General features: G+C 56.4%; 12 protein-coding genes and 3 long non-coding RNA genes across 36 annotated transcripts; 7 read left to right on the forward strand and 8 right to left on the reverse strand.

Moving 5' to 3' along the window:
• Positions 1 to 534: 534 nt before the first annotated feature.
• On the reverse strand, positions 535 to 6209 carry LOC111940555 (keratin, type II cytoskeletal cochleal-like). Its single transcript, XM_023943286.2, has 9 exons — positions 5476 to 6209; positions 4632 to 4846; positions 4354 to 4414; positions 3951 to 4046; positions 3652 to 3816; positions 2617 to 2742; positions 2147 to 2367; positions 1697 to 1731; positions 535 to 1591 (listed from the first exon to the last, which is right to left on the reverse strand). Exons 1-9 carry the CDS (start codon positions 6097 to 6099, stop codon positions 1248 to 1250), a joined length of 1887 nt encoding a protein of 628 aa, XP_023799054.1. The 5' UTR covers positions 6100 to 6209; the 3' UTR covers positions 535 to 1247.
• A 3134-nt stretch (positions 6210 to 9343) lies between these two features.
• LOC147647945 (uncharacterized) lies at positions 9344 to 16392 on the forward strand. Of its 2 annotated transcripts, none has more exons than XR_015281327.1 (3): positions 9344 to 9401; positions 13440 to 13578; positions 14322 to 16392. It is a non-coding gene; the product is annotated as an uncharacterized LOC147647945 (long non-coding RNA). The 2 variants fall into 2 exon arrangements; XR_015281326.1 differs by lacking the exon at positions 9344 to 9401 and adding an exon at positions 12376 to 12650.
• LOC111940562 (keratin, type II cytoskeletal 4-like) lies at positions 10277 to 15779 on the reverse strand. The gene is made up of 9 exons (XM_023943294.2): positions 15261 to 15779; positions 14340 to 14557; positions 13226 to 13286; positions 12737 to 12832; positions 12480 to 12644; positions 12147 to 12272; positions 11564 to 11784; positions 11324 to 11358; positions 10277 to 11222 (listed from the first exon to the last, which is right to left on the reverse strand). Exons 1-9 carry the CDS (start codon positions 15777 to 15779, stop codon positions 10969 to 10971), a joined length of 1695 nt encoding a protein of 564 aa, XP_023799062.2. The 3' UTR covers positions 10277 to 10968.
• Positions 16393 to 22967: 6575 nt separating the features above from the next.
• LOC111940588 (keratin, type II cytoskeletal 8-like) lies at positions 22968 to 31632 on the reverse strand. Its single transcript, XM_086870587.1, has 9 exons — positions 29437 to 31632; positions 28451 to 28659; positions 27696 to 27756; positions 27483 to 27578; positions 27223 to 27387; positions 25432 to 25557; positions 24797 to 25017; positions 24245 to 24300; positions 22968 to 24159 (listed from the first exon to the last, which is right to left on the reverse strand). Exons 1-9 carry the CDS (start codon positions 29767 to 29769, stop codon positions 23966 to 23968), a joined length of 1461 nt encoding a protein of 486 aa, XP_086726713.1. The 5' UTR covers positions 29770 to 31632; the 3' UTR covers positions 22968 to 23965.
• Positions 31633 to 33790: 2158 nt separating this feature from the next.
• KRT18 (keratin 18) lies at positions 33791 to 39839 on the forward strand. The gene is made up of 7 exons (XM_086870588.1): positions 33791 to 34349; positions 35114 to 35196; positions 36658 to 36814; positions 36883 to 37047; positions 37551 to 37676; positions 38287 to 38510; positions 39642 to 39839. Exons 1-7 carry the CDS (start codon positions 33906 to 33908, stop codon positions 39745 to 39747), a joined length of 1305 nt encoding a protein of 434 aa, XP_086726714.1. The 5' UTR covers positions 33791 to 33905; the 3' UTR covers positions 39748 to 39839.
• Positions 39345 to 40436, reverse strand: LOC147647946 (uncharacterized). The gene is made up of 2 exons (XR_015281328.1): positions 40348 to 40436; positions 39345 to 39376 (listed from the first exon to the last, which is right to left on the reverse strand). It is a non-coding gene; the product is annotated as an uncharacterized LOC147647946 (long non-coding RNA).
• EIF4B (eukaryotic translation initiation factor 4B) lies at positions 40264 to 51359 on the forward strand. Of its 2 annotated transcripts, none has more exons than XM_086870584.1 (15): positions 40264 to 40793; positions 44010 to 44147; positions 45078 to 45286; positions 46320 to 46436; positions 46632 to 46686; positions 46849 to 46992; positions 47443 to 47553; positions 47714 to 47881; positions 48299 to 48533; positions 48995 to 49113; positions 49193 to 49403; positions 50086 to 50153; positions 50415 to 50505; positions 50600 to 50654; positions 51181 to 51359. In XM_086870584.1, exons 1-15 carry the CDS (start codon positions 40781 to 40783, stop codon positions 51256 to 51258), a joined length of 1812 nt encoding a protein of 603 aa, XP_086726710.1. In that variant the 5' UTR covers positions 40264 to 40780; the 3' UTR covers positions 51259 to 51359. The 2 variants fall into 2 exon arrangements, with proteins under 2 accessions (XP_086726710.1, XP_086726712.1); XM_086870586.1 differs by having other exon boundaries at positions 40710 to 40793; positions 50418 to 50505.
• Positions 51360 to 53687: 2328 nt separating this feature from the next.
• On the forward strand, positions 53688 to 67790 carry TNS2 (tensin 2). Of its 6 annotated transcripts, none has more exons than XM_086870583.1 (27): positions 53688 to 53872; positions 55265 to 55376; positions 55708 to 55745; positions 55836 to 55874; positions 56268 to 56306; positions 56839 to 56882; positions 57100 to 57271; positions 57526 to 57576; positions 57944 to 58066; positions 58464 to 58528; positions 58876 to 58959; positions 59394 to 59506; positions 59580 to 59640; positions 60031 to 60100; positions 60252 to 60375; positions 60776 to 60841; positions 60927 to 61031; positions 61427 to 63202; positions 63650 to 63929; positions 64314 to 64439; positions 64880 to 64972; positions 65177 to 65254; positions 65751 to 65828; positions 66095 to 66281; positions 66723 to 66791; positions 66876 to 66905; positions 67002 to 67790. In XM_086870583.1, exons 1-25 carry the CDS (start codon positions 53807 to 53809, stop codon positions 66774 to 66776), a joined length of 4044 nt encoding a protein of 1347 aa, XP_086726709.1. In that variant the 5' UTR covers positions 53688 to 53806; the 3' UTR covers positions 66777 to 66791; positions 66876 to 66905; positions 67002 to 67790. The 6 variants fall into 6 exon arrangements, with proteins under 6 accessions (XP_086726709.1, XP_086726704.1, XP_086726705.1 ...); XM_086870578.1 differs by having other exon boundaries at positions 53689 to 53872; positions 63650 to 63958; XM_086870579.1 differs by having other exon boundaries at positions 53689 to 53872; positions 60034 to 60100; positions 63650 to 63958.
• On the reverse strand, positions 67772 to 74295 carry SPRYD3 (SPRY domain containing 3). The gene is made up of 11 exons (XM_086870589.1): positions 74016 to 74295; positions 72947 to 73114; positions 72583 to 72658; positions 72382 to 72506; positions 71839 to 71974; positions 71368 to 71556; positions 70643 to 70792; positions 70236 to 70293; positions 69413 to 69532; positions 69188 to 69339; positions 67772 to 68667 (listed from the first exon to the last, which is right to left on the reverse strand). Exons 2-11 carry the CDS (start codon positions 73099 to 73101, stop codon positions 68533 to 68535), a joined length of 1296 nt encoding a protein of 431 aa, XP_086726715.1. The 5' UTR covers positions 73102 to 73114; positions 74016 to 74295; the 3' UTR covers positions 67772 to 68532.
• Positions 74296 to 74601: 306 nt separating this feature from the next.
• Positions 74602 to 78210, reverse strand: SLC61A1 (solute carrier family 61 member 1). Of its 2 annotated transcripts, none has more exons than XM_086870590.1 (2): positions 78122 to 78210; positions 74602 to 77075 (listed from the first exon to the last, which is right to left on the reverse strand). In XM_086870590.1, the coding sequence occupies exon 2, from the start codon at positions 77049 to 77051 to the stop codon at positions 75735 to 75737; it is 1317 nt and encodes a 438-aa protein (XP_086726716.1). In that variant the 5' UTR covers positions 77052 to 77075; positions 78122 to 78210; the 3' UTR covers positions 74602 to 75734. The 2 variants fall into 2 exon arrangements, with proteins under 2 accessions (XP_086726716.1, XP_023798974.1); XM_023943206.2 differs by lacking the exon at positions 78122 to 78210 and adding an exon at positions 77599 to 77637.
• A 2839-nt stretch (positions 78211 to 81049) lies between these two features.
• RARG (retinoic acid receptor gamma) lies at positions 81050 to 88957 on the forward strand. Of its 2 annotated transcripts, XM_086870600.1 has the most exons (8): positions 81050 to 81201; positions 83652 to 83797; positions 84328 to 84469; positions 84821 to 84975; positions 85790 to 85966; positions 86458 to 86662; positions 86964 to 87122; positions 87761 to 88957. In XM_086870600.1, the coding sequence occupies exons 1-8, from the start codon at positions 81066 to 81068 to the stop codon at positions 87934 to 87936; spliced, it is 1296 nt and encodes a 431-aa protein (XP_086726726.1). In that variant the 5' UTR covers positions 81050 to 81065; the 3' UTR covers positions 87937 to 88957. The 2 variants fall into 2 exon arrangements, with proteins under 2 accessions (XP_086726726.1, XP_086726725.1); XM_086870599.1 differs by having other exon boundaries at positions 86458 to 87122.
• A 324-nt stretch (positions 88958 to 89281) lies between these two features.
• Positions 89282 to 95097, reverse strand: ZNF740 (zinc finger protein 740). 6 transcript variants are annotated; one of them, XM_086870603.1, is made up of 8 exons: positions 95044 to 95097; positions 94037 to 94342; positions 92585 to 92716; positions 91411 to 91497; positions 91244 to 91303; positions 90985 to 91099; positions 90774 to 90892; positions 89282 to 90681 (listed from the first exon to the last, which is right to left on the reverse strand). In XM_086870603.1, exons 2-8 carry the CDS (start codon positions 94043 to 94045, stop codon positions 90589 to 90591), a joined length of 615 nt encoding a protein of 204 aa, XP_086726729.1. In that variant the 5' UTR covers positions 94046 to 94342; positions 95044 to 95097; the 3' UTR covers positions 89282 to 90588. The 6 variants fall into 6 exon arrangements, with proteins under 6 accessions (XP_086726729.1, XP_086726727.1, XP_086726728.1 ...); XM_086870601.1 differs by having other exon boundaries at positions 94151 to 94342; positions 95044 to 95089; XM_086870602.1 differs by lacking the exon at positions 95044 to 95097 and adding an exon at positions 94626 to 95002 and having other exon boundaries at positions 94151 to 94342.
• Positions 95079 to 102897, forward strand: CSAD (cysteine sulfinic acid decarboxylase). 8 transcript variants are annotated; one of them, XM_086870591.1, is made up of 16 exons: positions 95079 to 95242; positions 95952 to 96215; positions 96317 to 96756; positions 97519 to 97645; positions 98297 to 98387; positions 98719 to 98825; positions 98929 to 99044; positions 99468 to 99547; positions 99624 to 99678; positions 100594 to 100710; positions 100787 to 100851; positions 100966 to 101047; positions 101133 to 101332; positions 101399 to 101450; positions 102035 to 102124; positions 102218 to 102897. In XM_086870591.1, the coding sequence occupies exons 3-16, from the start codon at positions 96613 to 96615 to the stop codon at positions 102389 to 102391; spliced, it is 1500 nt and encodes a 499-aa protein (XP_086726717.1). In that variant the 5' UTR covers positions 95079 to 95242; positions 95952 to 96215; positions 96317 to 96612; the 3' UTR covers positions 102392 to 102897. The 8 variants fall into 8 exon arrangements, with proteins under 8 accessions (XP_086726717.1, XP_086726719.1, XP_086726720.1 ...); XM_086870593.1 differs by having other exon boundaries at positions 96101 to 96215; XM_086870594.1 differs by having other exon boundaries at positions 96149 to 96215.
• On the reverse strand, positions 102869 to 104305 carry LOC147647947 (uncharacterized). The gene is made up of 2 exons (XM_086870607.1): positions 104052 to 104305; positions 102869 to 103633 (listed from the first exon to the last, which is right to left on the reverse strand). The coding sequence occupies exon 2, from the start codon at positions 103595 to 103597 to the stop codon at positions 102959 to 102961; it is 639 nt and encodes a 212-aa protein (XP_086726733.1). The 5' UTR covers positions 103598 to 103633; positions 104052 to 104305; the 3' UTR covers positions 102869 to 102958.
• Positions 104306 to 111848: 7543 nt separating this feature from the next.
• On the forward strand, positions 111849 to 114674 carry LOC147647948 (uncharacterized). The gene is made up of 2 exons (XR_015281332.1): positions 111849 to 112571; positions 114205 to 114674. It is a non-coding gene; the product is annotated as an uncharacterized LOC147647948 (long non-coding RNA).
• Positions 114675 to 134288: the final 19614 nt, after the last annotated feature.

Below are 134288 nucleotides of genomic sequence, written 5' to 3' on the forward strand. Positions count from 1 at the left end.
TCTGACTACAGCCAGTGGCAGGTGCTTGGCCAACATCCTGATCCATATTCACCTGCCCTCTCACCATGCACATGACAACACTGGTGCCATCTCCTTCACCTAACACAGGTCAAAGTCTCCTCTACCTGGAGATGATCCCAAAGGAACCTCAGAAGCAGCAACTTAATTACATTGATTGGTCCAAGGGGTGCAACACCTCCCATCTAGTGGAAGGTGTCCCTGTTCATGGCAGGTGGTTGGAATGGGATGATCTTTAAGGTCCCTTCCAACCCAAACCATTCCATTATTCAATGATTCCAGATCTCCGACCTGGGCTCTTATTTCTCATTGTTCAGCTGGAGGATCCACACCCCCTCCATTCCAGACACAGGCTTGTGCCTCCAGGTGAGAGTCAAGAGCATCATCTGAGCTGGGGCACATGCCCTGATCTACCCCCACCACTGATCTGCTCCCTCAAAACACAGGGAGAGGTAGGAGAACAATCCCCTCTCCCACCCTGCCCAGATCAGCTCCCAAAGCAGCAACACAACGACATCATGAATATTCTCTGCGATTTATTGGGAATGGCAACATCCCAAAGAAGGAGGACAGTCCACAGAGGAGGGGGGGAGGTGGGAACAGTACATCTCACACTGTGCCATGGGAGCAAGGCACTGAAGGACAATTTTGGTCTCCTTAGGTATAGTCCAGGTGTGTGTGAGGTGTCCCAGGTGTCACTGAGAACCAGGACAAGTGGAATGGAAGCTGGAGATCCAGGGAAGCTTCTGCTGCCAGCACACCTTGGGCTCCCAAGTGACCAAAACTACCCAGAAGCTCCACCTAGGGCCAGCTCATCCCTCTGGCCACCACCTGAGATGTCCCCTCCTCAAGGGACGAGTCCTGCTTGCCCCACACCCACCCTGACCCCAAAGGCCTGCAAAGGGAATGGCAGGATGGATACACACAGAAGCACCCCAGGGACACAGAAGAGGAGGGAAGAAGGGGGAAGAGGAGTTTTATACACATTTGCCACAAGAAATGTACAACACAGCAAGGAAGGCAGAGCAGCCCCTCCTGCCAGGCAGCTCCTGGTGCCAGGACACCCACAGCATCACCACCAAACCCCCGGGTGGGACCAGGAGCTGGGATGAGCTGGGTGGAAGGGACACAGTTCATCCCATTGCAGGACAACGGAGCTGGGCTTCAGGAGGCTGGGCTGCTGTCAGGAGGAGAGAGGAGGTGCTTCTTTCCTTGTCAATCTTCGGGGCTCAGAATCTCACTCCCGAAGATTTCACCGAGGTGGTAGTGACGCATCTCCGCACAGAGGAGGATGCCCCACCAGAGCCGCACATCCTTCCGCTTCCAGAGGAGAAGCCCCCACCATACATTCCTCCCCCCATCCCACAGCTGCCACCCATGCTGCCTCCTCCAAAGCTGCTGCCTCCTCCGCAGATGCCGCCTCCTCCCATTCCTCCTCCCATGCTGCTGCCGCCTCCAAATCCTCCTCCCATTCCACAGCTGCCGCCTCCAAATCCTCCTCCCATGCCGCTGCCTCCGAATCCTCCTCCCATGCCTCCTCTGCCTCCAGAGACAGTCGTCCTCCCCACCACAGCTGGAAGAGAAGCACAGGTTATGTTTCCATTACCCAGTCTCAGGCTCTGTCTCTGAAAAAAACAGTCTGAATCTTTTTCTGAAGGACTTCAGGGCAGATACTTACAGACATTGACGTTGGACATGCCATCATTGCACAGCCTGTGAAGGAAATTGGACATTTTTATTACCCAATAAAAGAGTAGCTGTAAAAACTTTGAACTGTGTTTCTACTATGAAATAATTTTCCTGGTTCACCCTCCCAAGCCACTTTGGAATCACTAAAAGATCAGAGGAGGGAAGGGGTTGGCAATTCCTCTTTTCAATGAGATTTCTCCAGATTTGAGGTTCATTAAAAACTCAGCAGTGACAGGGATGGGGCAGCAGCTCTGCCACCTCTAGGGAGCCTGTTATGGGTCCTGGCCCCCAAAATAAATAAACTAAATAAATAAATAAATAAAACACAGCATCAATCACAACATCTATTTGTTAGACCAAAGAATTGCTTTGGGATTATAATCAATATTCCAGCTGTCCAGTGTAGCTCACAACACCCAATGAGAGCTCAGTTATTTACCTGTTCTCCTCCCCCTCCAGCAGCTTCCTGTACATGGCGATCTCAACATCCAGTGCAATCTTGACATTCAGCAGCTCCTGGTACTCCTTCAGGAGGCGAGCCAGCTCCTCCTTGTCCTTCTGCAGGGCACTCTCCAACTCCTCCAGCTTTAACCTGGCATCTTTGAGGGCCATCTCTCCCCTCTCCTCAGCCTCAGCAATGGCTGCCTGCAGCTGCTGGTTCTGGGGAGCATAACGGGAACTTTCTCAGACCTCATTTTGTCCCTAATGAACACTCCTCAGGCCCCCAAGAGGAAAAATCAGAAGGCTAATAAACACCTTCATGAAGTGGACTTGGGGTGATGGAAGGTTTCTGCCCCATTCATGGTCATTTGTGATTGAACCTGCTGCCATCTTCCCCTGAGACACTAATCAGCCCCTTCCTTTCTTCATGTCCTCGATCTCATCCCCAAGACACCAACCAACTCCTACCTGCTTCTTCACATTCTCAATCTCAGCCCGCAGTCTCTGAATGTTCCTGGTCAGCTCCTGGATTTCAATCTTGGTGTTGCGGAGGTTGTCCCCATGCCGGCCAGCCGTACTCTGGAGCTGCTCGTACTGATGGCACCAAGACAGAACAACCCATCAGTAATACATGATGTCTGTAGGCAGAGGTGTCCCCAGTTTCAAGTCTCGGGTGACTCTATGAGGACCCACTGCACTGCCGATGGATTCACAGCTCAATGTTCAAGGTGGATCTCGGACAAAGTAAAGGGGTTTGAGCTTTGAAATGGATCTTAGAGACACTAAAAAGCATCTCTTGGCTTCTGAAAAGCCACTTGGGCTAGAATTTTTTTCATTAAGGTACATTTTGGGCCCTTTTTATTGAGAGGTTTTGATGCCTTAAGTTTTAGCTTTCATATTTTCCAGACTCTGTACTGCATTAGTATATAATTGAAATCATATAAAGTGTTAGCATGTTCTCCTCACATTTCAATCAGACAAAACAATCCTTTTCCAGCCCAAGAACCAAGGACACTGTTGCAGCTTTAGGCCCAAAAAGTATAAACAACATCAAATTGAGGGCAGCAAATGGGGAGGATGGGACTTCATAACCTGAAGCTGTAATTGAACAATTAACCCCAATATGGAAATGAACCAAAACTTATAAAAGTGTGAAAACTTGTGATCCATCATTCATCTTGGCTGGAGCCACAGCTAGGGTCTTGTACTGCCCAAGGTGTATCCTTTGAAGGCCTTTTAATACATACCTACTTTATTCCTTTGACACGGTCTAGCATCTGTTCTAGGTAGCCTCTCAAGGCATCAGTTCATGCCACACACCGTGGTGAGTTTGGGATGCATTGGGAACAGTGAGTCAGATCCCTCAAAAGCAGCTCAATCCCCCTAGACCTTCCTTGAACCACGAGCTACAGTCCCGTTAGCTTGAAAAGGTGTCTCACCCAGCCATAAATTATTGTAAATCACCCAGCCACACCCAGGAGTCTCAGCTGCTCCGTGACTCACCTGGCTCTGGTACCAGGCCTCAGCCTCAGCCCGGCTGCTCTGGGCTATCTGCTCGTACTGGCGCCGGACTTCCTCGATGATGCTGTCCAGGTCCAGATGCCGGTTGTTGTCCATGGACACCACCACAGACAGGTCCCGGCTGATTGTCTGCATCTGAGACAGCTCCTGCAACCAAGACGTGAGTCAGAGGCACCATCTCAAGCCTAAATCCACCCGGGCACTCCGTCCAGCCTCAGTGTCCCTGGCCACCACACACCTGATGAAAATTTCAGCCCCTCTAGAGAAAAGAGAGCTCCTACCTCCTCATAGATGCACCTCAGGAAGTTGATTTCATCTGTCAAAGCTCCCACCTTGGCTTCCAGCTCAACTTTGGTCATGTAGGCACTATCCACATCCTAAAGGGAAGATCCCACAGAAAATGGTTTTGTGAACTCTTGGGAATCCTTCATGCTTGTGGGAATTGCCTTCTGTGCGGAGGGTTTGGTGTTTATTCACAGAGACATCATTATGATTACATATAATTCTATAAACATATATAAAAATAATCAAAAATAAATAATGTTATGGTGTCATTCAATTATGCAAACTGAATATAAGGAATTCCAGATATCAGCTGGAAGATCTTAACAATTCCACAATTTCCATTCAAGCACAGATAAAGCCAAATATTGAGGGATTATTTTGTCGTGCCTCCAGACTCACCTTCTTCAGCACCACAAACTCATTCTCTGCTGTTGTGCGCCGGTTGATCTCTTCCTCATACCTAGGGAAAGGAAAAGTGCAAATTGAGTTCCTGGACTTTCCTGCCTAAGGCAGTGAGAAACAAAATAAAAGGGAAAAAAACCCTAAATTAAAATATTAAGGCTGAAAAACTATCTCCACTATCACCATAAAAAATAGTTGGAGGAAATGATAAAAGCATTTGGGGAAAATTAAAGTGACCAAAAAGCTGCTTGAGCTGCTCCTGGCTCCACACTCACTTGGTTTTGTAATCCTCGACATACTGCTGCATGTTCTGCAGCTCTGACTCCAGCTGGCCCCGCTGTGCCACAATTGATTCCAGCTGCCTCCGCAGGTTCTGGATGTAATTCTCAAAGATCACATCCAGATTCTTCCTCGGCCCTGATGGTCCTTGCTGCTGGAGCAGCTCCCACTTGGTGGAGAGTACCTTGTTCTGCTGCTCCAGGAATCGGACCTAGAGCCATGACAAGAGGACCCACCATCACACAGGAACAGCTCCCACCAAAAAATCTCTTGCATCACTCAGAAAGACTTGCATGGTGATGAGAGAACCAATTAACAGAAATTTTTAAATTTCTGTTGGTGCCTAAGCTGCAAAATCAGGAAAAGAAGGAAATTTCTAATAATTTTCTACTCAAAGGAGCTTTTATACACTGCCCTTAGTCAAAGTCAAGTCACCCCACCATAGGCAGTGTGGAAATCTCATCTCTAGCCTAGATTTAAAAGCCTAGAGATTTGAAAACAAGGAGAAAAATACATAAATTAATATTTAAATGGGAGGTTGTTTGGGCAGAGAGTGGTAGAGGAGGGAGAATCTGTGCCCGAAACCTGCAGAGGTTGGAGGTGTTGAACCTGCTTGCGAGATTAACTTCAGAGTACAACTTGGTGCAACAGGGCAGATGAAAGCCCTGGAGACATTGCTTTGATCTTGTGTGGAGGAGAGATTCCCATCTCTTCCCTTAATGAAAAGGCTCTGCTCAAGCTTCTCTGCCTGCTGGGATTTAGCTCTAGAAGGACATTTCTGTGCAACTGGGAAGCTCCTCCTAATTTTGGCTGTAATCAGGCACAATCCCACCCTCTCACCTTGTCGATGAAGGAGGCAAACTGGTTGTTCAGGGTCTTGATCTGCTCCTTCTCCTGGTTTTTAACTTGCTGGATCTGGGGATCAATCTCGACATGGACTGGACGCAGGAGAGTTGTGTCGATCTGCACTGGCTGGATCCCAGGGCCACTTCTCCCAGGGCCACCCATGCCAAAGCCTGGGCCACCAAAGCCACCCATTCCTCCACCACCCATCCCGCTACCAAAGCCACCCATTCCTCCACTGAAGCCACCCATTCCTCCTCCACTACCCATTCCACCTCCACCCATTCCTCCAAAGCCACACATTCCTCCTCCTCCACTCATTCCACCCCCAAAGCTACCAAGACCCCCATAGCTCCCGCCAAAGCCACCCATCCTGCCACCATATCCGCCACCATAGCACCCACCCATGGACATCCTGGCACTGCCTCCCATGTTGTGGAGGCTCCGGCTGCCGAAGCCTCCACACCGTCCTCCACCTCCGAATCCCCTGGATACAGAGTATGAGCTGTAGCTGCTCCTGCTCCGGCTGCCACCTCCAAAGCCACCACCGATTGCAGAGCAGGAGCTAAAGCCCCTTCTGCTCCCCCCTCCAAAGCTCCTGCAGACAGACTGACGAGACATGGCTGGTTATCCTCAAAAGAGCCAAGAATGGAGAAGTTGAGGAACTTGACAGGTTTGTGGGTGAGGAGGTGGGTAGAATAATGAAAGTCAGTCCCTCTGGCTGGAGGGCAGCGGATGCTCCCTTTTATGCGCTTTTGGAGGTGGGCTGGGTCTGCATGGGCGTGAAGGAGGAGACAGGTCCTGTCTTCATCAGCATGGCGTGGCTAAAGATTTCCATCTCCAATTTGCCAAACATTGACCCTACCCAGAAACACACCCTCTAATGCAGAAGAAAAGGCAAAAAAGATCTAACTGGGGCTCTCAGCACTCTATGACTAAGGAGTGCTACATGTTGTGGAGTAGCATGAGCCTCCCTAAGATACACCAGATATTTTTTTTCCACCTTTCATCCACTGGGGTTGTTTCCATGCTTTTGTTTATCTTTAAATCTCTCACTCCAAAGCCCCATTGCAGACAGGCACTGCTGCTCATGCCAAGTTGTAGCCTGGCTTTCACAATTCCCAAAACACACCTAAGTTACACCCTCAGCCTTCTTTTTACTTGGAAAATTGCCTTTGGCTCAGAGAATTGAGTTTCTCAATCTACAGCCAGGGCTCAGCAAATTGCATTTTGATGAGGCTCTGTACCTTTTTGATAAATAAAACCTCACCAGTGATGAGACGCTGGTGCTGGCACTGGAAATTCATTTATTGTTGGACTGAAGCAGGTCCCACTGTCTTCATGCCAAGATAATCTCAGCACTGGTGAGGAAATACCCTAGCTGGGAAACCCACGTAGGATTTTCTGAAAGCTTCAGGACCATGAGGAGACACCAGGCACTGCCTGCCATGGTGGGATGTGCAGGAAGATGAAGGGACAGCCCCAGGAACGGAGTGGGAGGAGGGATCCCAAACCTGGTTGCCCATATCACATGCCCTGGAACAATTTAAATGCAATTAATAAAGTTCAACTAATTTATAGAGATGTGGAAATGAAGAGAGTACAAGGGTTGGTGGAATCACCATTCTTTTCAGTTGTTTCACTTATTTTGGTGTTTATGTGCAAATATATCTTTGGCCAATGTAGATTTTAGGAAGGCAAGAGTTTCTCGGAATCCTTCAGTTTCTATCCCCAAATGAGGATGGATTCAGCCTATGGTCCAAGCTCCAGAATGGCTTGGGCTAGAAGGGACCTTAAAGCCCATCTCATTCCACTGCCTGCCATGGGCAAGGACACCTTTCACTATCCCAGGTGGCTCCAAGCCCACTGTCCAACCTGGCCTTGGACATTTCCAGGGATTGGGCATGCACTACCCTTCACAGAATCATGGAATGATTCAGGCTGACTCTGTAAGTCATTTAATCCAATCCATCACAGATCCATCCTTTTGTTTTGCTTATCAAACAACAGTTAGTACAACTTTCTTTTTTTTTATAGAGAAAATAATTTTTTTTATTACTTTTCAACATTTTAAAGCCACCTAGGACATATTGAAGTCCAAACCTAACTGTGCTGGCAGCCATCTGGTGCAGGTCTCAGAATTCTCATAGGACACATGTTAATTAAGAGCTTCTGGAAAATCCACACCAGCAACTTCTGGTATCATCAGATGTTTAAATACCTCTAAAAATATCACCCAGACACCCATTTCCAAAAGTGCCTTGGGACCCGGACATGCAGCTAAACTGGCATTTCCACTGGAAAATGTGACATTCCCTGTGTATATCCCACCTCCAGGACCTGTGTGGATCTGGGAGGACTCAAGGAGATGGATTGGGGGATTAGATAAGGCTAAGAAAAATCATGGAACCTTAGAATTGTTAAAACTGGAAAAGACCTTCAAGATCATCAAGTTCTACTTTTGAAAAAATAAATATAGATTATATCAAAACCTCACTGTAAGAGCAAAAGAATGGGGGGGTTGGGCATTGGACAGAGGGTTTTATAGGCAATAAATAAAAAAATAGACCAGAAATCAATATACAAACAATAAAAATGGGGGCTACGGCACTGTCCCCCACTAGCCCAGGTAAGACCTGCCTCCCTCAGCATTGTCAAAACTCTGGTTACACTTTCCTGGGGGATTTTTATTGGGATTTTTTTCTCCTTCTGTGGGTGAGATGACACGATCTGAAAGTTCTCCTGTTCCCAGGGGAGGAGAGTTCCCGAGTCAGCAAATGGCAGAGCCCCGAGCGCCCGTGGAGAGATAACGCAGAGCGTTGAGTCACAGCCACAACTCCAGCCAAGCTTAGGAAATAGAACTGGGATTTGAGTATTGATATCACCTCCTGCTTCAAACATGATGGGCAGAGGTTGAATTGCTTGGGTGGGAAAGGAGTGGAAAGATCATCCCATCCCACCCCTGCCATGGGCAGGGATACCTTCCACCAGACCATATTGCTCCAAGCCCTATCCAACTTGGACTTGGGCATTTCCAGGAATGTGGCAGCTACAACTCTTCTGGGAAATCCATTCCAGGGCCTCCCCACCTTCACAGGGAGGAATTCTTTCCTGATATCCCATCTAATCATTCCCTCTTCCAGCTGGAGCCACCACCCCTTATCCCATCATTTTACGCCCTTTCCAAGTCCCTCTATAGCTCCCCTGGAGCCCCCAGTGAAGAAAAATGACCTTCAGAGGTCACTTCCCACCCAAACTGTTACATGATGCTTTGAAAATAAACGGGCCTTGAATAACTGAGTGGAAACCATGAAGTCACAGAATCATGGAATGGTTTGGGCTAGAAAGAACCTTGAAGTTCATCTTGGTCCATCCCTTGCCATGGGCAGGGACAAACCCTGATGAATCCAATCCTATTTTCAGGCCATAGAAAACATTTTCTTTTCTCCAACCAGAGGCAGGAATTATATAACCCCTGTGTCCAGCCTGGGAGAATTTTTCCCTCATTGCTGGTGCAGGAACAAAAGGGGAGGGATTTGTAGGTATGTTTGTTTTAGTGATGTCCTTTGTGCTCCCGGATAAGCCCTCTGCCTCTCCTCAGGCAGGAGTCACTGCTGGAAGTGAGTTTGGATTGGGGTGACTCCGAAGGATTGGGGTGACTCCAAGGGAAGTCCAATGCCTTTTCATTCAACACCAAGTCACTTTTACAACTCCCTGAATGTTTAACCATCTCTCAAACCATGTCCCCACCCATTACTGACAAGCCCATGCTGGCAGCATTGTGACATTCCATTGTGACATTCCACCTGTCGCTACTGGCATTGGATGTCTTCACCCAGAATAGAACATGGGAGAAATGGGATGAGTCACCCCAAGCACAGTCTGTGGTTGGCCAGGGATGTGATTCAAGGTCTCCTGAAAAGGTAAAACACAGGAAGAGTTTGGGGATCAAAACTGATCCAAATACTTTGCTTTTGGGGAAAGGTGGGGTTTTCCCCATCATTTCAGTTAACTTTTAGAGTTTTCCCTTAAGAGCAATCCATGGATCCCTGGTGGGATCATTAGGAAAAGCTGCAGAGCTGGTTCCAAACTCATGGATACCATGGAATTAGCTCCAAATTATTTGGAGGGGTGATGACCACTCTTCCTTCTCCCACAGCAACCATGGCAGGATGCTCCTAAAGCGCTTGGAGTTATGCAAAGAGTGTCCTGGGAGCTCCAGCTGTGGCACTGCAGTCCTGGGGCCACCTCGGAAAACAGGGTGGGCAGTTGTTTGGTCAGGCGCAGTGGCCAGGGAGAGGTGAGATAGCTGTGGAACATCCCAAACTGGCTAACTCCAGCATGGAAAGGGCTTAGGAAGAGAAGGAGGAAGGGAAGAGTCTCCTAAAATCCACAGTCTGAAAGTCTGTTCAGATCTGGTGGGACAACAATCTCTGCCATGTCTGGAGATCCTGCAGGACAGACAGGAGGATCCCGGGGCTGTCTCTTTCTGCCAGGAGTGGGCTCATTCCTATGGCTGTCACCAAAGACACCCCGAGATGTGTCACTGTCACTGCACCCAACATCCCTCCAACCTCCCTAGTGAGACCCTCCTCATTCCTGCAAAACTCACAAACTCCCCACATTTTTGGAGACAGAGAGGAGTGAGAGAAGACCTGGTTGCACCCTCACTTGAGTTCCTTTTAATTCAGACTTCAAAGGGCAGGAGAAAGTCAGGAAATGTTTTCAGATCTCATCAGAAGACGAGACTTGTTACAACACGAAACTCTTTGGTCAGGAAAAAAAAAACCACACCAGGTTTCTGCCTCTTGTATTTATTGGGGGATTGCACATGCCAAGGAGAAACAAACACACACAATTGTTCCCATGGTCCCAAGGAAAAGGTGAACCCTGAGTAAAAATAAACATTTTACTACAACAGCCTGAGTGAAACTTGGGGGGAAAAACCAAACTAAAAGTCAGTTGGGTGAGAAACATCTTCAGCTGGGCCAAGGCACCAGGAGGAAATTCCTGTTTTAGAGCTCGAGGTGCGGCTGATGAGTGGCACTGATTAAAGTTGCCCCACAGCTGGATCCAGCACAAGAGCTTGGGAGGAGCTGAAGCTTCCCTCCACACTCGGAGCTGCACTTGGATCCATCCCTGTTCCTGCCTGTGGTCAGGTACACTCTTGCTTTGAGAGTGCTGCTCCACAGGCTCATCCCAGCCATGTTTGGGGCTCCCCATGAATGGGCAGGTCCCGCTCCCGAAGGAGACCTGGGCACATTGATGTCCAGCAGCTGGAGAGGAGCACAAGGGATTGAGCTGTTCTCAGCTGGTGTTGGGAATCTCAGTCTTTAGCAGGTGGATTTGGCTGTGTTTGTCTCCTACCCGCAGTTTGATTGGTGGTTTAAGGTGCCACCAGTGCCCATCACTCAGTGGTCATTGGGGGGTCATTGTGCAATTCACTTCGTTTCTCCTCTGGGTACCAAGGTTGGGGGGTTGATCCTTTTCCTATGCCCTCCGGCCAGTGGGGCCACTGTTCTTCAGGATGGTGCCAGATCCCCCCACCACCACCGAGTTAGATCCCCCACCCAGGGAGCCAAATCCACCCCCAGCACCAAATCCACCCCCTCCCAGGCTGAAGCATAAACCAGCACTGCCCGTGTTGCAGCTGCCTTTCCCACTTCCAAAGCCAATTCCTCCTCCTCCAAGGCACAATCCGCTGCCGTATCCACCTCCCACAGAGCTGCTGCCGCCCACCATAGCTGCAGAGAGGAACAAAAGGCACCAGGTTACCTCTGAGGCCACTAAGAAGTTTGAGGGCACCAATCCCAGCCCACCACACTCCCATGGGAACAGTACTTACAGATGCTGACGGAGCTCTGGCACTCTCCAGACATCCTGCAAGGAAAAGAGATGGAGTGTCAGATCCAACCAGAGCATCTGGAGTGGTCCAGCTCCATGAAGTCAGGATTGGTCCACTGGCACAGCCACAGGAGCATGGTCCATGGCTCATGACAGCACCATTAATGTTTTATGATGATGGTACACATTTTTCCCATTGACTGATCAGGATACATGGGAATTCTTGCTGTATCCCACCCACCTGCACTCCTCGCCCTCCAACAGCTTCCTGTAGGTTGCAATCTCCACATCCAGGGCTAGTTTGACGTTCATGAGCTCCTGGTATTCCCTGAGCTGTCGGGCCATGTCAGCCTTGGCTTTTTGCAGGGCTGTCTCCAGCTCGGCCAGTTTGTCTCTGGCATCCTTGAGAGCCACTTCCCCGCGCTGTTCCGCGTCCGCAATTGATGTCTGAACAGTCTCGCACTGGAGGGCAAGACATAGGTGGGATGAATGGGGTAAGGGCAGCCGGTGAGAGATTAAACCATGATCCCAGATTAGAGAAACGTAATGGTTTGGGCTGGACAGGACGTTAAAGATGATCTGGAGCATGACCAGGGACACCTTCCATTATACCAGGTTCCTCCAAGTCACATCCTACCTGGCCTTGGACACTTCCATGGACAGAGCATCCATAACTTCTCTGGGCAGCATGTGCCAGAGCCACTCAAGCTCAGCTATTCCCAGATCCCTCCCAACAATTCCCACCACACTTATTTCCCTTCAGGGAAGTTCTAAAGGGCATAACCAAGAGGTCCTCCCCATTACTTAAAAAACATAACCCCCACCTGCTTCTTCACACTCTCAATCTCAGCTCGGATCCTCTGGATCATGCGGTTGAGCTCTGAGATCTCGATCTTGGTGTCCTTGAGGCTGTCCCCATGTTTGCCTGCAGTTGCCTGCAGCTCCTCATACTGGTGGGATGAAGCAGGAGGAGCAGGTTGAGTCCATTGTGACCTCACAGCTGTTCCCGCATCACCGCAGGGAAGCCAAGAAGAGCAAGTCTATGCCAGGACCACTCTGGATGGACCAGCACCAGCAACACTCCAGATCTTGCCATGGCCTGAGTTCTCCCACCCCCTTAGACACTGGAGAACCCCAGCAGTGTGTGCCTTCCTCACCTTGCACCGGTACCAGGACTCGGCCTCCAGCCGGCTCCGGTTGGCGATCTCCTCGTACTGCACCTTGACCTCAGCGATGATGCTGTCCAGGTCCAGGTTCCGGTTGTTGTCCATGGACAGCACCACTGAGGTGTCAGACACAGTCTTCTGCATCTGGCACAGCTCCTACAGGTGACACCAAACCCAGAGTTAGCCCTTCCAGATCTTCCTTATGGCACCACAACCCTCCCCCATCCCAGTGTCCCCAGAGTACTCACTGCTTCATAAAGACACTTGAGGAAGTTTATCTCATCCGACAGAGAATCCAGTTTTCCCTGGAGCTCCACCTTGGTCATGTAGACTCCATCCACGTCCTGTAGCAGAGATGGGATGAGAAAACCTGCCTGGCACACACCAGTTAATCTAAAGTTTCATGGAATCATGGAATAGTCTGGTTGGAAAGGGTCTTAAATGCAATTCCATCCCCTTCCATGGGCAGGGACACCTCCCACTATTCCAGGCTGCTCCAAGCCCCATCCAACCTGGCCTTGGACACTTCCAGGTGTGGGACAGCCACAGCTCCTCTGGGAAATCCATTCCAGGGCCTCCCCACCCTCACAGCCAGGAATTTCTTCCCAATATCCCATCTATCCCTGCCCTCTGGCAGTAGAAAGTGATTCCCCTTATCCTGTCACTTCAGGCCATTGTCCAAAGTGCCTCTCCAGCTCTCCTGGAGTCCCTTTAGGTACAAAAAAAAAAGACTTGACCTTCTTCAGGAGCACAAATTCATTCTCAGCCGCTGTCCTTTTGTTTATTTCCTCCTCGTACCTGTGGATGGGAAGGAGGGAGATGGAATCTGGCTGCTTGTCTTGGCTCCAGTTCAGACTAATGAACATTGCTGGCCTCAGACTCATAAACTCAGCAAAAATAGATCTGCCATGAGGGAGATTTATGGACAGGCAATTGCACCTCATCTTTCAGGACAAGTCCTGGCTCCTGCATCTCCAGTGTCTGGATGAGGAAAGCCTGGAAAGAGGAATTCTGGCTCTAAGTGAGTTCTGATGCTTGAAGCCACTCCACATTGCTTCTACGAGAGCCAAGAACCTTCAGCTCCTCACAGGTATCATGTAATCTCCTGATTTGTAAGGGACTTACAGGGATCATCGAGTTCAGCTCCTGGCCCTTGTCTAAATGGACTCAAATTTTCCAGATTCTCATCTCCAAATATGAAGTCAATTTTTACCCAACAACCTCTGGTTGATCCCAGGTTTTGTGGATTTCAATGATTCCTGGACTTCCTTGCCCACTGTCTTTTTCTAATTCCTCAAGCGAATTCATTTCTCCAGTCTTTGCTCTACTTTTTCCAACTGGACACATTTTATGTTTATATTTATAGACAAAAATTAATTATATATTATAATAAGTAACAGCAGGAAAAGAATCTTTATTTTTCCTTTCTTTTTTTACTTCATGTCAACCCTTCACAGAAATCCTCAAATCCTGAATGATATTATGTGAAGGAATCATGAAGAAACCCATAAGGAAAATAGAGTTTGGTTTAGCTACTGATTAATTCATTAAACCATGATGTCACTGATTCTTAAGGAATTCCTTCTTGAGGAAGACAAAGAGTGGATGATCCTCCTTCAGGAAGAAGCACAATTCAAGCAATACATTGAGAAAATCTGAGAAAAGTTGACAAATACCTTGAAAAAGCCCCACTTTTCATCCAAACTCACTTTCCCCAAAGCATTTTACATTTTCTAACCATCAGGGAAAAAATCAATATTGAAAATTACTATCAATATTTCATTTTTTTGGCTGTTTGAAGTGAGTTTTTTATCTCTGTTTATTCACCACCAGACACCCCAAACGACCTACTTTGTCTTGAAGTCCTCCACCATGTCCTGGAAGCTCTTCAGCTCCATCTCCAGCTGGTGCTTCTCACTGGAGAGACAATCCAACTGCTTCCTCAGCCCACTGATGTAAGTCTCAAAGAAGGGGTCCAGGTTCCTGCCCCCTGTTCCTGTACCGCCCTGTTCCTGCAGCAGCTTCCACTTGGTCTCCAGGACTCGGTTCTGCTGCTCCAAGAACCGGACCTAAACAGGTGGGGAATGAGTCAGGTTCTTCCTTCAAAACCCCATTTTTTATTGATTTTTCTCCCCATGTGTTTTCCATATTTTATTCTCATTTAATGTGTGATAACTCCCCAGTCCTACAGGACAGGTAGGACCACAGTGGATGGGGTGAGTGGGCAAAAGAGGTCACATCCCCTCCCCAATTTTGGAGCCTCTAAATAGAAGAAATACAATGAACTTCTTGAGTTTGGCATCTTCTTGTTCAAAATAGACAAAAAAGTCCCAACATCTTCAAAACAGACCAAAATATCCAAAAAGTATAATCATTTCCTTAAAAATAGCCTAAATCACTACATATCCCATCTTCTCCTTAAAAATAGCCCAAAAACCCTCAAATCCCAACATCTTAAAAATATTCCCCAAAAAATCCCACCTTCTCCTTTAAAATAGCCCAAGTCAACCAAAATCACATCTTCTCCTTAAAGGCAGCCTAAAGCACCCAAACTCTTATTAAAAATAGCCCAAACACCCCCAAAATTTAACCTTCTCCTTCAAAGTAGCCCAATGTTCCCCTTAAAATAGCCCATTTTCCCCCTAAAGCCAGCCCCAAACACCTTCAGTTTATGGTGATTTGGGCAACTCCCAGCTCTGGGTGCCACTGGATGAGCATCTCACAGTTATTCCCACCCTCCAGAGCCAATCCCAGAGTGAAGCCCCTCCAAACCTTGTCGATGAAGGATGCAAATTTGTCATTGAGTTTCTTGATCTCCTCTCGTTCCTGTGTCCGAACCTTCTGGATCTCAGGGTCAATCTCCAGATTGAGGGGGGCCAGCAGGCTCTGGTTGATGGTCACCTCCCTGATACCACCCGGCGGGCACAGAGGGAAGCCTTGGCCTCCCATCCCACCATCAGATCCTCCACCAAAGCCACCAAAGCCACTGCTGAGGCCTCCACCAAAGCACCCTGCCCCATAGCCACCCCCAAATCCTGCTCCTGCCCCAAAGCTGAAGACTCCTTGTCCACCAAAGCCTCTGCAGGCACCACTGGCCCCTCCGAATCCTCCCAGGGAGGTGCTTTTACTGCCCCCCAGAGAATAGAGGCTCCTGGTGCTGAAGCCACCAGCACCACCAGATCCCCGGCATCCCCCACGGGGCATGGAGCTGAATGTGACCTTGTTCTTGCCCCCGAAACACACAGAGCTGGAGCTGAACCCCTTGCCAAGAGCACAGGACTGCCGAGACATGGTGAAAGGTCCCCAAAATTCTGAGGAAAGAGCTGAGGCTGGAGCTTGGGAGGCGAGAGGAGCCAAGTCCTGTGGGAGCAGCTGCTGGGTCCCCCCTTTTTATGGGCACAGGGAGTTGGTCGGTGCCAGGGGGGAGTGGAGATGTCATTTTTTGGGGGTTGTTTCATTCTCTTCATTGTTTTCAGATTTGAAAGGACGCCTTCCTCACTTTACCACAACCATGACCTGCCTGCAAACACTCCCCAAAGAGCAAAGAAAAACAAAAGTATTGTTGATGTTGGAGCCAAACTCCAATTCAAATTCCCTGGGTCGCGGGCTGTCACTCATCACAGAGCCCTGCAAACTCTCTGATGCATCACACCCTTGAGGGGAACCCTTGTTGTAGCTAAATCTGTCATTTTCAGCCTGACACCAGGGGCTGGGTTCACTGAATTCCAACAAAAACCCATGCTCCCAGGCACACCCTCAGATGCACTCAGTTTCAACCTCCTGCTCCAAGGAGCATGACGTGGGTTGTCCAAAGTATTTCACAACTGAGAGCATTAGTGTTTGGCAGGGCTCTAAAACTACTTTTGTGTCAATAAAGACGATTTTAAAACCTTCTTAAACCTTCTGAAAGGGTTTTGAAATCATTCTGGATCCCTCTGAGTGATGTGTTGGGCTGGGCAGGACACATTGGGATTTGAAGAGACTGAAATATCCTAATATATCTGTGTTGGGCCACACCCCAGCAGGGTCAAGACTGTTCCCTGCCCAACAACTTTGAGAGGTGATCGCATCCCTCCTCTGAGGAACCTTCCAGGGATTTGGGGATGTTTCCTGAGGGTCCTTGTGGGTCTCCTGTCCCTTCACAGCATGTGGTGATGTGCAAAGCTGCTCCCAGCCTACCCCATTGTTAAAACAACACAATTTAATTGTTTAATTGCTTTAAATTTCTATTTAAATGTGTTGTTGAGCTGCCTCCTTTGAGAATCCCGGCCCCAAAACTTCCCCCAATCAATAAAATCCAAACAACCAAATAACCCCCACTGCCAGTAAAATCTAGCTCTGGATTATCCCGTTCACTGGCAGAGGTTTGTGGAACCAGTTTCAGCTCCAAGACTGTTTATCCCCCGCTTTTTTTTTTTCACTGAAAATATGCAAATCTAGGTCTGGGTGCATGTCCCAGTGTTTCCTCCTGAATCGCATCAGAGATTCCTGAAGCTCCAGGATCTTCAGCCTCAGCGGATTTGCAGAGCAGGGAACATGGAAGTTGATGTTCCCCTTGGACAATGTGTATCCCTCACACCCAATCCCAGCTGGAAACCCTCTCCCCCTCTCCAGGGTTCCCCAGTTTTCCAGCTGGAGAAGAGAAGCAGTTTGAACCAAGGGAAGGAGGTGGCGGCTGCATCTCCTGACCTTACGCAACTGGCAGAACTGCCCTAAAACTGAATGAACCTGTTGGAGCCCGGGTGGAGAGCATTCCTGCCAGGAGTTCCCAGGGTGGCTCCAGCACCAGCTACTGGCCCAGCCACTGGCCTGTGGCCAGCCCAGCACTTGCCCAAGCAGCTGCTGGGCCAGCAAAGCCATGCCCCGCCCTGCCACCAAGGGGTAGAGACACCTAACTGGGACATGGGATCGGTTCTCAAATCCCTCCTGAACTCCAAGGTAGAGCATCTCGATGCTCCAGTGCTGGCTGGGATAGAAATGCGTCAGGAGCAAAGCTGAGGGCCCAAGGTTGGCCACTGTCACCCAACCATTGTTGGCCAACATCATTGACCCAGTGCTGGCCACCATAACCCACCCACTGTTGGCAACCCACCTAACACACTGTCACCTGTGTCACCTGTCCACTCTACCATGGAGGGCCATCCCCCCCCTCATCACCTACCCAATGTTGGGCACCATCCTCTGCTCAGTCTTGGCCACTATCACCCACCCAACACTGGCTACCATCACCCACCCAAACTTGACTGTCATCAGCCATCCAGCACCCCAACATCCCAGCTTCCTGGTGTATCCCATGGGAGCAGGGATCAAAAGCATGGCTACCCAGCAGTCCCAACCAGGGAAATGTGCAGCAGAACCACAGTCCAAATACAGCTGTTTTCACCCAAGAACTGCACTGGGACTGGATTCAACTGGGAAAACCTCAGATCCGGAAACTCCTGGCTGCTCTGTTAACAGCACCAACCCAGGAAATTGCAGGGCTGGGAGCAGGAATGGTGACGGCTGGAACAACAAGGTGGGTCCCTGGGAGATCAAAGCAGGTGTTGCAGTAGACGGGCGGCACCCTGGGACTACCGAGAGACCCGGGCGCCCCAGGATCCACAGTGGGAGCAGAGCTGGAAGCATGGTGCTCATGGCACCCCCAATCCCAGGATTTACAAGCCCCAGGAGTGGGTTGACTCCCATTACTGTTGTGATGTCATTGGTGTCACCTCTCCTGCTGTCGCACTGCCCAGGGATACGACCCTGCATCATGGCCAGCCACAGGGAAAGCTCATCCCAGCCCCAGTGCTGGGAAACAGATTCCAGGGAATGAAGATTACGGATCATCAGGGAGGTAGTCCCACGAAGGAGCACCCACTTGGACTTGAGAGCCCTCACAGGATCCCTGTGAGGGGGTGAGAGCCCTTCTAGGGGTTACAGGGCAGGGGGTGGACCCCAGGCAGGGGTAGGGCTGACCCTGGGGGTCCCATGGGAATCCGTGTGAATATCCCACGGGAATAACAACTCACTGGACACCCAGGTCCCCCTGTTTCTTCCCACATGGGGGGCAAACAAGGACACCAAAATGGGGTGAATTAAGTGACAATTAATAATAAGTGAATTAAGGTCAGGGTGGGTGCTTAAGGTGGGGGTGATCCCCTGTTTTTGAGGGAAACCATTGGGATTGTGGCGGTTGGACCCAGTAGGCCCCTCAGGTGCAGCATCACCACCTCCCCAAATTCCTGAGGGTGGGAAACAAGTGAGCTGCACCCCAGGGTATCTCTGTATCCATCCTTCTCCCACCTTCCATCACTCCCTCCCCAATCCCTTGGTATCCCAAATCCAAAACACCTTCTAAAGGGCTGGAATGTGCCCCAAAGCCCAAACAGGCTCCCAAAAATGAGACCACACCTAAAGCCATCTCACCCTCCCCAGTCCCCTTTCCTGGGGGTTCCCCAACTCCCAGGATCACTCCACATCTCACCCCACTTAAAAAGGCAACACTGACTCAAAATATGCTGTGTCTGGGGGTGCAGAGTCTCAGAGGGCTGTGGGGGACATCAGGAAGCAGAGGGAGGTTTGGGGTGCCGGGAGGGGAGGAGTGCAGGGGTGTGCGTGTGAAAGTACCAAGAGTTTGGGTGGCTCCTCCTGACGCTAATTACAGGATTTAATTACCCCGACAGGCCCCAGCTTGTCACTGCACCCCAAAACCCCATCCAGGTGGCAGCCAAGGGACCAGCCCCCAATATGGGGCAGGGACACCCCACTATGGGGCAGAGACCCCCTCATAAACACCCTGGACACATCTATATGGGGAGATGCCCGCCTGAGCACCTGGATTTTGAGAGTCCCTCCATGGGGAGGTGGGTTTTAGGGGGAAAGAGCCCATTCAAGAGGTGGATTTATGGGGGGCTGAGCTTGGGGGAGCCCCACAACCACAGAAATGGGGGTTGAAGACTCCCTGATCCAGGAAAATTTGGGGGTCAGGAAGTGTCTGTCTGAGCCCACAGATTTGGGAGATCTTCTCCATGGGGAGGTGGGGTTTGAGGTGAAGAAGCCCATTTGGGAGGTGGATTTGCAGGGTCTGAACCTGGATGGACCCTCAGTGGTGGAAATGGGGGTTCAGGTTCCCTAGCAGGAAAATTTGGGGGGGGGGGGGGGGGGGCACAAACCCCCAAGCCCCCTGGGCTTGACCTCATCCTCAGACACAGGGGGACGCCCATAGGGCAGGGTCCCCTCCATTTCCTCCATCACCCTTCATGAGGTCGCAGCACCCCCCACAATGGTTCAGTACTCCCAAACCCCTCACCCCACTCCCCCTATACCAAGAGGACCCCAGGTGACCCCAAAAGGAGCAGGGACCCCCAAACCTGTGAAAACTCAAATGCCCTGAGCTCGACCCCACCCCCAGAGGACTCCCATTTCCCCCAGTACCTCACATGGGCTCAGCACCCCAAACCCTTCACTCCGCCCCCAAAAGGGACCTAAAGGCACCCCAGTGTCTGGGTGCCCCCTCCCGGCTGCCTCTCAATGCCCCAAAAGGCTCAGGGACCCTCCCAAACCTGGAGGCCCTCAAAGTGGGGCCCACTGGGCAGGTGAGTCATGGCCCCACCCGTGGGTGAGCTGGGTCAGGTCTCAGCCTGTCTCCCCCCCGCCGTGGGGGGGCTCGACGTCCCGGGCATGAAACCGCAGGGTGGGTTCGGGGTCAAATCATGCGAGACGTCCCCGTGCCTCAGTTTCCCTCTTTGGACACAAGCAGCACGCACAGCTCCAGTGCTCGGAGGTTTGGCTAATGGGGGAATTAAATTCCCTCCCCAGGACCCTTTGGGGGCCCCGACACCCTTATCTATTTCTAGACCCTCGCAGATACCTCCAGGCCCCGCACAGAGCCCCAGCTCCCCCCCAGGCCCCTCAGCACGCCCACAGCACCGCAGCCCCCAATACCCAAACCCCTCCAGACAACCACAAACCCATCCCCTGACCCCCCCCCAGGAACCTCAAGATCCACCCCCAGATTCTCCCAGACTCCCCCAGACCCATTCCCGACCCCCCATAACCTATCAGACCCCTTCACGCGCCCAGATCCACCCCCTCATGCCACTCCCCCCGCCCCCCAACCCACAAATTCTCAGTAGAGCCGTGCCCAGGCGGGGCTCCCCATTCCGGACTCCCCCCTCGGCAGCCCGGAGGGGAGGGGCCATGTCCCGCCTCCTCCTGCGGCTCCATCCCCGCTCCTCTGCCGCCCTCCAGCGCCCGCGAACCCCAAAATCACCGGGGCGGGAGGGGCAGGGGGGCGCTGAGGAAAGCTGGGGTCCCCAAACTCCTCAAACCCCTCCCCCTGCAAAGAACCCTGTGAGCCCCCAAACCATCCCCCTGCCCCCAAAAATCAGAGAGACACCCTCAGGGAGACACCCCCCAAACCGGACACAGAATCAGGAGGAAGTTGAAATGGGGGGGGGGGGGGGGGGGCAGAAAGGGGGGGGCAGGGAGGTGACCCAAATTTAACCCTCCCGGGCGGGCACCGCTGATCCCACCCCCTTTTTTTAACGGGGGCTGTGTCGCCCCCGCGCCTCTGAGAGCCCACAAAAGCTCAGGTCCTCCTTTCCCCCCGAATCTCAGGGGCTCCCGAGGGGCCCAGAATTTGGGGGTGCTCACGGTGGGTCTGAGGGAGCCCTTCCCGGTTTTGGGACTCCACTCCCCCCGCACATCTTAGAAGGGTCCCCAAACTCCTTGGCTGCAAACTGGGGAGACCTGAGGGCTCCGTATACTGCAGGCCTTCCTCAACTCCTTAATTAATGAGTGAATTAATTAATTAATCGTCTGCCGGCAGTAATTACGGGCACCAGGTGTCACCCCCTTCCCGCCCGCGGATGGAACTGGGGGGGACACCCCAAAATCTGCAACACCCCCAGACCCTTTGGAGGCTCCCAGCCCACCCAACCCATGGAGAGATCCCCAAATCTGCGCTCAGCCCTTCCCAGCCCCAAACCCTCCCTCCTGCCTTGCTCGGGCCCCGTTGGGTTAATGATTAATGGGGGACAAAGTCCGTGGTCAGCGCTGATTTGGGGGGGTTCCCCCTTCCCCTCCACCCCGTGGAGACCCTCCAGGACAGCTCTGAGCCCCCCAAAACGGCTCTGAGCCCTGCCATGCCCCGTGCCCCCAAATCTCTACCACCACTAGCCCAAACACCCCAGGGCACGACCCCAAAACCCCCAAACCAGCTGAGCAGAGGGGGAGAAGGACCCCCAAACCAGGCCGCTGCCACCCCTCCCTGCCGCTACAAAGTAGGGGGGCCCTAGAGGGTACCCAGGGGTTTTGGGGTGCAGTAGCCCCCCTGGAGGGACACGGGCACCCCAAAACAGACCCTGATACCCCTGGATGAGAGCCCAGGAAAAAATGCAGGCACCCCAGAATAGATTCTGGCATCCCAAAAGGGGTCCTGGCACCCCAAAACAGACCCTGGCATTTCAGAATAAACCCGGTCACCCCAAAATGGACTCTCACACCCCAGGATGGGTGGTTGTACCCCCAAACAGATCCTCCTATCCCCAAGCAGACCCAAGTACCCTGGAATTCTGGCACCCCAGAGAGGACCCAGGAACCCCAAAACAGACCCAGGCATCCTGAGATGGGCCCTGGCACCCCCTGAGGGAACTGGCCACCCCCAAACAGACCCTGGCACTTCAAGATGGATCCTGGAACCCCAGAAAGGATCTTGGCACCCCAAAACAGGTACTGCCATCCTGGGATGGGTCCTGGTATGCCAAAACGGTCCCAGGCAGCCCATGATGAGAACAGACACCCTGAAAGTGGTCTGAGCATCCAAAAGAGGACCCAGGAACCCCAAAACAGGGATTGGTATCCCAAAACAAGTCCTGGCACCCCGGAAGGGTTGTGACACCCCCAGGAAGGATCCTTTTATCCTCAGATATTGACAGCCCATGATGGCTCCTGGTACCCCAAAACACAGATGGACATCCAAAAACAGACTTGGGCACATCAGCACAGTCGCAAGCACCCCAGGAGGGGCCCTGGTGCCCCAGGATGAGTCCTGGTACCCCAAAACAAACCCAGGCACCCTTAGATGGGTTCTGGCACCCTGACACAGACCCAGGCACCCCAAGACAAGTCCTGGCACCTGGGAGGGATCCAGGGAACCCAAAACAGGTATTGGCACTCTGGGATGGGTCCTGGCACCCCAAGGAGGGATCTGGGCACTTCAAGATTCCTGGCACTCTAAAACAGATTCTAGATCCCCAAACAGACTCAGACACTCCAAAACTGCTCTGGGAACACCAAGATTGGTCTCAGTCCCCCAGGACAGACTCAGGAACCCCAGAACAGCCCCAGGCACCCTGAGAGGGATTCCACCCCACATGCACTGATCCAAGCACCCCAAGATTGTCCTGGCACCCCAAAACACCCCAAGCAGCCTGGCATGAGATCAAACATCCCAAACCAGGGCACACCCCCCTCCCCCCCAATTATCAGCACTCCCAAATTTCCAAGGTTTTATTCCAGCAGCGAGCAGAACCCCCAGGGGAGGCCCTGATCCCCCAGTTCCTACCGTACAGTCTGAGAGGTCACAATGGGGGCTGGGGGGGAGGTTTGGAGCCCTCCAGGGGACACTGGGGGGCACTGGCTCAGGTTCTCAGTGGAGGGTGTGTGGTGTCCTGTCTGAAGCTGGGGACCCCCAAGGACAGGGCCAGGATGGAGGGGGGGGGGAACTCAGCAGGTCAGATGATGGGAATGGGGGGACCCCTCAGGAAAGGAATGGGCTCAGTTAGCTTGGACAAGGGGGTCCCTCCCCAAGACCCCCCCAGGACATGGACAGGACTCCCCAGGAAAGGGGGCTCAGGTGGCCTGGATTTGAGGGGACCCCCCCGGGCAGGAAAGAGGGGACTTGGGGGGGGCTCAGAAGGTCAGGACATGGGGGATGCTCCCCATCACTCCAGGAAAGAGGGTTTAGCTTGGCAGGACATGAAGGGACACCCTAAGAAGGGGAGGCCCAGGGGGGCTCAGTTGGGCTGGACATGAGGGACCATCCAGGACACAGAGACACCCCCAGGAAAGGAGGAGGGCTCAGCTGGCCCGGACCTGGGGGGATGCCTTCAGAAGGAAAAGGGGGTCCAGGGGAGCTCAGCAGGTCTGGTCATTTCTAGATTCCCCCCAGAAATGGGGGTGCTCATCTTTCCAGGACATGGAGGGACATGCCAGGATGGAAAGGGGAGGCTCAGCTGGGCTGGACATGGGGACCTCCTCTCAGAAAAGGGAGTTTGCCTGGTTGGGACTTAGTGGGAATACCCTGGGAGGGCAGGAAACATGGAGGATCCCCCCGGGAAAGAGGGGGTTTGGTTTGTGGGGACATGGAAGACACCCCAGAAAGTGGGGCCCTGGGGGCCTCAGCAGGTCAGGATTTAGGGTCTGCTCAGGAGAGGGAGGGGCTCAGCTCAGCTGGCCAAGCCAAGGAATGGAGGTCCCCGAGGAGAGGGGGTTCAGCTTTCCAGGACGTCAGAGGACTCAGACACAAGTTTCCCATCACGGGTCTCGATCTTCTTGATGACAATGGCACGGGATTTGGGGGGGGGCATGGCCTCGGGGGGTGGGGGGGGCACTGAGTACCCCGAGCTGACCACAGCTCCCCCAAAGGCCCCCCCAAATTCCCCCCTGAAACCTCCCCCAAATCCACCTGTGGGGAAGAGGGAGCAGCTGTGAGGAGGGGAACATGGGGGGGCACCCAAAAGGGGGGGGTTGTGGGGACCCCCCAAACTCACCCAGATACCCCGAAGTCTTGGTGTGGATGCTCAGGTTCTGCACAGCAGCCTCGAGCCTGGGGGGTATTTGGGGGAGTCCCCCAAACAGGATCAGTGATGGAGGGGGGGATAAAGGACATGGCCCGGGGGGGAATCGGGGGGGGTTTTGTCCCCCAAAACTTTCCCCTAAACAGGAGCAGTGACAGGGAGGTATTTAAGGGACATGGCCAAAGTGGGGGGGGGGGGGGGGGGGGGTTGGAGTGTTTTTGTGGGGACAGGAATAAGGGACATGGTCAAGTGGGGGGATTTGGGATGTTCATGGGATATGGGATACCCACAGGATATGGAATGTGGGATATGGGATGTCCATGGTATATGGGGTACAGAACATGAAATGCCCATGGAATATGGGATACTTGCAGAATATGGGACATGGAATACGGGATGTTCATGGTATCCAGGGTGCCCATGGGATATGAGATGGAACATGGGATACCAGGTGTGAAATATGGTAATGGGATGTGGGATGCCCATGGGATGAGGGATCCAGGATTTGGGAACAGGGCTTCCCACCTGCTCTCCTCGCCCTCCAGCAGCTTCCTGTAGGTTGCAATCTCAATGTCCAGAGCCAGCTTGACATTCATGAGCTCCTGGTATTCCCGGAGCTGCCGGGCCAGGTCCTGCTTGGCCTGGGCCAGGGCCCCCTCCAGCCCCCCCAGCTTGGCCCGGGCATCCCTCAGTGCCAGCTCCCCGCGTTCCTCGGCCTCCGCCACTGCTGCCTCCAGCCCAGAGCGCTGTGGGATGGGACACTGAGACCAGGATCCCCCTGGACCGGTGTCCCTGTGACCCAACATCCCCAGTATCTCAATATCCCTCACCCCCTCAGTGTCCCCATGTCCCAGTATACGCAGTGTCCCAACATTCCACATCATGTCATCCTCTGTGGTCCAGTGTTCCCGTGTCCCAGTATTCCTCACTCCCCAGTATCCCTCATAGCTCACCATCCCTCACCCCCTCCTCCCCCCAGTATTCCCAGCCCACCCAAAATCCCCTCATCTCTGAGCCATCACTCTCTCCTCCAATTTCCTGGATGAGATCCCAAGGGATACTCAGGGATCCAGTGAGGGGGTTCCCAGGGGTGCTGGGGGATATGTCAGGGAGGGGCAGGCAGTATGTCTTCAAATTTCCATCCAGCTTGGACCCCAAACCTGATTTTTCAGAGCCTCAATCTCTGCCTGGATCCGCTGGATCCGCCGGTTCAGCTCCTGGATCTGGCTCCGGGTCTGACGCAGGTCGTCGCCCTGCTTCCCAGCTGCCGTCTTCAGCTCTTCGTACTGGAGACACCAGAGAGGGGATGGGAATATGGGGCATCCCCCAAAGCCACCAGCACTCCAAAATTGGGAAGAAAAAGTTGGGATGTGGCCAAACTTGGAGGGATAGTCCAGAGTGGGATGTGGTAGGTCTGATTTGATTTGGCGTTGGGATTTTGAGGGGGATGGAAATGGGGGTATCCCCCTTTTTTCACCAGCACCTCAGAAATTGGGAGGGAAGAGCTGGGATGTGGTGGAGGCAGGAGGGATGCTTTGACAGGGATGTGGTAGCTCCAGTTGGAATTTGGTGGGTTCAGCTGGGTTTGGAAGTGGTATCTTGGAGGAATGGAGATTGGGGACGACCCCTATTTTCCCCAAAATTTGGGATGGAAGAGCTGGGATTTGCCTGTGTTAAGAGTGATGTTCCAACTTGGACCTGGGATCTCAGGGGGATGGAGATGAGGGAACCCCTTTCTTCCCCAGCACACCAAAACTGAGGAGGAAAGAGCTGGGATGTGGCCATATCAGTAAAGATCCTCCAGTTGGGACGACCACTGGGATGCCGTGGGTCTGGTTTGGAGTCAGGGTCTTGGTGGGATGAGGAGGGGGGAACCTCGCTTTTCTATCAGCACCCCAAAAATTCAGAGGAAAGAGCTAGAATGCAGTGATGTTGGGAGGGATGATCCAACTGGGACATGGTGTCCCTCACTGGGATGTGGTGGATCCGGCTGGGCTTGAATCTGGGATCCCAGTGGGATGAAGCCCCCCACTTTCCACCAGCATCCCAAAACAGGGGATGAAAGAACCTGGGAAGTACTGGCACTGGGATCTGCACCAGGAATGGAGATGGGAGCTCCTCCCTGCCCCATGGCACCCAGGACTGCGATGAGCCCACACCTGGGGGAACACTCCAGGCTTGGATGTGGCAGCTCTGGTTGGGTTTCAAGCCAGAATTTCTCCCACGCAGCAGCCACTCCCTCCAGGGCAGGGAGGAAGAGGAGGAAGAAGAGGAGGAAGAAAAATGTGGGGCAGGGAGGAGGAGGAGAAAGAAGTTTCAGGAAGCAGAAAGAAGGAAGAGGATGGGGCAGGGAGGAGGAGGAAGATGCAGCAAGGAGGAGGACGAAGGTTCAGGGAGTAGGGAGGAGGAAGACAAGGAGGAAGAAGGATTGAGGTATAGGGAGGAGGAAGACAGAGCAGGGAGGATGAGGAGGATGAAGGCTTGGGAATAAAGAGTAGGATCAGGGAGCAAGGAAGAGGATGAAGGCTTGAGAAGCAGGGAGGAGAGGGAAGGCTCAGGGCAGGGAGGAGGAGAATTAGGAAGAAGGGAGAGGATGGGACAGGGAGGAGGAGGAAGTCTCGGGGTGTGGAAAAGGAGGAGGAAGTTTTAGGGTGCAGGAAGGAGGAGGAAGTGTCAGGGAGGAGGAAAGCTCAGGAAACAGTGAGGAGGAAGGATGGGGGAGCAGGGAAGAGGATCAGGGTAGGCAGAGGGAAGAAGGATTCAACAGGCTGGAAGAGGAAGAGGAAGGATTGGGGAGAAGGGAGGAGGAAGATGAAGGTTTGGGGAGCAGGCAGAGAGGAGGAGGATTGGTGGGTAAGTGAGGAGGAAGAAGATGAAGGAAGATGAAGGGAAGCAAAGAGGGGAAGGAGGAGGAGGAGGACTTGGGGGGCAGCAAGGGCTTCTCTCCTGACCTTAACCTGGTAGAGACCTTCGGCCTCAGCACGGCTGCGGCCAGCGATATCCTCATACTGTGCCCGCACATCTGCCAGGACCCCAGCCATGTCCAGCTGGCGGCTGTTGTCCATGGACACCACCACGGCCATCTCCGACACCTGTGTCCGCAGCTCCTGCAGCTCCTGCACACATGCAGGGATGGGTTGAGTGGGGCAGCACCCCCTGAATCCAGGTACCCCAAATTCCAGGCATCCCCAAATTCAGGGCACCCCCAAACCTCCTCATAGAGCTGCCGCAGGAAGTTTATCTCATCTGTGAGGCTCTCCAGGTGTGATTCCAGCTCCACCTTCGACATGTAGGCTTCATCCACATCCTGCAGGAACACTGCCGTCACCCCCTGTTCTCAGCACTCCCAGGGACCCCCAGCAACACCTTGGTCTCAGGGCACCCCCCGTGTCGGGGTCCCCCCTCAGTGTTGGAGTTACCCCACCTTTTTGAGCAGGACAAACTCATTCTCCTTTTCTGTGCGGTGGTTGATCTCCTCCTCATACCTGAACAGGAGGACACAAGGACAGGGGTGACAGGGGCACATGGAGAAATGGGGATGGGAGACATGGGGACAGGGGCAATATGGGGATGGGAGTTGGGGGATGTGGGCACTTGAGGGTGGGAGACATGGGAATGGGGTGGGGACATGGGGATATGGGAATGAGGGATGGGGGGGACAGGGATATGGAAACAGTAGGGATGGGACATGGTGACAGGGGGACATGGAGACATATGGGGACATTGGGACAGGGAGGGATATGAGGATGGGTGACATGGGAACAGGAGGATATAGGGACACCAGGGGATGGGAGGACATGGGGAAGGGGGGACAGGGGGACAAAGGGGCAAGGCAATGGGAGAATGTGGGGACATAGAGAGGATTTGGACCAGGGATGTGGGGGCATGAAGATAGAGGGACATGGGGGGCCATTGAGGGCCATGGGGACAGGGGTACACAGGGATGAAGGGCCATGGGGGTGAGGGCACACAGGATGGGGACAAAGGAGTATGTGGGGGAACACTCAGGGACACAGACATGGCCTTGAATTCCTCCAGGAGGCTGCAGGTGTGGCCCAGGCAGGGTCAGCAGCAGGTGGAGCCCCAGGGGAGCTACAAGTTGGTACTGGGGGGCTGTGGAGGGGTCTGGGGAGACATGGGGATAGCATGGGGATTTGGGGGACACTCAGGGACACTGACTTGGCCTTGAACTCCTCAACGAGCCCCTGGACATGGCTGAGCTCTGCACGCAGCCGCTGCCGCTCCTGCCCGAGTCCCTCGAGTTGCTGCCTCAGGGTCCCCACATAGCCCTCAAGGAGCCCTCCCAGGCTGCTGCGGGGTGGGGGCTGTGCCCGCAGGAGCCCCCACTTGGTCTCCAGGAGTTTGTTCTGTTGCTCCAGGAACCGCACCTGCAGATGGGGAACAGCATCCCAAAACCAGCCAAAATCACCACAAAATCACACCTGAGGGAAAGTGGCTCAGGAGCACTCCCACACTCCAGAATCACCTTAAAATCACTCCACACAACCCCTCCATATCAAAGTCACCCCAAAATCACCAAAAAATTACCCCCACACCCCAAAAGCAGGGGCAGGGGCACTCTCATACCTCAAAATCACCCCAAAATCACCTCCACCCCCAAATCACACCTGGGAGGAAAGGGGGGAAAGCAAATCAGCACCCCAAAATTACCCCCAAATCAACCCCCGGGGAATGGGTTGGGCTGGAGGGGGGCATGAAGTGGAAGAGTGGAAGCAGGGAAGGGGATTTGGGGTCCTGGGGCAAGCTGGAGTCTGTGTGTCCTTGGACAGAGTCTGGAGGGGCTCAGAGTGTCCCCAAGGGGGGTGTCAATGTCTCCAAGGGTCTCAGAAGGTCCCCAAAGGTGCTCAGGAGGTCCCAACTGATCCAGGGGGTCCCTGAAGGGTACTGGAAGGGTTTCTCTGTGTCCCCAGGGGTCTCAGGATGTCCCCAAAGGTGCTCGGGAGGTCCCAGCTGAGACTCAGGGGATCCCAGAGAAGGTCTCAATGTCCCCCAAGAGTACAGGTTGTCCCCAAAAATGTTCAGAATGTCCCAAGGAGGGTCTCAATGTCCCCAGGTGTCCCAAGATGTCCCAGGTGCCCCAGGAAGCCCCAGAAACCAGTCCCCAGGGTGGTCCCACCCCTCCTCGGCGTCCTCCCCAGCCCCACCTTGTCGATGAAGGCGGCAAATTTATCATTGAGGGTCTTGATCTGCTCCTTCTCCTCCCGCCGCAGCTCCTGCAGCTCTGGATCCACGGCCACGTCCAGCGGCGCCAGGAGACTCCGGTTGATGGTGACGGCCGTGATCCCTCCGCCCGCCCCCGGGACCCACGAGGGACCCCCGAGCCCCCCGGAGCCGCCACGGAGCCCCCCGTAAGGGCCGAAAGCCGGGGCTGTGCTCATCCTCAGTGCTGGAGCAGCCGTGAAGGAGCGGGACGAGAATGAACGTCCTGGAACGGCCGAGCTGCTCCGGAGCGGCTGCCGGGGGATGGAGACAGACATCGGGGCCGGAGGAGACGGGAACGTGGGAAAAGAGGCTGGGGAGAGCTTGGAAAGTGGGAGGTGGGAAAGGAGGTCGGCTGGAGGATAAGTAATCTGGAGAAGATTGGGAGGAGGCTGGAAGCTGGGAAAGGAGATGGGGAGTTTGGAAAGAGGTTGGAAAGTGGATGAAGGTCGGGGAGGTTGGAAGAGGGTTGGAGGAGGCTGAGGGGGATGAAGAGGCTGCAGGGAGGAATTGAAAAGGTTAGAAGAAGGATGAGGAGATTGGAGGAAGTTTGGAAGAGGGTTGGAGAAGGTCCTCAGCTGAAGAGGACGAGGACGACTGGAGGAGACTGAGGACGGTTGGAAGAGGCTGAAGAGGCTCAGGAGGATGAGGACGGCTGAAGTAGGTTGGTAGAGGCTGGAGAACGCTGAGGAGGACGGAGCCGAAGGCCGCGCTCGGGGCAGGGAGGCTCCGGCAGGACCGGCCGAACGGGTCGGGGCAGGACGGGCCGGGCCGGGCGGAGCGGCCAGGCGGGTTCCGGGCGCGTTCCCGGTTTGGTTCCCGGGTTGGTCCCCAGGTTTATCCCAGAGCCGGGGGAGGAGAAGGGAGGGGAGGGACCGGAGCTTTAACCCCTTCGGGACGTGGGATCCGCGGGATCACCAGGATCGGGACGGGCGGGGGGTGGGCTTACCCCAAAATGCGGGTCCCGGTGCCCCCCCACCCCACTCTGCGACCCCTCCCGGAGGAGGAGACCCACCGAATGTTCCCAGGGAGTGTTCCCAGCCCTGTGCCGACCATGTCCCCACACACGGATCTCCCAAACTGAGTCCCCAGCTCCACATCACCATGTCCTGTCCACCCAGTTTGGGCCCCTGACCCCAGTCCGGATCCCCCAGTCTCAGTCCCCAACCCCTGACCCAAGCCTACATCCCCAGCTCATCCCCCAGTCTGGGTCTCCAGACCAATGTCACCACCCTGTGTCCCCCAGTCCATGTCCCCAGCACCACATCTCCAATCCGTGACCCCAAACTATTCCCCCAACCCATGTCCCCAACCCCTGTTCCCCAGTCTTTGTCCCTGCCCATGTCACCATCCCAGGATCCCAAACTATGTCCCCATGGCACATCCTAAATCCCTGACCCCTGCCCCTGTCCCCAGCTTACATCTCCATGCCCCTCATCCCTGACCCCATAGTTTGGTGGACCACCAAACTATGTCCCCAACCCCATGTCCCTCAATGCAGGACCCCAGTCCCTGTCCCCAGCTCTGTGTCCTCAGCCCATGTCCCCACATCCAAGACCCCAAGCCCTGACTCCAGTCCTCTATCCCCAGCCCTGTCCCCAAATTACATCCCAAACCTGTGTCCCTAAACTCTGTTCCCCCACCCCAAAACCCCAAACCCTGTCCCAAGCCCTGTGTCTCCAATCCCTGACCCCCAGTCTTTGTCCCCAGCTCCAATTCTCCAACCCCTGAGCGCAGCCCCTGTCCCTAAATCTGGAGTCACAACATGGGACTCCAGCCACATCACTCCCAATCTGGCCCCAGACCTGTCCCCAGACCTGTCCCCAGGCCTCACCAGGGCCTGTCCCCAGTAACAAACTCAGCAGCAAAATAGGGAAAACATCCCAAAAAAGGCATGGGATGGATGGATGGATGGATGGATGGATGGATGGATGGATGGATGGATGGAGGTGAGTTCAGGTGTGTTCAAGCAGGTTCAGGTGTGTGCAGGTGGGTCTGACAGGTGCCAGTGCTTGCAGTGGTGGCTCTATTGGTGGCTCCAGCCCAGACTTGTCCGGCACGAGGGCGGCACACGCTGGGAGAGGGTGCGGCACCTGCAGCTCAACTCCTTCCTTCCTTCCTTCCTTCCTTCCTTCCTTCCTTCCTTCCTTCCTTCCTTCCTTCCTTCCTTCCTTCCTTCCTTCCTTCCTTCCTTCCTTCCTTCCTTCCTTCCTTCCTTCCTTCCTTCCTTCCTTCCTTCCTTCCTTCCTTCCTTCCTTCCTTCCTTCCTTCCTTCCTTCCTTCCTTCCTTCCTTCCTTCCTCCCTCCCTCCCTCCCTCCCCCCCTCCCTCCCCAAATCCTTCCGGATTTCACTGGGAGGCGGAGGGGGGAGGGTCACATAGGTCTGGGCTTCCCAGCCCCCACAGGTAGGGTCTCAAAGCCCCCCCAAATCTGCGACGCTCGGGAGGGGACACGATCTGCTGCTCCCCCCTCTGTGCCCCCAGAGGCTCCCACTACCTCCAGCTCCTCCCTAAATTCTGTCCATCCGTCTTATCAGGAAAGAATTTCCAGAGATAACCCTCGGAATGGGGGTATAGGGTGCAGACCCTGCAGGACACTCCCCCAGCCCCCCAAGACCACCGAGTCCCCCCAAGGAGCAGCGGGAACCCCCTGAACCCTTGACGGTCCCAGCTGAGCCCCCCATCGGCATCAGCTGGGGATACTGAGGCACGGAGGAACACGGGGGAACACGGCGGGGACACAGCGGGGACACGGGGGGACGTGAGGTGATGGGGGACGGGGGGATGGGAGGACTCGGGGGGACACGAGGACTGGACACTGGGGGATACCGGGTGACAAGGGAGGGACACAGCGTGGGGATATCGCGGGGTCACAGGGACATGGGGGATGTTTGGGGACCGGGGGACACGGGGGGAAGCCAGGAAGGGGAACACGGCGGGGCGGTGGGTACACGGGTGGGACACGTCACTCACCGGGAACGCCCGGAATGTTCCCGATAAGGCCCGGGATGAGAGCAGCCCCGACACCCTCGCCCCTCCCCCCGCGCCCTTCAGGGGGTCCCAGGGGATCCTCAAAGGGAGACGAGGCCGCTGGACCCCGGGCGGGACCCCCTGGGACCCTCGGGTCCGGCACCTCGGGGACCCCACGGAGAAAAAATGGGGAGAAAGGAGAGGAAAGAGGGGAGAAAGGGGAGGAAAGGGGAAGACAGGGCACAACAGGATAAAATTTGGCATATGTGGGGGAAAATTGTGAAAAACTGGGGAAGAATGGGGCAAAATGGAGGGAATGGGCAAGGAGAAGGAATAGGCAAAGCTGAGAAAAACATGAGGGAAAACAGAATTGGGAGAAAAAAGGGGAAGGAATGAGGCAAAATAGGGAGAAACAGCAAAAAAAATGGGAGGAAACCTGGAAACACTGTACAGAGATGGGGCAAAACCGGGCAAAAAGGGATAAATGGGACAGGAATGGGGTAAAACAGGGCAAGATGAGGCAGAAAGAGTTAAAGTGGGACAAGAATGGGATAAAATGACAAAATAGGCTAAAAATGAGTAAAATGGGACAGGAATGGGGTAAGACAGAGCAAAATGGCACAAACCAGCAAAACAGGAAGATTTGGCATAAATGGAGTAAAATGGAGCAAGAAGAGGCAGGAATGGAGAAAATGAGAAATGGGCAAAAATGGGGCCAAAATGAGACAAAGCAAGGCGGGGATGGGGCAAAAGTGTTCAAAAATGAGTAAATGGGACATGAACAGAGCAAAATGTGGCAGGAATAGTGTAAAACAGGGTCTTGGGTCAGGCAGGGGCTGCAGTAGTGCAAAGGTCAGTAGGGTGATGCAGGGCTGGTTATGGGGACTCAGAAATGTGTGGGGCTGATCCCGACCCTGCCCCACATCTCACAGTTCTGGGGCCAACCCCTATTACTTCGTCCCCCACCCCACCGTTATGGGGTCGATCCCATCCCTCCAACTCTCACTCCACAAGTTCTGGGGCTGATTCCTTTCCCTCTGCCCCCCACCCCACAGTTCTAGGTCTTCCCCCATTCCACCCACCCCACACCCCATAAGTTTTGGGGTTGATTCCTTTCCCCCTGCCCTGCACTCCCCAATTCTGGGTCAGACCCCCAAACCTCTGTCCCGTATTCCACGAGTTTTGGGGCTGATTCCCTCACGCCCCACTCCCCAAGTTTTGGAGTCGATCCCCTTCCCTGTCCTCCCACCCCCAGCTGTGGGGCCGATCCCCGCAGGAACAAAGCCCTGGGCCGGCTCCAGCCGCACCTTCCCGGGAGCGAGGCCGTGGGGAGGTGCCGTGGGGCCGCTCCCGGCTATAAATCCCGGCCAGAATTCCCGCCCGGAATTCCATCCGTGCGTCCGTCCGTGCGACTCTCGGGCTCCCGCCGTCGTGTCACCATCCCCATGAGCTTCTCCCGCCGCACCGTCTATTCCAGCTCCGTCCGCTCCGGGACCCTCGGCACCCATGGGATCGCCCCCGGCCGCCGCTTCGCCCCCTTGGGCAGCGCCGCGAGCGTGTACGCGGGGGCGGGGGGCGCGGGATCCCGCGTCTCCGGCACCCGCACCCTGAGCAGCGCTGGGGGGGGCTTTGGGGCAGGTTACGGGGCCGGTTATGGGGCCAGCCTGGGGGGCAGCGTCTTCCTGGGGGCCTCCGGGGCCGTGGCCAACGAAAAGGAGGCGATGCAGGACCTCAACGACCGCCTGGCCACGTACCTGGAGCAGGTGCGGAGCCTGGAGCGGGAGAACCGGCGCCTGGAGACCCAAATCCGGGAGTTTATGGCCCAAAAGGGGCCCAGCGCCCACGACTGGAGCCCCCAATGGGAGCTGATCGAGGAGCTACGGGAGAAGGTCGGGGCTCGGGGGGGGGTCCGGGTTAAACATTAACTGGGGTGGGTGGGGGGGGTGGGGAAGAACTGAACTTTGCATCTGTGGGGGGACTGTAAGTCCCTAGGGGGACATGGGGGAGATCTGTAAGTCCCCGTGGGTGGGGGGCGCAGGGAGGTTTCCTCCCCGTGGGGCGAAAGGACGTGACTGAGGCCACCGGGGTGGGGCGGTGTTGAAGGAGCCCCCCCCCTCCATTTTTACCCCGATTTTTGGGTAAACGAGCCCCCTCCCAGCCCCCACAAAGCCCCTCTTGGAGCCCCCCTCAAGGTGACCGGCACCCCTACCCCCCCCACCCCTCTGTCCGCCCCGCCCCGGGTTATCGCCGCTTTTCCGGGGCGAGGCCCTGTAGGGAAGGGGGGTCAGGGAAGTCATCTTGCCGCGGTGACAGTGACACGTGTCCCTGTATCCCTGTGTGCGTCCCTATGTCGCCGTGTCCCATGTGTTCCACTCACCTGTCCCCCCCATATCCATGTGTTCACCTCTCTCCGTTTGTCTCCATGTCTCTGTGTCCACCCTCACGTCCATGTGTCCCTCCACATGTCCCCCATCCCCATGTCCATGTGTCTCCCCATGTCCCCCCCTCAATGAGTCCCCATATCTCTGTGTCCATGTCCCCACATCCATATGTCCATTTGTCCCTACATGTCCCTATATTCGTGTGTATCCCCGTGTCCCTCTAAGTCCGTGTGTCCTCTGTATCCATGTGTGTCCTTCTGTCCCCATCCCAGATCCTGGAGAGCACAGTGGAGAATGCACGGACAGTGCTGCAGATTGACAATGCACGGCTGGCGGCCGACGACTTCCGGGTCAAGTGAGGGCGGGATACTGGGAATAATGGGAATACTAGGAATAATGGGGATGGGAACACGGCAGAGATGACATGGGAATGAGGATGGAGTGGGAATGGGGATGGAAATGAGGGTGGGAATATGATGGAAAAGAGGGTGGAGATGGGGTGGGAATAGGGGTGGGAACTGGCACTGAGGGGGAATGGGGATAGAGGTGGAAATGGAGTTGGAAACAAGGTGGGAATGGAGATGGGATTAGGGGTGGGATTGGATAGGAATAGGGATGAAGATGGAGTGAGGATGAGGGTGAGAATGGGGCTGTGAATGGGGATGAGGATGGAGACAAGATGGGTATAAGGACGAGGGTGGAAATGGGGATGGGAACAGGAGTAGGGATGGGATGGGATGGGATGGGATGGGATGGGATGGGATGGGATGGGATGGGATGGGATGGGATGGGATGGGGATAAGGATGGTGAGAGAGATGGGATGGAGACAAGCATGGAAATAGGAGTGAGAATGGGAATAGGGTGGAAATGGATGGGGATTGGGATGGGATGGAGACTGAATGGGGATGGATGGGAAGGAAGTGGGTACAGAGATGGGAATGGGGTGGTGACAGAGACAGGGATGGGGCTGGAGATGGGACAGGGATGTGCACAAAGACCAGGATGGAAATAGGAGCGGGAATGGAGAACATGTGTGGACAGGGACAGGGATGGGCTGAGGATGGAAATCAGGATGAGGACATGGTCAAAGATGGAAACAGGAGTGGGAATGGGAAACTGGATGGGGACAGGGAAAAGGACAGGCATGGGGACAGCTGTAGGTGAGAATTGGGATGGGAACGGGAGATGAAAATGGGAATGGGGACAAAGAGAAGGATGGGAATAAGGATGGGGACAGAGACAAAGATGGGATGAGTGGAAGTGACAGAGGGGATGAGACAGGGATAAGAACATGGATGGAGATAGCGATGGGATGAGGTCAGGCAGTGCTGGAGATGGAAATGAGGATGGAACAAGGAGATGGGATGGGACTGAAAATAGAGATGAGGATGAGGATGGGGATGGGGATGGGGATGGGGATGGGGAAGGGAAATGGAGATGGAGATGAGGATGAGAATGAGGATGGATATGAGACTGAGGATGAGAATGATGGGGATGGGATGGTAATGGGATGGGGATGGGACAGCAATGGGGAAAGGGATGTGATGGGGATGAAGATGAGGATGATGGGACAGGGATGGGGAGAAGGATGTGTTGGGAATGGAAATGGGGCTGAGGATGACAGGGATTGAACAAGGATGAGGAAAAGGCTGTGTTGGGTTGGGGATGGAAATGAGGCTGATGATAGGGGTGGGGGAAAAGATATGCTGGGCACAGAAAAAAGCCAAGGACAAGGATGAAGTTATGAATGTGCATAAGGCTGGCTCAGCTCCATGTCCCATCCTGGCTCTGGCCCCACTCCTGTGACATTGCCAGGTTCGAGGCAGAGCTGGCCATCCGGCTGTCAGTGGACGGCGACATCATGGGGCTGCGCAAGGTCTTGGATGACACCAACATGACACGGCTGCAACTTGAGGGGGACATCGAGGCTCTGCGTGAGGAGCTGATCCTGCTGCGCAAGGACCATGACCAGGTGGGTCTGGGTGGCTTGGGGAGCCCGGGGAGGGCATGGGACCCCAAACTGACCCACTCTGCTTCCAGGAAGTGCAGGACCTGCAGGCGCAGGTCTCACAGTCAGCGCTGACAGTGGAGGTGGATGCACCACGGTCACAGGATTTAGGGAAGGTCCTGGGGGAGCTGCGGGCTCAGTATGACACCCTGGCCCAGAAGAACCTGGAGGACCTGGAGAAGCAGTGGGGGCAGCAGGTGGGGAACCCAAAAAAAACCAAATCCCACCCCAAAATGGTCCTCAAAATGGTCCTGGGGGAGCTGCATATGCAGGATAATACCCTGGTCTTAAAACCCCTGGAGAACCTGGAGAAGTAGTGGGAGTGGGAGTGGGAGTGGGAGTGGGAGTGGGGCTGGCATAGGAGGTCCCCAAAGGAGCCCCACAAAGGGGAGAGGAAGGGGTGGAGTCTCCCCTGGGTGGAGGGGACTCCTGGGGTGAGCTGCTCTGGGAGGTTCCTTGTTGAGCCTTGGGGACACTTTCACGGTGGCCTCTGTCCAAGGGGGCCCAATTTTGGAGCCCATCCTAGGGGATTCCCATGATGTGGGACCCTCATGCCTGAGTCTGGCTTCTCTTGGGATGGTCTCATCACCCACATCTCCACCAGGACTTGGGGTGTCCGTGGTGGCTGGGACCAAGGCTGCTGCCCCCCAGACCCCAAGGGTGTCCCTGAGCCCTCCCAGACCCCTCCTTCCCCTCCCAGATCACGGAGACCACCCTGGAGGTGACACAGAGCACAAAGGACCTGGACGCAGCACGAGGCACTGTTGGGGCCCTGCGTCGCTCACTGCAGACCCTTGAGATCGACCTTGAGGCCCTGCGCAACCAGGTACCCCAAAATTCCCCAAACTCCCCCAAAAAACCCCAACTCTCCCAAATCCCTCAATCCACAGCCTCACACCCCCAACTCTGCCCACCAAAACCTAACTCCCTTCAATCCATGGCCCCAAAGCCCCAAAACCCTTCCAACCCCCAACCCATAACTCCAGGCCCCCAGAGGCCATTTTTAAGGTCCTGAGCCCCACCCACTAAACCCTCCAAATCCCCCAGAACTCAGGGCTGGAAGCTGCACTGCCTGAGGCTGAGGCTCGGGCCAGGGTGAACCCCCACAAGACTCCCTAATCCTCCCCTGATCCCCCCTGAACATGGGTTTGGGGGCTGCATTGACCAATCTTGGGGTGAACCCCCACAAAACCCCTTAGTCCCCCCAGAATGTGGGTCTGGAGGCTGTACTGGCTGAGCCCGAGATGACTCCCACCCCATTTTCATGGTGCAGATCCTCCAAACCCCCCATTTTAGGGGTAGTGACTCCCCCAAAACCCCCTACTTCCCCCCTGAACACTTGAAAACACAGATTTAGAGGCTGTCATGGTCCAGGCTGAGGCTCAGACTGAGGTGAACGTGCCCAAAACTCCCTTGACCCCATCCAATCCCCCAAGAATGCAGGTTTGGAGGCGGCGCTGGCTGAGGCCGAGGCTCGGGCCGGGGCTCACCTGGCGCAGGTGCAGCTCCAGGTGAGCGCGGCCGAGGCAGAGCTGCGGGACGTGAGGGCGCAGCTCCGGCGGCAGAACGAGCAGCACCGCGAGCTGCTTGGCCTCAAGGATCGGCTTGAAGCGGAGATCGCAACGTATCGGCAGCTGCTGGAGGGCAGCGACGGCTTCAGGTGAGCAGGGGGGAACTGGGGAGGGGCTCAGGTACTGGTTGGTTCAGGTGGGGGGGAAAGGAATTCAGGTACCAGCAGGGTTGAAGTTCAGATGAGAGGGGGAAGCTCAGGTACAGGAGGGGTAAGTTCAGATGAGTGAGGAAGTTTGTGGGGGAATTCGGGTTGGGGTGGAGTTCAGATCATGGGGAGGGGTTTGGGGGGGTTCAGGTGAGGGGGATGAGTTCGGGTATGAGAGGGTTCAGGGGAGAGTTTGGTGGAGAGGGAAGGAATTCAGTTATGGGGTGTTAGAAGTTCAGGTGAGGGGGGAATTTTGAGGTGTAGTTCAGATATGGGCAGTTCAGGTGAGGAGGGGAAAGAAACAGGAGGTGAAAGTTCAAATAGAGGGGGAGTTCAGATGCAGGGGGAGAATGTGGGGGGGGCATGTGAACAGGGGTTCAGGTGAGGGGGGGAAGTTCAGGTTTGGGGGAAGGTGAGCAGAGAGAGCTCGGGTGAGGAAGCTTGGGGGGTGAGTTCACGTATGAGGGCTCGGGGGGGAAATTCAAAGGGGGGCAGTTCAGGTGAGGGGGAATCCAGGTGGGGTGGAAGTTGAGGTGAGGGGGAAATGGAGACAGAGGAGAGGGGGATATGGGCTGGAAAGGGGATGGGAAGGGATAATCTCAAGAATGGAGTGTCCAGGTGCCATACCTGGCATGGAGAGGGGACAGTGGTGACAACACAGTGACAACCAGGGTGGATGAGCCCCCTGTGATGAAGTGTCCAGGTCCCACCAGTTTCAAGATTTTGGGGACAGCCAGGGAACAGCAGTGACATCGAGGGGGGAATGATCACAGGAAATCAGCTATCCCAGCTCTGTCATTCAGGATGGTCTGGGGATGGAGACAATGGTGATGTCAGAGGGCATGAACCCCAGGTGTCCAAGTGTCTGGGTCCCAGCAGTTACAATATTCTGGGAACAGCCGGGGGACAGTGGTGACACACAGAGGGAATAGTCTCCAGAGTGTTGGGACACCCCAGCTCACCCCCCCGGACATTCCATCTCCATTACCTGTTGGCTGACACTGAGGGGAGGACACTACTGGAATGGGGAGGGGATCCCCAGCCGCCCCTACCCCTAACCTCCCCTCCCCGCAGCTTGAGGGATGCCCTGGACAAGGAGACCACAGCCACCACGGCAGGGACAGGGACCACCCAGCGGGTGGTCACCGAGACCAGGGAGGTGAAGGTCCGCACGTACTGAAGGGGGTCACGGGGGATTCCCGGCCTCCAAAAGCCGGGAGGGTCTCCGAGCCCCTCCAGATCCAAATAAAGTGGCGATTCCCATGAATGGGAGATGGGATGTGCTGGTGTGTCCTTCCGGGGGGGAAACGGGGGTGGGGATATGGGGCTGAGACCGGGGGAAACTGAGACACGGGGTTGTCAGGGGAGGGATGGATTCCTGTACCCCATCTTGTCACCATCCTGACACCTGTCACCCATGCCCCCCCCAGGACACCCCTTTTGCCCCCAGCCATGTCGGGGTCCCTGGGGCCATCGACCTCCCAGAACCAAATGGGAGGACCCCAAAACGTCCCTGTCCCCACCGGCCCCAGGGTAAGCTCCGAGCTCTGGGCGCAGTCCGTCGTGAGCTGCTCCCTGGGGGACACGGGTGTCGCGGGAGCCGAGGTCCCACTGCGGTACCCGGCTGTCCCGGTGCGGTGCTCGGGGGTCGCGGGGATCCTCGTGCCCGGGAGTCCCGGTGTCGGGGTTTCCTTGGGGGTCGATGCCCAGAGGTGTCGGTGCCCGGGGGTCACTGGAGAGTCAGCAGACCGGGGGTGTTGGTGCCTAGAGGGTCACGTACCAGGGGGTGGCGGAATCGGGGCTCCCGGGGGGCTCCCAGGGGTGTCGGTGTCCGGGGAATCGCGGTGCCCAGGGCTGTCGCTGTGTGGGGGAGCCCATGTCCGGGGCTCCTGGTGTCGGGGATCGCAGTGACCGGGGAATCTTGGGGTTGTCAGTGCCCAGGGGTCTCAGTGTCGTGGGGCCCGGGGAGTGACGCTGTTGGGGCGTTTCGGTGTCCGGGGTGTAAGTGCCGGGGGTCCCAGGTGCCGGGAGTCCCGGTGGGAAGTTCCTGGTGCGTTCCCTCCGCCCCTCCCCCACAGGACTCTCCGGCCCCAGGCCCCGCCCCCAGCCCAGATCACACCCCCGCGCTTTGCCCCGCCCCCTGACAGGGCGCGACGCTCGTGGTCACGTGACGCCACCATCCGGGTCCTTTGCCTTCTCTGCCTCGTCCCAACATGGCGGCCCCAGGTGAGCGCTGCGCCGCGGGCCCGGGCCCCGCCGGTTCGCGCGGGGCTCCGCGGGCACTGATGGCGGCACCGATGGCGGCCCCGGGGCTGTTACGGGCACCGCCGCTCCTGGAGATGGGGCTAGGTGGGGAGGCGGTGGCGGGAACACCGGGGGAAGCGGCGGGAAAACCGAACCACCCCCCCCCCCCCCTTCCTCCTCCGCCGCGTCTCCTCAGGGCGGGCGCGCGCCCTTTCCCCCCCGCCGCTTCCCATTGGCGGGTGTGCGCGCGCGGCCCGTGATTGACGTGCGCGCGACAGGCTCCCCCAATACCTCCCTGCCTCCCATTGGCGGGGGCGCGCGTGCCCGGCTGGTGATTGACGGGCGCGCGCCGGGCGCGGCCCGGCGCGTGCGCGCGGGAGGGGGCGACGTGCCCACGTGGCCGCGAACGGGAGGGGTCGGAGGGGCCCCGGTACCGGGAGGTATGGGGGGGAGATGGGATTTGCCTCCCCACACATCTGCTCCCAGGGGCTGCACCGGGACCCCCTTCCCGGGCCCGCGGTGCTCTTGGGGTTCCCTGGGGTTAGGAACGGGGGAGGCGGGGCGGTATATGACCCCTCCCAACCCGGCTCCCCACTCCATTCCCGATCCCGCAACATCTCCCGGGATCCCCGGCTCTCCTTGGGGGGTCCCGGTACCACTGTGAGCACCGGCACCAGTGTGAGCACGGGGGGAGCTGGAAGGTGCTCCCCATCCCAAGGTTCTGTGTTTCCCACCTGGATCCATCCCTGTCCCAGCTTTCCCGTGGCCTCAGATGCTTTCTGCATTCCCAGGAATGTCTCAGGCTGGTTTCCTGGGGGAGGTTGAGTCACCCTGGGGCATCTCTGAGGCTCTTGAGGCTCCCGGATCCCAGGCTGGGATTCCTGTAGGATTCCCAGAACAGCCCCATGCTTCCCTGAAGTCCATGGTAGGAGGGAAGGGAGGGATTGGGGGAAGATGGAGCCATCCCAGGGGTCTCACACAGCACCACCACCACCCTCTCCCAATTCCCACGGGAAAACACCAGTGGTGGTTCTCTCTATGCTGCGTTTCCATGGAATAACATTTCCAGGCCATTCCATGAGCAATCCCAGCATTCCATCTTCATCCTTTTTATCCTTGTTAAAGCTCTTCAGTTTATTAGCTAATTATTATTCCACTCTCTGGCCAGAGCTCTGACCATATGAAAATTCATGATCTCTCCTTAAAAAAAAAAAGGGATGTTTTTCCAAGCCTTTCTTTCTCATATTCTTAAAAAGCATCAGTTTTCCTTGCCCTGGGAGCACAATTGACTTCCCCAAAACCTGATGGGGGAAGGAAGGAAATAAATCCACCATTTCTTTTGGACTCCAAGATTCCCCCCAGCTCCACCTGGAGGGATTTTTCCTGGAAAATGTGGCATTCTTGCCAGGAAAGGTCCCAGATCCAGTGGCAGAGCATGAGGGCAGCAGTTACTCCGGGAAGGAAGGAAGACTGGGGGAATTGTGAATCAAAATCTGCCTTCCAGGAAATAACCCAGTTTTCCAGGAGGGTCACAGCATATGCCTGGGTGTGTCCCTGCAGGGGGTCAGATGGGGACAGTTTTCCTGGTGGAAATAGCAAATAAAGGGGGCTGAGGGGGTGGCTCAGTGGTTCCTGACCCCTAGTGTATCCTGTACCAGTGGCTCCTGTCCCATCCTGGTGTCCCATGTCCCAGTCTGGAGCCCCGTCCTACCCCAGTGGCTCCTGTCTTATCCCATCCCAGTGGCTCCTGTCCCATCTCAGTGCTCCATGTCCCATCTTGTGTCTCATCCTGTCACTTCCTGTTCCCTCTTTGCTCCTCCTGTGCCTCCTGCTGTCCCATCCCAGTTCCTCATATCCCATCCTGGTGCCCCACATCCCTTCCTGGTTCCTTCTGTCCCATCCCAGTGGCTTCTGTCCCACCTCATGTCCCACCCTGATGCCCTTGTGGCCCATCCCACTACTTCATGTCATCTTTCAGTGCCATATCCCACCCAGATGCTTCATGTCCCATCCTATGTCCCAGTACCTTCTGTCACATCTCAGTACCCAGTGTCCTGTCACTTTGGGACCCATCCTGATGCCTCATGTCCCATCCCAGTGACTGGTGTCACATCTTGTTGGTTCCTGTCCCCTCTTGGTTCCTCATGTCCCATCCTGATATTTCCTGTCTCCTCTTGACTCCTCCTGTCCTACCTCTTGTCCCATCCCAGTGGCTGCTGTCCCATCTTGGTGCTGTGTGTTCCATCCCAGCACTTCCTGTCTCATTCTGCTGCCTTGTGTCCCATCTTGTGTCCTCTTCTGGCACCTCATGTCCCATCCCATCCCATCGTCATCATCCCATGTCCTATCTGTCACCTTGTGTCCCATCCTGGTGCTCCATGTCCTCCTGTATGGTTTCCCCTTGGCCCCTCCTGTCCTGTACCATGTCCCTTCCCAGTGCCCCATGTCCCTTCCCAATGCCCCGTGTCCCATCTCACTGGCTCCTGTTCCATCCCAACTCCTCCCATTCCATCCCAGTCCCACCTCGTGTCCTACCCTGTCACCGTGTGCTCCATCCCAAGGCCTTGTGTCCCATCTTGGTGGCTCTTGTCACCTCTTGGCATCCCATGTCCCATTCCAATGTCCCATCACAGCACCTCCTGTCCCTTTCCAGTGTCCCATGTTCCAGTGCCTTGTGTCCAGTCCTGGCACCTCATGTCGCCTCTCCTCTCCTCATGTCCACTCCCAGTGTCAGGTCCCGATGGCTCTTGTCCCATCCCAGTGTCCCATCCCTGCTCCTCATGACCCATCCCAGTGTTCCATGTCCTGTCCCTGTGTCCCATGTCCCATCCTGGTGTCCCCAGTCCCATTCCAGTGTCCTGTGTCCCACCCCAGTGTCCCCAGTCCCCTCTGCCCCTGCCCTGTTTCTGTCCTTGCTCTCATTCTACGTGTTCCCACTCTGATTCCCTTCCATTCTCACTCTTTTTCTGACCCATTCTTGCTCTCATTCCTGTCTGTCCCAGCTCATTTCTGCCCATTCACTGTCTCATTCCTGCCCATGCCCGCTCCCATTCACACCATTCCCACTCTGATCCCATTCTCATTCCCTCTTATTCCCTCTCTTTCCTGACCTTTCCCTCTCTCATTCCCATCCATTCCCTGTCTAATTCCCCCCATTCCCATTCCCGCTCTGATCCATATCTCTGGTCTCTCCTGCAGCGGCAGCAAAGAAGAAGCCAAAGAAGGGGAAGACGCTGACGCTCACGGATTTCCTGGCGGAGGATGGGGGGGGCGGGGGGGGGCCCACCTACATCCCCAAACCTGTGAGCTGGGCTGATGAGACCGACGACCTGGAAGGTGAGCATGGCATTCCTGGAGCCAGGATGGCATTCCTGGAGCCAGGATGGCATTCCCAGCTCTGGGATTGACATTCCCAGCTCCCAGAGCAGCATTTCTGGAGCCAGGGTAGCATTCCTAGCCCCCAGAGTGGCATTTTCAGCTTTGGGATTGGCATTCCCAGTCCTTGGAGCAGCATTCTCAATCCATGGGCACCATTCTGAGCTCTGAGATTGGCATTCTCAGCTCCCAGACTGGCATTCCTGTTTCAGGATCAACATTCCCATGCCCTAGAGGGGCATTCCAGGATCATGGAGGGCATTCCCAGCTCCCAGACTGTCATTCCCAGCTCTGGGTCAGTGTTGCCAGCTCTTGGAACATAATTCCCACCTTCCAGATTGGCATTCCCAGCTCTGGATTGGCATTCCTAGCTGCAAGTGGTACCCACAACAGGAAAAATCCACTGGCTGTTCCTTTCTTGGGGAATAATGAAGCTGGGAGAGCCATGTGAGTTTTCCTCAGGGATGAGACTCAATGTCCAGCAAAGTGTGGGAGCAGAAATGAAGTATTGAGAGTTTTGGGGACTGGATTCACCAGAGCTTCCCACTGAGCCAGGCTGGAATCCAGGCAGGAATGAATCATGGAAAGCCATGCCATGGGATTTCCTATCCCTGCCTTAGCTGATCTGGATGGCATCAGTGCACCTTTTCCATGGATTTACCAATGCTGCTGGCAGTTGCCATTGCTCTGCTGGACTCCAGTTCCCTCCAGTTGGGTCTGGATGACTGGTTTCTTCCCATTGCCTCCAGTTGCTTTCAGCTGCCTCCATATGGGTGGGTTTTGGGATGATTTGCTGACTCCAGTTGACCTGGCCAGCTCCGGATGGCCCCAGTCAGCTCCAGCGGGCTCTGGTCAGGTGCGTCTGTCCCCACATTCCGGATTTCTCTGCAGTCTCCACCACGTGGCACAGCAATGATGACGATGTTTACCGGGCGCCTCCAATCGACCGCTCCATCCTTCCCACGGCCCCGCGCGCCGCCCGTGAGCCCAACATCGACAGAAGCCGCCTCCCCAAATCCCCCCCATACACGGCATTCCTGGGAAACCTGCCCTATGATGTCACGGAAGAGTCCATCAAGGATTTCTTCCGAGGGCTCAATGTGAGTGACGTTCCAGAGGGTGGGAATGCCATGGGAACCTGGGGCGCAACTCTTCTCTATCGGACACCCATATCCATTACCACGGGATTTTCCTGGAATATTGGAGTCTGTAGGTTGATCCTGAGAGAATCCCGTGATTCCTCAGCCATGGATCAGCCATTTTTGCTCCTCCAGTGGGATTGAGGAGACTCCAGTGGGGGGTTTCCCTGTGGAATCAGGTGGAGGTTAGACTGGGAGGGGTGGGGTAGGGCAGCTCCCAAGTTCAAAGAAAAGAGCATCAAGAAGCTCATGGATCACACAGAGGTGTTGAAACCACAGGGAAATTAGTCCCAGATTGGGGAAAACCAAGTTTATTCCCATTTGAACCAATCCTGCTCTTCCGTCTCCAGCTACACACCTTGGCCTTCCTCATTCCTTTTTCCTCTTCCTGGCATTTGTTATCCTTTGAATGTAATTCCATGGATGTGTTGTGGATTCTCCTTTGGTCCAAGCTAGATCCTGGCTTTCCAAGAGGTTTCCCATCAGGAAATCCATCCCTAAAAAATCCAAGGGATGCTCTGGGGACCCCATGACCCCCTGGGATATCATTTAGGAATGTTGGTGGCTCCTGATACTTCGTAGGGCTCTGACCAGGAATGAGCAAGGAGCTCCCACACTTTGGGAGCCAAAATCCAGCAAAAGGAGGTTGTGGGCTATCCTGTGTCTATGTGGGACTTGTGCTGGACACATCCAGGGCTGGTTTTCCACTGGGATGAGCTCTGGGAGGGCTCCTGCTTCCTTGAGCCAGGTTGGATCCTGCAGAGCATACCCTTCCCATTGTTCCCAGTGCAGCTGCCAGAGCTGGAATTCTCTTCCCAGTCTCTCAATCCAAAAATATTGCTGGGACTCCCCTCTTCCCTTCTCATGCATGAGGAACCTCCTCAATCCCTGGATATCCATGAGTTGCTCCATCCCAGATCCTGCTACCCTTCCACATTCCCCTTTGGAATCCAAGATCCTGAGGGGAGCTTCCCTGCCTTCCCTCCCTTCGCAGATCAGCGCCGTGCGGCTCCCACGGGAACCCACCAATCCTGAGAGGTTGAAAGGTTTTGGATACGCAGAATTTGAGGATATTGATTCCCTGTTCCAGGCCCTGAGCCTTAATGAAGAGGTGAGTCAAATCCCAGCTTCCAAGAGCACTTTAAGCCTAGGGCTTAAAGGAGCTCCAAGGACCTGGAGAAGGATTTGGACATGGGCCTGGAGTGATGGGAAAAGGTCAAATGGCTTCCATCTGGAAGAGGGGAGGATGGTGGGATATGGGGAGGGAATTCGCAGCCCAACACTCACTTCCCACTGTTGTTTCCAGTCTTTAGGAAACAGAAGGATACGAGTGGATGTGGCGGATCAAGCTCAGGATAAAGGTGAGCGTCCAGCTGAGGACACGGATTGAGCAGGGTAGGGATGCAGGGAGAGTGGCCAAGGGCGCAGCCCCAACCCTGCCCTGTTTCCTTCCTTTACTTTTAATTTTCTTTTCCTTTCCCTCTCCTTGTCTCTGCTCTCTCTGTGTCCCTGGCTCATGGCAGATCGGGACGATCGCTGCTTTGGCAGAGACCGAGATCGCTTCCGGGACTCAGAGCGGTTTGAGAGCGACTGGCGCGCACGTCCAGCTGCTCCCGATGCCTTCGATGACTTCCCCCCACGCCGGAGTGACGATGGATTTGGGGACAGTGAGTGAAGGGAACAGGCCCAGCATTCCAGGCACTCCCTCCTTCCCCTGTGTCCTGGGAACCAGCGTTGTCCTAGGATCCAGGAGCACCTGACACTGCTCTGCCTGAAGTTAGGAGCCACCTGAGCTCATTCCTACCCTGAGGTTGTTCATTCCCATCTGGTTCTCATTCATTCTCAGAACTCAGTCTCATCTGGACCTAATATATTCCCAGAAGTCATTCCCACCCTGAGCTTGTTCATTCCCCGTGAACATTTGGAGTTCATTTGTTCTCAGCTCTCATTCCTACCCCAAGCTTATTCATTTCCAAAACTCTTCATTCCCACCTGACCTCATTCCCAGTCTGTAGGGCTAAATGGGGCCTCCTTCTCTCCCATGTGGAGCAGTACCGAGATTTTCCTCCTTCCTCGTGAAATCTGCTTATCCCAGTAAAACCCCATTCCACTTCCAGGATATCGTGATCGCTATGATGACCGGTATCGGGACGGGCCACGGCGGGACATGGATCGCGGCTTTGGGAGCCGGGATCGCTATGATGACCGCAGCAGGGATTACGACCGAGGTGGGAATTCCCAAGGATTTTCAGGGGCAGAAAGACTGGGAGTGAGACGCGCCTCCATGGCCAGCAACCGGGAATCCCCCAAATTCCCAGACTCTTGTCACTGGGAATCTGGGCTGCATTATCCCTAGTCCCTCTCAGACAGAACCATCTCGTTCCCCAGGCTACGATTCCCGAATAGGCAGTGGCCGGAGAGCCTTTGGAAGCGGATACCGCCGGGATGATGACTACCGTAGCTATGAGGATCGTTATGACCGGCGGGATGACCGGATGGATCGGTGGAATTCCCGGGATGATTACGGCCGGGATGATTTCCGCCGTGAGGACAGAGGTGGGGTGGAACCAGAGCTGTTCCTTTGGGAAAAGTTGGATAGAATGGGAATGATCCCTTGGAAAAGGTGGGAGCAATAGGGAATGGTCCCTTGGGAATGGTGAGATGTGATGGGAATGGTCACTTGGGAAAGATGAGATGGGATTGGAAGGGTCTCTTGAGAAAGGCAGAATGGGATAGGAATGATCCCCATGGAAAGGTGGGAAGGACAGGGAATGGTCTGTCAGGAAAGGTGGATTAGGATGGAAATGTTCCCCATGGAAACGTGAAAGAGAGTGGGAATGATCCCTCAAGAGAAGTGGACTGGGGAAGGGGTAGTCCCTTAGGAATGGTGGGATGGGACGGGGATTATCCTGTCAGTCCCAGTACTGGTGCAGGAAAGATCAGTGCCATCGGGATCTCCCGGCTCATTCCCAGGTCCCACCCAGAGACCGAAGCTCAACCTGAAGCCCCGCAGTGCTCCCAAAGAAGAGGAAACTTCTGGAGCTCCCGCTGCCCAATCCAGCCGGGCTGCTTCCATCTTCGGGGGGGCCAAGCCTGTGGATACAGCAGCTCGGGAGCGGGAAGTGGAGGAGCGGCTCCAGAAGGAGCAGGAAAAACTCCAGCGGCAGCTGGAGGATGACAAGAGGATCGACAGACGGCCCCGGGAAAGGTGGGAATGGTGCCTTGGGAAAGAGGGAGTGGGATGGAGATGATCCCATGGGAAGTGCTGGGAATGGTCTCTTGGGAAAGGTAGGATGGGTAGGGAATGACCACTTGGTAATGATGGAATGGGCAAGAATGATCCCATCCAAAGGATGAGAGGGGTAAGGAATGGTCTCTTGGGAAAGGGGGTATGGGCTGGGAATGATCCTGTGGCAAAGGTGGGGATGGGCAGGGAATGATCTCCACAAAGAGGTGGGATTGAATGGATGATTCCTCGGGAAATTCAGGGCTGATCCCCACAGAGAGCTGGGAGGGACAGGGTCCCTCCCCATGGAAAAGTAAGTGGGATGTGTGTGAATGATCCCTTCATTCGTAAGTGGTTCATGTGAGGTGGTGCTCATTGTATGGGAAAGGTGGGATCGGGCAGTCATTTCCCAGGCCTCTCATCCTATATCTACCCTATCCCAGGCATCCAAGCTGGCGGAGTGAGGAGAACCAGGAGCGATCCCGGACAGGCAGCGAATCCTCCCAGAGTGGCCCTACAGGACCCTCAGGAACGTCTGTGGGCTCTGGCCCCACCGGCCGGAGTGAGTTGGGATCTGGGGCAGATGGAGCATCCCAGCCCAGGGTGTCCAGCAGCTCCCACACGGATTTGTGTCCCCCCAGCCACACGGAGGAGGGAGAGTGAGAAATCCCTGGAAAATGAGCCCCTAGGAAAAGAGGAGGAGCCGCCCTCACCGCCCCCCAAATCCCGGGAAGAGAAGCCCAAGGTGATGCCAGCACCGCCTCCCAAGGAAAATGCCTGGATGAAGCGGAGCAGCCAGAACCCCCCTGGCAATTCCCAGAGCTCCGACTCAGAGCAACCCTCCCCAACCAGGTGGGTGTCCCAGGAAGGAGTGGCCTGTGGGAGGTGCTTTTCCAGCCCAGAGCATTCTGTGGGTCCTTGGTTTTCCCTGGGGGAGGACCCCAAGGGCTGGGAGAAGGGGACCCCAACATTGCCAGGGATGATCCTGTAGTGCATCCCAACATTTCTGCTGCCCATCCCTGCTTTCCTAAGCCCCATCCCGATATTCCTGTATCCCAGAGATGTTCCTGTGCCCCATCCCAGTATTCCTGCAGCACATCCCAGAGTTCCTGTGCCCCATCCCAATGTTCCTGTGCCCCATTCCATGGAGTCACTGTGATGCCCAGTGGCCCAGGGGTGTTCCTGCCACACATCCCATTATTCCTGTGTCCCAGCCCAGTGTTCTGAGGCACATCCCAACGTTCTTGCAGCCCATGGAGCCTCTTCTGCCCATCCTAACCTTCCTGTGCTCCCTCCCACCAATCTCAGGTGTGCTCCTGGGCTCCATCCCGATATTCCCAGGGCCCAGGGATACTCCAGTGCCCCATCCCAGTATTCCCAGGAATTCCCTGTGTACCATTCTAATACTCCAGTGCTCAACCCCAACATTCCCAGGCCCTATCCCAACATTCCTGTGCCCCATCCCACCATTCCTAGGAATGGGGCCATTCCAGGGACCCCCCTGATGCCCCTCCCCTCTTTTCTGCCTCCCCAGCGGGGGCCCCCCCGGCCCCTCCCCCTCTGGAGATGACGGAGGCCCCCCCAGGACCCCCCAAAGGAGAGGTGAGAATGGTTTTGGAGATTTGGGGGAGTTTTGGGAGCATTTGGGGGGCTCAGAGGGTGTTAGGGGGAGCTCAGGCGGCTTTGGGGGGGCTTGGGGGGAGGTTGGTATCGGGGGAGCTGGGAGATTGAGGGATTTTGTGGGGGTTTTGAAGGGGGTTGGGGGTGTTCCAGGGATGTCAAGGCCTTGCTGGGAGGTTCAGGAGGGCTTGAGGGGCTCAGGGGCTTTTGAGGGCTGTGACACCCCCCTTCACTCTTTTCCAGCAGACGAACTGAAGCCAGAGGGGGGCCGGGAGAACAGCTCCAAGGGCCGGAGCTGCAGCCGCGGCCCCGTGGGAATGGGGGACCCTGAGAGGTGAGGCCTCCCCCAGACCCCCCTCAGGAACCAGGAAGCCCCCCCAGGCACTGGGAATTTCCCTGGGAATTGATCTCTGCCCTCTGCCCCGCAGGAGAGATCCCCGGAAGGAGCACGAGCCAAAGAAACTGGAGGAGACTCCCCCCTCTGTAAGGATTCAGGGGGACCCAAAATGGGGAGGGAGGGACCCCCCTCAGATCTCAGGTTTGGGAGATTTTGGGGAATTTCCACCATAACTGACCCCCCGTGCCTCCACTTAACTGGGGGGCTGCGACCCCTCTTTAGGATGAATGAACTCCCAGGGGACTTCAACCCCTCAAATCTCATTTTTTGAGGTATTTTGGGAATTTTCTACTTCACTGCTCTCCTCCCTCTGCCCACCCCCACAGTTCAGCAGTCTGAGGTACAAAAGGGCAGTCTGAGACCCCTTTTGGGGGTGAATGACCCCCTGGGTGTCTTCCTCCTCTTCAAATCTTGTTTTTTTTGAGGGCTTGGGAAATTGTTTTCCAATAATGACCCCCCCTGGCCCTCTCAGCTTAACCACCCCAGCAATTTGGGATGTCTCTGGCCCCTTCTGGGGGGCTGTGACCCCTGGTTTTGGGATGTGCGAGCCCCTGGGGATCTTTATCCCCCTGAAATCCCATTTTTGGGAATTTTTCCTGGTTTTCCCTTCAGTTCAGCCACGCCAGCAAATATGCCGCGCTCTCCATGGATGGGGAGGATGAAGGTGATGATGAAGAAGGAGCCGAGTAAAAGCTTCCTCCCCCTCCTCCTCAGCCACCACGGGAACCTCCGGAGATTCCCAAAAATCCCAACCTTGATCCAGGCGAGATGGAAATAAAGCCTAAAACTCATCAATGCCCTCAGCTACGGCTTCTTAAATCCTGGAAAACCCCACCCTGAATGCACGGGAATCACCCCAGAATCAGCAAGGTGGGGCAGGAGGGGTAATTCCCAGAGTTTTCTCAAAGGAAAAGCAGCCCCCCCTCCATGTTTTCAATGGAATAAGGGGTGAGGAAGAGCTGGCCTTCCTCCCACCCCACTCACTGGAGCTCCTCCAAAACAAGGATGAGAAGGCATCCAATCCCCCACCAAATCCTTCAAGGTCTGGGGTCCCCCTCCACCCCGCATTTTCCTCCCCTCTGGAATGTCGATTTTCGCCTGGGCACCTTTATCATCCTCCTGCTCACAGGTGTCCCCCCAGTTCCTCTGCCCAGTTTTTGGGATGCAAACCCCACCCTTTACACAGGAAAACTTGGATTTCTAACCCAGAGCCTCAAGATAATTCTGAGATTTTGGGATTTGGAGTGGGCTGTAAAAGTGTAAAAAGAACTTTCCCAGAGGTTTTGGGAAGTCCTGGGGGAGTTTTGGAGTCCCTAGGGGGGTGTTTAGGGGTTCTCCCCCAGGTTGGGGGCTGTTCTGTTTTCTCCAATAAAATGAGCTTAAAAAGATCCAGAAAGCCCTAAATCCTTCTGCCCTTCTCCTACCCCCCTCCAAGGGAAATGGGGCAGTTCCCAAAGCCTCCCAGGGGGAATTTCCTGTCCCAACATTGGCCTTCCTCTCTGGTAAAGGGCTTCCTTTCCCCTTCTTCCATCCTTCTCTTTCGTCATTCCATTCCTCCTCCTTCTTCTTCCTTGTCCCACTGACTCCTCCTTCCCCATCCTTCTTTATTCCTTCTTTATTCCTGCTTTTCCTTCTTCATCCTCCTCCTTCCATCCTCTCTTCCTCCTCCCCCCTTCCTCTTCCTTTTTTCTTCCTCCTCCCTCCATCATTCCATCTTCTTCCCTTTTACCTTCTTCCTTCCACCTCATTCTTCCTACTCTTTCCTTCTTCCCTCTGTCCTTCCCATTTTTCCTTCTTCCTCCTTCACTTTCCTCCTTCCATCTCCTTCCTCCTCATCCCTAATTCTTCATCCTCTTCCTCCTTTTTCATTGTTCCTCCTTCACCTTCATCCTGATCTTTTTCTGCTTCCCTCCTCCTCCTCTGCCCCTGCTGATTAACGGTAATTAATTGGGGGCGCGGGCATTGCACTGAGCCCTGGGATGCCCCCCCCCGGCCCTTCCTCTTTCCTGGCTCTTCCCAACCGCTGGAATGCTGGAACCCGCCTCCCCCGCCGCTGGAATGCGGGGCCCCCCCCGCGGCGGCTCTGGCCCTACAAAGGGGGGTTTGTCCTGGCCGGGGCGGGGCAGGGCAGGGGGAAGGGCCCCAAGGACTGCGAGGACCCCAGGGGCTGGGAGAAGGGCACCCTGACAATTTCCACTGGGAGGGGCGCCCGATCAGGCCCCCCAGTCCCTTCTATACAGCCCAAAACCCTCAAAGCCAAATCCTCTTCCTGCACCCCAAAAAGCCCCTCCCCAGTTCCCCTCCTGAACCCCAATTCCCCCCCTGCAACCCAAAATGCCCCCGCTTCAATAAGCGCCACCCCAACGCCTCCCAAAACCCCCTGTACCCTCATTCCAGCCTCCCCAATTCCTCCCCTTGAAACGAGCTCCCCACAGGAGCATTCTGAGGCAAGGATTTGGGGTTCCTGCACTCCCCTGGGGAGCCCATTCAGGGCTTGTGTGGGGTCCCTCGAGCCCCTCCGAACCTACATCCCCTGCCCTGAGTTTGGGGGTTGCAGGGGCTGAGGATCCATCCCCTTTCCCACCGAATTTGGGGATCCCGTGGGGGAGTCTCAGCCTCCCCCTTGTCCTCGACTTTAGGGGTCCCCATGGGGTGGGTCACACCCCTCTTTTCCCCCCGAGCTTGGGAGTTCCTGGTTAACGGGGGGGCGGTGGGAGGAGGAGGATGAAGAGGGCGGGGACAGGGCCAGGAAGGTCCCGGAGGGGCTCGGGGGGAATTTTGGGGGATCCTGGAAGGGAGAAAGGGGGAAACTGAGGCAGCGTCAGCAGGGGGAGATGTCACCCCGTGCGTGCCCTCCCTGTGTCCCTCTCCTTTTCTCCCCTGTGATCCTCCCGGTGTCCCCTGCCTGTGTCCCCCCTGTGTCCGTGTCCCCGCCGTGTCACCCCGCCGTGTCTGCCCCCTGCGTCTCCTCTGTGCGTTGCCCGTGTCCCCTCCTTGTCTCCCTTATGATCCTCCCGGTGTCCCCTCCCCGTGGCCACACGTATCGTTCCCGTGTCGTCCCCCCCGTGTCCCCCCCGTGTCCGTGTCCCCCCCCCCGGCACGGGAAGCGGCTCCGGGCTCGCGGAAACGGCCCCTCCCCGCGCGCCTTCGGCCACGGAGCCGCTCGCGGGACCCACGGGGAGTCCCGAGCCTTCGCGGGAGCGCCGGGAACCCCCCGAGGCCCCCGTGGAGCCCCTCCATGAAGCCCCCCGGGGCCATGGGGACGCTGCTGCGCGCGCTCGGCCGCCGCGATGGCCCCGACACGGTAGGACCGGGGGGAGGTCCCTGTGTGGGTGGGGGTCCCTCGTGGGGTGCGGGAAAGGGGAGCTGGGTTCGGGGGGAGAAGCGGCGGGGCCCCCCCTGTGGCGTCCCCGCGGGTTCCCCCGCGGTCCGCTCCAGCCGCCCCCTTCCCACGCGTGACGCTGGGTGGCCGGGGGTGGAAAGTCGCGTCTGACCCTCCCTCCGCTCCCCCCACCCCGATATTTTCCCACGCTCACTCCTCGCCCCCACTTTCCCTTTTCCCCATTTTCCCACTTTTTCCCTTTTTTCCCCACGCCCCTTCCTCTCCGTCCCACGCCCCCCCCGCTCCTTCCCTCCGTTGTCCCCCTCCCCCCGCACACACTCCCACGCCCCTCCCCCTCCGTGGGAACGGCGGGTGGTCCCAGGGGGGGACATTTCCTGGGCTTGTCCCTGCTCCGCTTCCTGCGGGACTCGATGTCCGTGGCCGGGGGCCAGAGGGGCCAGGGGTGACACGGGGGGGACACGCGGGACGACACGGGGAGGAACACGGGGAGGGAGACGAGGGGGCACTGGGAGACGCGGGTGGCACATGAGCGACCCGGGAGGGACACGGGGGACACGGGAGAGAGAGTGGGGTTGACGCGGGAGTGAGAAGGAATCACGGGAGGGATAAGCGGAGGGAGTCGGGGGGACACGAAGGACATGGAGGGCGTTACTTGGGAGACACGGGGGTGGCATTGGGGGTGACATGAGTGGAACAGGGAGGTGACGCAAGGATAACATGAGGGGACACGAGTGGGACCCGGGAGGGGATACAAGGGACGCAGGAAAGGACGGGGGAGGGACATGGGGGAACACTGGGGGTGACAAGAGGGCGACATGATACGGACACATGCGGGGACACGTGTGGCGTCCTGGAGGGAACACGGGTGGCAAGGAGGGGACACAAGAGGTCTCGGGCGGGACACGAAGGGAGAGTCGGGGAAGACATGGAGAGCTCTGTGAGAAGTCATGGAGAGAACCGGGGGGGCACAAGGAGGAACATGGGTGACACCGAGGGGACAAGGGGGTGACAGTGTGGGGACACGTGAGGGTGCCAGAGGAGGACGGGGGGTATGCAGTGGGGCGGCATGAGGGGACACGGAGGTGACACGATGGGAATTGGGAGGGACAAGGGGCGGCACACAGGGGAGAGATCACCGAGGGGACCCGGGGAGAGCACGGGAGGTTCACAAAAGAGACAGCATGGGGTGACACGGGGGACATGGCAGGTGACGTCGGGGACAATATGGGAGGGACACAGATGGGACATGGGGGCGTCATAGGGGTGACACAGCAGTGACGCGCGAAGTCATGGGAGTGACACGGGGGGGACACGGGGAACATGCGGTGACCCCCCCTCCCCGTGTCCCCCCAGCCGCGGCCGTCAGCACCCGCCTCCCACACGTTCCGAGAGCGGAGCCTGCACCGGGGGGGAGCCTGTGGGGGCTGCGGGACCGCCCTGGGACCCCACGGGCTCGTGTGCAGAGGTGACACCCCCGGGACACGCTGCGGGGGCTGGACGGGGGAATGGGGTGGGGGGGATAATGGGGACAGTGGGGTCGGGACTGGAAGGTTACTGGGGCCAGTGGAGGGGTACTGGGAAGTTACTGGGGGCGCTGGGAGGGCACTGGAAGGTTACTAGGAGCATTGGGGGCTTACTTGGATGTTTACTGGGGGCGTTGAGTTTACTGGAGTATTTACTGGAGGAAGTGAGGGGTTATTGGGGATACCGGGAGGTTACTGAGGGCAGCGGGAGGATACTGGGGAGGGAGTACTGGGGGCCTGGGGGGTGCTGATGTCTCCGTTGTCCCTCTCCAGTTTGCAAAGTCGCCGCCCACAAGAGATGTGAGAGCAAGGTACGACGGGAGGCGGGGGCGTCAGCCGAGGGCGGAGGGCCCATTTGGGGCGGGGGTCCCATTTGGGATGACCCCTGTGTCCTCATTCAGGTGACGTCACCGTGCCAACCTCTGCCCCCGCCTGAGCTGGTGAGTGTGGGAGGTCGCCACCTCCCCAAACCCCCCGGGCAGGAACCGAGACCCTTCAAATCCCCCTCGAGACCCCCAACCCCCTCAGGCACGATCTGAAACCCCCGAAGCATCCCCAGGCAGGACCCCCTGAACTCCCCTCGGGACCCCCAAACTCTCGGGGCAGGATCAGGGACCCCACGGAAGGGGTAAACCCCCCCCCAAGCCCCCCAAACAGGAGATGGGATTCTCCCTGGGGAGCCCCAAACACCCTTGTCAGGATCCGGCACCCTCGATATTCTCCCTGGACCCTGAACTCCCCAAATCCCCCTTGGGACCCCAAAACCCTCCCGGGCAGGACCCTGCCTCCTCCCCGGTGGTCGGGCTCCCCCAGACCTCGCTGTGCCCCTCCAGAGGCGGAACACGGCCCCGGTGCGGCGTAGTGAACGCGTGGTGAGAACCCCGAACCCCCCGGAACCCCCAAAACCCCCTCGACTCCCTGACCCCCCCGTGACCCCTAACCTCCTCCCGGTATCCCCAGCCCTCCTCCCGGGAACCCCCTAAACGCCTCTGCTGGAGCCCGAAAACCCCCCTGACCCTCCGCAGGTGTTGGGGACTCCTCGACCTCCTCTGACACCCCTGACACCGCCGTGACTCTGCTGTGTTTTGGGGACCCCTCTGAAACCCCCCTTGGTCCCCCCCTTGCCCCTCCCAACCCTCCTCACATTTTGGAGACCTCCCTGACCCTTGACCCCACGGCCTTGTTATGGGGACACCCCCTGTCTCCCCCAAACCTCCTTGATTCCCTCGACCCCACCCTGCTTTGGGGACTACCCTGACCCCCTCCTTTGCTTCCCCGTCTTGGTCCCACTTGAACGCCCAACCCCCATGTTTGGGGACACCCCTTAACTCGGCCTATGTTTTGGGTCCCGCCGACCCCATTTTGCCCCCTCCTCGTTTTTGGGGCACCCCCGCGACCCCCCAGGGCTCCTCGCTGGACAGCGTTCCCCAGCGGAGCACCCTGCCCAGGTACGGGGGATTTGGAGGTGCTGGGGGATCTCAGGGATGTGGGCGGGAGGAGGAATTTGGGGGAGATCCCAAGAGGTTTTGGGGTGCTGGGGGAACTCGGGGAGGGTTGGGGGGTTGAGGGGGGCGTTAGAGTGCTGAGAGAGTCCCGGAGGCTCAAATTCTCTCCATTGGGTTCTGGGGGTGCCGCCCCCAGTTCTCAGTCCCTCCTTTCCCCCAGGACTCCTCGCGCCCCCAGCCCCGAGGTCTCCCCGTTCCCCGCCCTGGACCTGACGTTCGTGACCGAGCGGATCCTGAGCGTGGGGGTCCCGGGGAGCGGCGAGGGGGGTCCCGGGAAGCACCTGCGGCACCTGGCGAAGCTCCTGGGGGCGCGGCACGGCCCCAACTACACTGTGAGGGCAATGAGGGCAACTGGAGGGGTCCGGGAGGGCTGTGGAGGGCACTGGGGGGGCTGTTGGGAGCACTGGGGGAGGTCGAGGGGGGCTGCGGGGGCCACTGGGCGGGGGACAAGACACGAGGGACGGACCCGGGGGTGGCGGGGGGCTGGGATGTTGGGGGTTCCAGGGGTGGGCTGGGGGTCCGAGGGCAGTTTCGGGGTCGCCTCGGGGGGTCCGGGCTCTCCCCGACCCCCCCCGTGCCCCCCCAGATTTTCAACCTGTCCGGGAAGCGCCGCGACCTCACGCGCCTGAACCCCAAAGTGAGGGGGGATCCGGGAGTATCTTGGGGGTAGGAGGGTCCCCCCGGGAGATTCGGGGCGTCCTGGAACATGCGGGGCTCTCGGAGGGGTCCCGGGGATGGGTCTCGCGGGTTTGGGAGATCCTCCGCTCGGTTTTGGGGGTCCGGGGGCAGGTCCCGCGGGGCTGGGAGGGTGCCGGGGGATGGGGGGAGTTGTCCTGGGGGTTGCGGGAGTCTCAGGGGGTGCGGGGGTTCCTGGGGGGGTCCCTGCGGGGTTGGGAGTGTCTCGGGAAGGGATGTCCTGGGGAGGGTGAGGGTTCCGGGGGCATCCCGAGAGGTTTGGGGTCCCCCCGCGGTGTTTGGGGTTCCGGTTCTGAGGTCCCCCCCAGGTGTTGGATTTCGGGTGGCCGGAGCTTCTTGCCCCCCCTCTGGAGCTGCTCTGCTCCGTCTGTAAAGCGCTCGAAGGGTGTCTGGGGGGGCACCCGCGCAACGTGGCCGTGCTGCTCTGCAAGGTGGCGTGGCCGGGGAGGGTTGGGAGCCTCTGGGGGCGCTTTCCGTGGAGTTTGGGGGCTGGGGACAATGGGAGGAGTCTGCGGGGCAATTGGGCGGGCACTGGGTGGTACTGGGGGGCAGGGAGGGGCACTGGTGAGGGCACCGGAGAGGGTACTGGGGGTTACTGGGATGCACTCGGGGCTATGGGGGGCACTGGGTGGTACTGGGGGTGTCAGTGGGGGTGTCAGTGGGGGTGACACCGAGAAGCACTGGGGGGTACTCGGGGATGTGGGGGGGCACTGGGTGGTACTGGGGAGGCTCTGGGTGACATCCGGGGGTCCCTCGGAGATATGAAATGGTACGGGGGGATACTGGGGGGTACTGAGAGTCCTCACCCGTCCCCCCACCCTCCCCCAGGGCAGCAAGGCCCCGGTCGGGGTGGTAGTGGGGGCATTTCTGCACTACAGCGACGTGTGGGGCAGGTGAGGGGGTACCGGGGGTCTTTGGGGGATCGGAGGGATTAAGGGGGGGGGGCTTGGAGGGTTTACGGGGGTTATTGGGGGGGCTGGGGGGGATTTATAGGAGGTTGTGGAAGGTTGGGGGGCAGAGTGGGGGGGTCAAAAGGAGAATTCTCACCTTCAGAGGTGGCCCAGAGGGGTCAGGGGTGGGGAAGCTGTGGGGAGGCTGAGGGGGGTCATGGGGGGTTTAAGGGGGTCATGGGGAGGACTTGGGCTATGGAGAAATTAAGGGGGGCTTGGGGGAGTCTTAGGGGTCCCGGGGAGTCGCGGGGGCTTTGGGGGTACCCTGACCCCCACTTTTGGCCCCCCAGCCCCGAGCAGGAGCTGAACGCGCTGAGTATGAGGAGGTTCTGCGAGGAGAAATTGGGGGACGTCCTGCAGCCCTCCCAGCGCAGGTTGGGGGGTTTAAGGGGGACGGGTCCCGGGTGGCTTTAGAGGTCCTAGGGACTGTGGTGAGGTTATGGGGTCTGGGGGGAGGGGGTGTCAGGGGAGGTCATGACGGGATTTGGGGGAGTTGGGGTGTTTTGGGGGTGATTTTGGGGAATGGTTTTTGGGGGTTGTTTTAGGGTTATTTTTGGAGTGTTTCTTAGGGCGATTTTTGGGTGGTTTTGGAGTGATTTTTTGGGATGCTTTTAGGGTATTCTAGGAGTAACTTTTGGTGTGGGTTTAGGGTGGTTTCTGGGATGGTTTTGGGGTGATTCTTAGGGGTGTTTTGGGGTGGTTTTGAGGTGATTTTTGGTGTGGTTTCAGTTGGTGTTTGGGATCATTTTGAGGGGATTTTTGGAGTGTTTTTGGGGCGATTTGGGGTTCCACTCATGCCCCCACCCAGGTACACAGAGGATTTTGGGGCACTGCTCTCGGGGCGACTCCGCCTGAACAGCTCCCCCCAGTTCCTGCACCACGTCCTGCTGCCCCCCCTGCCCGCCTACGACCCCCCTGATGGTCAGTTTGGGGTGGGGGGATACCCCAGCAACCCCCCAGGGCCCCCCAGTGATATCCCCGTATCTCCCCCAAGGTTGCCGCCCCTTCCTCAAGATCTACCAATCACTGCAGCTCGTCTACACCTCGGGGGTCTAGTGAGTAACACCCTTCCCCACCCCAAATCTGACCTCCCCTGCACCTCGGGAGGTCCCCGGGGCCTCCCAAACCTCACTCCCTCCTGCTGTGCCTGTTGGGGGCGTCCCGGCCCCTCCCCCAAATCTCACATTCCCCACTGTGCCCATTGAGGGGTCCCGGGGCACTCCCAAAGTTTACAACCCCACCCCCCAAACCTGCATGTCAGAATGCGAACCTCGACCCCCCCTTTGGAGGGGTCCAGGGGCTCCCTCCGATTTTCCCAAGTGCTCTCCAGGTGCTGGGGTTTCAGGGAGTACCCCTAATCTTGACACCCCCCCCCAAAACTGACTGCCCCAAGCCTGCTCCCCAAACTTTAACCCCCCCAAAATGCTCCCCCTTTCTTCTCCCAGCAGCGCCCCCCCCTCGCAGTCGCTCTGTGTCACCCTGGAACCGGCGCTGCTGCTCAAGGGGGACGTGATGGTGAGGGAGGGGAATCGGAGGACGAGGGGGGAGGCCGGGGGGTTCTCAGAGGGTCGTGGGGCGGCTCGCGGGTGGCGTGCGGGGAAGGCACGACCCCCCCTACCCTTTGTGTGTGTGGCTCCCCCCAACTCACCTGTCCGTGTTCCCCCAGGTGCGCTGTTACCACCACCGGCGGGGGGGGCGCGAGGCGGTTTTTGGGGTTCAGTTCCACACGGGGACCCTGCGCGGACCCCGCCTGAGGCTGCGCCGGGACGAGCTCGACCTGGCCTGGCAAGGTGGGGGCGCGGGGGAGTGCGAGGGGCTGGAGATCAGAGGGAGCTGGGACAACTGCGGGCTCTGGATGGCTTCGGGTTTTGAGGGGGCACGAGAGGACGGGGAGAGTTTGGGGATGCTTAGGGGGCTGGGGTGGGGTTGTGGGGAGAGTCCTGGGGTGACTCGGAGGGTGCCAGGAGAGGGGACACAGGGGGATTTGGGGGCACAGATTACGGGGACATGCCCCAGTTCCCCTGTGCCCCCCCCCCAGACGAGAACAAGGAGGGCAGACCTGGGGGAATCTGGGCGTGCAGAGGCAGATGAGAGCTGGGAATGGGCGATTGGGGGGATACAGGGGGATTTGGGGATGCAGATTATGGGGACGCCCCCCGCCCGGCCAAACCGCCCGTCATGCCTTTCCAGACCAGCGCTTCCCCCCTGACGCCACCGTCGAGTTCATCTTCTCCTCAGGCCCCGAGAGGGTCGAAGGTGAGTTTTGGGGGGCGGAGACGCCCGGGGATACCCCGCCGGGCTCCCTTTTCACTGCCCACCCCTCCTTCCCTCCTCCCCCAAGGCTGGGTCCCCCCACGCGGCCCCCCCGCCTCCCCCATCGATTACGGGGTGCAAGACCCCGCAGTTCGGCGTGACTCCTACGATGGGCACTGGGACAGCCCCGAGGGTAAGAGGGGGTCGGTGGGGTCCCCAAGGCATGGGGGGCGGAAAAGGGACCCCATAGCCTGGGGTTTGGGGCACTCGGGGCGGGTCTCAGGGTGCTGGAGGGTGTTGGGGTGACCTGGAGTGTCAGGGGTGGCTGGGGCGATTTGAGGGGCTGAGGGTGTTCGGGGGTTTCAGGGAAGCCCCGCGATATGGGAGGGTGGGGATTTGGGGGAGGCCTGGAGAAAATTCGAGGAACTGGGGGAGCACGGGGGGCTTTGGGGGGCGATATGGGCGTACGGGAGGGGTCCCCCATGGCCTGAAGGGGATGGGGGAGGAGACAGGGGGTCCCGGGGTGTTCTGGGTTGGGTTTTGGGGATGCAGGGAGAGGGGTTTTGACAGCCCTTTCCCCTCCCCCAGAGCTCTCCCACACTTGGGGGCCCCTGGATGGGAGCCCCTATGCCCGCGTGCAGAAGAAGGGGGGACCCTCCCCACCCGGGGGGGACTCTGACTCTCCGCCCCCACCTGGAGCCCCCCATGGCCGCCCCCCACCCCCCACGGCTGCTGAGCGTCGGGAGTTGGAGCAGCTGCTTGGGGGGTTCGGGGTACAGGGGGGCCGCAAGACCCCCGGCCCAGGGGAGGAGCCCCCTGACACACCTGAACCGCTCAGGACCCCCACAGTCTATGGGACCCCCGAACCACTCGGGACCTCAGCACCCTACAGGAATCCCACATCCTACAGGACCCCAATATCCCTTGGAACCCCGATATCCCACTGCACCCCCACATTCCATGAGACCCCGATATCCCATAAGAGCTCCCCCTCCCAGGGGACCCCCACTTTCCATGGGACCCCTGCTCCCCACAGCCCCCTCACATCCTGCGGGACCCTAACACCCCACAGCTTCCCCACATCCTATGGGGCCCCCAGGTCCCAGGGGTCCCCCACACCCTATGACACCCCAAAACCCTACGGGACCCTGGTGCCCCACGTGACCCTGACACTCCATGCCCCCCCAGCATCCCAGGGGTCCCCAACTTCCTATGGGACGCCAGCACCCCGTGGCTCCCCAGTATCTCCCGGGACTCCAACACTCCACGGGGTCACAGCACCCTATGGGACCCCAATATCCCACAGGACCCCAATATCTCGGGGGTCCCCGACATTCCATGGCACCTCACTATCCCAGAACACCTTGTTGCCCAATAGCACCCCAGTATCCCAGGGGACCTTGATATTCCAGGGGTCACCAATACCCTACAGCCCCCCAGCTGGGACCCCAACATCCCTGGAGACCCCAACACCATATGGGACCCCAACATCCCAGGGTTCCCCATCACCCTATGGGACCCCACCATCTCATGGATCCCCAGCATCCCAGGGCCCTCACACTCCCCATAGCCCCCCACCAGCCCAGAAGTCCCCAACATCCTATAGCCCTCCAATATCCCACAGCACTGCAGTAATCCATGAGACCCTGACACCCTATGGGACAGCTATATCCCAGGAGACCTCAGCCCCCCACAGCCCCCCGACATCCTACAGCCCCCCAAAGCCCCATGGTGCTCCAGTATCCCCTGGGGTCCCAATCTCCCACATCACCCCAATATCCGAGGCACTCCCAGCCCCCCACGGGACCCTGATTTCCCATGACCCCCCGGCATCCTGCAGCCCCCCAGTAGCCCACGGGACCCCCTCACTTCACAGCCCCCCAGCATCCCATGGGATCCAGATATCCCACAGCCCCATTGCACCTCACAGCCTCCCAGTATCCCACAGTCCCTCGAGCCCTTGGGCCCCCCTCACCCCCTGGGTCCCCCCATGCCCCCCACTGTGCCGACGAGCCAGCCTGGCCTCCCCCCGGGACTCCCCAAAACGAGGGGTGCAGCGCTCGCTGTCTGAGGGGTTCCCCCCGTGGGGGGGCTACGGGCGCCCAGTCGCGGGGGGGTACCTGCTTTTGGGAGGGCTCTCGCCCCTCTGCCCCTGTCAGGACTGCCAGGGCTGGGGGGGCGTCTCCCCGCTCCCCACCCGCCCAATTTATGGCAGGCATGGCTGGGAGGGACCCCCCGCGCCCACTCTGGAGCCCCCAAGTTGCCCCCATTGCGGCCGCCCCGGGTTGGGGCTGGAGCGGGGACACCCGCCTGGAAAAGGGGGCTACGATCCCCCCGCCATGGGGGAGCCCCAGGAGCCAACAGGTAAAGATGGGAGGGCAAAAGGATTAATGGGGGTCCTGGGCGGTATTAGGGACATGGAGGAGATGTAAAAGGGCTGTGGGGGCTTCTTGGGGGTGTTGTGGGGCATTGAAGGGGCTATTGGGAGGTCCTAGGGGGGGATCTGTGGGAGGTAAAAGGGTTCATGGAGGGGGTCTGGAATGGTGATGGGCGGATTGAGGGGGGTCTAAAGGGGTTGGGGGTGCTTCTGGGGAGGGTTCGTGGCCACAGAGGGGCTGGGGGCGCCTTGGGGGAGCTGAGGCATAAACTGAGGGAGATTCGGGGGAGTTTGGCGGGTTTAAAGGGGTTCTTGGGGGAACCGGGGGGTGTTGAGGAGAGGCAGGGGGCAAAGGAGCCACTGGAGGGAGGTTTTTGGAGGCCCCCTTAAAAAGAACTTCTGGGGGTCGAACTCCCCTCTCTCTGTGACCCCAGGGCGACGCAGTCCCATTGAGGGGATCCCCTGGCCGGACGCCCCACGCGCCCTCCCCGAGTCTCCCCGGGCCCCCTCCCCCGGCAGCGGCACCCCCGGGTCCCCCCCGCCCCCGCAACCGCCCCTGCCCGAGAAGCGACATCCCCCGGCCCCGGGGGGACCCCGGGACCCCTCCTCACCCCAGCGCAGCCCGGGGGGGGCCCAGGGACACCCCTCGGCTGGGGCGGGGCCGGGCGGGACCCCTCCCGGTGGCACCTTCGCGCAAGACACGACCAAGTTCTGGTACAAACCGGGGCTGTCCCGGGAGGAAGGTACGGGGGGGGTGGGGGGAACGGGGCGCTGGGGACGCCCGGGGGATTGGGGGGGGGGGGTGCATGGGGGCCAGAAACTCCTAGGGGGTTTTGGAAGGGATGGAGTTTGGGGCGTCTTGGGGGGTTATTAGGGCGTATGGAGGGGCTGGGGGGGTGTTTGAGTGGGATCAGGGGAACATAGAGGGGGGTCAGTGAGGGGGCGGTCGGTGGGGCTGTTGGGGGCTGGGGGGGAGAACGGTGGGGGTCGGGGCGGGATTTATGGCGGGAGTCCCGGGTGAGGTCTGTGGGTGGCGGGAGTCAGTGGGGTCTCCCCGTGCGCCCCCTCCCCTCCGTGTGACCCCCGCGTGCCCCCCAGCCGTGTCCCTGCTCAAGGCGGCCCCTCCCGGCTCGTTCCTCGTCCGCCGCAGCAGCAGCTTTCCAGGGGCGTTCGGGCTCGCCCTCAGGGTGGGGGTCCCGCCCCCCCGCGCCACCGCCAGAGCGGGTATGAACCCTCCCAAATCTCTCCCGACCCCCACAGACCTCTCCAGTTCCATAAACATCCCCGGCATGCCCCAGATCCACCTCCCCCGCTATGGAATATTTGGGGGCCGGGGGGGCGGGGGTCTCGGGCATCTCCCAGCTTTCTGACACCCCCAACACCCCAGGGACCCCTGAAAATCACCCCAGATTCCCCAGCAGCAGCCGCCAAAACCACCCCTAGACCATCCCCATGCAGTGTTTGGGGTCGTGGGGAGGGGGGGTGTGCATAGTTGGGGGGCGGGGTCTGCCAGGTGTGGCTGGACACCTTCGACACACCAAGAACCCTCCCAGATCCCCCCCATGGACACCCTCAAATGCCCCATAGGCATCGGGGGGTGCTGTGGGGGGTAGGGTGGGGGTCTCAAGCGTCTCCCTGGCGTCTGACTCCCCACGGCCCCCCAGGGGACCCTCAGGAGCAGCTGGTCCGGCACTTCCTGATCGAGACGGGCCCACGAGGGGTCAAAATCCGGGGGTGCCCCGAGGAGCCTTACTTTGGTGAGGGGGGCTCGAGGGGAATCTGGAGGGGTCTCTGAGGGTCTGAGGGGGGAAGTCAGTGGGAGGAGCTATGGGGGTCAGTGGGGTCTCAAGGTGAACTCAGGGCTTACAGGGGTCGGGGGAGGGTTGGGATCCGGGAGAATCTGTGGTGGCTTCGGGGAATCAGCGGGGGTTTTGGGGTGCCCTGACCCCTCTTCTCCACAGGGAGCCTCCCGGCGCTGGTGCTGCAGCACTCGATCACACCCATCTCGCTACCGTGCACCCTCCGCATCCCCCACGCAGGTGGGCACCCCAAAAACTGCGGGAACACCCAAAAACTGTGCGGACAACCCAAAACTCTCATGTGACACCCCCAAAACCCCGCGGGGACACCCCAAAAGAACCTGGGAGCTCCTCCAAAAGCTCCCCAGGGAAACCCCCAAAATCCAAGAAGGAAGACCTCAAAAACAGCGGTGACACCCCAAAATCCCCACGGGGACATTCCTGAACACCTGCTGAGGCACCCCAAAATCTCAAGGATACCCCAAAATCGCAAAATCCCAATACCATGGGAGCTCCTAAAACCGTGGGAATCCACAAAATTGCGGGGACACTCCTAAACGGTGGGGACCCCCCCAGAAAGCAGATGGAACCCCCCAGACACTCCTCCAGCCCCCTAAATCCCCCCCGAATTCCCCCAACCCCCTAGTTTCCCCTGCCAGAGAGTTCTGGACAGTTCCTGGTGGGGCACGGGGTAGTCCCGGCTGCCCCCCCCCAACCTTGTGCCCTCCTTCCCCAGAGCTGCAGGAGGGGGCCCCGGACCCCCCTGGACCCCCCAATGTCAGCACGGCCGGAGCCCTCCTGAGGCAGGGGGCAGGTGGGACTGGGGGTACTGGGGCAACTGGGCACACTGGGGCAAATGGGATTTGGGATACTGGAGTGTACCAGGGGCACTGGGGGTGGTACTGGGGATACTGGAGTGGGGGGCACTGGGATGGGGGGGAGTTACTGGGGTGGTGCAGGCACTGAAATTGGGTCACTTGTGTGGGGTTGGCATCCGGACTGGGAGCACTGCGGGAGCTGGTCCCGATTTTGGGGAGGCTGTGCCAGTTTTGGGCAGCTTCCTCCCCACTGACCCTCCAGCCTGCTCTGTGCTGTTCCTGGGCTCGGTGGGAACCGAGGCCCTGACTGGGCCCCAGGCTGTGGCCAAGGCCGTGGGGTCCCTTCTGGAGGGGATTGCGAGTGCAGGGGGGTCTTCCCAGCCCCCCTCCAGCCCCGTGCACTTCAAGGTGTCAACACAGGGGATCACCCTGACGGACCGGCAGCGCAAGTGAGGGACCCCCAAACCCCCAAGCCAAGAAACCCTCCAAACCCAGACCCCTCTAACCCCCCCCAATCACCCCTGTCCCCCAACCCTCCCCAAACCACCCAACCCCTACATCCAGAGCTCTTCAAACCAAAATCCCCTCGAACACCGACCCTCTAAATAAACCCACCAATACCACCAGTTCCTCAAAATCTCCCAACCCCCAAACACCAACACCTCAAACCCTCTCAAATGCCCCCAAACCCCCACCCCCTGAACCACCAACCCACTAAACCCCTAATCCTCCAAGCAACTGATCCCCCAAACCTCGACATCTCCCAAGACCAACCCTGACCTTCTCCCCAAACCCCTCGGCGCCCACCGACCCTGGCCCAGAAACCTGCCCTGCCCCCCCCCCCCTCCCCCCGCCAAACCCCACCCCTCACCTGTGCCCACCGCCCCCAGGCTCTTTTTCCGCCGGCACTACCCTGTGAGCAGCATCACCCACTGCGGCACTGACCCCCAGGACCGCAGGTGAGGGGAGGGCACACAGAGGGCACAGGGGGACCCCCAATCACCCAAACCCTCCCAGACCTCCCAACGCCTTTAACCCCCCAGGTGGATGAACCCCGACGGGACCGCAGCCAGGTACATGGAGAGACCCCCAGAACTGAATCCCCCAGAAAGGAGGGCAGCACAGATCTGACTCTGGCCTTGCCCCTTCCTCCCTGCTGGCCCCCCCAGGATTTTCGGGTTCGTGGCCAAGCAGGCAGGAGCACCTGGGGGGGGCAACGCATGTCACATGTTTGCGGAGCTGGACCCCGAGCAGCCAGCGAGGGCCATAGTTACCTTCGTCACCAAAGTCCTGCTGGGAACGCGGAACTGAGAGACCCCAGGGACCTCCCCGGGACCCCAGAAACCATCTGGGGACTACCAAAGTCCCCCGAGGCAGGGATCCTCAGGGGCACCCTCAAAACCCAGTGGGACTCCCCCCGCATCTCCACCAAGGTCCTGCTGGGGACACAACCTTGAGGGACCCCCAGAACCCCCTGGGACCTCCAAAAATGTCTGGGGATGCCCAAAACCCCCAGTCCACCATTCCAAGGGGCGGACAGAGGGACACACATAACCAAACCCCTTGCCATAATCATCACCATCACCAAGGTCCTGAACACCCCCAAACCCCCCCAAGGCTTCCCCAAAACCATCCCTGGACCTCCCAAACACTCCTCGACACCCCCGATTTGGGGAGAGCACAAGGGGATGCCCATAATCACCCTCACCACCATCTTCATCACCAAAGTCCTACTGGATTTCTCCCCAAACTCCCTGCAAGACCCCTCCCCCAACATCTCAAAAACACTCTCCAGACCCTCCCACCCCCTCTTGGAGGCCCCCCAAAACCTACTGCACCCCCTGAACTGCCCTCTCAAGAGAGGGGGGCTGGTAGAAAAGGGGGCACAGGGACACCCCTGCTATCTGGGGGTTCCTGGGAGAACCCAAATAAATCCAGATTTATTTTGGTGTAAGAAATGGGTTTATTTGATGAGGGGGGGCATGGGGACACCCCCTCATGTGCAAACGTCAAAGGGGACCCCAAAACCAGCCCAGCCCCCACCAAAGAACTGGGGGTCTGGGGGGTCCCACGGGATTGGAAGGGCCGGGTTACATTCATGAAGGGGGGAACCCCTAATTCTGCCCCCTGGAGCCCCACAAGAATGTGAAGCGCTGGAAGAGATGGCGGGGCACAGGTGTGATCTGGGGGGGGCACTGGAGAGTCAGTGGAGTGGAAGGGGTTGGGGTGACTGGAGAGAGTCAAAAGGGTGATTTGGGGGGTTCTGGGGGGTGCACAAGATTCACCAGTGGTGGAAGGGACAGGACTGAGACCCCCCAAAGCCACCTGAAGCAGTCATTGGGATAACTGGGGGGGGGCAGGATTGAGTCCCCCAAAAACATGGGGGTGGGGCAGGAATGGGCCCCCCAAAAATATGGTGGAGGCCATGGTTGAGACCCCCAAAAACCACCTTGGGGGGCAAGTACACAGTGGTGTACTTTTGAGAGGCCAATGGAGGGATTAAATTAGGGGACCCCCCCTCAAAGAGTCCCCAAAGGGCAAAATTATGGGGGGGGGGGACAGGAGTGAAACCCCAAATACCACCTTGGGGGGGGGCCTCCATTGTTGTGCAAACACCCTACAGTGCACTGGGAGAGCCCAGGGTGGGTCCAGGAGCACCAGAGGGTTTCAGGTTTTGGGAGTCCCACGCTGGCCCCCCCTTTATCCGCTCAGGGGGTGCAGGTCCACCTTGACCCTCTCGCCAGTGCTGAGCATCCCCACGGTGGGGAAGAGACCCCCAGGGGGGACCCCAACCTCCCTACGCCCCACGACTGTCCCGTTCCGCGTGAAGAACACCTGGGGGGCACAAATTGGGAGGGTCACCCCTATATTAGGAGGGGGCCAGGGAAACCCCATCACCCCCAAAAAAACAGAGGTACAGGGGGGAATAAGGCAAGGAAAGATGAGACAAAAGTGGGGTGAAGGGGGAATTTTGGGGAGAGTTTTTGAGGGTGCACAAAGACATGCTGGGGGTCACTCCAAACTATAAGGGGATGGCGGGAAGAAGCCAATCTCCACAAAAGTGGGGGCAAAGAGGTGAGTCACGGTAAATAGAAGCCAGTGGGGGTTGTGGGGAGATTTTGGGGTGATGGAGGGTCCAGGGGTGGGGCACAAATACATGTGGGGATCATAGACAAACGGGGGTTCATCCTAAAATATGAGTGGGGGTGGGACATCCCCCAACCTCCCAAAATCCAGCTGCTGGAGCCCCCAGACTGATTCAAAAGGATCCCAGTGGAGGACAAAGAAGAATTTTGGGGTGGAGGAGTTTTTCAGGGTACCGTTTTTTTTTCTGGTGAGGTGTCCCCACCCTTACCACGACTTTCCTGCCTTCCTGCTCCATGTCCTCCCCATCCTCTTCTTCCTCCTCCTCTTCCTCTTCCTCCTCATCCTCCTCCTCCTCCAGGTACATCACATTGCGCACCTTCACCTTCACCTCAGGGGGCTCCGAGGCATCATCGCTGTCACCTGGGACAGGGAAAAGGGTGAAGGACCCTCCCCAGGGCCCGCCCAGACTTTGGGGGTCCCAGCTCCACGATACCTTCGCTGTCCCGGCCGTAATCCCGAGGGAACATGATCCCACAGCCCATCACGTCGCCCTTGTAGCAGCGGGGGCCAAAGGGATCCCCCACCCCGCTGCCATGGAACAGCTTTCCGTCATCTGGGGGGAGACCCCGAATTAGAAGGATCCCCCAGTTCATGGGGGAAACCCCCAGAAACCCTCCATGGCGGTGCACCCCAAAAAAAGGAAGAGAAAGGGGCAAAAGGTAGAGAAGGAGGAGGGGGAAACGGAGAAGGCGACAACTGGGGATGGAGGGGTGCACAAAGGGACCCTCAAATCAGGAGGGACTCCTCAGGTCATGAGGGGGACCCCTCCCATGGAAGTGCACCCCAAAAAAAGGAGGGAAATAGGCCTGAGAAAAGTGGAAGGAAGAAGAGGACAAAGGGCATGAAAGGGCAACGGGGGAGAAAGGAGGGAAAAGGGGGGAAAAGGGAGAGGCCATGGGGACCCCCCCAAGGGGCTGGAAGCCACCCCTCAGACTCTCAGTGGGAGTGCACCCCAAAAAACAAGGAGGAAACTGGGTTGGGAAAGGAAGAGAATGAAGGAAAAAAAAATGGAGGAAGGGAGAAGGGAAGAGGGAGGGGTCATGGGGATCCCTCAAGTTAAGGGGGACCCCCAAGGTCATGGGGGAGATCCCCAGACCCTCATTATAGGGCTGCAACCCAAAATAGGGGGTAAAAATGGGAAAGGGATTTTCAGGGGGAGAAAGAATAGAAGGAGGTCCCACTATTGGGGTCCTGCGTTTGGGAGGGGGGGGGGTCCCGCCCATTTTGGGGGTCTCCCCCACTTTTGGGGGGCTCACCCGCATGATAGGCCACCGAGCCCCTGCTCCAGCCGGGGTGACGATTTTTGGGGTAATCCTGGGGGGGCACAGGGGAGGGAGGTGAGGGCAATGTGGGGGGCCCAGCCACCCCAACCCTCTGGGCCCAAATTTTTCCCCCCAAACTCTCATTTTTGACACCTCCCCATCTTTCCATCCAGCCCCGAACCGGTGCAGAGGTCTAGCCCCCTCCCCCCAAACCCGCTCCCCCAAATCTGAGCCCCCTCCCCACCTTCATTGGCCACTCTCAACCCTGAAGGAGGCTCCATCCGCCCTTTACTCCCCCTGTAAGCCCCCGGGCAACCACCCCACTTCCCTGCCCCTCCCAGCTCCGTACTTATCTCCATCCACCCCAGTCCCCCGACTCCAATTCCGAGCCCCCCGCGCACCTTCCTGGCCACGCCCAAGGCGATGTAGCACTTCTCGCCCGGGTCCAGGATCTCCAGCTCGAAGTAGTGGCTGCGGGGGCTGAGCGGCCGCCGGGTCTGGGCCAGCCCCACATCCACGATGCTCTTCCCTTTCCCCACGTATTCCAACACCTGGGGGGGGGCGCGGAGTGGGCTCAGAAAGGGGGGAAAAAGGGGCACCTCCCAATCTGAACCAGCCCCAGATCCGTGAAATTCATCCCCATCTCTACCTAATAACAACACCTGGGTGGGTTTAGGGGGTCCCGGGGGAATCTGGGGGATCACAAAGGCTGAGGGGGGGGCACCGAGGGTCGGGGGGGCACGCACAGGAGATTTCAGCAGCACCCAAGAACCCCCCGAGTCCCAACGTTGCTGCTGTGACCTCCTTTACCCTGCCCCCCTGTCATGGCCCCCCATTTCACCCTCCGCAGGACTGGGGACACCTCTTGTCCCCTCCCCAAAACTGTTCTTACTCGAACTCCCAGGCCCAAATTTTCCCCACCCCATAAATTTTCATAAATTTCTGACCTCTGCACCCAGGGAGGGGGTCCAACCTCTTCCAACAGACTCCCCCCCCTCAGTCCTCATTCTGAGCTCCCTTCTCACTTCCCTGGGCCATCCCCAGTCCTGGCTGAGGCTCCAGCCCCACTTTTTCCCTCTTCCGGCCCCCTGACCCCCCCGAAACCCCCGAGTTTCCGGGTGCTCACGGAGCCGCAGAGCCGCACGTCATGGAGCCTCCCCCACTCCTCCTCCAGGCTGTCCACCAGCATCGCGCCCCCCTCGTCCTCGGGGGGCCCAGGCGGCGGCAGATGCAGCCGAACCTCTTCCCCCAGCGAGTGCAGCCCCACGGCTGGGAACAGCCCCGGAGGCGACAGTGGCACCCCCAGACCCCCCACCTGCAATTAAGGGGAGTCAGGGGGTGCACGGGACTCGGGAACAAGGGCACCCCCCAGGCCCCCCCATTTGGGATTCAGGGAAACACCGAAGTGGGAAGTAGGGAGCTCTGGAGGCTTTGGGGTTTCAGAAGATTTGGAGGTTCCCCCATCACCTGTCCGTTCTTTGTGAAGAGTAGCTGGGGAAGGGGGCAAAAGGAAGCCCTGTTTGGGGGATTCTGGGAGGTTTAGGGGTGCCCAGGTGAATTTTGAGGGTGCTCTGGGGCAGGGTAGGGGTCCCCTCACCCTCTGGCCATTCTTGGTGAAGAAAACCTGGGCTGGGGGGGCCCCGAACGAGCCCCTCTCAACGCCGCAGCCGATCCGGTCCCCAGAACTGCACTTGGAGCCGAACTGGCGCCCCTTGGCCCGGCCACTGTAGAGCCTGGAGCACACCAAAAATGGGGGGCACCCCGAAAATGGGAGGTTCAGAATGGAGAAAGGGTGTCAGTAACGGGGGACCCCAAACCTGGAGCAGACCCCAAATATTGTGACAGGCCCCAGTGCCCCCAGCACCTCCCAGTCCTGTTGCCCCCGCGGCTCCCCCCAATACCCGATGCCCGAGGTCCCAAACCCTCAGTATCCTGACATCCCCCTACTATTCCGGCACCCTGATATCCCAAAGCATCTCATCCTTCATCTCACTGTCCAATATCATGACATCTCACAATATCAAGAAATTCTTTAATTTCATGATAAATTATCCCAACACCTCCCTGCTATCGCGACATTCCCCACTATCCCAACAATCCCCGCCATCCTGGCCCCGCCCCCCGCTATCCTGACACTCACTTTCCATCATCGGCGTGGTAGGCGACAGAGCCGGGCCCCCATCCCGGGGGGTGCTCGAGGCTGTGGCAGTGCGGGACCAGCCCCACGGCGATGGTGCCGCGGACCCCGCTGTCCACGATAGACACCTGGGCACGGGGCGGTGGGGTCAGGGCTCTGGACCCTCCCCGGGACAGCCCGCGCCCCCCGGACCCCCAGGCTCACCTCGAAGTAGTTGCTGTCGCGGGTCAGCGGCCGCGGGGCCACGTAACAGCCGACCTCGCCCGAGGGGCCGCGGTAGCTGCGGGGGGCGGGGAGGGCTGAGAGACCCCAAGCCCCGCCCCCCCCCCCCCCAGATCTGTGGGTGCTTCCAGATCCCGTGGGCACCCCTAGCCCCCGCTCCGTGGGTCCCGCCCCCTCCCCAGCGGGAACCCCCAGCCCCTCCTCTCCTCCTGGATGCCTCCTCCACCTCCTTGCCCGCCCCCCCAGCCACCTCCACGTGCCCCCAGGCCTCCTCCATCCCCTCACGCGCTCCCCGGAGCCCCCCAGCCGCCTTTTACGGTTGCCCCCGGCCCCCCCACCAGGGTACCTGAGGGTGTCCCCGTCCACCAGGATGTGTCGGGCGCGTTCCTGGCAGCGGAGGCCCCGATCCCGGTCCCGGTCCCGGCCCTCCCGCACCTCCCGGATCTCCCGGATCCGGCGGCGCCAGTTCAGGAACCTGAAGTGCAGGTTCAGGTCATCCATGGCGGGGGGGCTCCTGCGGGGAGGCAACGGTGAGACCTCCGAAAGGACGGGGGGCCCGGAACCCACACACCCGAAACTGACACCCCGAATCAGACGTGAACCTCTCCCAAAACCCGGGATCCCCCAAAATTGAGCCCCAAAACCACCCCGACACCCTAAACACACACCTGACGCCCCAAAATTGTCCCCCCAAACGCACCTGAACCCACAAAACTCCCCCCAAAACACAACCAATCCTCCAAATCATACCTGAACCCTTTAAACATACCTAACTCCCCAAAATACACCCGAACTCTCAAAATTAATCCACAAAACACATGCTCCAAAATACACCTAAGCCCCCTAAACACACGACTCCCTAAAATACACGTAACCGCTTAGAACTCATTGGGCCCTCCAAACACACCTGGACCCCCAAAACAAACCTGAACCCAAAAAACCCACTGGCGACCTCCCAAAACTGTCCTCCCAAACACTCACCTGAAACCCCATACACACACCTAACACACCCAAATCACACCTGCGATCCGTCTAAACTGCCACTCAACACACACCTGACCCTCCAAAACCCACACCTGGCACACCCAAATCACACATGCCAGCCCAAAACTGACCCCCAATCCCAACCCTGGCATGCCCCCAACACATCAAGGACTCCCTATTCCGAGGGTCTCCCTTTCCCAGAACCCCCCGAGGCCCCCATTCCCCCCGCACCGCGACCGCTCCCCCACCATGGGACCCCCCAGGCTTCCCGAATTCCCCTCAGGACCCCCAAATCCCTCCCGCATTCCCTTTATCGGAGTCTCCCCGTCCCCCCCGACTCCTCAGGACCCGTCCTAATGTCCTCCCGACGTCCCCACACCGCCCAATCTCCCCAGAGCCCCCCCCCCCCCGGCCCCCCAATGCCCCTTTACCAGGGGTCCCGCCCCCTCCATGGGCCGCGCTCACATCCGGGTCCCGCTCGCTTCCTCCTCCCTGCGCCCGCCCACTGCGCCCCACACACCAATCGGCACCACCTGCGCCACCGACTGACGGTGCCAATTGGAAGCTGAAGCTGAAGAGGGCGGGAGGCGGAGCCTTCCGGGGAATGCGCGTGCGCCACGATCACGTGGCGCTGCGGGCATGGGGACACGAGGCGCAATGGCGCCCCCCGGAGGACACTACAGGCAGTGGGAGCAACTGGGGAGAATTCGGGGGCCAGGAGTTACTGGGGGCACTGGGGGGAAGTGTGAGGAATGGAGGCGGAGTTGGGGGAACTGGGGAGAGTTGGAAAATAGGGGGATGGGGGGCTTTTGGGAGGACTGGGGAGAATTGGAGGATACTGGAGGCACTGAGGGGGCTTAGCTTAGGGTCAAACCAGCACGAGGGTCACACTGAGGACATGGCCGGATTAGGAGTCACTGGTTTGAACTGGGGGCACCCCTAGTTTCAGAGGGTTTCAGTGTCCCCCAGACCCAGGTTTGGGGGTTGGGGGGGCTGGGGGACAACTTCACAAACACCTCTATTGGGTGGATTTATTAGAAATGAATTAAGTAATTAATACACACATGCCTCCCCCCATGACACCACACGAGGTCAGTCACAGACCACACCTGGCCTGGTGTCTCCATGTCCCCCCTGCTGTACTTTGGGGGAGGTGGCACTGTGACCTTTTACAGCCTGGGTGTCACCTGGGGGTGTCACCTTGTTATAGGAGTAACACCATGATCTGTCACAGCTCAGTGTCACCTTGCGGTGTCCCCATGTTCTCACCCAGAGTTCATTGTGGGGGTGACAACAGGTCACCATTGGGGTGTCCCAGTGTCACTGTCACCTACACTTCATTATGCGGGTGACACTGTGACCTCTCACAGCTGAATGTCACCAGTGGGGTGCCCCAGTGTCTTGTCACCCAAAGTCCATTGTGGAATGACACCATGACCCATCACAGTTCAGTGGCCTAAGGAGGCATCCCAGTCACCCACAGTCCACTGTGGGGTGACACTGTGACCCACCACAGCTCAGTGTCCCTACTGGCTGTCTGTTTCTGTCACTCACAGTTCAGCATGGGGGGTGACACTGTGACCCCATCACTGCCTGGTGACCCCATGGGCTCTTCCCATGTCCCTGACCCTGTCACACCCTGGTGTTCCTGTTGAGCTATCCCAATATTCCTGTCCCAGCCAGGTATTACTGTCCTTGTCCCTGTCAAATCCCAATGTTCCATCAAACTGTCCCTGTGTCGCTGTACAGCTGTCTTCGTGCTTCTGCCACTGTCACATCCCAGTGTCTCTGTCCTTGTCGCATTCTGTCGGTCTCCCTGTTGCACCTTGGTGTCCTCACCGAGCTGTCTTGGTGTCCCTGTGCCACCCCAGCATCCCCATTCCTATCACACCCCAGTGTCCTCACTAAGCTGTCCTGGTATCCCAGTCACATTCTGGTGTCCCTGTTCCTATTACACCCCAACATCCCCATTACACCCCTATGTTCCTGTCAAGCTGTCCCAGTCACACCCCGGTGTCCTCACTGAGCTGTCTCAGTGTCCATGTCCCCATCACCCCCAGTGTTCCTGACACATCCTCAAACTGTCCCAGTGTCCCCATCACATCACATCCCAGCTGAGCTGTCCCAGTGTCCCTGTCCCAATGTCCTCGTCACTCCCCAGTGTCCCCCTCGAGCAGCCCCTCGCCCCCTACCTTCAGCCCCTCATCCCCACGGGTGGTGCCCAGGACCCCCCCAGCTGCGCCCAGTGCCACCAGCGCCGCCAGGGCTGCAGCCCCAAACACCCCCCGTGTCCCCATGGGGTCACCAGGCAGTGCTGGCAGCACCAGTGACACCCCCAGGCCAAGGGGCAGCCGCAGCCACCGCGCTCCTCCTGCCGCATCCCCTCCCCGCTCCATCCGGCGCCGCAGGAATGCCATGGCTGGGAAGTAAATCCCACAGGAGAGCTGCAGCACAAGCACGGCAAGGAAGTCACAGGGTGGGTACAGTGGCAGTGCCAGGACCAGAAGAGCCAGTGCCAGGAGTAGGACAGAGCTGGGCAGGAGCTGCAGCGGCTGCAGCCGGAGCCTCCCAGTGACTCCACGCCGGAACAGGGCTGAGCCCACAGCACTGGCAGCCATGAATCCCGAGAAGGCAATTCCCAGTGGGATCCCATGAGGCTCCAGGACAGGTGTCCAAAGGAAGGCAAAGATGAGGAGGATGCTCTCCACAAGGGCCTGGACCAGCCCCAGGAGCAGCGCTCGCGGATCAGATAGGAGGCCCCGAAGGCCTTCTCCACAGGCCTTACTGCAGGGCCGGCTCTTCCCATAGTTTTCATCCCAGTTTTTCCCAGCAAAGATCCCTGAGAGTGCCAGGAAGGGCACGGCCACCAGGAATGGGGCCACAGGGCCCAGCGCCAGCCCCTCAGCCACCAGCTCAGCTACCAGGCCAGCTGCCATGGCCAGGCCACTGTTCCAGAGTGCCACACGGGAGAAGGTGCTGGGAATCCACTCGGCTGGGAAGTCATGGCGCTCCAGGTGCTCATGGATGTACCACGACTCAAAGGCAGAGAAGAGCAGAGAGGTGCCGAGCCCCGCCAGGACCCGGCCAGCTGCCAGTGCCAGGAAATCCCGGGAGAGCTGCAGCAGGCAGGACACGGAGCACAGCCCCGAGGACAACACACAGGACTTTTTCCGGCCAAGCCGATCCACAAAAACTCCAGAGATAAGGCCAAAGGTGACGTTGGAGGCAAAGCCGCAGGAGTAGAGGGCAGCGATCTGGCTGCGCAGGAAGCCTCGGCTATGCAGCAGCTGGAACAGCAGTGGGCCCTGCAGCCAGTCCGCAGCCAGCGCCGGGAGGTATCCCAGCAGGAATTCCCGCTGGAAGCGGCAGAACGCAGGGTTGGAGGGTGAGGGGCGGCGTGGGGGTGGCTCCAGAGCCAGGAAGGTAAGCAGGAGGAGGGCGAGGGCGGAGCAAGGCAGCAGAAACATGGTGGGGAGGGGGCTCAGAAGGGCCTGGGGAAGGAAAAAGGGGGATCCATGGAGGGTTATAAGGACCCCCAGCCCCTAAAACAAACCATGGTAAGTTATATGGACCTCCAGCATCACAGATACACCACAAAATCCCCCACAACTCCTCCATAGGCCGCATCACCCTTCCCAAGCCCACACAGACACCACCCAACCCCACAGAACCCCCATGGACCCCAAACCCCACTAGTTACCCACAACTCCCACAGACCTCCATACCCCCCAAGAGGACCCACACGCACGCTCCAGATCCTCCACAGGCCTCGCACAGAATCTCCATAGGCTTCCCATAGTACCCTCGCCCCCGCAGATCCTCTTTAAGCCCCCCATATACCACCTACAGCCCCACACAGCCCCCTTCCACTCCTCATAGCCTCCCCCGACCCCAGAGTTGCCCCATAGGACGCCCCAGACACGTCTCAGACCCTCCAAAGCCCTTCCACCGCTTCCGGCAACTCCCGGACCCCTCAGGGACCCCATACCCCCGGACCCCTCAGGGACCCCATACCACCGGTCCCCAGCGGCGTCGCAGCTGCCCCACGGCGCCTCCGCGGAGCCACTTCCGCTTCCTGTCCCCATGGACGCCGCCATCTTGGCTCGTGTCACGTGACACAGAACAGCACACCCCGCCCCCGCCCCCACACACGGACCCCTCCCCACAGGTGTCCAAAGAGAGTCCCGGAGGCGCCACGGGGAGTTACGGAGACACCCTGCCACAGCGATCCCCCAGACAAGCCACGGAGGATTATGGAGACCCCCAACTACCCTCCAGAGTACCCTCCCACGGGGGGTTTTCGGCATCCCCACCCCAAAGAAACCCCCCCAGACACACCATGGGGGACTTGTGGGGACCCCCGCCCCCAGAGACCTCGTGCAAAGACCCTCGAGAAAATCCCCCCGCGCAAAACCCAGTCGTGAAACCCCCCTGGTGACCTGCCCTCCCAGTACCCCACCGTGAAACCTCCCTTTCCGTGCCTCAGTTTCTGCAGGCTCGGAAAAGAGGGGGGTCCCCCTCATCGCCCCTCACTCACCACCGCCTCCGGGGGTTCCTGGTGGGGCGCGGAGGTGGCCGGATCCCCCTCACTTGATGCTGAGGTGGGGCCGGGAGGGGGCGCGGCGCGGGGGGGGACAGCATCGAGAGGAGGGGCGGCACTGGGGGCACGGGCGGGGGTGACACAGGGGGGAACAGGGCGGGGGGTGGCACTGGGGGCAGGCGGGGGGAACGCAAAATGGGGAGCAGCAGGGGGGGCGACAGGACGGGGGGTGATATTGGGGGCAGCAGGGAAGAGGGTGTGAGGGCGGGGGGGGACACTGGGGGCAGTAGGGCAGGGGGTAGCATTGGGAAAAGGGAGGTGGGGGGTGACACTGGGGACAGGGGACTGGGGAGCACCAGGCGGGGTGGCAGAGAGGGTGACAGGGCAGGGGGTAGCAGGGTGGGGCGCAGCAGGGCGGGGGGCAGAGGGGCGGGTGGCACTGGGGGCAGCAGGGGGGGAGTAAGCAGAAGGGGCAGGGCGGCGAGCAGAAGGCGGGGGTGCAGCACGGGGGGAGGTGACATGGGGGGTGACAGCGCGGGGAGGTTCCCCCGCGCCGACGGGGCCGGGGTCGCGGCCAGCCCAGCCCCATGGCCGAGCCGCCCTCCCCGCACCCCACAGTCACCCCCGCCCCCTCCCGGGGATTTACCGGGCAAAGCGGCTGAACGGGTGGAGGGGGGGGGGGGGGGGCACGTGGCGGCACCCGTGGGTGAGGGACATGGAGACATGAGGACACAGGGGACATGGGGTCACCGGGGACGTGGGAAACATGGAGTGGGGGGGGACACAGGGGACAGTGGGGGGGGACAGTGGGGAGGAATGCAGAACAGGGAGAATGCGGCGGATGCAATGGGCCGGGAGGCACGGGAAAGCACAGGGGACACGGAGGGACACGGAGGGGCACAGGGGACATGGTGGGGCATGGCGGATACGGGAGACATGGAGCGGACACGGAGGAAATTGGGAACGGGGCACATGAGGAACACAGGTGGGGGGATGCAGGGACACAGGGACATGGGAGGGCATAGGGGATGCTAGGGACATGGAGAACATGGGGAATATGGGGATGTGTGGCGACAGGGGGGATATTTGGGACAGGGGGCATGGGGGACACAGGAAACATAGGGGTGCACAGGGGACATGGGGAACACGACTAGGGACACGGGATTATGGGGACGTGGGGGGACACCGGCGGGACATGACTCGGTGGGGGGGATGGGGACATAGGGCAGCATAAGGGACATGGGGGACATTGGGGTCACGGGGTTATGGAGGTTACTGGGGACACAAAAGACATGGGGAGACATGATTGGGATGGACCCGGGGTTATGGGGACTTGGGGGGCAGAGGGATTACGGGGGGATGCTAGTTGAGGGGACATAGGTTGGAGACCTGCGGGACACGGGGGAACGTGGTGGGGACGCGATTGGGGCTCACAGAGAATTATGGGGACTTGGGGGCTGTGAGGAGATATGGGGGGGACACACGTAAGGACACAGGCATTGGGGCAGACACACAGCCGGGTCCCAGCGTGGCGGGAGAGGGGCCGGGGCCGTACAAAGGGGCCATTGAGCCGCAGTGGGGGAGGGGCGGGGAGAGGAATTTCCACCCAAACTTTTTCCATTAGCCCATTCCCGCCGCCCCTACTCCAACCCCTCCCTTCGGGAAACTGCAGCACGGCGGAGGGGGACGGTTTACACGCGTGTCAGGGCATGGGGATGCGTGCGTGTGTGTGTGATATGCAGGGACACACCCCGCACACTTGTCCCTGTGCCCAGACATGTGTGTGCACGCTGGAGGCTGTGTAAGGGTGTGTGACACGTGCAGTGACACGTGAACACCCCGTGTTAAGGTGTGTGACTTGTGCAATGATCCCGTGTACAGGTGTGTTACTCATGCACATCCCCAGGAATGCAGTCGGGCAGGCGGTGTTGGCACAGCCCTCGCACACTCGGAGACGTCCAGGGACACCCAGACACGGCTGTGCACACTCACACACACACACCTATGCACACCTGGATATGCTCACACACACCTGGACACACCTGGACACACCTGAACATGCCGACACACAGCTGTGCACAATGGACACCCTGAAGGAAGTGAAAAGGGGATTGAAAGGGACTAGGAAGGACTGGGGAGATGACGTGGGAGACTGGGAGAACTGGTAGGACTGGGAGGGATTGAGGGGTGACAAGGGGACTGGAAAGGGCTGGGGAGGTGATGGGGAACGGGACAGGACTGGAAGAACAGGGAGGACTGGGGAGACGGGTGGTGACATGATTGTGACTGCACGGGGTGGAATAAGGAAGAGGGTGACGCGGGGACTTGGGAGGACTGACATGAGGACTGGGAGGGGCTGGTGGTCCCCCAGGAAGGGGGGACGCACGGAGGGGACACACAAGTCTGAGACAGTGTGACACATTTGACACGTGTATACACGACACCGCGTGTCCGCGCCCCCAGGCCCCTCCCACTGTTACAATCCCCGCCCAGTCACCATTCAGCCCCGCCCATGAGCACCACCCCTCACTCAGACCACGCCCTTTTCAAATTTAGCCCAGCCCTTCAAACCCGGGCAGGCCCGGCCCGAGATCAAGCTCCATTCCTACTAAACCCAGCCACTCAAGGCCCCGCCTTTTCCGGGTCCCGCCCTCTCCGCCGGGCCCAGCTCTCAATTTAGCCCCGCCCATCCAAGCCCCGCCCCATTTCCCCGCCCCGTTTGCCTCCTCCCACCCAAGCTCCCACCCCTCGACCAGGCCGCGTCCCATTCCCGCCTCTTCGGTCCCAGCGTGCCCATGCCCCGCCCCCAGGCAGACCCCGCCCCCCACCGACCCCGCCCCCGCAGCCGCACCCTCCGGGGCCGCTCGGGGCCGATCGCGACCGGGGCCAACCGCGGCGAGGCCGAGGGGGTCCGGGTGGGTGGGGGGGGGCCGGGGCCGCCATGTTCGGCTGTGTGGAGGCGGCGGCGGCGGCGGCGGCGGCGGCGCCTCGGCGGCTGCACGACGTGACGAACCGCGGGGGCTGCGCTCTACGCAGGGTCCCGGTGCCCGCCGGCTGCGGCGGCCCCGCCCGCAGAGGTACCATGGCGGGGGATGAGGGGGTTCGGGAGCGCCCGAGGGGTCAGAGTGTTCGCCAGTATGTGTGGGGGTGGGGGGGGGTGGGGAAGCGCGTTCAGGTGTGAACTGAGTGTGCAAATGGGTGTGAGTGTGAGTGTGCGGTGGGTGCGTGAGGGGTGTTCGTGTCGCGAGTGGGTGCGAGGGGTGGCAGGTAGCCCCTCTGGGTGTTTAAATGAGTGTGCAAGTGAGTGTGAGCGGGCAGTGGTTGTGGTACCGCGGGGGCAACTGCATGGGAGGGACGGGCGCGCGTCTACGAGTGGGTGTGGGGGGGTCGGGGCCATGGGGAGGGGTCTCCGAGAATGAACCCGAGTGTGCAAATGAGTGGGAGGGAAAGTGGCAGTGGCAGTGGGCGGCCCGGCCGGTCGATGCGGGCGTGGGGGCGGCTCCGTGTCGGCGAGTGAGTGCGTGGGTGTGCCAGGAGCTGGGGTGGAGAGCGTGTCCGAGTGTGTAAACGCGCGTGAAAGGGGGGTGACTGTGATCCGGGGGGCTGGGGGTGACCTCGGGGGTGACGCGGGGGGTGGGGAGAGTGACGCGCGTGGGTGCCGGACCGACCTGAGCGTGTATGGGAATGACGCGAGGGGGTGTCCGGGGGACGTGTGCGCGGTGTAAGGGCATGTGTAAGGGGCCGACGTCCCCAAATTCTCCTCGGGAGGGTCCTGGATTGTGGGGGCTCGGTTTTGCGAGGGGGGCAGGGTCCCAGACCCATTTTGCGGGGGACCCAGGGACGTGGGGACCGCACTGGGCCGACCGTGAACACTTCTGGGGGGGGTCAAGCGACCTGGACCCTGTTTTGGGGAGAGGTTGCGGTGTCCCGTGGCACTTTGAGGGGGCAGAAATAGAGACCCGTTTTTTGGGAGTCAGGTACACAGGGGCACAGGCACATGGACCACACAGGAGCCCTTTTGGGGGGCTCGGGGGCCCTGGTACCTGTTTTGGAGGGGCTCAGGAGCCCCGAACCTTGTTTTTTCGGGGGACGCAGACCCCTTTGTGGGGGTAGAAAGAGGCACCCAGTTTTTGGGGGGTGGGGGGCACGAGGCGTGTCCTGGGGGTTCCATAGTGCAAATCTGGGTACAAACAGGATGAGAGTGGAGAGAATCCACCTAAATCCTCCCCTTTCCCCTATGGCCGTGGTGCGTTGCCCCCTCCCGTGTCCTCCCCCCTCCCAGTTCCTCAGCCCAACTGGTTCCAGTCGGGGCCGCGCCCGCCCCCCGCCCCCCCCGCGCTGCCAATGTGGCACTTTAACCCCTGCGGGGCTGCCCCAAAACCGCCCGAGCCCCCTTGGGGCAGGGTGAGGAGAGCCCCTTTTCAGCAGGGCGGTGGGGGGGTCACCCCCCGGGTTTTGGAGGGGGAACCGCCGTGGCCCCCCCCGATCCAAATTCCGCCCTGGGCGGAGGAGCTTTCCCGCCGCCCTCCCCCAGTTTAAGGCCCGAGGGGGCACCGCGCCTTGGGCCAGGGAGTATCCTAAAACATTGGGGTGGCCCACAGCGTCGTGGCTCCCCCCGGATGGTTTTGGGGTGCTTTGTTTTTGGGGGTTTATGCTTTAATTTGGGTTCATCCCCCTTCAAAAAATCAAACCTTAAGAGAAAACACGCACGGTGGGGTCCCCCAAATGTGCCCGCACCCCCCAAATGAAACCCCCCTCAGCCCCAACCCTCCGCGGGGAATCCCCAGTATTGATGGGTGAATCACAACCAGCCCTCCCCAGACCTGGGCTATGGGCTATGGACTCGCCCCTGTGCCGAGGGGCGGAGTGTGGTCCCCAATTTCGGCTCCGTTTTTAGGGTGGGGAGTCTCCCCCGCTCCTCCGGGTTATTTTAGGGTGCCTGTGGCACGCGCTGGGCGGAGTCCCCCTTGCTGCCCCTCTCCCCCGCGGTTATAAACGCGCTGTTCGAGGCCGGAATTTCCTCGATTTTAGCAATTTTGGTTTTTTTTTTTTAGCAAAACACACAAAATCCACCCCCAAAAAAAATCTGAAACCAGCTGCCCCTCCCCCGGTGCCGCCCGGACTGCGCGCGGGAGGGGCTCCTCCCTCCCCCGCGTGTCACCCCCGGCACTACGCAGGGGGGATTTGAGGGGACTAGGGACCCTCCTTCTCCATAATTTTGGGTTTTGGGGACGCTGGGGACATCCCCACCCCAGGTTTTGGGATTTGGGTAGGGGCCAGAGGGGAGGGGGGGGAGGCACACTGATAAGTTCTCCTCCCCCCATGGTGGCACCCCTGGATTCCAGCCCCCAGCCCCCGATTTTGGAGGTTTGCAATGCAGGTTTTAGGGCCGTGGAGGTGACAGTGAAACCCGCACAATCACCTTCCCCCCCACCCCGTGCTTTTGTTTCCCCCAGACCCAACAGGTCTGGGGCCCCTTTGGGGTTGAGAGGGACTGTTTAACTCCCCCTGCCTTTTTCCTCCCCAGCCCTGGAGCCCTCCCCTGGGCAAGTTTTGGGGGACACGGCCCCCCCCTCACCACTGCCTCCCCCCCGTGTGCACAAGCCTTGCTTTGTGTGCAGCGATCGCAGCTCTGGGTACCACTACGGAGTGAGCTCCTGCGAGGGCTGCAAGGTGTGTGGGGGCCAGGGGCTCAGTGGGGCAGGGGGACCCCCCTGAGACAGTGGAAACCCTGGTGCGGGGGGAAGAGTGGGGACCCTGTGATGGAAGTGGAGGGGAATGAGGGAAGTGGGGACCCAGCACTTGGAGGAGGCCCTGGAGGGTCCCGGGGACACTGGGGATCAGCCCCAAGAAAAGGTGAACCCCCAGGCAGTGGGGACCTAATCGAGGAACAGGGACTCCTTGGGGGAGTGGGAACTCTCCAAGCACTGGGGAGATGTAATGGGGGTACTTGGGGATATTACAGATCCTGTGGGATGAGTGGGACCACCCCTGGGGGATGGGGACCCTTCCCAGGCATTGGGGACCCCTCAGGGACAGTGGGAGCCCCCCAAGCCCTGTGCCCCACCCTAGGATACTGGGGAGCCACAGGGGAACTCCACCTAACTCCATCCTGCCTTACTGGGATCCCTGGGGATATGATACTGGTGCCTCCCGTTTGGGGATGCCCTGGCCCCCTCTGACCCCCTGTTTTCCCACTCCAGGGTTTTTTCAGGCGGAGCATCCAGAAGAACATGGTGTACACGTGTCACCGGGAGCGGAACTGCCAGATCGACAAGGTCACCCGGAACCGGTGCCAGTTCTGCCGCCTCCAGAAGTGCTTCCAGGTCGGAATGTCCAAGGAAGGTGCGAGGGGGTCTGGGCTGGGGTTCCCCGAAGTTGGGGAGTCCCCCAAAACATCACTGAGGGGCTCTGGTGGTGTCTCAGTGGACCTGGGGATGTTCCTGGGAGGGGTTTGGGGCTGTGAAGGGGACTGCTGGGTGTAAGGGTTCCCCCTTCTTGGTCCTGCAGGGGAGTCCCCTAAAATTGAGGTTCCCTCAAAGCTTCACTGAGGGGTCTCAGGGTCCTGGGGATGCTCAGGGTGGGGATGTTCCTGTCCCTTGAGGAGGTTTTTGGGGGAGGGGGAAGGAAACCCCACCTGGGAGGGATCTAAGGGGGTCTACCAATGCCTCTGACCCCCCAAATCCCACCCCCCAGCTGTGCAGAATGACCGGAACAAGAGGAAGAAGGAGGTGAAGGAGGATTTGGGGGGGGATGAGCTGAGCCCTGAGCTGGCTGAGCTGGTGCGGAGGGTCAGCAGAGCCCACCAGGAGACCTTCCCTTCTCTGGGCCAGCTGGGCAAGTACACCACGGTGAGCAGGGCTGGGGGTCTGGGGGGACTGAGGGGGGACCCCAACCCTCTTCCCAACTCTCGGATCTGGGGCAGGGTCACTGCTCTGTCCTGATCCCCCCCAAACATGAGCGCTGGGGGCAGCTGGGGCTGAAGTACATGTTCAGGGAGAGTGGGGCACCAGGTTTCTGTCCCCAGGTGGTCTTGGGGGGTCCCTTTGGGGGGAACCCCAACCCTCACACCTATAGTTGGGTCCCGGTTCCCTCCTGACTCCTCCAAAACACAAGTGCTGAGCACTGGGCGGGCTGGGGGACAAGTTCAGGGGGAGTGGTGCATTGGGACTGAGCACTGGGGTTGTGGGGGGGTATTTGGGGGGTTACTTAGGGGAGCGATGCTGACCCTGGAGCCCAGAGCAGGGTCTCTGCACTCCCTGACCCCCAAAAACTCAAGTGCTGAGTAAGGGGACAGCTGTACCTGGGGCTGGCATTGAGTCCAGAGCCTGGGGATCACTGAAGAGGGGGTCCCAGTGGTCCCAGCAGGTCCTGAACCCCCATAACTGAGCCTGTGTCCCCCATAAAATGAGCATGGACCACATGGCAGCTGGACTTGTGGGTTACTGAGACTGGGGTCTCACAGTGTCCCAGTGGTCTCAGGGAGTCCCAGTACACCTTGAACCTCCATAACTGAGCCCATGCCCTCCAAAACTTGAGCACTGACTACTGGGTGCAGCTGAACCTGGGACTGTGGGACAAGTTCAGGGTGGTGAGGTTGCAGGAGGTCCCAGGGGCTCCTGAACAATCCCCCTAACAGAGCTGGGGCCCCTTCTGTGCTCCCAGAACTCAAGCGCTGACCACCGGGTACAGCTGGACCTGGGGCTGTGGGACAAGTTCAGCGAATTGGCCACCAAGTGCATCATCAAGATTGTGGAGTTTGCGAAGCGGCTCCCGGGCTTCACAGGGCTCAGCATGGCTGACCAGATCACTCTGCTCAAGGCTGCCTGCCTTGACATCCTGGTGAGGGCTGGGCATCTCCATGGGTTGGGTGAGCTCCTCAGGATGTTTGGGGGCTCCTCAGGGGTGTTGGGGCCTCCTTGAAGGGGCTTGGGGTGGCCCATGGTGGTTCTGACCTCACCACCCCACAGACATATGTCCTGGAGAGGGGCTGGGAGGTCTCCTGGGATGGTCTGTGTGGGTTTCGGGACTGCTTGGTGGGAAAATTTGGGGCCCATAAGATGCTTTTAGACTATATTGGGGCGTCCCTGACCCCAGCCTCCCCTCAGTGCTGTGTCTGTCCTGTGGCAGAGCTGGAACAGGACATGATAGTCCTCCAGGATGGGCAGATCCTGGGTGGATTTTGGGATCCTTGCCCTGCAGATGCTGTGGATCTGCACTTGCTACATTCCAGAGCAGGACACAGTGATGGGATGGGCTAACCCTGGATGGATTTTTGGTGCCCCTGGATGTATTCTGGTGCCCCTTGGTGATTCTGGGTCCCTGCCCTGCAGATGCTGCGGATCTGCACTCGCTACACACCGGAGCAGGACACGATGACGTTCTCGGATGGGCTGACACTGACCCGGACCCAGATGCACAACGCGGGATTTGGGCCACTCACTGACCTTGTGTTTGCCTTCGCGGGGCAGCTTCTGCCGCTGCAGCTCGATGACACCGAGACTGGGCTGCTCAGTGCCATCTGCCTCATCTGTGGGGGTGGGGACATGCGGGACATCAGAGGGACATGGGGGGCATGGGGACATGGGACTGAGTCAGGGCTGCTCAGTGTCATCTGCCTCATCTGTGGGGGAGGATATGGGGGCCATCAGGGGGACATGGGGCATATCAGGGTTATGGTGGGCAGGGGACTGAGTTGTGGCCACTCAGCTGCAGAGGTGGGGACACGAGGTGATAGCAGGGGGACACGGGGATCTCTAAGGCAGAAGATCATGTGTAAGAAGGCATGTGGAGACACGGGGACAGTGTCTATCCAGGTGGTCTCTCCCTCTCTTCCCAGACCGGATGGAGCTGGAGCAGCCCCGGCATGTGGAGCGGCTGCAGGAACCACTGCTCGAGGCTCTCCGGGTCTATGCCCGGCGCCGGCGCCCACGGCAGCCACAGCGTTTCCCCCGCATGCTGCTCAAAATCACTGACCTGCGTGGTATCAGCACCAAGGGTGAGGAACCCCCAGATCCCTGGGAACCCTCCAAACCACAGCAATCCCACCAGGACTCCAGAACCCCCAAACACCCCTAGCCACAGTGATCTTCCCAAATGCTGTTCAAAGTCACCACCAAAGAGGGCGAACCCCAAACTCTCCCAGGACACCTCAACCCTCCAGGACACCCCCAAACCTGCCCCTGGCACCAGGAGAGTTGAAACTCTCAGGGTGGGACAGTTGAAGGTTCTGGGGGTGTTTCAAAGTTTCGAGGGGGGATGGGTCAAAGTTCATTTTGGTTGTGTTCAAGGTTATCTGGGGAGATTCAAGGTTTTGAAAGCGCTGAAGCTTTTGCAGGGTTTTGAAAGTTGAGGACTGTTGGAACTTGGGAAGGCATTGAAGCTCGTTTTTGGGTGGGATTCAAGGCCTCTGGAGGGGATTCAGTCTCTTGGGGAGGTGTCAAGGTTTTGGAGTGATTTAAGCTCATTTTGGGGGAGTTCAAGGTCTTGGAGAGGTCCAAGGATTTGGGGGTTCAAGGTTTTGGGGGGTTGTGGAATTTGAGGGGGTGTTGAAGCTTTTTTTGGAGGGGGGTTCCATCTCTCAGGACGGGCTTAGGATCCTGAGTTCAGAGGGTGTTGACATTTTGGCTCCCCCAGGGGCAGAACGTGCCATCACCCTGCGCACAGAGATCCCAGGGCCGATGCCCCCCCTGATCCGGGAGATGCTGGAGAACCCCGAAATCTTCACTGAGGTGGGGGGGGATGGCCTCCCCCCACCCCCAGACCCCCCTGCCGCCCAGGACAGTCCCCCTGGCCCCCCCAAATCCCCATAGCCCCCCCCCCCCCCCCGCCCCCAGTTCAGGTCGGATCTCGAATGTCCCTCCCCAACGGGGTGGAACATTCCGAGCTGCCTTCCAGGGCACCCCCTTTTGCTCTGGGATGGGGGAGCTCCCCAGAGTGCCCCCCTCCTAATTTGGGGAAGGGGGCAGAGACTGACAGAACAAAGCTATTGCCTTAAACTGAGGGGGTCTGGGGGCACCCCCCAAACCTCAGCTTCATGCCAAAGCCCCCTCAGACTCTGCTGCCACCCCCCCTTGTACTGGGAAGGACATGAGGGGAGTTTGGGGGCCCAGCCCCTACTCCCCAAATTAATGCCTGACACTCCTGGGTTGCCCCTCCCATGGTTTATTTATTGGACACAGGGTGGATTTGGGGTGGGAGACACCCCCATTCCCCTGTGGGACATCCTAGCCCCCCCAGTCTGGGGGGACCCCGTTTATATGGGGGGGATGTTTGTGGGTTTTTTGATGCTGTTGGGGTGGGGAGGGACACCCCAAAATTGCCCTCGCCCAGTGCCCCGCCCCAAACACTACAGAGACTAAAGATGGGGGACACAAAGTTACCCCCACAAACCCCCCCCCCCATTTCAGGGTGGGGGCTCAAGCCATAGGGTGACCCCACAATCCTGGGGTTCTACCCAGATCCAACTGCCCTCCCTAATCTGTTACCCCCAGCCTGGCTGGATGATGAAGTTTGGCCTTACTGGCTCTCCCTACAACTGCCCCCCCTACATTTTCCTCCCTGAATTTGGGGGTGCAGAGCCCTCAGGGGGAGCCTGTTACACTAGACAGAGGGGTGTCCCTCCCCAGGGCTGCACTTTCACCCCTATTTATTCCTCTGCGTTTACATCGGGGCCCCCCCCTGAAAGGGGGCCCTCCCCGCTGCTGCTCCCCTGCTAACTCCCCCCTTCTTGGGGGGGCCCCCCTGCCATGTTTACAGCCCACCCACCTCCTCCCATCCTGGGGAGAGGACACGGGACTTTTCTATTTTTGCAAAATAAAGTTATGGAAATTTTGGGCGGATCGTGAATTTGGAAGGGGGCTGTAGAAAGGACTTGGGGGGAAGAGGGGAACCCTGGGATTCCCCCTGAGGTGAGGGAGCACCTCTAGGGTATGTGGGGGGCACTTGGGGACCCCCAACTTAGGGACCCCTCCAGGGATAAGGGGGGTACTTGGGGACCCTGCCCAAATTGGGGGTATCAATAAAGCGGGGGGGGCACCTCTGGGCCCCTCCCCAGTTTAAAAGCCCCCATATTCCCAATGTAAGCCCTCCCACTTTCTCTGGTGTGAGTGGGTTCTGGGGTCCTCTCTCACTCCCCCAAAGGACCCAAATTTGTGGTTAAAAAAAGCAAAAACCCAAATTTTTATTTAAATAAACCCTAAAGGAGGGGGGAGGACACACAGGGGGGAGGGAAACACTGGGGGGACACAGTGGAAAGGGGGGACACAAAATTTGGGGACCCTTAGAAAAAACTACAATTTAAAAGTGACACCCCACCCCCCAGGGCTGCACCCTGCTGCCCCCCCGCCCCCCCCCCCCCTTAGCAAAATAACTGTATTAAACCCTAAATCCCAACACCCCAAAAATGAAGCTGGATGGGGGGTGTGTGTAACAGCACTGGGAGCCCTCACGGGTGGGGGGCCCTGGAGTGCCCCAACCCCCCCTCCCGCCAAATTCCCCAACCCCCTGCAGCACCCCAACCCCTGCCAGAGCCCCCAAACTGCCCCCCCGGGGCCCCACAAACTTGGGGAAATAGGCTAAGCAGAGCCGAAGTCCTTCTTGAAGTATCACTGGGGGAGGTCCCAGAAATTTGGGTCCCCCAAAAATTCCCACAGTTTTGAAAGGGGGTTCAGGTCACAAAAATGGGGGGGGGCGCAAATATCTCTTGCCCCTTGGAGCAGTATGTGATGGGGGGAAAAGGGACACCCCCCTTTTTTTTTGTGACTTGTGGCTGCTCCTGCCACCGCCGCCCCCCTTGCCCCTGATCCAGGCGTTCTCCAGGAAACTGGGAGGGTCCCTCAGAGTTACCCTTCTGTTGCCCCAGGGTGTAAACCTCCCAGCATGGGGGGACATAGGCAGCACCCCAAAACCACACAAAAGTAGGAGAAACCCCCCAAAATCTGAAGGAGTTCCAGATGAAATGGGAAGTACCGCAGTGTGTCCCACTGCTCAAAGGGAGCCCCCAAATTCCATTTTCCTATTTTCCAAAAACAAAAAATGGGGGTGCCCCCCCAGAAGCTGAAGCACCCCCAACATCTTCAGTTTTCCTCCTTTTCCCAAAGAAGACAGGGATTGATACTGCTATTCCCAGTGGGACCCTCCTACCTGTGCACAGGTATCTCAGATCCGCCGGGATTTTGGGCAGTTTGGGGGTTTCCAGTCCTTCCTAAGAGGGGGAGGGGTGGATTCAGGGGTATAATGATGGTGGGGGGGGGGCACTCGAAGATTCCAAGAGGATTTTTGGGATCATAATCCAAGTTCTTAGGCTGGAGGGCAGGAACGATCCAAGTTTTTCCACACTGGCAGCACTTGGGTTCTTCCCCATCCTTAGAGGGGCTGAGAAATCCAGGTGAGGCAGAGCATGGTGATGTGGGGGGGTGTGGGAGGAAACACCCCCCTCCCACACCCCCTGAACTTCCCGATTTTCACAGCAGGAGCTGGGAGTCGGGAGGGGTCTTGGTCTGGCAGCCTTGGCACATGCGCTTGTGTCGGAGCAGCCGGTCCGTGCGGGAGAAGCTCTGCGAGGACAAGGAGGGGGTCAGTTCTGGGGCTGGCGCTGTGGATCCCAGAGGTGCCCCGTACATTCCCACAGGAATTCTCTCAGGAATACCTGCATGCAGCGCTCGCACTGGTAGGGCTTCTCCCCACTGTGCACCCGCTTGTGTCGCTCCAGGTGGTACTTCTGGATGAAGCGCATGTCACACATGTCGCACTCGAATGGCTTCTCCCCTGGAATTCCGGGCGGGAATTAGCGCCGGGGAGAGGGGCGGGAATTAGCGCGGGGGTTGGGGGGGGGCTGTTCATTAATGAGGGGTCATTACCGGTGTGGATGAGGATGTGCCGTTTGAGGTGGTAACTGCTCCGGAAGGCGCCAAAACAGTGGTCACAGATGAAATTCTTGAGCTGGAAGGAGCCGTTTTGCTCAATCACCACCATCTGAAATGGGGGGGATTTGGGGGTTCAGAGCCGGGGGGACCCCCAGCAGCCCCCAAATTTCCCCCCCCCCCGGCCGTCCTGCGCCTGCCGGAGTTTGGGAGATTGTCTTCCTCCTCCTCCTCCTCGTGCGGCGCGGCGGCAAACCTGGGATCCTCGGCGGGAGGAGCTCTGCAGTCCCTCGGCGCCGGGAACCCGCTTGCGGCGCTGCCGGGGGGGGCGAGGGGGTGTCAGCGGCCCCCGAGATGGCCCCCTGACCCCCCCCCGACCCCAAAATCGAGGGGGGACCCCCCCCGCTGGGGGAGGGAACCTGCCTTTTTCATGGATTTCTTGGGGTTGGAGGCCTCAGGAGCATCGTCGTCCTTGTGGGCACGGGGCTTGTCAGGGTCCTGGCGGAGTGACTGGTGGGGGCCGGAATTGGGGTGGGGTTTGGAAAAGGAGGATTGGGGGACAGAAATTGGGAGGGGCAGGAATTGGGGTGGGGTTTGGAAAGGGAGGATTGGGGGACAGAAATTGGGAGGGGCAGGAATTGGGGTGGGGTTTGGAAAGGGAGGATTGGGGGACAGAAATTGGGAGGGGCAGGAATTGGGGTGGGGTTTGGAAAGGGAGGATTGGGGAAGGGGGGATTATGGGATCAGGAATTGGCAGGGAGGGGTTTGGGAAGGGGAAAGGAATTTGCAGGGCAGATTGGGGGACCAGGAATTGTGAGGGATTGGGAAGGAGCAGGAATTGGGGAGGAGGGATTGGGCAAGCAGAAATTGGGGGGGGCAGAAATTGGGGTGGGGGGATTGGGGAGGTTAAACAGGAGCAGGAAATTGGGGAGGGGGGGTTCAGGATGAGCAGGGAATGGGGAGGTTGGGGGATAATAAGGGGATGGAATTGAAGAGGAAACAATAGAATTAGAACAGGAAAATCCAAGATAGGAAAAGGCCAAATAAAGAAGGAAAAATCCAAATTAAGGAGGAAAAGTCCAATTAAAGACAGGAAAGGGTGAGTGAAAGAAGGAAAATCAAGTAAGGCCAAGAAATGGGAAATGAAAGGACTAAAAAATTAAAGCAGGAAAAGGTCAAATGAGAAGTGAGAAAATCAAACTAAAGCAGGAAAACTAAATGAGGAAAAAACCAAATTAAAGCAGGAAAAAGCAAAATTAGAACTGGAAAAGGTCAAAAAAAACATAGAAAAGGATGAATAAGGGGAGGAAAAATTGAAATTTGAGGAGGAAGAGGCAAATTAGAGGTGGAAAATGCCAAATTTGGGGCAGAATAGCCCAAATTAAAGCAGGGAAAAAAACAGTCCAAAACCCCCAAATAAAAGCAAGAAGAAACTAAAGGTAGTAAAAGGAAATGAAAGCTGGAAACCTCCAAATTAAAAGTTGAAAAAGCCAACTACAGGCATAAACCCCCAAATTAAAGGGTGGAATTCCCCAATTAAAGGTAGGATCCCCCAGTGGAAGGTGCCAGATCCCAGCCAGGGGTTCCCACTCCGTACCAGGAGGTCAGGGCTGGAGCCCCGTTCCCGGCTCCCATCCTGTTTCCCGCCGGATTTGGGCATCATCTTCTTGCTGGCAACGGTGGGGACGAGGCAGACGCCCGAGAGCCCCTCGCAGGCCAGGAGACTCGCCTGGAACAGGAAGGGACCCCTGGGATCAGCCCCACAGCCCAGGAATGCTGGGGTGCCCCTTGGAGTGGGGAGTGGGGCAGGAGCCCCCTGCTTCTGGGCCCTGATGGGAAATTAGGGATAATCTGGGGAAACTTTGAGATGATCTCGAGGGAGATTTGCGATAATCCTGGGAAAACTTTGGGATGATGTAATGGAAAATTTGGGATGATCCTAGAATAATTCTGGGAAGACCCTGAAGTGGAACAGAGGGGGTTGAACCCTCTTCTCTCAGCCCAATGAGGATTTAAGGTCAAATGGGAAAATTCAAGGGAATTGTGCATCAACTTTGGGATAAACCTATGGAAAAGTGGGATAAACCCAAGGGAAAATGGGAAGACCCCAAAACTGGGAATGGAGGAGGCTGAATCTCCTTTTCTGAGGCCTGTTGGGACCTAATGGTTAATGGGAAATAACCACAATGAGGGGATAATCCCAGGGAAAAAACGGGGAATTATAGGGAAAATTTGGGATCATTCCCCAATAATTCTGGGAAGAACCCCAAAGAAGGAGAGTTTGTGGGGGCTGAACCCCTTATCTGAGGCATGATGGGACCTAAAGGCTACCAGGGAAATTTGGGGAATGCTGGAGAAAACTGGGATAATCCTGGGATAATCTGGGAAGACCCCAAGGTGTGTTTGGGGTTTGAAACCCCTTCTTCCAGCCTAGAAAGGATCTAATGCATAACAGGAAATTTCAAGATAATCCCGGGGAAAATTTGGATTATCCCAGGGAAAACTGTGACAATTCCAGCGGAAAGTGGGAGAATTCAGGAATAACTCTGGAAAAACCCCGAAAGTGGGGAGGGGAAGGTGGGGGGAGGCAAAGACACCCCGAACTGCCTACTAAACTACTGACCCATATTTCCTGGGACCCTAAAGGCTAACCGGGAAAATTTGGGAAATCTTGGGTAAAACTGGGAAAAATTTGGGATAATACTGTGAAAATTTTGGGATAATCCTGAGAAGACTGGGAACAACCCCAAGTATGGAGGGGCAGCTTGAACCTCCTTTTTTGAGGCTTGACAGGTCCTCTGGGCTAGGGGGAAAATTCAGGATATTTCTGGGGAAAATCAGGATAATCTTGGGGAAAATGGCAATAATCCTGGAATATCTTCCTGGAGCAGGATGGGGGGATGGGGAGGCACCCCCCACCCTGGTGCAGGGGGAGGGAAGCTCCAGCTCCCTCCCCTCTTCTTTCCCTTTTCCCATTTTTTTGGGGCTGTTGTTCCCCCAAATTCCTGGGCCTGGGGGTGTCAGGATGCAGGGGGTGGGGGCTCATTACCTGAGCCATGCTGTGGGAGCCTTTGGCCTTACTTCTCGCCCAGGTAAAGCTCGTTTGGGGTAAGAAAAGGTGGGATCAGTAAATTTTTATGGATTTTTGGGCGGGCTCCAGTACCCGCCACGGTGCCGCCATTCCTTCTCCTCCTCCTTTCCTCCTCCTCTTCCTCCTCTTCTTCCTCCTCCTGGGGGGGCCACTGGGGCAGGAAGGGGGGGGACACAGGGCAGGGCCCCCCCCCCAAAGCCGGGACCCCCCGAGCTGGGCGGGCACTGGATCTGCAGGGACGGAGCAGAATCCACGGGGATCCGCCTGAGGGAAAAACAGTGGGAAAAGGGAAGGTCAAAGGGGGCCCAAAGGGAAGTATCTCAGAGTGGGGGATAGCGGGGGAACAGATTTCTTATCTGGGGTAATTGGGGGGGGGGTGTCCCAGGACAGGATGACACTGCGGGGGAAATTCCTAGAACAAGGGTTGTCCCTGCAGAACGGGGCGAAAGCGGGTCCCGGGGGTGGGTGACTCTGGGGGGGGGCGGTCCCAGGGTAGAGGGAGGTGGGGTTGGGGACGATTTTGGGGGATCCCGGCGGACTCTGTTACCTGCGGGGCTTGCAGGGGTCGGGGGGTAACACGAGGGGGTCACCAAAGCGGAGTCTCCGAGGGGTCAGAGCCGGGGGTGACCGGGGAGGGGGAGGGCACAGGGGGCGTCACATCGGGGAGATCTCAGGGAGGGAAGGGGGGGAGTTACCAGGGGGTCCCAGCGGCGGTGTCCCGGGGAGGGGTCACAACCAGGGAAAGACCTGGGAAGGGTCACACCGGGAGGGGCCACAGCGGGGATCGGGGTCGCCTCTCTCCTTCGACAACTCCCCCCAATCCCTCCCCATCCCCCTCCCACCCCTAGCCCGTTCCCCTCCCCTCATCCCCGGTGGGAACAGCCCCCCGGTGCTGGGCGGGGCCTGGGTCGCCGCGAGGGTGCCGGAGGGTCCCGCGAGGGGTGTCATGGGGGACCAGTCCGTACCTGCCGCAGCCCCTCCGCGCTCCGACCGCCCGAGCCCAGCCCCACCGCCCCCCCGCCGCCGCCGCCGCCGCCACCCGGAACCGGAAACCCCCGCCCCCGCCGCCGCTTCCGGGACCGACGGGCGCCAGGCGGACGTGAAGGCAGGACTGCGCATGCCCACAGAGGCGGCGGGACGCCGAGCATTACGCCGCCATCGTGGGTGAGGGCAGTTGCCATGGCAACGGCACGGCCTGGACCCCTCCGAGAGCCCCCGACCCACCCCCAGGAGAGGGACCCACCCCCTGCATCCCCCTCACTCACCGAGACCGGGACTGACTACGGCCCGACCTCACCCCCCGACCCCACCTCCCGAGAGCGGGACCGATACCGTCCTACCCGACAATCCTCTCCCGGCGCCCCCATCCGCTGCCCCTACTCGCGACCCACTCTTGGGGACCCCCCTACTACAACCCCCCTTTGGGCCTCTCCTCACTCTGATCCCTCCCTTTGGGGTCTTCTTTTGAGGGCTGGTCTCCTCCTTTCCTCTGTCCCCCTTTATTGCCCCCCGGGGCAGGTACTGGCCCTCCTCGTGGTGTCTGGGGAATTGCGTGCGATACTGGAAATGGAGCGCCGGGATTTGGGGCACACTGGGAATGAAGGGCACTGGGAGAGAATGGGGACACTGGGGACAAGTGGGACACCAAATACTGGTCGGGGGCACAGGTTGGGGGGATACACCAGAGATAGGAGTAGATACACTGGGGACAGCGGGGACAATGGGAATAGGTTTGGGGACCCTGGGAATTGGTGGGGGTCACACTGGGAATGGGTTGTGGGGACACTGGAAATTGGAGAACATATGGGGTCACCACTCTTCCCTCTTACCATGGATCTGGGGACACAGTCCTGACTCTGCCCCCTGTCCCCAGAACCCTCCGGGCCCCTTCCTGAGTCCTGGACTTTGCTCCTTGCCCCTTGGCGATAAGGCCAGAGGAAAATTCCATCCTGGGGAGGGGAGAGAGAGGAGCTGGGAGAGTCTAATCCCGGGAGAGCTTGATCCAGGTGATCCTGATCCCAGGAAAAGCTTCTCCTGGGAGCACCTAATTCTGAGACCACCTGATCCCAGGATCACCTCATCCCAGGAGAACCTGGTCTTGGCAGCACCTGATCCTGGAAAATTCCAGCTGGCAGAGGTGAGGGGAGCTGGGAGCACCTGAGTCCAGAGAGCCTTATCTCTAGAGAAAGCTATCCTGGGAACAACTAATTTTGTGATCATCTTGTCCCACAATAACAGAATTCTGGAATCACCTTATTCCAGGAGAATTTGATCCTGAGAGAACCTTATCCAAAGAGCACATCCTTCCAGGGAGAAGCTCATCCAGGGAGATCCCAGGAGATCCTTATTCCACAATCACCCCATTCTGGGACCACTTTATCCAAGGAGAACCTTGCCCCAGGATCACTTTATCCCAGGATTATCTCCTTCTAGGAGAAGCTCATCCTGGGACCCCCCCATCCCAATACCTTCTGCTAATCTCAGGGCCAGGGTCCCTCCTGGTGCATTTCAGGGTGTCCCTGTGTTCTCCTGCCATGGCTGAGCCCTCTGGGATTGGGGACAGCATCCCATTGGATGATCCTGGTCTGGACATTGCCGCTGGGGAGGAATTCCTGCAGGAAGTGTTCCAGATCCTGTTGGAGGAGGGCGTGCGGAAAAGCATGGACGTGACACAGAAGGTTGGGATACCGGAGCACTCGGGGGGCTGGGGTCCCCAATCCCACCCCATCACATTCCCATTTCCAGTCCCAATCCCATTCCCAGTCCCCACAGGTGTGTGCCTGGAACGAGCCCCCTGGGAGGGGGTGGGGTCCTCAATCCTTCCTTATTGCTTGTCCTATTCACAGTCATTCCCCGTCCCAGTCCCAATCCCATTCTCATTACCGGTCATTTCCAATCCAATTCCCAGTCATTCCCAGGCATGTGACTGGAAGCAGACATGGAAGGGGGTAGGGGTCACAACATTGCTCCTTTCCCATTCCCATTCTGAATCCCAGTTCCAGTCCCATTCCCAGTCCTGTTCCTAACAGAAGTCCCACTTCCAGTACTGCTCCAATAGCCAGTCCCATTTCCAATCCTGTTCTCAGTCCCATTCCCAGTTCCATTCCCAGTCTTATACTCTGAACAGGATTGGGAGTGGGACTGGAGTTGGGAGTAAGTCCCAGTTGCAGTTGCATTTCCAGTCTCATTCCCAATCTTGTTTTCATTTCCAGTCCCATTTGCAATCCCACTTCCAGCCCCGTTCTCATTCCCATTCCCCATTCTGCTCGCAGTCCCGGTGCCAGTTCCATTCCCATTCTGGCTGCCGGTTCCAGTCCCGATCCCATTCCCAGTCTTGTTTACATTCCCAGTCCCATTCTCAACGCCATTCCCAGCCCATTTCCTCTGCGGTTTCCAGTCCCGTTCCCAGTCCCTCCTAGTCATTCCCAGCGCATTCCCAGGTGTGTGACTGGAAGGAGCCGCAAGAGCTGCGGGAGTTGCTGGATCTGGAGCTCCGGAGCGACGGGGAGGGGCGGGAGCGGCTCCTGCAGCGCTGCCGGGATGTGCTGCGCCTCAGCGTCCGCACCGGTGCGCTCCCAGTACACACCAGTGCACGCCGGTACACAATAGGACAGCCCCAGGGCAGGCCCGGTGTCTCCCAGTTCAGCCCTGCACAAACTCCCAGTTTGACAAGGCACCTACCTCCTACTTCAGCCCAGCCGGTCCTGTTTCAGCCCCAGCGGTTCCCAGTGTTGGCCCGCGGTGCCACCCAGTGTCAAACGTTGTGGTGTCTGCCATATGCCCCCTGATCTTCCGTGTCTCCCTTGACCGTTCCTGTGCCCCCCCATTTCCCCCCACATCCACTCTTTGACACCCCCCCCGCCATGTCTCCCCATGTCCCTTCTGTTCCCTCCCAGCCAGCCCTGATCCTCCCATGTGACCTCCATGTGTCTCCTGTGCCCCCCCCCGATTCTCCTATATCCCCCCTGCCCCCCAATTTTCCCATTTCCTCCCACCTCCCATTCTGCCCTCCATATCCCCTCCCCACCTCCCCAGTCTCCCTATCACCCCCCTATACACCCTCCGAACCTCCCAGGTCCTTCCCTTACCTTCCTGTGTCCCACCCCCCATGTGCCATCCCCAACCCTCTCATGTTCCCCCCTATTTCCCCCTATCTCCTCCCATATCTCTCTCTGTCCCCCCGCCATGTTCTCCCTTGACCACCCCATGTCCCCCCAGGTCACCCCCGGTTCTTCAACCAGCTTTTCTCAGGGCTGGACCACCACGCCCTGGCTGGGCGGTTCCTCACCGAGACCCTCAACACGAGCCCGTGAGCTCCCGACACCCCCAAATGAGGGCTGGCATGTGGGGGGACTCCCCCCTCCCCCGGATCCACTCACAAGGAGCCCCTGGTGCTGATGGAGTGGGAGGTGCTGGGGGAGGATTTTGGGGGTGTTGAGGAGACCAGATGAGAGGGACCTCCAAAACCCTGTCCTGATTCCCTTGATCTAGCCCCCAGTGCTGGTGCTGATGGAGGGGGAGTTCTGGGGAGAGGGTTTTGGGTGCTGTGTTTTGGGGTGCTGAGGCTCTGGGGGGAGGTATTTGGGGTTCTGAGGTTTCAGGTGGAGGGGAACCCTCTGACTGCTGCTGGGCCCTTCCAGATACACATATGAGGTGGCCCCAGTGCTGGTGCTGATGGAGGAGCAGGTCCTGTCCAAGCTCCGAGAACTCGTGGGGTGGAGCAGCGGTGATGGGATCTTTGCTCCTGGTATCCCAGACCCTTCCTGAGGGTTATCCCTGTCCACCCTCTACCCCTGGCAGCCTGTCCATGGTGCCCCAGGGATGACATAGAGGTCCCTGTCCCTGGGCAGGGGGCTCTATGTCCAACATGTTGGCCATGAACGTGGCGCGATTCCAGCGTTTCCCAGAGAGCCGGAGCAGAGGGAACTGGGACCTGCCTCGCTTGGGCCTGTTTGCATCCCAGGAGGTGGGAGTGGGGGGTTCCAGGTCACCCCAAAACCTGATCCTCAGGATCATCTTAATTTGGATCCATGAGGTCACCCCAAACCTGGTCCCTGGGGTCATCCCAAATGTGGCCCCTGAAATTACACTGAACCTGATCCCTGGGATTCCCCCCCAAAACCTGATCCAGAGGTTCACCTGGGGTCATCCCAAAACCTGATCCTAGTGTCACCCCAAAGCTGATCCTTGGAGGTTGCCCTAAACCTGATCCATAGGGTCACCCCAAAACCTGGTCCCTGGGGTCACCTCGAAATCTGATCCATGGGGTCACCCCAAGTCTGGTCCCTGAGATTACCCAAAATCTGGGGTTACCCCAAGTCTGGTCCCTGAGGTTACTCAAAATGTGGTTCCTGGGTCCCCCCAATCCTGGTCCTGTTTTCCTGTCCAGAGCCATTATTCCATCCTAAAAGGAGCTGCTCTCCTGGGAATTGGCACAGACAATGTTCACCTGGTGCGGACAGATGAGAGGTGGGTGCTGGGAGGTCCTGGGGGGCCCCAGGTCAAGGGGTCCCTCCTTGTCTCCATCCTTCTCCCTTCCCCTCAGGGGCAAGATGATCCCAGAAGAGCTGGAGAAGGAGATCCAGAGGGTGAAAGCTGAGGTCAGGAGAGGCTGCACCCCCCCATGTCCCCAAAGTCCATCAAACTCCCCAGTGCCTCCCCAGTATTCCCAATGGCCTTCACAGTATTCCCAAAGCTCCTTCAATGTCCATGTATCCCCCTCTAAGTCCCCAAAGCCTCTCCAGTGTTCCCAAAGCCATTTCCATGACCACAAAACCCCCCCATGTTCCCCCAATATCCCCGCAAATAACCTGAATCTCCTCCAATTCCCCCCTCTCCCATCCTTTCAACTCTCCAATGCACTCAATGTCCCCTGTCCTCCCAGGCCTCCTGTCCCCCCTTAAAGTCCTCTATCTGCCCCAAAGTCCTCTGAATCCTGTTTCTTGCACCCCCAATGTTCCCCAGTATCCTCCGATCCCCCCAATCTACCTCCTGAGCCTCCTCAAAGTCCCCCCAAAAGCCCACCCAGGTCTCACAGCCCCTTCTTTTTCTGTGCCACCATCCTGGCCACCTTTGACCCGCTGTGCCCCCCTGTCCCCTATTGCCCAAATCCCCCCAAGCCTTCCTAGGTCAACCAAAACCCCTAGAGATCCCCTTCAAATCACCCCCAAAGCTTGCCCAAATGCTCCCTCAGGACTCAGACCCCCTTCTTTGTCCGTGCCACCATCCTGGCTACCTTCAACCCTCTGTGTCCCCCTGTCCCCCAAATCCCCCTCAAGCCTCCCCAGGTCCCCCCCAAACCCCCTCAGATCCTCTGCAAATCCCCCTCAAACCCTCCCAGATTCCCCCCAAGCCCTCCCAAATCTCTCTCAAATGCCCGCCCCCACCCAGGACATGGAGCCCCTTTGTGCCACCATCCTGGCCACCTTCAACTCCCTATACCCCACTGCCTTCTACCCCCTTCCATGCCTCCTGCACCCTCCAACACCACCAGACCCCTCCCTAATGCTCCCCAGGGGTCAGAGCCCCTCTTCGTGTGTGCCACAAGTGGCACCACTGTCCTGGGTACCTTCGATCCGCTGGACGCCATCGCTGACATCTGTGCCCGCCACGGGCTGTGGCTGCATGTGGATGTGAGTTCGGTGGGGGTCTCTGGTTGTGGGGTGCCTGAGGATCCCCTTATGGGTACTGATCCCGCTTTCCCTGCAGGCAGCATGGGGGGGCAGTGCCCTCCTCTCCCCCCAACTCCGTCACCTTCTTGCTGGCATCCACAGGTGTGTCCCTCCCCCTGCCCCCAAAAAAGGCTCCCATGCTTCCCCCTCTGAGTTTTTGGGGATGCCCTTTTCCCCACAGGGCCTCCCCAAACTCTGCTGTTTTCCCCCCACCAGAGCCGACTCAGTGACCTGGAACCCCCACAAGCTGTTGATGGTGGGATTGCAGTGCTCAGCATTCCTGCTCCGTGACAGCTCTGTAGGTGCCCCCCATCTTGAATTCCTGCCTCTGGGATGCCTCCCTGGGCCCCCTCATTAATTTTGGTGCCCCCTGCCCCTCTCAGGGGCTCCTGCAGCGCTGCCACGGTGTGGGGGCCTCGTACCTGTTCCAGCGGGACAAGTTCTATGACGTGTCCCTGGATACAGGGGACAAGAGCCCCCAGTGTGGCCGCCGCGCCGACGGCCTCAAGCTCTGGATCCTCTGGAAAGCCGTGGGAACCCGGGGACTGGGACAGCGTGTGGAGCGGGCATTTGCTGCTACTCGGTGAGCCCTGGGATTGGGGGGACCCTTCACCTCTCAAACTGGGCTTCACCCCTTTTTTCCCTCCAGGTATCTGTTGGAGCAGGTGAAGAGGAGGGAGGGATTCCAGCTGGTGACAGAGGTAGGGATGATGCTAGAATATGGGATGTGGACACCCAAGAGTCCTGGAGGCTGGAATGCCACAGGTCTGAATCGTCCTGGAGGTTTAACTCCCAGGGGATTAATCCCAAAGATTTGAATCCACAAGGTTTAAATTCTAGAGTTTTCAATCCCAGAGGCTGAAATCTCAGATATTTGAATTGTCCCAGAAGTTAAAATCTTGGAGGTTTAAATCCCTGAGGACAAATCCCAGAAGTTTAAATCCTAGAGTCTGAAATCCTGCAGATTGGTATTCCAGAGGTTTAAATTCTGGGGGTTTTAAATCATTCTTCAGAAGTTTGAATCTCTGAGGATTAACCCCAGAGGCTGAAACCTTGGATATTTAAATCCTCAAATTTAAATCCCAGAGATTTAAATAATCCTGGAGTTTTAAATCATCCTGGAAGATTCCCTTTTGAAGTTTTAAATCCTGGAGGATTAAATCCTGCAGGTTCCAGTCCCAGACAATTACATACACATGGCTGAATTCCTGGAGTTCTGATTCCCCATCAAATTCTGGGAATTGGGTGATTGGCCATTATCTCCTTCCTCTTCCTTTCCCCGCAGCCGGAATTCATCAACCTCTGCTTCTGGTTCATCCCACCCAGCCTGCGGGGCCAGGAAAGCTCTCCGGAATTCTGGGACAAACTGGGAAAGGTGAGCTCAGAATTCCAAATTCCCCCCCACAACAGCCCTCCAAATCCCCCCAAAAAAACCCCAGAATCCTCCTGAAATGGTGCTTCCCCCTAGGTGGCCCCAGCCATCAAGGAAAAGATGATCCGGAGGGGCTCCATGATGGTGGGATACCAACCTCATGGATCCCGGGTCAACTTTTTCCGACAAATTATCACCAATCCTGCTGTCACCCGCCAGGACCTGGACTTCTTCCTGGATGAGATCCAGGAATTGGGATGGGATCTGTGAGCACTCCCAAAACCCCCTATGAAAGACCCCCAAACCTGCCCACCATCCCTGAGGAAGAGGGGAGCAGAGTCTTGATTACCTCCCCATATCCCAAAATGGAAATGTCCCCAAAATTCCACACTTATGGAATAAAACAGCATTTTATAGTCCTGATCTGATAATAATTTAACTCCCTGACCCAAAATGGGGTTTGGGGTGTGGGGGGGGTCCCTCAATTCCCCTGGAAGCTCCGGAGGAGGTTGTGGATTCTGGAATCAGGATATTGTGGCCTTGTGACTCTCTTAAAATTCCCGTGACTTCTTGAAGCTGCAGAGGTTGGAATTTGTATGGAAGGGGATCTGTCAGCACCTGGAAAACTCTTGGGAAAGTACTGCAAAACTTGCTGCCTCCATCCCTGAGGAAGTGGAGCACAGCCTAGACTTCCTTCTGGAATTTTTAAATCAGGAATAAATCAGCACTTGATCCCAAACTTCCACATTCATGGAATAAAACAGCATTTAATGGTCCCAATTTTACATTCATTTAATATCACACCACTCTCCCCACAAAATGGGGTTTGAAGGTCTCTCAATCCCCCTGGAGGCTCTGGAGGAACTCGAGAATTCCAGGATTAAGCCGGGCATGCTCAAGGCAGGATAGGAGCCGGGACACCGTGGCCTCCTGTCGCTCCCGCCGCCACCACTCCCGCAGCATCTCGAAATTCCAGAGGATGGGATTGCCGGGATTTTCCTCCTGGATCTGCTCCAGCCGGCTCTGCTCCAGCCCTAGATGCAGAATTCCTACTTCCTGCCACTCTTTTCCCAGTCTTTTGGCGACTAGCATCAATTCCTTCTCCGTCAAGCGCCGGGGATTCATAGGTGGAGCTGGGATCCCACCAGGAAGACGTCCTGAATTGGGGTCCCCCCTCACCTTGGGAGTGTCCCCGTTAGGCTCACAGGGAGTTTCCTCCGGGATTTTCTCTTCCAGGGGCAGCTGGAAGCGCTGGATGAGGTCGAGGCGGCCGAGCTGCCGCAGGAACCCAGCGGTCACACGCAGGGAATTCCCCGGGAAACGCTGGAGGAGGATGCGGCACAACTCGGGGCGCGATGCTGAGCGCAAAAGCCCGGCAGGAACCTGCCCTTCCAGCAGGAACTTGAGGCTCTCAAATTGCTCCTCCGGCAGAGCTTGGTGCACCTCCAGCAGCGTCCCCCGCTCGTCCTTTGCCATCAGGGCAAAAAATCTCACAGGGAAGTAGGGCCACTCCTGGGACACAACGGCTGTGAGAGAGGGGTCACCACGCAGCCCAAAAAGCGGAGAAAATAGAGGGCCACCCCTGGGCCCCAAAAATTCGGGGTAGGGGTGGAAAGGGGTCACTCTGTGCTCCACAAGCTGGAGGTAGATGGGTCACCGAGGTGCCTCCCGTGCCCCCACCCTGCCTCGGGCCTGAGCCCTCCCAATGTCCCCCTAGAGCACCCCACCCCGCCCTGGGCCTTAGACTCCCAAATGTCACCCCAGTGGCCCCACTCTGTCCTGGCTCCCCACGATGTCTCTGCCGTGTGACTACTGCCCTTTGTTCCGGGTCCCCAAGATCTCGCGGTGCCCTCGGTGCCCCCCTAGCCCGGATCCCCACCGTTCTCCCCGCAAGACCCCGTTCTCGCCCCCGCCCCCGCCCCGCTCTCACCGCGCCGTGCTCCCGCCAAGGCGGTTCCGCGCTGGGGAGCGGCGGAGCGGCCCCGGCCGGGGGCGTGGCCTCTGCTCCCGCCACAGCGGCTGCCTTGGCAACGGGGGCGGGGCTTGGTCTGAAGGGAGGGGGCGCGTCCTGCCCGGGGCGCGCCTCCACTTGAAGGGGCGCGGCCTGGGGCCGATCGTGGCGGGGTCCGGGAATCGTTTGGGAACTTCGGGGGCGGTTCGAGGGTGTGGGGAGTGAGTCTTGGGCTCAGTGCCCAGACTCGAATGCCCCAAGTCCCCCCAGAACCCCCCAATAATCTTCGATTCGCCCCCCAATCCTTCAGTCACTATCAGTACCCCCAAGTCTCTCAGTAACCCTCAATCCCTCAAACCTCCGGTATTCCCTAGTCACTCCCATCAACCCCCAATCCCCTGGTGCCCCCAGTTCTCCCAGTGGTCCAGTCCCTCCCAGTATTCTCCAGTCCCTCCATTCGCCCAGCTCCCCCCAGTAAACCTGAGTAACCCCTCCGTAATCTCTGCAATACCACAGTCCCTCTCTGCAGTATCCCCCAGCACCCCCCGTCCTCCAGCATCCTCCAGTATCCCCCAGGCCCAGTAGTATCCCCCCAATTCCCCAGTCTCCCCAATTCCCCCAGTACTTCCCAATCCTCCCATTAACCTCCAGTTTCCCCAGCCCACACAGACTCCCCCAATTCCCTATCCTCTCCATTATCACTGACACCCCAATATCCCCCAGTCACTGCAGTCACCCCAGTATCGCCCAATCCCCCAGTAGCCCCCATATCGCCGTGTATCCCCCACACTCCCCAGCGTCCCTGAACCACAACCTCCCTAAAATATCCCCCCCACAGTGTTCCCCCAAACCAGACTGACCTGGACAACCCCCCCCCAACTCCCCAAGTCCACCTCAACACTGATGGTGGGAGATCCTTATTGTCCCTCTCTAATTTTTTTGGGATGTGGGCTCCTTCCCGGGGGACGGTTTTTTCTGGGGGAGGGGCGCCCTGGGCGGACGTGGGGGGAGTCGGAGGCGTGCTCCTTTCCATGGGAAGCTGAACTCACCCCTCGCAAGGTTCCTGATGTCAGTTTTTCAGAGGCATTTGGCCGGCCGAGTTCTAGGAGGGGGCAGCTTGGGTCCGGGAGGAATCCTGCTCTGTTCGTAATTCTCAGAGGCAGAATCCTGCTTGCGGCCACGAGTCCCTGGACACGAACGGCGGCCCTTTTCCATGTGAAACAAAACTCACTCCCTCCAGGATCCTGAGGTCAGCTGGTCAGAGGCGTTTGGCACTACAGGTACAGCCCAAGTTCTAGGTAGGAGCAGCTTGTGTCCGTGAGGAATCCTGCTCCATTCATAATTATCGGAGGCAGAAGCCTGCTCGTGGCCCCTGGACAAGAACAGCTACCCTTTTTCTGTGGGAATGAAAACACCCCCCCAGGTTCCTGATGGCAGTTTGTCAGAGGTGTTTGGCACTCCAAGGACAGCCCAGGTTATAGGTGGGAGCAGCTTGTGTCCGGGAGGACTCCTGTTCTGTTCATAATTTTCGGAGGCAGAAGCCCGCTTCAGGCCACTGGGGTCCTGGACACAAATTGTATCCCTTTTCCATGGGAGAGAAAACTCACCCCTCCAGGTTCCTGATGTCCGTTTGTCAGAGGTATTTGGCACTTCAATGGCAGTCCAACTTTTGGATGGGGGAAGCAAGGCACCCCAGTATTTTTGGGGCAGACAAAGGGCTGGGCAGGCGATGGAATCACACAGCAGGGTCTTTCTTCCCCTCTCTGCAAGGGGCAGCACCTCCACGCGTGACCAGCTCTTTTCCGAGGATCAACCAGTGCATACCTGCAGAGGGAGCTCCTATTCCAGGGGGTCCAATGGGGTCCTCTTGAGTGTTCCTCCCGGAACCACGTTTAGAGTAGCCAATAGGGGCTGGGAAGCAGCTGCATGCACCCAGGCATGGAGCACTGCTTCAAGAAAATGCCGAGGGAAACCCCGTAATCCAATGGGAAGCACCTGAGCAGGCAGGGCAGCATGCAGGGTCCCAGGGGAGAGCTTTTCAACTTTCCCCTTTTGTCTTGTCAGTCCCTTGACAGGGGGACTTCATAGCGTTCCCTGAAAAGAGAGGGTTTATTAGGAGAAAAGGGGGCTAAATTGAGAGGAAAAATCTTCCTTTTCCATAATTGTGTGTGTTCAAATTGTGGGGAAATCCACTTTCCTTGCAATTTTACTTGTCTCAATGCAAGGAAAGCCTGCCTTGTCTATGCTTTTAGGGACATTAATTGTCAGGGAATCCCCTTTTTCCATTATTTTCCAATTTAAATGGAAGGTGAAAACCTTGGCCATGCTTTTTCATGGGTTTGAATTAAGAGTAACTCCCCCTTTTCATTGTCCTAGGGTTTAAATTGACGGTGAAGCCCAGCTGTCCCTCATTTTCAAGGGTTTAGATTGAGAGGAAAACCCCCCTTTTTCCATCACTGGAGATTTAAAGTGAGGAAAACCCCTATCTTCCCAGTATTTTAGGGGGGAGGCCATTTATTTATTTGCATCAGTTTAAGTGGAGCTAACTGGCCCATTTCCCCATTTTAAGGGATTCACTTAAAGGAAGCTCTGCCTTTTTTGGCATTTTAAGGGTTTAAAACTGCATTTCAGGGCACCTCTACTCATGCTCCAGGAGCAAATATCTCAGATTGTTAAGAATAATATGTTACAGTTGCTGTTTGTAAACTCCTTATTTACCTTGTACCCCTGTCCCAGGTTTACTTACCCTTGTACCCCTGTCGCAAATTGCTGTTCCCCATATTTTTGTTCCTTGTTCAGCCACGCCCTGCCCCCTCTCCCAAGTTGCTGTACCCTGTGTTTCTTGTTCTGTGTTCAGCCAGGCACTGCCCCCACTGCTCCTAGACTCCCACATGGCAACATTGTATCCCTTTCCCGAGTTGCTGTTCCGCCCTGAGGAGGAAGAAGACATACGGACTTTTATGCAAACGAGAGAGACCAGAGACTTATGGGAGGCACCCAGACTGAAAAAACCCCAAAACAACGAGCCACACAAAAGGGAAGGAATAGAACCAGCACCATCTAACAAGGAAGACCCAGAGGAGTCCCCTGGCTTCTTTCCAGGGGCCGACATAACCTCGAGGAGACTCGACTGGGATGACAGCCTAGACTACGAGCCCGAAAGAATGAGTCTTCCTGGGGACTCCTGTAAAGAAGGAAGGGCCAACTCTGCCCTACTGACAGAGCTGCATGGATCCTCCTCTTCTGCGGTGTCCTGTGGGAGCAGTGGCGATGTGCGCAACCCCTTGGGCCCCCACCCCAGAGCTGTGCTGCTTAATAAAGGCTTTTTAAAAAGGAGCTGGTCTCCTGACCCATTTATCACAGCTTGAGGGCTCGTCCAGGATAGCCACGCCCTGAAGAAGAACCAGGGATGGGACGTGCTACTCACCCTATTGGGCCTCCGGGGGATAGCTGGCTATACCGGACCCAGAAGAACAGCCTGGGATCGACATCCTAGAAGAGCGCCAGATTAGGTAAGCCACCGGTGGTGGGAGTAGGAGGCGAGTGAGTGGATGTGTGAGTGAGACGGGGGCTGGCAGCTCGGACCCCCGGGGCGAGTGCGGACTGCCCAGTACCGTGGTTCCGGACTCCCGCGAGGGGGCCGGCCGGGAACGGCAGGAAGCGAAAGAGGCTCACTTGGGCCCAGAGAAACGAGTGAGGCGTCTCCTGGGGATAAAAGCCCCCCCTCTGAGTGCGCAGAGGGTACCTAAGAGAGTGAGTGGCGCACATAGGGGTAGGCCCCTCTACTGAAAAGGGCTAAACGGCCTAGGCTGCTCCGGGCGTGTGGAAGGCCTAGGTGAGTGAGAGTCACACGCAGGCAATCTAGGTGACTCCCGGGGTGGTGTGTGGAAGTGCCTAGGTTAGGTGTGAGTGAACACACCCCCCCCCCCGCTTGGGTACTCAAGACGACCTGACCGGGGAATTGGAATTGGGGGTCCCCAGGCCCTACCGGCACCAGGCTGTCAGCGAAGGGCCCTCGCTTCCCAGGGTCTGTGACACAGGATGTGCTGAAAGGCTCTAGTTGTCGCGGCTCAGTCTCGGCTCTGGGGGTTCCTGAGAAGGGAGGTCGTCAACCTGCTGCCGGAGAGCACAGGGGCAGGTAGTCTGCGCGGGCGGGCGAGGCAGCTAGAGTAATACACTCACGCATCCCTTAGCCGAAGCCATTCCCTGGTGGGCGGAGCGGCTAGGAGGCAAGGGGGAATTCTCCCACCACTCACTTACACTCAGCCCTCGCGCAGAAGCTATTCTCACTGGGGAAGGGGGATAGTCAGGGAGCGGTTGGGGCAGGGGGTTCCGGGGTGAGCCCTGCTGACCAAATCTTGTGGACGGCACTGAGACAGGGATGGGGGAAGGTCCCAGGAGCGTCTAGTGCTAGGGTCCCCTCGACGTCGACCCAGGAGTGCTCATAGTCTTCGCTGGCAAGGGGGTCAGGGAAGCGAGGCGCGAGGGGAACGGGATTGGGGTGTAGGGAGGGGCAAGCGGAACCTGCAAGCCCCGCTGGGACCTAACCCCCGGGGCAAGCGGAGACTGCAAGCCCCAGAAAATGCAAAGTGTGAGTGGAAGGCCGGCCGAGTGTAAGAAAGGGTGTGGATTCCTGTGTGAGAAGATTGAGTGTATTCCCGAGTGTGAAAGGAGAGAGTGAGTTCCTAGAGTGTGAGTTTTTGTTGAGGTTTGAAAGGTCAGTTGTCTGTCATTAAAAATTTTTAGTTTGAGTAGGAGCACCTTTATAAAGTTTAATTTAAGTAAGGGCCAGTTTTAAGTTAGAGGTTGTGTTGCCTGTCAGTTCCAGTTTCGTTCGAGTAGAGGCACCGTAAGTTTTTTTAAGTGAAGGCCTGGAGATAGGAGGAGCAATGGGACAATGCTTAAGTAAGAGAGTAGGTCCCAAGGGGAATGAAGAGGCCACCAGAACCATTCCCCCTGATAGCCCACTAGGGCAAATGTTAAATTGCTGGGATGCACAAGAGGCCACCAAGGGCCTAGACCAGATCAAGATGATCCATTACTGTATAGAGGTCTGGCCCAAACTAGAGATGCAAGGACAGTGGCCTTGGTATGGTACTAAAGATCCTTGGATGTGCTCCCAGCTGTACCAGCATCTGAAAACCAGAAGAACTGAGCCCAGAAAGAGTATCAGGCATTCTAGCCATACCTGCACCAAAAACAAAGAGGGACATAAGAAAACTCTTAAGCCTTTTTAGATAATTGCAAACTATGGATGGAACAATATACCCAGAGCATCAAGTTTCTTTATGAAAAGCTAGTTGATTGTGAACCCATAAGGTAGACAGCTGAAGATGAAGCGCAATTAAATCAGCTGAAGGTTAAGCTGTCCTCAGCACCAGTTTTAAGCCTGCCTGACTTAAAAAAAGAATTTGATTTGTTTGTCAACTCTGAAGAAGGGACTGCATATGAGATTCTGACCCAGGAATGAGGAGGATGTCGTAAGCCTATAGCCTGTCAATCCAAACTGCTGGACCCAGTAGCTTGTGGGTGGCCCACCTGCGTGCAATCAATAGCTGCTGCTGCCATTTTAATAGAAGAGGCCCAAAAGCTAACCCTACAGGGTAAGATCAGAGTCCACACACCACATAATTTAAAAACAATCTTGAGCCGAAAGGCTCAGCAGTGGCTGACAAATGCCAGGATATTAAAATATGAAGTCATCCTAATAGTTACTAGCAATTTGAAGCTAGTAACCTCCAAGGGCCTGAACCTGGCACAATTTTTTGTCAGGGGAGCCTCTGCCTGAATTAGAACATGACTGCTTAGAATTGGTAAATCTCCAAACCAAAGTGAGGGAGGATCTGGGAGATGTACCCCTGCCCTATGGGAAGGTACTATTTACTGATGGTTCCTCCAGGGTGGTGGAGGGGAAAAGATATTCAGGGTATGCAGTGGTCATAGAGGTAGGGGAAGGAAAACTAGAGGTCCTAGAAAAAGGGAGACTACCCCCCAGTTGGTCAGCTCAGTGCTGTGAGGTTCATGCTCTAAAGAGGGGTCTGGACTTGCTAGAGAGAGAAAAAGGAACCATCTATACAGATTCAAAGTATGCCTTTGGGATAGTCCATACCTTTGGTAAGATCTAGGAGGAGAGAGGCTACCTGAACTCCAAAGGGAAGAACCTGGCACATGAAGGGCTGATTAAATCAGTATTAGAGTCCTTGACCAAACCCACAGAGATTGCAGTGGTCCACATGAAGGGGCATCAGAAGGGAGACTCCTTAGAAAGCAGAGGGAACCGACTTGCTGACCAAGCAGCTAAAGAAGTGGCCTTAGATCCAAAGGAATCAGTAAAAGATTTTAAACTGGATGAGGTAGTAACTGAAGAGGACGGAAAGAAGGAACCAGTATTTACCAAGAAAGAGTGGGAAGTAATAAAAAAATTAGAACTGTCTCAAGGGGAACAAGGGGAATGGTTAACCTCAGATGGGCGAAAGTCTCTGAACAAGGCCTTAGCCCGGAAAATATTAAATGAGATACATGAACTGACTCATTGGGGAACCCACGGGTTGTGTGATCATTTTCTGAGAGAAAACCTATACTTGGGAGCAACATCTAGCAAAGGCCACCTGGTTAGTCAATACCAGAGATTCCACCAACCGAGCAGGTCCTGCCCAGTCTGAGTCTTTACATGTAGTAGACGGAGACAAAGTCCCAGTAGTACGTGTCAGAGGTCTGCTAGGGAAGACAGTTTGGGTCAATTCTACCTCGGGCACAGACAAAACCCATTTGTGGGGTTGTCTTTGCTCAAGGACCAGGTTGTACATGGTGGATAATGCAGAGAGATGGAACAACACAACGTGTACCTCAGGGAGACCTGATCATTGGATAAAAGGTTACTGCCATTGTCTGTACCTTAAACCACGCAGACATGAAACAGAAGGAAATGTGTAAGTGTTGAAGGTATGAGCAAGTGAAAGATGGTGTATTGAGTAAGTAAAATGAGAGAGTGGGGAATCCTGCAGCTCTCCAGCGTGGGGGGGGTCTGGATTCAGTAGCTTGTTGTGGGGCTTGACAGGGGCATGATGGATATACTGCTTGTATTTTTTGGATGGAACGGAGAAGTTTCTATGTATGTAAATGTGTGCAGAGTTAGAATGTTAGTTTTGGCAGTAAGTCGACGATAGGGGGATAAGGGGTGGAAGGTCCTGGGTTGATTATGATGTTAAATTGTATCCCCATTTGTCCACCTAACTCAGACACAGGTTCTGTATTCTTAAAATTCCATCTGAGATTAAAAGTGAGTGGAAAAGAAGCACCAAGTCTGTTATCACACTGTATTTGCTCCCCCCCGCATCGGGAGTTTTGACTACAGCACAGACAGACAACAAGACACAAATCGCCTTGGCTTTCCAACTAGCCGGAGCAGAGAGGTCTTCCTTCCTGGACCGTTTTCTTTACCTTTTTCTGAAACGAATCGAACTTGCTCTGGACTGGGGACTTGGGGGAGCACCGGGAGCTTGCACCCGTGGACTACTGGGAGCCCAGCCTGGGCAGCGGCATTTTCCAGCGCCAGAGGGACTGATAACAGAGCGAACACCCACAGGAAAGAGACCCTCTGAAGTTTGTCATCTCTTCAGAGTGGTGAGAGGTTTTGTAATTTGATATCATTCATTTTTGTGCTGGGTAGTGCTGTGCCTGTGAAATGAACAGGTTTTTTCCACTTCTCTCAGAGAAATCTCTTCCCAAACTGGTTGGGGGGTGGGGGAAAAAGAGCCACTTGGGTTTGCTTCCCAGGGGGAGCACCCCCCTGGAAGTTTTCTCCCAAATTTGCCCTAAACCAGGATAAAGAGGCAGCCAGAAATAGACTGAGAGAGAAAGAATATAAACAAAGACTGCAGAACTCTGCTGAGTGAGTTGGTTTAAGTGGGAGTGTTCTTGAAGTTCTTGTGGTTGTTGCTGTTAAATATTTTGATGTTAGCAAAGTTGGTTGAATGAAAACCCACCCCCAATAACTTCTCCCACAGAACATTCTCCAAAAAGGCAACTAAATTAAAGAAGGTGGGAGAAGAAGGACCATACCATCTCTCCTGATCCCCCAAAAAAACCTAAGAGGCAAGACCGGGTGAGGCTAACAGGGAAGGTGAGCCATGAAGCTCCCTAAAACAAAACTAGCTCATACCGGACTCTTAGGTGGACTGATGTTGGTCCAGCTGGTGAGCCTTGGGATGGGGGACAGTGGAGAAGCATGTATCCCCTATATGATGGAGAGGATCTAAGATCACTGATGAGGGTCCACACAAACATCAATCCCACCTGTTTTGATCACACCAAATTGGAAACCTGTCAGGAGGAAGGAAAGACATTGGATTACTAGAAATACTGCCTCATTTAGGCAACGTCTGCTTGGAGAATGCCCTGAAGGAGAATCCTGGCTCTGCTTTGAACAGGAGGGACTGAATGATGTAATAAAGGAAAAACAATTGAAGATAAAGAAAGGTGATCTGGATGAAACACGAGGTAAGTACCTATTCATTGACCTGATGGAGAGAATCAGCAGAGAGTTAAACTTAACCAATTGTTGGGTATGTGGGAACACCCAGATGTCAGATATTTGGCCCTGGGAAGGGATCAGCCTGGCACCTTTAGACATTTTAAGGTGGAAATTAACTGAGCAGAAACCCCAGACAGGGAACAGGGGACGGGAACAATGGGATCTGAAAGCAAGAGTGATTGGGGAAGAATGCATTAAAAGGACAGGAAAAAGATACAAAACCCCTGTGGGAAAAATGGCCTGCAAAAGATACCTGACTGTGAAAGACTCAGGTAGCAGGTGGATCTCCCAAGAACCAAACAGGTATTGGGCCACTGGGAGAAAGGAAAGGGGGTGTATTTATCATGAGGGGTACAAACTGCATGAGTGTGCAGAAAAAGGAATAAACCCTTTTTGGGGGTTAAGAGAACTCTCAAAATACTGGGAACATCCTACAGACACACAGGACACTTTCTGGAAGGCCCCTGAGTATTTATTTTGGATTTGTGGGAGCACTGCATATACCCACCTCCCAGGGGATTGGGCAGGAAGCTGCACAATTGGGATAATAAAGCCTGCTTTTTTCCTCCTACCTAAGAAATCAGGGTCATACTTGGGAGTCCCCTTGTATGATAACTTAAAAAAAGGCAGTCGAAAGAGGAGGCATGTAATGGACCTAGGAAGCAATCAGAAATGGAAGGGGAAGATCTGGACCCCTGAAGAAATAATTAAGACATATGGACCGGCCACGTGGGCCCAGGATGGATCCTGGGGATATCGTACCCCAGTCTATATGTTAAATCGAATCATCCGTCTCCAGGCAGTATTGGAAGTGGTGTCAAACAGAACTGCCCTTGCTTTAGACCACATCAGCACACAATTGGCACAAACCAGGTCTGTAGTCTATCAGATTCGGCTGGCGGTGGACTACCTATTGGCAGATGAAGGAGGCATTTGTGGAAAGTTTAATTCCTCTGAATGTTGCCTGGAGATAGATGGTAAGAGTGAGGTAATGAAAAACATCTCAAAAGAAATACGAAAGATAGCTTATGTGGGCACCCAGGAATGGACTCCTCTGGTGAACTCAGACTGGTGGAATGACCTTTGGTCCTTCAAGGGAGGGTGGTGGAAAAAAAAATAGTCTTTATTGCTGTCTGTGCATTTGCAAGTTTCTTGTTCCTACCCTGTTTACTCCCCTGCCTAATCAAGACAGTGACTACCACAGTACAAGCAAGCATCCAGATCCCTGAAATAAAAGATAAGAAGCAGGCCAGGATCATGTTAATGGAAACTCAAAGTCAGGATCGAGAGCACAAAACTGCCAGGGAAATATATGAGCAATATCGAGAATTAAGAGAGAAATATTCCCAAGAGCCAGAAGTTAATGGTTGATGTGGGCTAGAGCCCGATCAAAATATAAGAGGGGGGATATTGTTAAGAATAATATGTTACAGTTGCTGTTTGTAAACTCCTTATTTACCTTGTACCCCTGTCCCAGGTTTACTTACCCTTGTACCCCTGTCGCAAATTGCTGTACCCCAGATTTCTTGTTCCTTGTTCAGCCAGGCCCTGCCCCCTCTCCCAAGTTGCTGTACCCTGTGTTTCTTGTTCTGTGTTCAGCCAGGCACTGCCCCCACTGCTCCTAGACTCCCACATGGCAACCCCTGCCCCGAGCTGCTGTACTGTCCTGAGGAGGAAGATGACATACGGACTTTTATGCAAACAAGAGAGACCAGAGACTTATGGGACGCACCCAGACTGAAAAAACCCCAAAACAATGAGCCACGCAAAAGGGAAGGAATAGAACCAGCACCATCTAACAAGGAAGACCCAGGAGTCCCCTGACTTCTTTCCAGAGGCCGACATAACCTCGAGGAGACTCGACTGGGATGACAGCCTAGACTACGAGCCCGAAAGAATGAGTCTTCCTGGGGACTCCCGTAAGGAAGGAAGGGCCAGCTCTGCCCTACTGACAGAGCTGCATGGATCCTCCTCTTCTGCGGTGTCCCGTGGGAGCAGTGGCGATGTGCGCGACCCCTCGGGCCCCCACCCCAGAGCTGTGCTGCTTAATAAAGGCCTTTTAAAAAGGAGCTGGTCTCTTGACCCATTTATCACAAGATGAAAGTGAGCCTGGCATGTATGTAACAGTAACACCACCCAGGAGTGTATTGTTTTTCTTATTTTTACTTATAATAGAGATATTATATTTATAATACAGATAAGAGGTCATTGTACACCATTCATATCATTACTATTCTTCTCCATTCTACTTAGTCACATGTGGAGTACTGCTTAGTGGTCATTAAGGAACAATTATGTAAGTTAACAACAAATTGTCCAATTTACCTAGCTCTACTACCAAAACAAAGTTTTATTTCTTACCAGTTTTCTGCCTTTTTGCTCAAAGTATTTGTAGCAAAAAAGAAAGTATTGCTCTTTCACAGAAGAAGTTTAGGGTTATAGTTTTCTTCTGTATGAAGCCCTTTATTCACCTTGAAATTAAGTCAGAGGAGCCAAACAGCTGCATCTCATCTGCAGGCTTTTATACCTTGTGGGATTTGTCTCCTCCCTTTTCCTGGGTACGGTGGGAATGAGAGGTGGGCCCAATTAGGGGTATATTGACCCCAGCCTTTACTAAGGGGCTTCATTCCCTCTTTGGGATCACCTGGGGTAAGAGCTCTCCTCTCATTTCAGTGAAGAGGTTCTTTTGGCTTATCCCAGCTTGTTTTTAGCAGATGCTTTTTAGCATCTAAAGCAACAAAGGCTTTGAAGAGACTGTAAAGAAAAGGGTATTGTACACAGGGAGTATTTGAATTCATGATTTTGGGTTGTGTGTTTAGGGGAAATAAGGTGCTTTTGTAATTTCTGGTGGTTTTGTTGGGTTGTTTCTTTTTTTGGAGTGCAGCTTCTTGAAATTCTAGTTTGTATTGAGTATGACACTTCAGATTTTTTTTTTCAGCAGATTCATCATGTCACAAAAGGGATCTGCCCAGTGTCAAAGATAAAGTTTGAAATTAAGGCTTTAGAGGAGTGAGTTGAGAATTGTGACCAGGAGAGGGAGGGTGAGTGGGGCACCTGGTTAGGAGTTACTGTTGGGCAGGTTTGAAGGCAGCACAGTGGGAAATGGTGTCCATTTGAAGACCCCCTAAGGCTTTTCACAACCACAGGAGATGCGCTGACACATTTCACAGCACACAGGTGCATCCACAGCTCTCATAGAAATGCCATGTAACTTTGCCTCTCACTAACCCAGTTGTGAATCATAGTAACAGCCATAATCTTAGACTCTAGGACCTAGGCATACTTAGGCGAGGGCAGGTAGCCAACTTGTTGGCATTGAGCCCATATGCCACTAAACTCATCTATTGATTTTGGTTTTCTTTCTTGTAGCTGACTAAGAGACTAACCAGCAATCATAGCACCTTCTGAGGCAGACTCATTTCAGGTCTAACATGGATTCATGTTGCTGTCATCCAAAAGATAAGTCGGGGGCCATGGCCTGGAGATAGGATGATAATAGGATAGCGGGTTGGAAATTCTTGGGACAGGTTTGAAAATTAGCAAAGGGGAAAGGGATATCCTTTAAGGGGCCTCTTAGGACAGCTAAAGGAAATGGCTCTACTTTGATTACTGGTGAAGGGTGTGCAGCGCAAAGCAGTTCCAGTCTGTCCAGTCTGTGTTGAGTTGTCTAGCCTGTCTTTGGGATCCCTCAGATCAGATATCTCTGCCTTTTCTCCCGGAGGATCTTATCACAACCATCAGCCATCGTCTCTAAATTCCTGAACATTCATGTTTCTCGGCACCATGTCAATATAGTTTGTTCCTTTTCATTCTTTTTCAGCCTGGTCTCAGGGTCTCATCTCAGAAACATTGAGTCAGACATCTTTTGAGGCCTTGTTCCCAGCTGTATCACCATGCATCCTTTCCAGCCATGTGCTGTAACATTGTGGGATTTTGTTGTGGTTTTAAAGCATTAGCTAAAAAATCACTAGAAAACTTACTCATTCCTTGTTGTGAGACATGGATTAGAAGAAGAACAAAACAGACTTAAAACTTAAAAGGAATAAAGAAAGTTATTAACAAAACTACAAAAAAAAAAAGAAACCAGGGTAAAACTTGCAGAAATCCTTTTTCCCCACTACCCAACCATCTTATTGTTCGCATGACAACATAGAGACAAAAGAACCTGGTGGTTAAAACAGTCTTAACTTTGCTATAATCTTTTCATCAGTCTTTGTAGAGAAAAAGACTCTTATCTTCTGCCAAGCTATGGAGTTTTTCACAAGAAAACCATTTTCTCATGGCTTTCTATTTTTCTGATGCCAGCTGGCCAGAAACTCTGTCATCAGTTCTTTCCTCCCATTTCACACCACTCTGAGGTGTGTTTTTTGGGCCATGAAGTCAAGCGGTGTCATTTTAAGGATGAGTTATTCAAAGGCAAAAGTTCTCTTCATCTGTCTCTGTGAGCATCTCTGTAAACAGAAGTTTCCTCTTTGCCTCTTAAAGGCCACAAATTTTCAACAGCTCTCACTTCTCCATTTCTGTTCCAGCATCACATAAGATCACAACTGCCTCACCATTTACTCAGCTTTATCAATGAATTACTTTTGCTCCAATCCACACTTTGGAATACTCTATTACCCCCAAAGTACTCTCTCATGAATTAAAGGAGTTTTTCAGAACATTATTGACGCTGCCCGCCGCGGCCCTTCACACCTGGGCTAGCTCTGCTCACTGGCCGCTGGCAGCGCCAGGAGTGGGGAACGGTCTGGGAGCTGTTTTCCCCAGACCGAACCTTCAGAGCCTCTCTGCCACTCAAGGCTCTGCGGGTCTTGGCGTCGTGGGCTTCAGTGAGGAGATGGAGGAGACCCAGAGTCCAAGCAGCTTTCCAGGAACAGGATTTCTTGAGGGAAAGGAGCGGTGGCAGGACGAGGGCTGGAAAGGCACACAAGGACCCAAGGACTCTGAGCCCTGAGCACTTCTGTGCTCTCCAATTTAAAGAGGGGAGGGTACAAACCAAGGACCAATGGGAATACAGTATGGGAGGAGTCGGGAGGAGGGTTCACAATACTAGGAGCCAATAGGGGTAACATTTGGGAGGGGCGGCAGTCACAAAGCCAATGGGGCTTCGAGTAGGGGATGAAAGGCAGGGAACTTGCTGGAACAAAGGGTTGGGTTTACATTGAATGACAGGGACCAGGGGCAGGCTAAAGGTGATGGACAAGGAAGGTTCAGGAAAAAGGGGAGGGGTTTACAAAAACTGACAGGAGGGCAAAACCATTACAGAATCATAGGGGGATAACAACAGGAACAAACCATTCACTTAATAATCAGAACAAAATAAACATACTGCAACATCTCCCCCTTTCTTTTTTAGAAAGAGGAGGTTGTATCGGCAGGAGGTGCAGAGGGCTCAGTAAACCAGTCTTGGGGTACGGGAGAGGGAGGAGGTGAAGAGGGAGGAGAAAATTGACTTGAGGGGACAAAATTGACTTGAGGGGAGGGGGATACAAGATGTAAAACTGATTGAACTAAACATCTCTTTAAAACTGCAAATGCTACTAAAATTATGAAAACGACAAAAACAATCCATAAAACAGTCTTTAAAATGGATGAGAGCCATCCAGACAGTCCCCAGCCAGCGAAGATGTTGGTGGCCCAGTCTTCGTGCTCGTTTTACTTGGTGGACCATGCCTTTCATTTGCTCGATGGTCTGGCGTATGCTGGGGCTCATAGATGCTAGGTTGAGGCAGCAGAGCCCCTCGAATTCCCTGCAGTCATGATTGTGCAGGAGCAGCAGGAAATCTATGGCTGCCCGATTTTGGAGGGTGGCCTGCCTGGTTATTTCCTCGTCTTCGAGGAGGTCGCTTAGCGCAGCTGACGTTAAATTGGCCTGTTTTACTACCCAGCACTCAAATTGTCCTAATTCACCGAGGGCTTGAGCAGTGGCCAACCAAGGTAGAAAAACTGACACTGCTACCCATGTAGCTCTTAGCTTGCTAAATAGCTTGCTCCAATGGAAAATTTCTGAGTTGCAGTCTGGATCTAAGTCATCCAGGCTGCGCTTCCTGATGGTCGAATTATTCTTTTGACTCCAATTTTCAATTTGGGTTGTGTTGGGCAAAAACAGGGACAGCCGGCCCAATGTGCACGGCCCTCCGAGAAGGCGAGAGGGGATGCCTGCCCATGCCCGATCTCCACAAATTAAGAACAAACCTTTGGGCAACCGAAGAGGGGTAAGATGGAGGGTTGAGGGCATCTTTACGTGAGCAATATGCTGGCACCACTTTGCTGCCTGGAATTGTTGGTTCACTTGCTCAACTTTAGGGTACGGTGCAGGGTCAGAAGGGTAATAACGAAAATGAATGCAAAACGATGCTGGGGAGGAATCTAAAAGATCAAACTCCTGGGGCTCAACGGTCGCCTGCTCCAGTGTGGCCTGCCAGTCTCTCCAAAGGAGGAGGGAGTTCTTGACATGCTTCTTAATCTTGTACACTGGCGCAGAACGGACGACATGCTGAGCCGGCTTCCCCCGGTTGGCATCTTGAACTAAAGTACTAAGGGAGTCAGGAAATTCTTCAGGTTTCAAAGGGATCCCCACCAGGCATGTTGTCATTGGGTTTCCCGCTGCTCCGGTGGAAAGACACAGCTCATCCCACTGCAGGGACTTTGCCAGCATTACCCATACATTTTGTTTGGGTTGAGGCACGATCCACCCTTCTGGCTGGGCCGCCATCAGCAGAACGCTGAAGATGACCATGGTGATTTTTGGGGCTGTCATCTTTCCCCTGGGATGGCTCTCTCTGGAACAAAACATATGAAAAGCATAACTTTAACTGAAAAAAAAGTAGGTTGACATAACAAAAAGGGGTTTGGGTTGTTTCCTCCTCCTCTTCGGGATGGGGGATGGCTCATCCGGACGCGACGTCATTGACATCCTCGACCCTATCTGGTGGCCTGCTTGGATATCTGGGAACATAAGGTTTCACCCATCTTTGTGGGATCCACCTTAGTCCCTGGGGCAAGGATACACAAGCGTACCCCTGCCCCCAGGTCACCAGATCGAAAGGACCCAAGATCTTCTGGGTCTCAGGGTCTTGGACCAGCACTGGAGGGCGCTGCTGCAACTGGTAGCTCTTGGCGGTCTTGAAATGCCGGGCTACTGGAGGGTTAGGGTCCTGCTCAGAACAATTGAGGAAGTTTAGTGTGTAAAGGGCTTTGCACAACCGCTCTGTGGCGTGCAGCCCTTCACAGTCTCCCTTTGGTGGGAAAGGACACGCTTGAGCGACTGATGGGCTCGCTCAACGATCGCTTGGCCTGTGGGGGAGTGTGGGATGCCTCTCTTATGTTCCACTCCCCACTCCTGCAGGAATTCCTCCAGTTTCCTGGAAGTGTATACTGGGCCATTGTCTGTTTTTATTTCTTTGGGGACCCCCAGTACAGAGAAAGCCTGCATGAGGTGCTTACAGACATGCTCGGCTTTCTCTCCTGTGTGGGCAGAAGTACAGACAGCACCCGAGAAGGTGTCGATGGAAAGCTGTACGAACCGAAACCTGCCGAACTCGGGGACGTGTGTTACGTCCATCTGCCACACTTCGCAGCTCCCCAGACCTCGAGGGTTGACCCCCGATCCCAAGGAGGGCATTGCGGTGGATTGGCAGTGTGGGCATGTGGCCACAATGGCTCTGGCTTGATCCCGCCGCAGGTGGAATTGGCGGACTAAACCAGGCGCATTTTGGTGAAACATTTGATGACTCAGCTTGGCTTGCTGGAACACGTCAGGGAGCTGAGCCATTGAAACGGGGGTAGCGAGGGAATCCGCTATTCTATTCTCCTCAGCTACTGGACCAGGGAGTTCCGTGTGTGACCTCACATGCATTACAAAGAAAGGCTGCTTCTTGTGGGAAACAGTGTAAATTAGTTTAGAAAGCAGCTCAAACAGCTTTGGATTTGAGACCTCCTTAAGAGCTGCATGTTCAGCTCTTGCAACCACCCCTGCCACATAGGCCGAATCTGTAACCAAATTGAAAGGTTCAGAAAACCTCTCAAAGGCTCTAACGACTGCATCCAACTCAGCAACTTACGGAGATCCCTCCACATATTTAACATCTGTTTCCCACTGCTGAGTTTGAGGATCCAGCCAAGTCACAACTGACTTGTGGGATGCTCCAGATGCGTCGGTAAAAACAGTCAGAGCTTTGAGGGGCCTTCTGCTCCGAACTTCTTTTGGAATCACATTAAATTTTGCATTAAAAAATTTATGTGCAGGGGCGTGGACCGAAATCTGTCCACTATAACTATCTAACGCAATTTGGAGGGTCTCGTTCTCCTGAAACAATTGGTGGAACATTTCCTTTGTCAGCTTATCTGGAGACGCTTTGTCCCGAGACAAGCTGACAGGCACCCGAATGCACGCGAAATCACACCCGGCCATCTCCCGAAGCCTAGTTCGAGCTCTCCTGATGAGCTGAGCCATCAGTTCTTGTGGCCGGGTGACACTTTTGGACCTCTGGTGGCTCAGGAAAACCCACTCTATGATCAAGAGCAGGTCCCTAGAACTCTGGTCCCATTGGAAGATGAGCCCACACAGGTGTCGCAGTCTTCCTAAAACGATGAATTTGAAAGGCAGGCTTGGTTCATATCGATGCGCCTGTCTTTCGCCCAGGGCATCTTGTACCTTCTCTAGTGCTTCCCTCGCCTCTGGGGTCAGGGTCCTGGGAGAACTAAGCTCCTTCTCCCCCTTCAAAAGTACAAAGAGGGGGGCTAGGTCTTCCGTGGTGAGGCCCAGCCAAGGCCTGACCCAGCTCAAGGTCCCGCACAGAGAGTGGAGGTCCACCAAAGTCTTCGGATTGCTCTTGATGGCCAATTTTTGAGGCACAATGGTCCTCTCAGCAATCCGCAGACCCAGATACTTCCAGGGTGACATCCTTTGAACTTTATCCTCCTGAAGTTGAAAACCTGCGGATGTTAAAACTTTAACCACTTGGTCAAGCGAGTGTGTAAGTAAATCGTCATGGGGGGCGCACACTAGGACATCATCCATGTAGTGATGGATGATGACCTCCCCCATTTCGGCGCGTACGGGAGACAGCAATGAGGAGACATACCACTGGCAGATAGTCGGCGAGTTCTTCATGCCCTGGGGCAATACCCGCCAGTGGAACCTCCTCATTGGGGCTTCTCGGTTAAGGGTGGGCACCGTGAAGGCAAACCGTGGGCCATCTTCAGGGTGTAGAGGAATTTGAAAGAAGCAATCTTTGATGTCAATTATGGCCAAATTCCAATTTCGGGGGAGCATGGTTGGGGTAGGCATCCCTGGTTGAAGGGGCCCCATGTCTACAATGATTTTATTTATTGCACGAAGATCGTGGAGGAGTCGCCACTTGTCCTTCCCCGGCTTACGAATGACAAAAACCGGAGAATTCCAAGGGCTCGTTGTTTCCACGATGTTACCTTTCACCAATTGCTCCTCTACGAGCTTGTTGAGCGCCCTTAATTTATCCTTTCTGAGCGGCCACTGATCAATCCAGACCGCTTCATCTGTGATCCAATCCAGCTTCTGGAAGGGGCACTCTACAGTGGCCACCACTAAAAATCCCGAGGGGTTTTCGGGATTTCAATTCTCACCCCCCATTGGGACATGAGGTCCCTTCCCCACAAGGGAACCTGAAAGTCTGCAACGAATGGGCACAAGTTTGCCAATTGCCCATCCGGTCCCGTAATTTGCACCACGCTCTTTGATACTCAAGCCAATTGGGTGCCCCCTATACCCTGTATTTTCCCTGCCATGGGTTGCAACTCCCAATGTGACGGCCATCTCCTTTCGGGGATGATCGTCACATCCGCCCCCATGTCAAGCAGACCCTTCATGTTTACAAATTCTGCACCCTGCTTGACGTTGCAATCTATGATTGGTTTGTCTTCACCCACCACCTCTGCCCAGTAGATGCCTGGTGCATGGTCGTCTACTGGGATCCGTTCTGGAACTGGAATAACTTGGGCAATAATCTGCCCCTTCAGTAGAAAATATGGTGGGTGAATGCAGCGTGCCAGGAGAATGAAGTTCTCCGGACCACCTGGGAAGGTGATCGGAGAAATCTCAATCTCTGGAGGTGTGTATTTTGTGTCCCCGATGGCGATAAACTTACAGTCGTGTCCATTCTCTGGCTGGTTCTCCTGCAGTGGGTCCACAGCTACCACCGTCCAGTGCTGGGACCGGAAGAGGATGTCTTTGACGGTGATAAGGTGTCGCGTCCGGTAAATTTGCCATGTCCGATGTTTCTTTCCCCCCGCCTCCGCGATACCTGCCCCATTTTTTGCATCGCGCGGGGCAGGTTCGCGCCGCGCTCTCAGTTTTTTTGTTTTTTATTAGCTGTTCCCTCCAGTACCCTCTCCCCAGATCCATTTCCCATGAGCCCCCGGCGTGGGTGGGCGGTGGGGCAGTCCCTCACCATGTGACCCAGCTGTCCACATCGGTAACACTGAGTGGTTCTTGCGGGTGGAAGGATGAACTGGCCCAACGGGTGTTGGGTCACTGCCGCTGTTGTTGTTCTCCTGGCTGCCTGTGGTGGTGGTGGTACCCTGGACGCCCCCACTAATGGAACTTTCTTCTCACACGCATCAATGAGGACGTCCAAGGTTGGCGGTGGATACATGGGCAAACTAAAAATAACCTGTTTGCAGATGTCGTTACAGTTTGCCTTAGCCATTTCTAAGACAAGCTGTTCTTGCAGCTCAGGTTTATAAACTTGTCTTTCTATTTGTTCCTGTAAACGGTTAACAAATACAGTAAACGGCTCATCAGGGGACTGCTTAATATTTGAGAAGTTGGTCAGGGGTTTCCCCCCCCGGCAGGATGTTAAATACTTTCTCTGCGGCCTCTGTGATCTTAATTAAGACAGGCCGGGGTAAAACCCTGTTCTTCTGGCTTCCCCCAATTCCCCTCACCGCACAGGTGATCTATCAAGAGGGGGTTTTCGTCCGTGTCAACCGCGGACTCCTTGCTGCGCAACAGCTCAGGAAGGATGGCCTCTAACAACTTCTTCCACCTCTGTTTCCACAGCCTATAATCAGCTGGGGAAAGGAGGCAGGCAAACAACTCTTTTAAATCGTGGGGGACCATCTCGTTCGTGGAGAAGGTGGCTTTTAATAAACCCTTAAAATATTCACTTCTCCTGCCGAACTCTTTCTGGGCTTTGCACAGCTCCCTCTTTGTCTGGAAGGAGAAGGGTTCCCATTCTTGGTATCTCCCTCCCCTTCCTCTAAAACTGACCGGTGCGGCAAAGGGAATCACTACCTGTTCCGGGTTCTGGTCTTCAGGCCTGTCACTTCTGGTCCCCGAAGCGTGGGAACCGGATGGGACAGTGTGGGAACTGGGAGGAGGGTCGTGGGAACCAGGAGGAGGGGCGTGGGAACTGGAAGGAGGGGCGTGGGAACCGGAAGGAGGGGCGTGGGAACCAGAAGCCGGAAGAGGCGGGGCTGGAGGACCGACTGAGGAGGAGGGTTGGAGGGAGGAGCAGCGGCCGGAAGGGGTGGGGTTTTGGGAGGTCACACTTTGGGGACACGCCCCCGAGGAGGAGGAACCACCCAAGGGGAAGTGGGAGGAGTCAGGGTAGGATGGAAGGGAGGGGCTAGGGAGGAAGGGGTTGGTCATTGAGGGAAGAAAGGGGTTCTGGGAAGAAGGAGCACAAGGGGGGGTCTTCTTCTGGGAAGAAGGAGCGACCATGCGGTCCCCGCCATCTTGTGCCCCTTGGGGGCCATTGTGAGGGTCAGGCAGGGCACTGGGAGACATAGGGGAACACTGGGGATAAGGGAAAATAGGGGATCCAGGGTTCTGGGAAAGTAACTGGGGATCATTAGCTTTATTAAACTGGGGATTTACAACTTGGAAAGGGGATAACTTTGGATGGTCAGCTGGGGAAGTAGGGGAATGGGTAAGAGCTCTGACAGCTTGGCCAGGGCTACCGGGGCAAGGGTTCTGAGGGAGGCTTGGGGAGCCAGGGAGACTGCTGCTGACTTCGGAGCCCTGTGTTCTACGGGTTGCTCCGCAGGTCTCCCCCAACTTAGGAAAAAGGGATGAGGAGCATGGGGATGGGGAAACTGGGGAAACTGAAGAAACTGGGGAAGGCTGCGTTGGCTGTCTCTGCATCCCCCTTTTTTCAATCAAGACAGTCAGGATTAAAATGAAAAGTGGGATTAATTTGGCGGCTGTTTTGTCCCCCTGAACCACTAAAGCCGTTAATTTAGACCCGACAGAATTCCAAAATGACACTGAGCTAACATTTTCAGGGGACACATGGGGAAAATGCAGGAACAGCCAACGTACCAGCCTTTTAACCAACCCACGTGAAAACTTATGATTCCCACCCTCAAGGATTCCCACTACTTGGAGAAAAATCCCCCTCTGCGGAGCCGACAATTGCGCACCCATCTCTCACACCCCCGGCTCCGCAGTCTCACCACCCCCCAACGGCAAACGAGAACTTAAAGAACTAAAAATAAGGGTCTGGACCTGAACCACACACCTCCCCGCAGGGGAGTCACACCACACACAAAGGGGCTCACACACACTCCCCCCCCCCCACTTTTTCCCCCACCGGGGAAAACTTACCGGGTCCAGACACTGGCCGTGGGAGATGTCCAAAGCCCCAGGAGCGGTCCCTCGTGCACTGAGAGATTGTTGCCCCTTTCCCCGGGAGCGCTGCCGGACAAAAACCGGCCTGCTGCAACCGAGGTAGCTGCCACCCAAAAGTCTATAAATCCACAAGGACACGACTCCTCCGGGGGTCTCCACGGGCTGTAGATGCCCCACGTTGGGCGCCAGCTGACGATGCCCGCTGCGGCCCTTCACACCTGGGCTAGCTCTGCTCACTGGCTGCTGGCAGCGCCAGGAGTGGGGAACGGTCTGGGAGCTGTTTTCCCCAGACCGAACCTTCAGAGCCTCTCTGCCACTCAAGGCTCTGCGGGTCTTGGCGTCGTGGGCTTCAGTGAGGAGATGGAGGAGACCCAGAGTCCAAGCAGCTTTCCAGGAACAGGATTTATTGAGGGAAAGGAGCGGTGACAGGACGAGGACTGGAAAGGCACACGAGGACCCAAGGACTCTGAGCCCTGAGCACTTCTGTGCTCTCCAATTTAAAGAGGGGAGGGTACAAACCAAGGACCAATGGGAATACAGTATGGGAGGAGTCGGGAGGAGGGTTCACAATACTAGGAGCCAATAGGGGTAACATTTGGGAGGGGCGGCAGTCACAAAGCCAATGGGGCTTCGAGTAGGGGATGAAAGGCAGGGAACTTGCTGGAACAAAGGGTTGGGTTTACATTGAATGACAGGGACCAGGGGCAGGCCAAAGGTGATGGACAAGGAAAGTTCAGGAAAAAGGGGAGGGGTTTACAAAAACTGACAGGAGGGTAAAACCATTACAGAATCATAGGGGGATAACAACAGGAACAAACCATTCACTTAATAATCAGAACAAAATAAACATACTGCAACACATTATTGTCCATCTCCATAGCTTTAACAAAAGAATATTTCAGCTTATTAAAGCATCTCCTTATTTCTCTCCCCATCTGAAGCTTAATTCCTTTCTTCACTGTCTTTGATAGTTTATGTTGTCTCTTTACCTGTTGATCACTTTTTCTTGCCTTCTTCCTGGCAAAAGGATTTGTGAAAAACGAGGTTCACATAATTTTTATAGAATTTAAAGGTTTAATAAAAAAAACAATTAGGAGAAAAAAATGAAGTATACAGTTATGGCTGGGTGTCTCTGCATTCAGCCAAGAGAGCACACCTTACTAACAAAGGATTGTTCCTTAAAAACAGAATCCTACTACATATCCATAAATTCTCATACATATTCATACAGTCTTCTTAGGATCTTTGGTGTTCTTCTGTTTAGTTTTCTCTTGCCTCCTTCTCAATAGATCAATCTTCTTGGCACCATTGAGATTTACATTCTCTGATACCAGGAACACAATAAATTCCTCCCCCCAGAGTTCTGGTCACTGCCGTCTTCATCTGGATAAGATAGTTTACAAATGCTGGAGTTCTCTAGCTATTTTTTTCCTCAGTCTTTGGGTTATACAAACAAAAGCAGTTTTTATTTTAATACTATGCCGTAGCCTAACATATATATATATTATACTACTATTTCTAAATTTCATCAATAACAGAAATAAAGAAAACTATATTAATACAACAAAATTTCTCATTCTTATACACATAACATTCATTTTAATATTTGCAAAACGCCAACAATATAAAATGTATCTATAACAGATTGAATCTGCAAGTTTCATCTGGGTAGGAAAAGGGTTAAAATCTTGCTCAAGCCGTAGGTGTCTATGCTGCCAGGTTTCAGCTCAGTGGTGTGTACTAGTTTGAAATCAAACCAGTGAGAGATCGCAAGTCAGAATTATAATTTAATAGGAAAATGATAAAAAGAATAAATGCAATAATATCAAAAACACTGACAGAGTCAGAATACAGCCTGGAACCCTGTTAGGGTGATGGTAGTCGTCCAGATGAGGTGGTCTTGTTGAAGCGTGATCCTCTGGAAGAAAGGGGGTCTGGTCTTCAGCTGAAAGTCCAGCAGTAGCTCCTGTCCTCTGGAAGTCCCGTAGGTAAGGGCTGCTGTGGTGTTCGAATTCTCAGCTTATATCCAGTATGGAATGCTTGGCTCCTCCCTCGGGGAGGAGCATCTCACAATGGGATGGTGAGTCATGAGATAAGGCCTTGATGAGCCATTAACAGAAAACAGTCCAGGAGGAAGTTATCTCTGAGTCATGCAGCAAGGCAGTGGTGGGCCCATTAACAGGGGACAATACAGGGGGAAGTTATCTATGAGTCATGGGGCAGGGCATTGATGGGCCCATTAACAGAAGGTAGCCCGGGGGGTGGGGGGAGGCAGGGAGCACTGCCTCACCTGGTTTCAACAGTACATGAGGATGGTGATAGAATATACTGCAACCCAGGACATAATCCACCCCTTATTCTATTACCATCTACATAATTCCAAATCAGTACCTTCCTTAAACTCCACACACACACACACACATATATATATATATATACAATGGAACCTTACACACAGTTCTCACTTAAAATGAGGTCTCCTTGTGGCACACATCGGGTTTCCCCATCTTTCCGCATTACCCACCAAGTGCAACCAGGTCCTTGAGCGAAGACAATCCCACGGATAGGTTTGCTCTTGCCTGAGGTGGGATTAATCCAAACAGTCTTTCCTAACATACCTCTCATGTGTACCACAGGGACTTTATCTCCATCCACCGTGTGCAAGGGTTCAGACTGGGCAGGACCAGCTCGATTGATGGATCCTCTGGTGTTAACCATCCAGGTGGCCTTTGCTAAGTTCACTTCCCAATTTTTGAAGGTTCCTCCACCAAGTGCTTTTAGGGTAGTCTTGAGTAGTCCATTGCACCGTTCAACTTTCCCAGCAGCTGGTGCATGATAAGGGATATGATAGATCCATTCAATTCCATGTTCTCTGGCCCAAGTACTTACGAGGCTGTTCTTGAAATGCGTCCCGTTGTCTGACTCGATTCTCTCAGGGGTGCCATGTCTCCAAAGGACTTGCTTTTCCAGGCCCAAGATGGTGTTCCGGGCAGTAGCATGAGGCACAGGGTATGTCTCCAGCCATCCAGTGGTTGCTTCCACCATGGTCAACACGTAGCGCTTGCCTTGGCGGGTTTGGGGAAGGGTGATGTAGTCAATTTGCCAGGCTTCCCCATACCTGTACTTGGACCATCTTCCACCGTACCACAGAGGCTTCACCCGCTTGGCCTGTTTGATTGCAGCGCAGGTCTCGCAGTTGTGGATAACCTGTGAGATGCTGTCCATAGTAAGGTCCAGCCCTCGCTCACGAGCCCATCGGTACGTTGCATCTCGTCCCTGATGACCAGAGGCATCATGGGCCCAACGAGCTAAAAATAATTCTCCCTTGTGCTGCCAGTCCAGATCCACCTGTGATATTTTCACCTTGGCAGCTCGATCCACCTGCTCATTGTTACGGTGCTCTTCATTAGCCCGACTTTTGGGTACATGAGCATCCACGTGTCGAACCTTCACGATCAGCTTCTCCACCCGAGCGGCGATGTCCTGCCAAATCTCAGTGGCCCAGATGGGTTTCCCTCTGCGCTGCCAGTTGGCTTTTCTCCAGCGATCCAGCCATCCCCACAGAGCATTAGCTACCATCCAGGAGTCAGTGTAGAGATAGAGCCTCGGCCACTTCTCTCTTTCAGCAATATCTAAAGCCAGCTGGACAGCTTTAAGTTCTGCGACCTGACTCGATCCACCCTCTCCCTCGGTAGCTTGTGCAACTCGTCGTGTGGGGCTCCATACAGCAGCTTTCCATTTCCGGTTAGTGCTTACAATTCGGCAGGAACCATCGGTGAAGAGGGCATATCGTCTTTCACTCTCCGGTAGCTCATTATATGGTGGGGCTTCCTCAGCACGTGTCACTTGCTCCTCTTCTTCAGAAGATAATCCAAAAGTCTCACATTCAGGCCAGTTTGTTATAATTTCCAGAATCCCAGGGCGGTTCAGGTTTCCAATACGGGCACGCTGTGTAATGAGGGCAATCCATTTGCTCCAAGTAGCATCGGTGGCATGATGCGTGGAAGGAATCTTTCCCTTGAACATCCACCCCAGCACCGGCAGTCGGGGTGCCAGAAGCAGCTGCGCTTCAGTACCAATGACCTCTGAGGCAGCTTGGACTCCTTCATAGGCGGCCAAAATTTCCTTCTCTGTTGGGGTGTAGTTGGCCTCGGATCCTCTGTAGCTTCGGCTCCAGAATCCCAGTGGTCGACCCCGAGTCTCACCAGGCACCTTCTGCCAAAGGCTCCAGGACAGACCATTGTTCCCGGCTGCAGAGTAGAGCACGTTTTTCACTTCTGGCCCCGTTCTGACTGGACCAAGGGCTACCGCATGAGCGATTTCCTGCTTGATCTGGGCGAAAGCTTGTTGCTGTTCAGGGCCCCAATGGAAATTGTTCTTCTTGCGGGTAACCAGGTAGAGAGGGCTCACAATCTGGCTATATTCAGGAATGTGCATTCTCCAAAAGCCTATGGCACCTAGGAAAGCTTGTGTTTCCTTCTTGTTGGTCGGTGGAGACATCGCAGTGATCTTATTGATGACTTCAGTGGGAATCTGACGCCGTCCATCTTGCCACTTTACCCCCAGGAACTGGATCTCCCGGGCAGGTCCCTTGACTTTGCTCCTCTTGATGGCAAAACCAGCCTTCAGGAGAATCTGGATGATCTTCTGTCCCTTCTCAAATACTTCTGCTGCCGTGTTCCCCCACACAATGATGTCATCAATGTACTGCAGGTGTTCTGGAGCCTCACCCTTTTCTAGCACAGTCTGGATCAGTCCATGGCAGATAGTAGGACTGTGCTTCCACCCCTGGGGCAATCGGTTCCAGGTATACTGCACACCCCTCCAGGTGAAGGCAAACTGAGGCCTGCACTCTGCTGCCAGAGGAATGGAGAAAAACGCATTTGCAATATCAATGGTCGCGTACCACTTTGCTGCCTTGGATTCCAGCTCATACTGAAGCTCCAGCATGTCTGGTACGGCTGCACTTAGTGGTGGCGTGACTTCATTCAGTCCACGGTAATCCACCGTCAGTCTCCATTCTCCACTGGACTTACGCACTGGCCATATGGGGCCGTTAAAGGGTGAACGAGCCTTGCTGACCACCCCTTGGCTCTCCAGCTCACGAATCATCGTATGGATGGGGACCACAGAGTCTCTGTCGGTGCGGTATTGCCGACGGTGCACTGTTGCTCTGGCAATTGGTACCTGTTGTTCTTCAACTCTCAGTAGTCCCACAGCAGAAGGGTTGTCTGAGAGACCAGGCAAGGTACTCAGTTGTCTGATGCCTTCTGTCTCTAGAGCAGCTATCCCAAAAGCCCAGCGATAACCTTTTGGGTCTTTGAAGTACCCGTTCCTGAGGTAATCTATGCCGAGGATGCATGGGGCCTCTGGACCAGTCACGATGGGGTGTTTCTGCCACTCATTCCCAGTTAAACTCACTTCAGCTTCCAGTACCGTGAGCTCCTGGGATCCCCCTGTCACCCCAGAAATAGAAATGGGTTCCGCTCCCACATACCTTGATGGCATTAGAGTGCATTGAGCGCCGGTATCAACCAAAGCCGTATATCTTTGTGGGTCAGATGTGCCAGGCCATCGGATCCACACTGTCCAATAGATCCGGTTGTCCCTCTCCTCTACCTGGCTAGAGGCAGGGACCCTCTAATCCTGGTCATGGTGCACGTTGCTCTCCTCCGGTGAATATGCTCTTGATGTCCCTTCAAGAGGATCACTCATATCATCATTTCTATACCTTCTGATGTTCTGGCCACGAGAGACCGGAGTGGCGCTGGCTCTAGATGAGCTCCTTGTGGTAGTTGTCCCTCTTTTTAGTTCACGTACCCGGGCTGCTAAGGAGGAGGTGGGTTTTCCATCCCACTTCCTCATGTCTTCTCCATGCTCCTGGAGAAAAAACCAGAGGTTACCTCGTGGAGTGTATCCTTTCTCCCTGGCTGGGGAATGCCTACTCCTAATAGCAGAGACTCTTGTTGGTTCTGGGGAGACGTGGTAAATTTCTTCCTTAAGTTCCTTTTTTAGTTTCTGATGGCCCTCTTCAATCAAGCTCCGGACTTGCTCAGCCAGTCTTGTTTCCACAGATGAGACATGGGTGCGAAACGGGGCAGTGACAGTGTCCTCGTAGATTCTTAGTTTATTGGCCAGGACACCCACCCTGTCCTCACCTTCCCTCCATTGCAGTGTTGCCAGGTAACGGGAGTACATCTCTGGTCCAAGCCGTGCAAATCTCAGCCACATCTGTGACGTGCACTGGACACCATCTGGGCTCTTAGGAAATCTCTCATCTTCTGCAAAAATGATCTCCAGCACAGCCAACTCCCTCAGGCATCGGATACCCTGTTCCATTGTGCTCCATTTTCCCTGGTGCACCTGGAGGTCTTCTTTGCAGAGGTATCTGTCCCTTACACTTGTCAGCAGTCGCCTCCAGAGGCTGAGAGTTTCTTGGGTTCTCCCAATCCCCTGGTCAATGACCACATCCCGGGACAGCGATCCCAGTTGCCTGGCCTCACTTCCATCCAGGATGGTGTCGTTTGCTGCAGCGTCCCAGATGCGGAGCAGCCAGGTTAGGATGGACTCGTTCGTCTGGCGGGTGAATTCCCTCCGCAGGTCACGCAGCTCACCTAGGGATAGAGAGCGAGTGATAATCTCTGGTTCTGTCTCCTCCGCTGCGTGTGAAGGTCCTGCCTCACCCTCATCAGTCACTATGCGGACTGATTTGCTTTTTGATTTCTTTTTCTGAATGGGGGCAACTTCTACCGGTTTAGGCTGCTCTGGTTCGGTGACTGTTTGTGTGGAGGTGCTCATGGCCCTTTTGGTTCCTTTCTCCTCTGTGGTAGTCTGCGTAGACATGGACGCTGTTGTTTTGCTCTTGGTTCCTTTCTCCTCTGTGGCAGTCTGAGTGGACACGGATGCTGTTGCTTTGCTCTTGGTTTCTTTCTCCTCTGTGGCAGTCTGCGTAGACACGGACGCTGTGGCTTTGCTCTTGGTTCCTTTCTCCTCTGTGGCAGTCTGTGTGGTCATGGATGCTGTTGCTCTGCTCTTGGTTCTTTTCTCTTCCTCCTCAAGAAGACGCTGTACCACACCAAACAGTGCTTTGTTTCTAAGCATGGTGTACATGGTGCAGGCCATGCAGAGAAAACAAAACAGCAAGACTAGGCTGTCCTTGGCATCCAGAGAGAACTCAATATTTTTAAAAACTGCTGTGCCTGACCTGAAAGGCTGGAAGAAACCACTCTCCACTCTTCCCACCAAGGGCAGGGTGCGATTGTTGAGAAGGTCCCAGATGTAGCAGCCCAGACTAGGACAAGCAAACAAAATTGAGTATATATTCCGAATGGTATTCATTGCCTCACAGGTTATCATGCCATAAGCATAATAAACCAATAAAGCAATTCTCATACCATTCCCTGGTCTCAACAGGAGCAATACAACAGGCAAGTAGTTCCCCATGTGAGGGAAAATATAGAGAGCAAGATACAGTACCCATATAGACAAGCCAACCACCATGGTGGATAGGTTTCTGTTAATATGAAATTGCAATTCTGACTTTCTCTCAGGTTAATGCCCCACGTTGGGCGCCAAAATATGTACTAGTTTGAAATCAAACCAGTGAGAGATCGCAAGTCAGAATTATAATTTAATAGGAAAATGATAAAAAGAATAAATGCAATAATATCAAAAACACTGACAGAGTCAGAATACAGCCTGGAACCCTGTTAGGGTGATGGTAGTCGTCCAGATGAGGTGGTCTTGTTGAAGCGTGATCCTCTGGAAGAAAGGGGGTCTGGTCTTCAGCTGAAAGTCCAGCAGTAGCTCCTGTCCTCTGGAAGTCCCGTAGGTAAGGGCTGCTGTGGTGTTCGAATTCTCAGCTTATATCCAGTATGGAATGCTTGGCTCCTCCCTCGGGGAGGAGCATCTCACAATGGGATGGTGAGTCATGAGATAAGGCCTTGATGAGCCATTAACAGAAAACAGTCCAGGAGGAAGTTATCTCTGAGTCATGCAGCAAGGCAGTGGTGGGCCCATTAACAGGGGACAATACAGGGGGAAGTTGTCTATGAGTCATGGGGCAGGGCATTGATGGGCCCATTAACAGAAGGTAGCCCGGGGGGGGGGGGGAGGCAGGGAGCACTGCCTCACCTGGTTTCAACAGTACATGAGGATGGTGATAGAATATACTGCAACCCAGGACATGGTGCTTAGAGCCGGGGCCCCCCTGGGAAAAGCTTCAGCTTCCCGGGAGGCTGCAGCAGAGCCTGACCCCGGCCTGGGCCTGGGGAAACCCTGCAGGCCCCATCTCCTGCCTGGGGACCGCAGGCCCAGCCCAGCCCCTGCCCGGGATGCACAGCCTGGGGAAGGCATGGGAGCCATATGGAGTTCTGCTACCTCTCAAAGCCAGAAACAAAAAGACAAAGAAATTCCTGGGCTTAGGTCTTAAGGTGGTGTTCAAAGGTTGATCTCACTTTTCAATGGTCAAAATTACTGTCAATTCTCAGAAATGGCCAGTTATTGGCCAGAAGAAAAACTCCCATCAGCCTCCAGCAGCTTTAACTTCCTCAGGTGTTTCTCTTTGTTTTCTTCTATCACAGACTTGTAAGATTGTATGGATACGAGGAGCATTCTAAATGTAGAATGTAGATCTTGATCATCGTGACCAACAGTTATTTTAACAAGTCACTTTGTTGAAGTCTTTTATTCAGCTCCTTAGAGCCTCCTCCATCCACCATTGCCATACCATTGGCCATCTCTTTTGGTGTTGTCTCACTCCTTGGCATTATTCTTTTTGCTGGGATCTCTTTTTCTGCTATCCTTGTGTCATACTCTTTGTAGTCTAATATGTTGTTTGTGTTTAGCCTGGAACTGCTCTGTCCTGTGGAATAGATTGAGGGGTAGATGGAGTAGAAAGAAGACTTTAAAGGTAATGTTTTGTTTTGCTTAGCCACCAGGGCCACACCTCAGACAGAGCGACTGTGGCTGGTCTGTCCAGAGTCGGGCAGAGACAGTGGAAGCAGTACAGAGGTGTCTCACAGTTTTCTAGTCATTTGTCTTAATGCCCGCTGTTGTGAGACTCTAGGCA

This window comes from Cyanistes caeruleus, chromosome 32 (assembly GCF_971803275.1).
Source record: "Cyanistes caeruleus chromosome 32, bCyaCae1.hap1.1, whole genome shotgun sequence".
In the NCBI taxonomy this organism is placed as follows: Eukaryota; Metazoa; Chordata; class Aves; order Passeriformes; family Paridae; genus Cyanistes; species Cyanistes caeruleus.

Coding starts and splice junctions, on each gene's coding strand:
- RARG (XM_086870599.1), top strand. CDS start 81,066: ATGTTCGGCTGTGTGGAGGCGGCGGCGGCGGCGGCGGCGGCGGCGCCT. Junction 81,202..83,651: donor CGGCGGCCCCGCCCGCAGAG/GTACCATGGCGG, acceptor TTTCCTCCCCAG/CCCTGGAGCCCTCCCCTGGG. Junction 85,967..86,457: donor CTGCCTGCCTTGACATCCTG/GTGAGGGCTGGG, acceptor CCTGCCCTGCAG/ATGCTGCGGATCTGCACTCG.
- CSAD (XM_086870591.1), top strand. CDS start 96,613: ATGGCTGAGCCCTCTGGGATTGGGGACAGCATCCCATTGGATGATCCT. Junction 100,711..100,786: donor GGCTGTGGCTGCATGTGGAT/GTGAGTTCGGTG, acceptor CTTTCCCTGCAG/GCAGCATGGGGGGGCAGTGC. Junction 102,125..102,217: donor TCTGGGACAAACTGGGAAAG/GTGAGCTCAGAA, acceptor GCTTCCCCCTAG/GTGGCCCCAGCCATCAAGGA.
- SPRYD3 (XM_086870589.1), bottom strand. CDS start 73,101: ATGGATGACCTGAACCTGCACTTCAGGTTCCTGAACTGGCGCCGCCGG. Junction 70,793..71,367: donor ACGTGCGGCTCTGCGGCTCC/GTGAGCACCCGG, acceptor GCCCCCCCCCAG/GTGTTGGAATACGTGGGGAA. Junction 69,533..70,235: donor CTCGGTGGCCTATCATGCGG/GTGAGCCCCCCA, acceptor GTCTCCCCCCAG/ATGACGGAAAGCTGTTCCAT.
- EIF4B (XM_086870584.1), top strand. Junction 46,437..46,631: donor CCCTGAGCCTTAATGAAGAG/GTGAGTCAAATC, acceptor TGTTGTTTCCAG/TCTTTAGGAAACAGAAGGAT. Junction 47,882..48,298: donor TTTCCGCCGTGAGGACAGAG/GTGGGGTGGAAC, acceptor GCTCATTCCCAG/GTCCCACCCAGAGACCGAAG.
- SLC61A1 (XM_086870590.1), bottom strand. CDS start 77,051: ATGTTTCTGCTGCCTTGCTCCGCCCTCGCCCTCCTCCTGCTTACCTTC.
- KRT18 (XM_086870588.1), top strand. CDS start 33,906: ATGAGCTTCTCCCGCCGCACCGTCTATTCCAGCTCCGTCCGCTCCGGG. Junction 36,815..36,882: donor TGCGCAAGGACCATGACCAG/GTGGGTCTGGGT, acceptor CTCTGCTTCCAG/GAAGTGCAGGACCTGCAGGC. Junction 37,677..38,286: donor TTGAGGCCCTGCGCAACCAG/GTACCCCAAAAT, acceptor CAATCCCCCAAG/AATGCAGGTTTGGAGGCGGC.
- TNS2 (XM_086870578.1), top strand. CDS start 53,807: ATGAAGCCCCCCGGGGCCATGGGGACGCTGCTGCGCGCGCTCGGCCGC. Junction 60,842..60,926: donor AGGCCCCGAGAGGGTCGAAG/GTGAGTTTTGGG, acceptor TCCTCCCCCAAG/GCTGGGTCCCCCCACGCGGC. Junction 66,906..67,001: donor CCCGACGGGACCGCAGCCAG/GTACATGGAGAG, acceptor TGGCCCCCCCAG/GATTTTCGGGTTCGTGGCCA.
- LOC147647947 (XM_086870607.1), bottom strand. CDS start 103,597: ATGGCAAAGGACGAGCGGGGGACGCTGCTGGAGGTGCACCAAGCTCTG.
- LOC111940555 (XM_023943286.2), bottom strand. CDS start 6,099: ATGTCTCGTCAGTCTGTCTGCAGGAGCTTTGGAGGGGGGAGCAGAAGG. Junction 2,368..2,616: donor TTGAGAATGTGAAGAAGCAG/GTAGGAGTTGGT, acceptor TATGCTCCCCAG/AACCAGCAGCTGCAGGCAGC. Junction 1,732..2,146: donor CTGGAGGGGGAGGAGAACAG/GTAAATAACTGA, acceptor TTTCCTTCACAG/GCTGTGCAATGATGGCATGT.
- ZNF740 (XM_086870601.1), bottom strand. Junction 91,498..92,584: donor GCTCCAGCCCTGACCTCCTG/GTACGGAGTGGG, acceptor GGCCCCCACCAG/TCACTCCGCCAGGACCCTGA. Junction 91,100..91,243: donor CCTCCCGCCGAGGATCCCAG/GTTTGCCGCCGC, acceptor CCCCCATTTCAG/ATGGTGGTGATTGAGCAAAA.
- LOC111940562 (XM_023943294.2), bottom strand. CDS start 15,779: ATGTCTCGGCAGTCCTGTGCTCTTGGCAAGGGGTTCAGCTCCAGCTCT. Junction 12,833..13,225: donor AATTTGTGCTCCTGAAGAAG/GTCAAGTCTTTT, acceptor TCTCTGCTACAG/GACGTGGATGGAGTCTACAT. Junction 11,223..11,323: donor CCAGAGCTCCGTCAGCATCT/GTAAGTACTGTT, acceptor TCCTCTCTGCAG/CTATGGTGGGCGGCAGCAGC.
- LOC111940588 (XM_086870587.1), bottom strand. CDS start 29,769: ATGTCTGTCTCCATCCCCCGGCAGCCGCTCCGGAGCAGCTCGGCCGTT. Junction 27,579..27,695: donor AGTTTGTCCTGCTCAAAAAG/GTGGGGTAACTC, acceptor GTGTTCCTGCAG/GATGTGGATGAAGCCTACAT. Junction 27,388..27,482: donor TGCGGCAGCTCTATGAGGAG/GTTTGGGGGTGC, acceptor GCATGTGTGCAG/GAGCTGCAGGAGCTGCGGAC.